The sequence below is a fragment of the Schistocerca piceifrons genome, chromosome 3 (genome assembly GCF_021461385.2).
Source record: "Schistocerca piceifrons isolate TAMUIC-IGC-003096 chromosome 3, iqSchPice1.1, whole genome shotgun sequence".
Lineage (NCBI taxonomy): Eukaryota > Metazoa > Arthropoda > Insecta > Orthoptera > Acrididae > Schistocerca > Schistocerca piceifrons.
In genome coordinates, this window is record NC_060140.1 from 419,365,484 (window position 1) to 419,509,662 (window position 144,179).

Consider the following 144,179-nt stretch of genomic DNA (forward strand, 5'->3'; position numbering starts at 1 on the left):
GAAATTGCCAAATTAGAATTTGTGAAGCACGTTTCAGACAAGTCGGTTGTGGACAGAACAGAAGATAAACGAAATACAGTTGTTTTCAGGAAATATTTTTATGTGTGAAATCTGTAATAAAATTTTTGTGTTTATGTATAACTTGTTTTCTTTTACCTTTTTCATTGATTCAGTACTTACATGTGATCCACGTGCTTCATGGTGGTATTTTACCATCTCTCAGTATCAGGTATGCTACAGTAGCAAGATTTGATCATTTGCATACCAACTGAAAATTCTGCGATAAGGATAGCAGCTGAAGAAGTTAATTGAAATTTATATAAGAACCGTTACCTCCACGCAAGTCTCCTGCCAACTTTTTTTCCTATTTCCATTTCGTTCGTGATTGTTCGTTTCATTTAGTGTGGGCGTACGTCACTTGACACCCGTTCTAGTTCATCGTTGATTCCTTTACTCTTTTTCTTCCGGCCAACCCTCTGACTGACCACGCTGAGCTACCGTTTACTAGGTAGATGTGCTATCTACTAAACCACCGTGGCATTGTGGCTGGTCCAGCTGCACAAACTTCAGTTCACACTTTGATTTTTCTCTTCTTAAATCGTCAGTCTTTCCGATTCTCTCTGATATTGGAATAGCACCTCATATTTGTACGTAATGGTAAAATCTTGCCTGTACCTGAGTCGCAACTTCATCTTCGATAAGGACAGGAACAATTTTTAATTCAGTACTTCAGGTGCTATCCTTATCGACGATAAAGTTAAGACTCATTGTGCCCCTAGGAAAATGATATTTCGTCAGATCAATACATCTCCTGTGCGTTACGTACAGAACTGGGGTGCTATTCCAATGTCAGAAAGCCTTGGCACTACTGACAGTTTAAGACAAGGAAAATCAAGGTGTGAATTGAAGTTTGTGTTTGGAGTTGACAGTGGAGAATGGTAGTCTGTGGAACTATGTCAGCCGTTACGCCAGGGTGGTGCAATGTATCGCATACCTGCTCAGTCAACAGGAGACCTGTCCGCCCCCGGTAGCTGAGTGGTCAGCGTGACAGAATGTCAATCCTAAGGGCCTGGGTTCGATTCCCGGCTGGGTCGGAGATTTTCTCCGCTCAGGTAGATGATGAGGACAACACAACACCCAGTCCCTGAGGGGAGAAAATCTCCGACCCAGCCGGGAATCGAACCCGGGTTCGATTGACATTTCATCCCCATCGACACGCAAGTCGCAGAAGTGGCGTCAAATCGAAAGACTTGCACCCGACGGACGGTCAACCCGACAGGAGACCCTAGTCACACAACATTTTTATTTAATGGGAGACCTAAGTTCAAGTCCCAGCGTTGAAAACGAATTTTAATTACTTACTTCAGCTTTCATCCTCAACGAAGATAAAGTTGAGACTCAATGCGTTTCGGAAAAGGCAATTTCGTAGAGAATTCGTTGGGGCAGCCTCTGTGTTCACAGAAAAACAACTTCTGGATATTTCAGAACCAACAGAAACCAATCCTTCGACTGTGTACGTGAGTCTTTCATATCGATACTGGAGAGTTTTTAAGTCCCATTACTGAGACCTAAGTAAATTCTTATTCTCGCTGGCCGGCAAACTGTATCTGACTACCGGCCGATAGCGGCGCTCGCCTGCGAGCACCTCTGGCGGCAGCCGGTGCAGGAGAACAAAGAAAGAAGGGGGACGCCGCCCGGACAGAGGATATGCGCGGACACATAATAAAGTTGTCCGGAATTCGCGTGGTCCGGGCAGCGGAGGCGAGGCCGGTTCTGGGTCTGGCCCGCGCCTTATTGTCCCGGCATATGAAGGTGATTCGAGTAAGGGGCCGCACCGGCGGGGACTCGAATCAATCATCCGCCAACAGGTGTAGCCCCAGACCGGCGCCCGGCCTCGGCAAGAATTCAATCAACGTGCACGCGCCGCTTCTTTATCCCCGCTGCAACCCCGGCCGCCCTGTGGAAATTTGAATCTCCTGCCGGCGCGCCGAGCAGAGCAGAGCTAAGGCAAGCGGTGTTTTTCCGCGTCTCCTGTAGTCCGGACAGGCGGGCTGTCACTGCGCGAGAGGAGGGGGTGGTACTAGGGGAAGGAGGGGCTCTGGAGGAGGAGGAGACGAGGTCCACCGCCGGACGTAAGAGAAAAGGGTAGCGGCGCGGCATGCGAGAGGAAACGCTAAGGGTAGGTTTGCTAGAAATTGCTTTTCAATCCCTCGGACTTTGAACGAGGAAAAAAGGGGGTCCGGCAGCGCGGCTGGAGGGCGGAGGCGGAACGGGAGGGGCCAAGACGGCGCAGCGAGGACGATTCTTTTTATATGATATAGCCGGGGGGCGAGGGGGCGGCGGGGGTAGCGGGCCGCCCCTCCCGCAACCGGACGCGCTCGCCAGGGCGGCTGCCGCGTCCGTAGCGGGGGCGGCGGCGTGTCTCGTTTTTAAAATTTAAGTGGTTTGCTGCTACTGCTGCCGCTGCCGCCACACGCGTCGTACGTTTGCCGGGATCTCTTTCCCCCGCCGCCGCCGCCGCCGCCGCCGCCGCGTAGCTTCTCCTCTCTCTGCCTATATCCGCTACACTGTTACGGTCCGAATGCGAAATTGATCCAGGGACGCACGAGCTAGCGGCCGCCTCAGAAAGGAGGGGCAGGAGCACAAAGCGGCTCCCAGCATTTGATACGAGAAAAATCAGAGGAACACACATTAAAAAGGAACTAATTATAAGCACTTAATGCCAACAGTATGTAAATTACCATAACGATCACGTCATTGATTTCTGGAGATCAAAAAATTTACCCTCGTGTTTCTTCATCTTTCTGATAAAGGGTTTATAATTCGATGATCCCAGCTACACCGACGTGACAAAAGTCGTGAGATGGCAGTAGTATTGCGTACATAAGGTATACAAGGGCAGTGCACTGACGGGGCTGTCATTTGTACTCAGGTGATTAACGTGTAAATCTTTCCGACGTGATTATGGGTGCACTACAGGTTGTAACCTCCCCACCGTAATTTAAAAGAAATAAATGACAATACTTAATACAAATGGGAGCCAAGTGTAACCTCCCCACAGTAATTTAAAAGAAAATGGCAATATTATTTAGAAATGCTAATGGACATTGCACTAAGCGTAACCTGCCCACAATGAAATGTACTGACAATGACAACAAAAATGTGAAATTCGCAATCTGACTCAAATATAAATTCTTCGCAAAATTTAAAGTCCGTTCAGTGACAAGAAAATACAATTAAACCGAAATATCGGTCTTTGGCCCTGTGTAAAACAATCAGAATTAAAGTCTTACCTCAGAATAAATGCATGTCACATTTCTGCTCTTATCTTTCTGCACGGCTTGGAGGAACTGCATTGCAAATGATAATATTCCTTTTTTTTGTGATTTTACTGAAAATTTTCTTTAAAAGAAGTGGAGTGAAATGGGAAGTGCAACGAAATCTTTAGTTCAATAAAAATTAATTTTTTGAAAAAATGCTTTTAAAATAAAAATTATTATTGGGGCACTTGTTAGAGAATAATTACAACAAATAAATTTTTACATTATCTAATGATTATATTAATTAACAGTATACCTTATCCACCATCTTGACCAGTGTTGCCGACCGCCTACATCACACAACCGCACTGGGCTGCCACTACTGACCGACCGCTCTGCATGACGACTATTAGCGTACTGCACGCGACGACTACTGCTAGAGTACTGCTGTCAACTAGACAGAGCTACAGACTCGCAACGACTGACTGACAGACTCACAACGACTCACTGACAGACTGAGAACCGCTCGCAACACTCGCGCGGTCAAGCGCATACTCTCTGGTCACAGATGCTACAATGCCTCGCCATCGCTGCTGCGTTACATACGTGTTTCAAGGTATCAACAGACTTTTAACGCGGAATGGTAGTTGGACCTAGACGCAAGGGACATTCCACTTCAGAAATCGTAAGGGAGTTCCACATTTCGAGTGTCCCGAGAATACCAAATTACAGGCTTTGTCTCTCACCACGTACAACGCAGCGGCCAAAGAACTTCACTTAACGGCCGAGAGCAGCGGCGTTTGCGTAGAGTTGTCCGTGCTAACAGACAAGCACAACTGCATGAAATAACGGCAGAAATCAATGTGGGACGTACGACGAACGTACCCGTTACGGCAGTGCGGCGAAATTTGGCGTTAACGGATTATTACAGCAGATGACCGACGCGAGTGCTATTGTTAACAGCACATCTCCCGCACCGCCTCTCCTGGGCTCGTCACCGTACTGGTTGGATCCTAGACCACAGGAAAATAGTGTCCTGGTCGAATGAGTCACGATTTGTGTTGGTAAGGGCCGATAGCAGGGTTCGAGTGCTGCGCAGACACCACGAAGCTGTGGACCGAAATTGTCAACAAGGCCTCTTCAAGTTGGTGGTAGCTTCATAATGGTGTGGGCTGTGTTTTATTTGGAATGGACTGGGTCCTCTGGACCAACTGAACCGATCATTGACTGGAAATGGTTACGTTCAGCTACTTGGAGATCATTTGGATCCATTTCGGAACAGCCTTGGAATTTTTATGGATGTCAATGCGCCATGCCATCGGTCCATAACTGTTTGCGATTGGTTTGTCTCTGGACAATTCGAGAGAATTATTTGTCCACACATATCTCCCGACAGGAATCCAATCGAACATTTCTGGAACATAATCGAGAGGTTAGTTCATGCACAACTTCCTGCACCAGCAACACTTTCGCATTTATGGACGACTTGCCACGGTTCGCACGGCTCCTCCGTCGGAGATTCGAGTCCTCACTTGGGCATGGATGGGTGTGTTGTCATTAGCATAAGTTAGTTTAAGTTAGGTTAAGTAGTGTGTAAGCCTAGGTACCGATGACCCCCGCAGTTTGGTCCCATAGAACTTACCACATATTTCCAATTTTACTCTACTCGGGACACATTCACCGAGGTGTCTGAATATCGGTGGAGAAATGGTAGCCGATTCTACCTCTACAAACGAAACTAGACCGGGTAGTCATGTAGTACCCTCAGGACTGGAGCTAAGTCGACTTCCTCGTCCATTGGGGGCAACTCAGGATTCTGGACAGGCCAGTCCACTTCAGGAACGTTATTGTCCATAAGCCATTACCTCACAGACGCTGCTTTATAATATATTGGCATGCTGATTCAAACAATCATCGTCCCTCAACTGTTCCTCATCTGTACTCAGTACGAAATGCTGTAAATTCTGTGCCCGTGTCCTTCCGCACTTAGCGTGTTCCTAAGCCTAATAAGGAGATTACACCATAGCCGTGAAAAGTACCCCCATACAGTAACATCACCTCCTCCGCACTCACCCCAGTTGGCACTACACATGATGGCTGGTAATGTTCTTCAGGCATTGGCTAAACCCAAGTCCTTCCATCGGGTTGGCACAGGTTGTTGCGTGTTTCATCACTTCAAATCACTCGTTTCCAGGCATCCACTGTGCAATGGCGTCGCCCTTTACACCATCTCAAGCACTGAGTATAGGAACATGTAGCTGAAGAGGAGGTATTGCATCCGCTCTTTTTAACTCTCTACGCACATTCATTGCGCAAGCTCGACATCCGGTAGCACTTTCTAACTCACGAATGGTTTTCTCCCTTCATATCATGCGATTTTTTTAGTCACCCTCCGAAATGCTCGACGGTCCCTGTCCGTCAATGCGTGAGGTCTGCCTGGTCTCCGTTTAACAGTATGTGTTCCTTCGCGTTTCCACTTCAAAATCACATCACCATCAATCGACTTGGACAGCTTCATAAGAGCTGAGATGTCCCGCATGGATTTGTTACTTATTTGACATCCAGTCACCAGCCCACGTTCGGAATCACAGAGCTGTCCTGATCGACTCATTCTACTGTTAGTGGCAACACAGTATTCCTCCATTGGCGGGTCCACATCTCGTGACATCCGATTATGGAGGGTTGCCCTGATACTTTTAATAAGATACTGTACATTGTTTCGCTTATATCTATTATAGATTATTACTCCTACTACACCTATTCCGTTTCATACAAATGCTTTGCGTTCTGGACACTGCTCTCTATTTTTAAATGGGGTCCTTTGAATATAGTTTCAGCGAATCTTTGAACATTTTTTAAACGCAGCAGCCTTTGAATTATTGCTGTAATTAACATTCAAGTACCGTTATACGTGCATTAAGATGTGCCGTCTAAGATGTGATACTGTACAATCTGGTTACACAAGTACTGACAAATCTTCTTCCCAACACAACTTTCTCTTCTTTCTCTTGTTTCCACTGTCTGTCAGTCTGTCTTCTCTCTCTCTCTCTCTCTCTCTCTCTCTCTCTCTCTCCCCCCCCCACCCCCCCCCCCCCACACACACACGATCGACACATTGTACTGCAAAAGTGTTGCTCTAGCATCAGTGTAAAGTAAGTCCAATCCTAAAAAGGCCAAACAACTTTTTTCGACATGATTTATGAGCAATGGAGGATATTTCATGTCAATATTAGTGACATTCTGAGTTATTCCACTTGCAGATGAAGCGGGGCAACATTGATTGTCTAGACGATTCAGTACGCGCACTACCCTCTTTTATTTTATTCTCGTAGTTCCTAGGCAAAATATACGACTGATGTTGGAGAAGTATTGCAGTCTTTCTCAGATGTCACTGGGAGAGTTTCACGGGAACAGCAGCGCTTTTCTTCCCAAGTACACCGTTTAACTTCCACGAATTGTGTTACACATTCATAGCAGCGCGTTTTTCAGTTGTCTCGATGTCTAGTATCATACCCCGCTAGCGTTTTGTATCCAGTATCCTGTACATATGAACCGGACATCCTTATTAACAGAACTTCTCATCTTACATGCTCGTCCCACCTCATATAATTCCTTCGTTAAACCATGCGACAGATCCCTAAGCTCCTCCAATAGTGCTGTCATTACATTTATCCATTCTTGTTGACAGCTGTCGTGCGATACACCAGTAGGAAATACTGTTTAAGTTATTCCGCTTTCCTGTAGAACTTAAAAAAAACTGTGGTAAGTTCTTGTGGGAGCGAACTGCTGAGGTCATCGGTCCCTAGGCTTACACATAACTTAATCTAACTTAACCTAACTTACTCATGCCCGAAAGACGAGACGAACCTTCAACGGGGGAGCCGCGCGAACCGTGACAAGGTGCCTGTAGCCGCGCGGCTACCCCGAGCGGCTGTTTTCCTCTGGGCCATATGGCTACGATACTTTATTATAAACACTTGAACCGTTGACGAAGTATCAGCTAGTGCTATTGATCATTTTTGAAAAAAATTATTGGTGTATTTACAACTTTAAATTGCCCAGGGGCAGAGATGATGTTACATACGCACTGAATGAAAATTCAGCGCCCTGTACAAGTTTCTCCTTGTAAAGTGAGTGTCCTACTTCGGGAGATGCACCGTATGATACCTTGTTCATCAGCAGCTGACAATATGGTACAGCATCGAACACTCTTTCGGAAATCTAGACGGACAGAATCTAATTGTTTATTACCTTCAGACGACATTGTTAAAGTTCACTCTTTAAGGTCTCATTAGATAAAATGTCACAGGCTTCGGGAGTGTCCCTTCTTACGTGAGCACGAGCTATCATTAAGCTGTCTTTATTTCTCTACACTTACTCTTGTAACGATATTGTACTTATCTTTTTTTCACGACATTCTCAAAATGTTGATGTGTAACCAATGAGGGTCGTTTCTGTCTTTTATTACTTTACTTTCCAAAAATGTTTAATTGCTATTGGTGTTCATAAAATTCGTGATTCAGTAGTTAGTCTTTTGCTGAAGAAACCTCAAGAGAATGATAGAAAGAATAAAACTTCAGGTGCAATAAACAGACTTATATCCATTTATTTAGAGCACGTTTTGACGATTGCCAGGATGCTAAGACTGCTCTACTGTTTCAGTTTCCTCTTTTTACTGATGCCTAGCAGAATAATACTGATAGGTCCACTTTGGTAGGTGATGAAATGTACAAGGAAAAACTTCACAACCAAACGAAATCACTTTTGAGTGACGAGCAGTTCAGTATAATGAGCAAGGTATTAAAGAGCGTCTATACGCCTAACTGAGAGCACACTAGTTTAGGAAACTAGGCATAACTCTTGCCACATCCTCCACTGAGTGTCTGTACAGGTCACCTGCAACACTTGAGAGCTACAGTGAGACAAAGCGCCGACTCGTACAGCGTCAGAATACTTGCAGCATCCGGGCGCTCATAAATCAGGCCAGACGGCCCTATCGCTGCGCTTCGCCTGGCCTCGCTCGCTCACCTTCCTTCCCAAGCCGTGACGCCGTCATACCGCCCACGCTCACGCCCCTCCCCCACCCACTCCACTCCTTCCACCGCGCCATCGGCTGCCCTGGCCTTATTCAGGCAGCGCCCAAAATGAAACCTGCGCCTTGTAATTAAACTCAGTATCGGCTCCTAATTAAACGTAAACCGAACGAACGATATATTATCCTATCAAGATGGCTCGTTAATACCGCCCCGAGCGGCGCTCCGGCTAAAAGTTTGACGGCGGAAAATTGGCGCCCGCCTCCCGTGCCGGCAGGGAGGCCGTGGGGCTAACTAGCGCCTCCCCCACGTTCCCGGCACCATGGCGCAGCCTAGCCACTGCGGTAAATGCCGAGGACTCTCAAGGATACAAATTGTCCATGTCATGGACACCTCTTGTACAAGGTCTCTGATCAAAAGTATCCGTACACCCAATAGTGGACGTTGCCCAACCTCCGCCTTTATGATGGCTTGAACTCTGCTTGGGACACATTCAGTGACGTGGATCAACGTCCATTCTTCCGCAAGAGCTGAGGCTAGAGATATTTGACGCCAGGGTCCGGAGCGTAGTCGACGTGGTAACTCGACCCAAAGGTGTTGTATTGGATTCCGGTTGGGACTCTGAAAAGGCTAGTCCATTTCAGGAATATTACTGTCCACAAGCCATTGCTCCACAAATGCTGCAATATGACAACATGCATTGTTTTGTTGATGGTCTTCGCACTCTTCCTCTATTGCATGCAGTACATAATTCTGTAAAATGTGTTCATATCATTCCGCATTTAGAGTTTTCTTAAGCATAATACGGGGACCACATCCTAACTACGAAAAACTCCGCCCATACCGTAACACCAATTCCTCTGTACACTACAGCAGGCACCGCACACAATGGCATGTAACGTTCAACAGGCATTCGCCAATTCCAGACCCTCCCATCGTTTTGCCACAGGATTTATCGTAATTTTCCTTTGCAAACCACTCGTTTCCAGTCATCCACTGTCCAGTGACGTCGCTCTTAGCACCACCAGGAGTTGCACGACCGCTGTACCCCGTTCTTTCTAGCTCCCTGTGTACATTGTCCTAGCTGGACTGCTGGTAGCACTTTGGGTCTACGAGTTGTTATTTCCACTGATTTCATGCTGTTTTTTATAACCATCCTATGTAGTGTTCGATGGTCCCTGTTCGTCAGTTCATAAGGTCCGCCTGGTCTTGGTTTAGCTCTGGCTGTTCCTTCACGTTTCCACTTCACAGTCACATCATCAGATGCCGACTTGGGCAGCTTTAGAAGGGCTGAAATGGCCATGATGGATTTATGAGGATGTGCAGAAAAGAAATTCCTCCCCATTTTTTACGTGAAATCTCTTAAGGCTTTGTAAACAAAAGAAACTTCATTAACAATCTACTTCTTCATTCTTCATGTATACACATTTATTTTTCTAGCGAAGGACACATGTCTCCCGACGAAAGACCAGTTTATTGATACCGTCACTGTAAAATGTTTGTTTTGACGGAGCTACAACATCATCTCTGCTTGTGCCCGCCTCATCAATATCAAAGTGAAGTCCTGGAAGGTGTTCTTTAAGTTTTGGAAACGGATGAAAGTCGGATGGGGCCAGTCGAGACTGTATGGAGGATGATCGATGTCAGTGAAGCCAAGTCGTCGTACTGTTACAGATATCGCAGTGCGTCACTCAATTCCATAGTTTTGGCCAAAGTACAAAATTGGAAGTTCCGGACTGTTTCATATTGTCTTTGACATTATCGAATGATTTTGACAATTGAACTGTAATTTTACTTTGACTAGGACCATCGTATGAGTGATGTCATGTAGACTGCTGTAATAATTTTATGTTGCTAGATTATGATCGTTTCGATTGAAAATGGCAGCGACTAAAGGCCTGTGTTTCTTGCAGAACCTAATGATACGCAAATATGACTTTTGTCTTTCTGAATTCTCTGTCTGTGATATGCAGTAATAAGTACGTCTTTATTTGCTTGCCTGTACCACTTCGCTCTTGACCTTGTTTCGCACATCTCGTGTGATGCCCTCACAGATCAAAATTCATTAAGCAGGTCTCTTCTTATAATATTTTCGTTTCTAACAATTTCTCATTTTCAGTTTCTTCATTATTCTTTTATAAATCCGACCACGCAATTAAACCCTTTCTGCACCTCGCTTATTTCCAGATCAGTAATTTCGCAAGTGAAAGGCACATCTGACTGCCTTTTTCCGGATTTTTCTGGACATTATTGTCACCTTAGCCACTGATTCACTTTTTATAAGAAAATAATGTCTTTCTTAGGTTTATTTTTCCTGTTTCATTACTTCTGTTTAGCTCCTATAGATGCCCTGCACTGCCTCAGACATTCGCCTGTTGATCCTAACAAGTTTATTCGTCTTTACAGTGGAATTCTTCACTTGTTCGTTTCATTATTTCCTTTATTGTTTACTTTCTGCCGTAGGGCGTGAGTTGTCCGTGATTTTCGTGAAAGACAAAGCAATGCTTTTATGTGTTCTTTCAGTTTATTCCCTTATGAATGAGATTCATCTTTCCTCATTCGTGATATATTAATGTATTTAAATACCAAAATCGTCACTCCCAACGGTGTGGACCTTCATGACTCAAACATGCTTCGTTGTCTTGTCAGGAACGTAAACTGCGTTCTACAATCAGCATAAATTCACCAGCGAATTATTTCGCGTAGTGGAAAAGTAACAATTCCGGTTGCAAATGATAATGTTTCAGTTGTAAAAACATTTTATTATCTCAACAAAAACACAAAAGGGAAAGAAAAATTCTTAATTTCGATTCCGCATACCAAAGTTCTCGGTTTGGACACCTCTGTTAAATAACATTTATGCCTTTAATATAAACAGCGCAACACAACTAAAGGATCACTTCTACTAAATCTCGTAGTTGTTCCCAGTTCAACGTAGAAGTTTGAAGGTTGGCTCACAGGTGCCTTACTACTTCAAAAAATGGTTCAAATGGCTCTGAGCACTATGGGACTCAACTGCTAAGGTCATTAGTCCCCTAGAACTTAGAACTAGTGAAACCTAACTAACCTAAGGACATCACAAACATCCATGTCCGAGGCAGGATTCGAACCTGCGACCGTAGCGGTCTTGCGGTTCCAGACTGCAGCGCCTTACTACTTCCTCTGTAATGGTGCAAATGGATGGCGCCCTGAGAAGCCACCCTCATCGTCGGCGAGTCTTGAGACAGCGAGGTGTCGAGCGTGCAGAAAAAAGGCCAAATCTCAGAAGATCGTATGGGGTGCGAGAAGGTTAATGATGTGACACTGGCACTAAATTGCACCAAAACTCTGCCCAACACCACTGTTGACGTGTCACATGATAGGTAGGCCGTCGCACGGCATCTTACTCGCATTTCATCCCTTCTTTTGGTGCCACGTGATGTAAACCAGAATCACGACGCTCAGCGTTGAAATCACGAGATTCCTTAGAGTAACCGAGGAAAACATTTCAGATACTCCGCTTCTCAGAGTCGAAACGAAAATGCCTCAAGAAACGGCATGAACGGTGTCAATGAAACCATCCCTTCCCTTGGGGCGTTAATTCGCATATATTACGCAGTCGAAATTGGCAATTGGCAATGCGATGAACGACAGTACGAAATTCTTGGTGATCTTTGACAGTGATGACGCCCTCCGGACGATTCAAACCTTCTGGAAGGACTTCGTTTGAGAGCAACCTCATTGATAGCGATCGCAGCTGTCTGCAGTGCAGCGTGAAACTACTAGGGGTAGTTGAAAACCATTTTACAAAATTTGAGCTCTATTCAAAGCAGCAGAGGATCCTTATGCCTTTTCAGCCCTCCTGTTTCGTGGCTTTTTGTAGTTTCATCATGAAGGGTCGTCACATTGACAGATGAATGAACAAAACAGCAAAGGGTCTCTCAAAAAGCCCCAGTTCGCAGACAACCTCGGTGTCAGCTGTCCACGTTTGTTGAGCATATTAAAAATATACATGTACAGAGAAAACGCGTGACGAGACTCCTACGCGACAGTAGACCGGCTCTTCCGCCTGCCAGCAGACATTTGGAACCCGAGGGGAGTCAAGGGATTGCCTGTACGTTAGGGCCTAGGACTCCGCCTCCTGTTTGTTTGTACAGGTACATTTTTAAAGTGCTCAGCCAACGTGAGCATGTACACTATGGATACTGCCGAACTGGGAGTCTCAAAGGGATACTCTGCCGATTTATTCACGCATGTGTTAACGTGGCACCTCTCGGAGGTCATGTCACACAAAAGCACAAAACAGGAGGGCTGAAACGGCCTTAGCACCCTTTGCTGCTTCGGATCGCTTTCAAATTTTATCGAATGGTTTTGAACGGTGGCTGGTGCTTCCATGCTATTCACCACTACTAAAACTATGGTCGCACTGCTTTCCAAAGGGGTACGATCACGATGAATGTGGTTGCTCTGCAGACTCGGATCTGTATTCCTGTTCTGATTTTGAGGGGATTTTCCTACAGAAGCTGTTAGGAGCCACTTGGAGGTGGTACATGAACTGTTAGCGGTGTCCTCCTCCAGTACATCGGTCAGATACGTGAATTTTCCTTATACAGACAAGCATCTTTGAGTACCGGCATTAGAGTAACATTAAGTTCCTCACGCGAATTAAAGCGAGGTTGGCGAACTTTATGCAGACTTATTTGGTGGTTTAGAACCCAGAAAATTATCCAAGATACACCAACAGATATTTCTGATTAAATCTGCGGAACTTTGCGTCCCGAAGTTTACAAACGTACTGCACATCGCCAAGAACGGCTCGGCCACTCCGGCCGGCCTAGAGTAATGAATTAGACATAAAGTATCAAAATGCGGCCGGCCGAGGTGGCCGAGCGGTTCTAGGCGCTACAGTCTGGAACCACGTGACCGCTACGGTCGCAGATTCGAATCCTGCCTCGGGCATGGTTGTGTGTGATGTCCTTAGGTTAGTTAGGTTTAAGTAGTTCTAAGTTCTCGGGGACTGATGACCACAGCAGTTGAGTCCCATAATGTTCAGAGCCATTTTTGATTACTCTAGGTGTCTCATTTACTGGTACATCTCATCTTCCTCCTCCTTCTCTTGTTCCTCTTCAGTGTCGCTGTCACCCTCTGGAGACTGTTGTTACGCTGCATGGACACACGTCTATTTCGTTGTGTCCGCAGGTACTCTACATCACCGTATGGTGGCTTGCGGAGTGTGTATGTAGATGTGGAGACGTGAAGGCTCGGACGTGAGTGATGCCACCCGGAGCCGTGAAACTCGAGACGTGACGCTGCGTGTTGGCCGTTAGGCTGGCGCGCCGCGGACCCGTCTCCTAATTAGCCGCTCTCTCTCTCTCTCTCTCTCCCGGCGGGAGCGCAGCTGCAGTCGCGCCCTGGCGGGATTTTGTTCAGCGCGCGCGGCCGTGCGAGGGCTGCAGCCGCGGAGCGCCGGCCACCGCGAGCGCCGGCAAAAAGCGGGCGAATTACCGCCGCCCGCCGCTCCCATTACGAAATATTACGGCATTTGAGCGGGCCTGCGCCTGACAGCTACTCATTTTAATTGGCAAACAACTAATTAGTCGCTACCTGAGAGCGGGGAGGCGATACGGCTTCGGGGAAAATGAAGGGAACCCGGGAGGGAGGGTGGGTGGGCTGGGGACGGGTGGGAGGGGAATCGGGGAGGAGCATTACATTGGCAGAAGGGGAGGGGAAAAGGGGAGGAAAACTTTTATTCGGCGATAATAATGGCTGCTCTCCGGGCTGACATATGGCACCGCACCGCACGCATGCGCGCACTCGAGATAGCGGCGGCGGCCGTTATTATCATGGACACGCGGTAATAAAGGGCACGTAAAACACGCGCAATTAGCGCGCGACACGCGCCAGCACCGCCGCCGCCACCGCCCCGGATCACCGCCGCCGGGCCCCGTAATTAGACAGCCCCGTGGGCCGCGGAGGCAGATGGCGGCGGCGGCGGCGGCGGCAGCCCTGGCTGGCTCCCGCTGCAGCGGCGGCCAACTATGTGCCGCGGCTAATGATCTTACGTCAGCGGGGGATATTCTAACGACGCTGGGTGCTCAAGATTCTCCGTCAGGCAGTCTACTTGCGGAGGAATCATCCTAATCCGTGCCGCGGAATGGTTCATTTCCTAACTGGTACTTACTATTACTTCACCATAAGGTTCAACTTGACTTCAGTTGCCTGTTCTCAGATGCCACTAACTTCTGTCCTGCTAATCTGCTTCCGATAGAGCTTACTTTCCCACGGCTTTGGCCTTAGTTCCCCTCAACGTTGAGCTCCGCCAATTTCGGCTCCTTCTCTCTGGCAGAGACTATTTGAGCAAACAATGCGACCATCGTTCTTCCAACCATCTCAGCGCTCGAGCATCAACCCTATATGTGACTGGTTCCACAGCATTCATTTCCATTCATACATACTCATTCCTCAGTCGATCCTTGCGGTTCTCATGACTCTCTGTAGTCCGTCCATTACGACAACCTCAATTCTCCCCTTTTATCTCTCGTGCAATGTCCAACATTCTGAGCCATATGTCAGAATGCTTTCAACGCAGCACGTATCACTACTTTCTTTTGGTATTTTATCCATCCTCAGAAATAGTAATACACTACTGGCCATTAAAATTGCTACACCACGAAGATGACGTGCTACAAACGCGCCAATTAACCGACACGAAGAAGATGCTGTGATATGCAAACGATTAGCTTTTCAGAGCATTCACACAAGGTTGGCGCCGGTGGCGACACCTACAACGTGCTGACATGAGGGAAGTTTCCAACCGATTTCTCATAACACAAACAGCAGTTGACCGAAGTTGCCTGGTGAAACGTTGTTGTGATGCCTCGTGTAAGGAGGAGAAATGCGTACCATCACATTTCAGACTTTGATAAAGGTCGGATTGGAGCCCATCGCGATTGCGGTTTATCGTATCGCGACATTGCTGCTCGCGTTGGTCGAGATCCAATGACTGTTAGCAGAATATGGAATCGGTGGGTTCAGGAGGCCAATACGGAACGCCGTGCTGGATCCCAACGGCCTCGTATCACTAGTAGTCGAGATGACAGGCATCTTATCCGCATGGCTGTAACGGATCGTGCAGCCACGTCTAGACCCCTGAGTCAACAGAAGGGGACGTTTGCAAGACAAAAACCATCTGCACGAACAGTTCGACGACGTTTGCAGCAGCATGGACTATCAGGTCGGAGACCATGGCTGCGGTTACCCTTGACGCTGAATCACAGACAGGAGAGTCTGCGATGGTGTACTCTACGACGAACTTGGGTGCACGAATGGCAAAACATCATTTTTTAGGATGTATCCAGGTTCTGTTTACAGCATCATGATGGTCGCATGCGTGTTTGGCGACATCGCGGTGAACGCATACTGGAAGCGTGTATTCGTCATCCCCATACTGGCGTATCACCCGGCGTTATGGTATGGGGTGCCATTGGTTACATGTCTCGGTCACCTCTTCTTCGCATTGACGGCACTTTGAACAGTGGACGTCACATTTCAGATGTGTTACGACCCGTGGCTCTACCCTTCATTCGATCCCTGCAAAACCCTACATTTCAGCAGGATAAAGCACAACGGCATGTTACAGGTCGTGTACGGGCCTTTCTGGATACAAAAGATGTTCGACTGCTGCCCTGACCAGCACATTCTCCAGAACTCTCACCAACTGGAAACGTCTGGTCAATGGTGACCAAGCATCTGGCTCGTCACAATAAGCCAGTCACTACTCTTGATGAACTGTGGTATCGTGTTGAAGCTGCATGGGCAGCTGTACCTGTGCACACCATCCAAGCTCTGTTTGATCCAATGCCCAGGCGTATTTAGGCCGTTATTACGGCCAGAGGTGGTTGTTCTGGGTGCCGATTTCTCAGGATCTATAAACCCAAATTGCGTGAAAATGCAATCACATGTAAGTTCAAGTATAGTATATTTGTCCAATGAATAGCCGTTTATCATCTGCATTTCTTCTTGGTGTAGCAATTTTAATGGCCAGTAGTGTAGTATGTAACTAAATAATAAGCAACCAGTAGCATAAAAGAAATTGAATTTCTTTATCTGTTTTAGTTTGACACTCGCAAATAATGCGATAGGTATAACCTTCTGAAGAAGGGCACTAACTGCCCGAAAACGGTAAAGAAATTAAACTTCTTTTATACAACTGGTTGCTTATTATTTCGTGATATAATACTTTCTTTGTTCGTCTGGATATGTGCCGTCTCGAAAAGCTCCAATTTACTCATGTAATACCCACCCTCGCTTGAGATATCCTGCGCAATATGTCCAAGTCACACTGTCCAGTCTTATCGATTAGTGAACTCAGACACTTGAACAGTTCCACATGTCTTACCCGGCTAACTCAAAATTCATATTCTCACCTTGCCCAGTTCCATCAAGATATTATCTTTTATCCATACTAACTGTCAGGCCCCATTGTTTACAAGTATCCAACAACTTTCTCATTTGATAAAGTTGATTATTCAGATCCATAAGTACTTGATCGTCGGCAAACAGCAATGAATGTAAACTTTGATGTTGTACTGCCACACTCACACTTCTGCACTTTCAGTAATCAAGAGCAAGTTCTAAAAACAACTTAAATAATTTGGTGACATTGAATACTCTCCTCTTAACTCTTTACTTGTTTCAAAACTTCCGGATACCTTACAAACAACTTTCTCAACTGTTTCGTGTTGTGGTACATCGTTTCCACCAACTAAATTAACGCACTACCCACTCCAATATTATCCAGTGATGTCCATAGTAACTTACTTGCCACAGAATCAACAAACACAAAATGGAGATATTCATTTTTTGCTGTCGTTTTCTGACGCATCTGGCGTAAACAAAAGATGTTATCAACAGAGCTCCTGCGATACGATAAACTGTGCAACCTTTTGAAATGTTCAAATGTATGTGAATTCCTAAGGGACCAAACCGCTGAGGTCATCGATCCCTAGACTTACACACTACTTAAACTAACTTATGCTAAGAACAAGACACACATCCATGCCCACCTGAGGACTCAAACATCCTGCGGGAGGGGCCGCGCAATCCGTGACATGGCGCCTCAAACCGCGTGGCTACTCCGCGCGACCTTTTCTAGTCCGTTCTTTATTATAGTACTAAACAACCTACCGTAAACATTTCAGTTATTCCCCTTTCTTTTATATGGCGGTAATGTGTGACATCTTCCATACTTGGAGTACTTCATCTCTTTGAACCAGTTTATTAAAAATAGGTGCAATTGCTGCTACTACTTTAGGTCCTCCGTACTTCAATAATTCCATTAATATACCTGGAGGTACGTCTGCGTTTCCATTTTCTGATTTTTGAAGGACCTGATAAACTTCATTCTCAGCCACCTCTTCCACGGGATAAATCTCGGTTTCATTATGCTCTCTTCGATATTCTGTCCTATTCTCTGTAAGAAGATTTTTAAATGTATCTTCCACTCAGAAACGGCAGTCATTCTAGCTCCACTTTTAGTTTTAGCAGGAATGCTCACTTGACGTATAAATAGCCAATCTACTGATGCCTTGTTGTATCCGACTAAATGTTCTACGTCGGCGCATTTCGTCTCCCACGACTCCTGACTGGCCATGCCCCACATTCAAGGCACCTGCAGCGTCTCTCGCGGACGGCAACTGCCAATGCGGTGAATATCAACACCTCGAACACAAGGTGCTGTACTGTGAGTGGAACTCACACACACGGCGAAGCAAAAGAGCAATCACAACAGAAACACTACGACACACACTCAGAAAATCACTCAAATAGGGACAACTAAATGAACTAACAGACCGCATCTCCAAGACAGAACACATCTACACGGTGTATCGCATTAATGTGACCATCGCCTATGTTCGACGTCAACAAACAATAACAACTCACACTCGGCCGGGGGCAGCACCAGCAGTAAGCGGTATATAAAGTGTGTCGTAGAGACGCCGAAAAGAGTGCAGTTGTTTTCGTAATGAGGAAACGGACTGATTTCGCTGACGTCCAAAGCGGCAAGATCAAAGGCTTTAGGGCCAAGGGCGGGATAAGTTTGCAAACGACACGATATTGCGGTGCCTGTGTTATTCCGAATATGATGCAAAGTTAATGTGTACATGCTTGTATTGTACACGATTGGCGGAGCTACGACACCATATTCCCGTTTCTACCGAATGGCCAAAACCCATCCAAATGAACTTTGTGTTGTATTCGGAATAACACAGGCGCTGCAATATCGTCTTTATCCGCCGATACCTGGCAAGCGACTTTCTAGTAAAATGTCTAGCCCGTACGAGAATATACACCATGGATGTGCGAGTGCAGGTTGTCGACTCGTGGTTGACGACATATGGAAGTTTGGGTCTGCCCTGTCACTCGTGCACGGATAGCCAAATGGTAAGGCCACCGTTCGCGACAAGCGGGAAATCAAGGTTCGTGTCCCGGTCCAGCACAAGTTTTCAGAGTCCTCATTCTATTCTATAGCGAATGATTATTCTTATTCGCAATTGTGAATACATTTAAAGTAGATGCTTGTAAACTTTGCAATGGGCCGCTGCGGTTAAAGGGTACCGTGCATGACAAAATGGCGCTATCAAAACCGGAGCCGAGCCAAATGTTGTGCACAATGGGCAATAGGTGACAGGATGAACGCCGACTGCGGAGATGCATACGTGCGAATAGACGTGCAACTGTTGAGCAACTGGCCGCCTAGATGAACCAATGGGCTATCAACAGAGTCTCCTCAATGACCGTTCAGCTAACGTTGCTGGGTACGGGCCTCCACAGCAGGTGCTTGGTTAATGTGCCCAAGGTGACTGCTGTTCATCGGCGACAAAGGCCGGAATTTGGACACAAATGCCGTAACTGGACATCCACTGAGTGGCGATAGCTGGCCTTTCACATGAATCATTTTTTATCCTTCATTGGACAGATGGCTGTTGGCGTGGAAGGCCTGAAACGTCTAAAAGCAAATGCCCTGCAACAATTGATGGAAGGGATCAGGCAGAAGGAGAGAACGTTACTATCTGTTAAATGTTTTTGTGGCATTCCCTACGTGACCTCGACATTCTGGAAGGCACAGTGAATCAACACAGGTATGTATCAATCCTTGGGGATCATGTCCACGCCTACGTCCAGTTTGCTTCTTCTCGGCACGATGGCATTTATCAGCAGGACAATACAACGTGTCACACTGCTCGTACTGTACGTGCGCGGTTCGAAGAGCACCAGGATGAGTCTGGCGTACTCCCCTGATTTAAGCCCGTTCGAGAATTTGGATTGGTCTGTTCACGCCATGGATGCTCTACCGAGAAACTTAGCGCAGCTGACAGCACTGGACTTGGAATTGCTCCGCATCCTCGTCGGTACCTTCTACTACCTCAGTGACTCTCTTCCTCCATGGCCACATTAATGAGACTGGATAGTGTATAAACAAATAACGCCTTATAGGCATTGTAGTTGACGCCAAAGAGACGACTGGGTTAGTTCAGAAGAGCACTCCAGTACAACGTACGCCTTCAACACCCACACAGAGGAAGTAACATACGAAGAAGAACATGTAGACACCATGTATAGGTACATGAAACCTAGATCAAACCAGAGAGAAATCTGTTGTCATATAATCCTTCCAGACGCCATGTGGAACTTGTTAGTACAATAATACAGATTTTTAGCACGTAGTGTAAGTTAGAATGAGACGTATCGATATCCTAGCCTATCCTAAGCTTATCCTTTTTCTTATCATTCTCAACCAAAATTGTAGCAAAAGGGCAAGGGCTTGGGGGGGGGGGGGGGGGGCGGAAAAAGACAGTCATTTCAAAAGAAGGTTTGGCGAATCCCAAAGATCATCAAGGTGGATAAACCTTCTCACAAGAGAGTGTCGTCTGTACTCCAGTGAAGCGGCCACAAAAGGCGTCTGATCCCAGTGGGGCTCCCTGATTACATCCTCTGGGGCTGATCACCTCCGTTGTAGTCCGCCCCCGGTAGCTGAGTGGTCAGCGTGACAGAACGTCAATCCTAAGGGCCCAGGTTCGATTCCTGGCTGGGTCGGAGATTTTCTCCACTCAGGGACTGGGTTTTGTGTTGTCCTAATCACCATCATTTCATCCCCATGTCATCCTCCGAAGTAGCGTCAAATCCAAAGACTTGCAGCCGGCGAACATTCTACCCGACGGGAGGCCCTAGTCACATGACATTTACATTTTACCTCAGTTGTAGCCAAGCTACTACAACTGTGGTAGCCAAAGTTGAAACTTCGGCTTGTGAAGCAGTCGTGAAGTATGTGATAATTACAAATATACCCCAGGGGGCTAATCCCTCGTTGACCGAGGTCAATGCAAGCAGGCTATCGGATTCCGAGGAGCCTGCATCATGTGCGAAACAAAACTGCAAACCTACCAGTACCTCAGAATCCAATCTAAATCATTGACATAAAATCAGACCGAAACAGAACCATAAAGATACAGACAATGATGTAGGTGGGCAAACTAAAGCAAGTTCTTGACAGTATGAGAGAACTTGGGATAACCGTACTGATACTACAGGAAACAAGATTCAGGGACGCAAGCACGATGGAATCAGAGGGATATGTAATTCTGAAAGGGAAGGCAACCTTTTACGTTTGGTACAGCTTTCGTAGTAGATCGTTGATACCTGGATAGTATCACTTCGTGGAAGGGCATAAACGAGAGGCTGTCATATCTGACAATAAAAGCAGGAAACAGGAAACAAAACCTATACGGCATTGGGGAAAAACAGCTAGACCATGTAGCAATCCATGACAAAAATCACAGAGAGATTATGAATACGAAAGTGAGGAAAAATAGCAGGCCGGAATAAGATCAAATGGTTCAAATGGCTCTGAGCACTATGGGACTTAACTACTGTGGTCATTAGTCCCCTAGAACTTAGAACTACTTAAACCTAACTAACCTAAGGACATAACACACATCCATGCCCGAGGCAGGATTCGAACCTGCGACCGTAGCAGTCGCGCGGTTCCGGACTGCGCGCCTGGAACCGCTAGACCACCGCGGCCGGCGAATAAGATCACTACTTCGTCGTAATAAAATGCAGATGGATACCTAGAAAAGCAAGGAAACGTAGGTCCATACACACTCACAGAATCGACCTAGATCTTCTGAAAAAACACAGAGCAGAATATGCAGAGAGAATTGTACTTCAGAGTGAGCGGAACAGAGTGGGAGATATGATGGAAGAAGAGGCAGTGCGACTGGCTACTAACAAGAAAAGGAAGCATGAGTGGTGGACGGATGAATGTGACTATGCAGTCGAGACTAGGAGGAAAGCATGGATGAAACGGCAGTCCTGTAAAATGCAAGAATACAGGTCGAACTTCCAAAATGCGAGAAAAATTGCAAGGAAGACGATTAGAAATGCCTTCAAATGTAGATGGAATGAGAAACTTGAAGAAGCAAACACAGCACTCAAGAAACATAAATCACGAATTTTTTTCAGAGAAATGAAGAGCAGAATTAAAGGCTTCGAGGCAAAAGAACCTTTCGTAATAGGACAAGATGACACCATAGGAATTGGCGAGAAAGAGACGTGCGAGGAAATGGCTAGGTATATCAGGGATTTGGTGAATGCAGGAGCACCTACATTAAAGTGGACACAAAAAAAAAAAAATGGTTCAAATGGCTCTGAGCACTATGGGACCTAATATCTGTCATCAGTCCCCTAGAACTAATCTACGGACATCACACACATCCTGGATTCGAACCTGCGACCGTAGTGGGCGCGCGGTTCCAGACTGAAGCGCCTAGAACCGCTCGGCTACACCGGCCGGCAAAGTGGACACATTTACGCTCTAGGGACGAAAGTCAGGATAGTCTAGACAATGAGCCCACCAGGGCAGAAGTAGCAGAGGCAATTAAAAACCTCAAAAACAACAAGGCAGCAGGCAATGACGGTATCTGTGCTGAAGAGATCAAGTGTTTGGACCTGAAAAAGAAAGAATTATGTACAATGTAACAATGGATATCTGGAGAAATAAGAAAATGCTCATAGACTGGAATTAAGCCATTATAATATCACTACACAAGAAAGAGGACAAGAAGGTACTGGATAACTACAGGGGCATCTCTCTCGTAAACATAGAGTACAAGGTTTTGTCGAGAATCTTGCTAAACAGAGTTGAAGGACAACCAGGGTCGACAATAGGAGCTTACCAGTGTGGCTTTAAAGAAAGGAGGAGCTGTGCAGAAGAGATATTTGGAATAAAGTGAATAATAGAACACAGAGATAGGAAAGGAGAAAAAGATAATAGTGACATTTGTGGACTTCCAAAAGGCCTGTGATTCAGTTGACAGAAGTACTCTGCTTGATGTGTTAGAAGATAGAGGACTGGATGCTACAACACATGCAATAATAAAGGAAACGTTAAGTGACACTACTTCCAGAATCAGGCACCACAGTGCACTGTCAGACAGCTTCGAAATAAAAGCCCGGCAAGGGGATGAGCTATCACCAGTTTTATTTAACCTGGTTTTGGACGAAGTAGTGATACATCGGAGACAACTAAACAGTAACATGAAGATCAAAAGTGTGCAAATAGGGTACAAGGTCAAGCATAATGCACCAGTGGACTACGTGGCATTCGCAGATGTCATGGCACTCTTAAATGAGACAAAAGAAAAGGCAAGGACAGCACTACAAAATCTAGCCGAAACAGCAGAAAAGGTAGGACTGAAGATTGCATATCAGAAGATCAAGCATTGAACACTGAGTCTGACTGGAAGATAGATGGCCAAGTGGTTGAGAAAGTCAATAGTTTTCGTTATTTGGGGGAGAAGATAACTGGTGGCATACAGACCAACAGTAGTGCAGTAGACAGGGCACAGCTTTTGCAGAAGCTTTGGTATGCGGTGAAAACAACACATGGCAAGAAAAATCTGTCACGGAATGCCAAATTGCGACATTACACAGCAACCGTATGAAATGTTGCTCTGTATGCCTCAGAAACGATCACAGTCGGTAAGAGAGCTTGAATACAGTTGGAGAAGGAGGAGTGTAAAATTTTGGGAGACATATGGGGCACCAAGAAACATGGGGTTATCTGGATACACGGAACACGACACGAACTGTATGAAAATTTTGAACCCATACCGAGCGAGATACGGAAGAGGAGAGGTTAACTAAACAGATATGGAATTCAACATGTCATACAGGAAACAACTGGGTGAAGGAAGTCAGAGTTGACCGGAAGGCTGTAGGAATAAAAGAAAGGACTCTGCAGGCAGTAGTACAGGACAGGGAGAAATATAAAGGGGTGGTGGATGGTCATATGTGGCCAGACACCAACATCAAAGTTGTCTCAACAGAAGAAGAAAGAAACAGAAGAAGCTAGAGAATGAAGAAGCATTGGGAAGAAAGAAGAAGTGCAAAACAAGCCACACGTGATCCTGAAGAGTCCTAAAGAAGCAGAAGAAGAAGAAGAGGAAGAAGAGTACACACATGACAAAACACATGAAGAGACCCAATATACAGCATATACAAAGCATTTAAATAGTAATCTACAATCACATATTACACAGATACGACGCAGAATATATGACCCAGTGTGGCCGATTATTGTACCAGGCGTTACGGAAAACCTTACAACACTAACGCAAAACTAAGCATCAACAAAACAGTAAGTAACTCTGGCAGTCCTTGTATAGGGTTGTCGGGCTCGAAGTTACATTCCAGACATCCTCCACCGCAGGTGAAGGGAGATTTACTACTCCTGTCTTCTTTTATGTTTTTCCTTAAAATATTTTTTTCTTTTATGATTTCATATTTCTAGTCTGATGAATAACAAGTTTGTAAGTACGATACAGCTACCATTTACACGACGAAATAGGACAATATATCTCCACGGAGCCCCACCTCCACGTGGTGATGCATGGGTAACGGTAACTGCGACCACACCCATGTAGAGTGAGAGCTGTGCGGTCAAGGTTTTTGGTTCTGCGGAGGAGCACTACGGCCGGCACAAATCTAGTTAAATGGTGGGCCTTAGTAGTTCAAATGCAGCATGAAAAGGAAAGAACATTTAAGCAGTGCATTATTACAAGTACTGCATCTGAATTTTTTATTCTATTTGAAATATCGGTTGAGGTATTACATCTCATGCATATTGCCCAGTTGACTTTATTACTTCGGTGACACAAGGTGCAACCCTCTGCCACTACATGGCTCCAAAATGCAGCGTGTAACATGTCGGTGTGTAACGTAATTACCATATGAATTCACATTTTGTGAACACATATTAGCATCAGCTACTTGTGAGAAATGAAAATTTTTGAGAAACCGGGACTCGAAACGATCGCCTTAACCACTTCTGATATCCAAGCACGCCCCTCTGCAGCACCAAACCTCAGTCACAATTGAAATGTCAGCACTTTTGCGGAATTAAGCGTATGAAAAGTATTGTTGTTTTAGTACCGTTATTTCGGCCCCTCGAGGCTATCTCTCAGTGTGTGTGTGTGTGTGTGTGTGTGTGTGTGTGTGTGGGTATGTGTGTGTGCGGAGGGGGGGGGAGGGGAGGAGGGGGGGAGGGGGGGTTATACCTGAAGGAAACGCGTTTACTCTATAAGCCCGACACAAATAAACGAAACGTATGTGGTGATGAAGTCATCGCTCATAAAACACGTGCGATATCCTACTATATGTATTGTTATAGTTCTGTTCAGAAGCTCAGTAGTTTAACTACGATTGTCACGCGTGACGTTCGTGATGCTGAGCCATAATCAAGCGCATTCCACAGCTAAAAACCTTAATGAACCTCGCGTCTTTCATCAGACCAATGTTCCCAGTGAATCATCCATTTTTATTGCTTCTGCTATAGCAGTCGAGGAGCGTCCCAGTAACTTTTCTTCTTTCATTTAGTTTATTTCAAAATAGCGTTTCATAAACTCATGGCGATATATTGTACACGTACTAAAGCTACAATTTTAATTATTTTCATTAACTGCAGAATGTATGGGTATTTGTCACACTGCCACAGTTTCATATACAGCGACAACCAGAGCTCATAGCTTTGTGACTTCATCTGAAGCACAGGTCAGTGGAATTTCATAATTACATCTTTTGAAGAAAACACTGAGCGTACGTGTGTATGTGTGTGTGTGTGTGTGTGTGTGTGTGTGTGTGTGTGTGTGTGTGTGTGTGCGTGAATTTCTGGTATTACTCCTGTGAAATGGATTAATATAAATTCAGTTTTGTCTTTGACTGTTTCTCATTTTGACAGATCATCGGTGTAATTTGATTGTGCGTGCTCAATAACTACTGCGCCACACGTGATAGCGAGAAATATACAGCGCCATCGCAGCTTAATAATAATAAAAGTATGTGATTATAAAATTGTGTTTGCTGCAACTTATTTTTCATTATGTATAATTTAATTCAGACTTTGAAAATTTACCTTATTGTATTTATCCATGCAGTAGCATTCATTCTTCAATCTGCCACTCGGTACGATAGCATGTACGTAGGGCAGCACAACAGCGACAGTGTGCTGCCATTATAGAGAAACACGTCTATGTCTTTCAAAAACTTTGAATTTCTATTCTTTCGTAGTAATTGTCACCTCAAGTTTGCTGGGCGGGACGTAAAAGCCAGCAGTTTGTGAAGCCAAACCATCTCGGAAATGAAGACAAGTAGTATAACGAGATGACACTCTCGGTAAAGTATTCTATGTCAGGTTCGTGAAACATTTTACTGTCAATCTCACATCGTACTATGATCATACAATACGTAGTTTCCACGACCATGTGTTTCATATGTAAATACTATGGAAGCAAAGATTAAGATAAAATAATAAATATAATTAATTACTCCAAAACTTAGTTTCGCGATACCGTCCTGTTCGTCAGTCTGTAGTTATCCTCAGATTGACGATCTGAAAAATAGCAACAATGTCAGAAAAACATCAACTGACAAGGTTGGTTGGTTGGTTGTTTCGGGGAAGGAGACCAGACAGCGAGGTCATCGGTCTCATCGGATTAGGGAAGGACGGGGAAGGAAGTCGGCCGTGCCCTTTGAGAGGAACCATCCCGGCATTTGCCTGGAGCCATTTAGGGAAATCACGGAAAACCTAAATCAGGATGGCCGGACGCGGGATTGAACCGTCGTCCTCCCGAATGCGAGTCCAGTGTCTAACCACTGCGCCACCTCGCTCGGTAACTGACAAGGAACATAGATCTCCAGCGTCTGAAAAAAAACTATAAAGTAGAGAAAAAATTCAAATGTGTGTGAAATCTTATGGGATTTAAATGCTAAGGTCATCAGTCCCTAAGCTTACACACTACTTAACCTAAATTATCCTAAGGACAAACACACACACCCATGCCCGAGGGAGGACTCGAACCTCCGCCGGGACCAGCAGCACAGTCCATGACTGCAGCGCCCTAGACCGCTCCGCTAATCCTGCGCGGCTATAAAGTAACAAAGCATATAACGAACCTGATCTGGGGTAGCACCGAACAAGAATACACTACTGGCCATTAAAATTGCTACACCAAGAAGAAATGCAGATGATAAACGGGTATTCATTGGACAAATATATTATACTAGAACTGACATGTGTTTACATTTTCACGCAATTTGGGTGCATAGCTCCTGAGAAATCAGTACCCACAACAACCACCTCTGGCCGTAATAACGGCCTTGATACGCCTAGGGAATCGAGTCAAACAGAGCTTGGATGGTGTGCACAGGTACAGCTGCCCATGCAGCTTCAACACGATACCACAGTTCATCAAGAGTAGTGACTGGCTTATTGTGACGAGCCAGATGCTTGGTCACCATTGACCAGACGTTTCCAGTTGGTGAGAGTTCTGGAGAATGTGCTGGTCAGGGCAGCAGTCGAACATCTTTTGTATCCAGAAAGGCCCGTACACGACCTGTAACATGCCGTTGTGCTTTATCCTGCTGAAATGTAGGGTTTTGCAGGGATCGAATGAAGGGTAGAGCCACGGGTCGTAACACATCTGAAATGTGACGTCCACTGTTCAAAGTGCCGTCAATGCGAAGAAGAGGTGACCGAGACATGTAACCAATGGCACCCCATACCATCACGCCGGGTGATACGACAGTATGGCGATGACGAATACACGCTTCCAATGTAAGTTCAACGCGATGTCGCCAAACACGGATGTGACCATCATGATGCTGTAAACAGAACCTGGATTCATCCGAAAAAATGACGTTTTGCCATTCGTGCACCCAGGTTCGTCGTTGAGTACACTATCGCAGGCGCTCCTGTCTGTGATGCAGCGTCAAGGGTAACCGCAGCCATGGTCTCCGAGCTGATAGTCCATGCTGCTGCAAACGTCGTCGAACTGTTCGTGCAGATGGTTTTTGTCTTGCAAACGTCCCAATCTGTTGACTCAGGGATCGAGACGTGGCTGCACGATCCATTACAACCATGCGGAGAAGGTGCCTCTCATCTCGACTGCTAGTGATACGAGGCCGTTGGGATCCAGCACGGCGTTCCGTATTACCCTCCTGAATCCACCGATTCCATATTCTGCTAACAGTTACTGGATCTCGACCAACGCGAGCAGCAATTTCACGATACGATAAACCGCAATCGCGATAGACTACAATCCGACCTTTATCAAAGTCGGAAACGTGATGGTGCGCTTTTCTCCTCCTTACACGAGGCATCACAACAACGTTTCACCAGGCAACTTCGGTCAACTCCTGTTTGTGTATGAGAAATCGGTTGGAAACTTCCCTCATGTCAGCACGTTGTAAGTGTCGCCGCCGGTGCCAACTTTGTGTGAATGCTCTGAAAATCTAATCATTTGCATATCACAGCATCTTTTTCCTGTCAGTTAAATTTCGCGTCTGTAGCACGTCGTCTTTTTGGTGTAGCAATTTTAATGGCCAGTAGTAAATAACACAACTATTTTACAAAGTAAAACTACAGTATAGCTATAGCAACAGGTACGAGATCGTGTACAGCAAAGAGAATATCTTCTAGTGCCGTCCCTGTCATAAATCCATCAACGAAGGATTAGTGATTAACCATTTGTAGTTTAAAACAACATAGGAACGAAGAATGCTGTTGAAGTGCTCGATTATTGCAGAAGTTTACAGCAGCTTGTGAAATGATAATACTACATTTTTGGCGTATGCCATTTTCCATTTGTATCAAACGAGTCCAAGGATGGTAGGACAGCCGAAATGAAAGTCGACCAAAAGAAATATTAGGACACAGAAATCTTCATAGATTTACTGTTCTCAGGCTGTTCCACACTTCAAGACCTGCACCGCGGCACACAGGTCATTGTTTTACGATTTAATTTCGTCTCCTTGGAATTGCTGAATACAACCTTATATGTAATTCTTCTGCGTCTGATAAAAAAGCGAAAACCGTCGTATGTTCCTGTAAAGAAATCGACACTCAACAAAGCCGCCAGCGCCTCCATATCTAATCCTCCCCGTAGTAGAGAATAGATTGTGCTTCGTTCTTTTCAGAGAGGGGTAACTATACATTTTTCTATGGAGGTGCGGAAGCTCACAGTTTCGGAACAGGTTTCGCAGTACAGAGAAAAGTGCTTCACGCAATCAGAGATATAAGGTTCATTAGTGACCGACTATCAGTTATAGTGTTGTCCGCCAGGTGGAATAGACTAGAAGCAATTAATGTACACGCACTAACTGAGGACACTGAAGAGGTTATTAAAGACGGCTTTTATGAAGAACTAGATAAACTGTGAGATGAGTTCTCCTCGTATGATACAAAATTAGTCATAGGTGATTTTAATGTGAAGATAGGGAAGGATGAAGCATTCCGGCCTACAGTTGGGAAGGAAAGTTTGCATAGCATTTCAAATGATAATGGCACAAGGGTGGTTAATTTTGCTGTTTCAAAAGACATGATTGTTGAGAGCACATATTTCAAAAGGAAGGACATTCATAAAGCAACCTGGGTCTCTCCGGATGGACAAACCCGAAACCAAATTGATCATGTTCTTGTAGATCGGAGATGGCACACTAGTATAGAAAATGTTAGGACTTTCAGGGGAGCAGACTGCGATTCCGATCATTTTCTTGTAGGTGCCAAAGTTCACCAACGGCTATCTACAGCAACATCAAGGTGTCACAATGCATAACTTGTTAGGTTCGACTCTGACAAGCTAAATGATGAAAACTTTAGAAGGTACATGATAGAAATTTCAAATAGGTTTGATGCTCTCAGGACACACGAAGATCAAGACGAGGATGTAAATAAACAGTGGATCACTGTGAGGAATAATATCAAAGAGGCAGCTAAGGCCACAATAGGTACAATTAAGAAGAACAGGAGGAAACAGTGGTTTGATGAGGAATGCAAGAAATTGGTAGAGGAAAGGAGAAGAGCGCGATTAGATTGGGGTAGAATGGGAGACAAAACGAGAGGAGTTCTTGAACTTGAGAAGGGAAGTTGGTCGTAGGCTACGGGCAAAGAAGAGGGATTATTTGAACGATTAAATTACAAAAATGGAAACAAACAGTAAAACAAAAAACATTAGAGAACTTTACCTAGACATAAATGGGTATAGGAAGGGCTTCAAGGCTAGGACAAATGCACTTCGAGGGGATGCTGGGGGAATACTGACAGACCCCAGTGCTATATTAAGTAAATGGAGGGCGTATTTTGAGCATCTATTAAATGTACACCAGGAAGCAGGAAATGAGCAGGCGCACTAAATACATACAGCAGAACCCCAGATACCTGAGCCAACGTTAAAGTAAGTAAGAGATGCAATCAACAAATTGAAAAACCATAAAGCACCAGGATCAGATTGCATAACTGCAGAATTAGTTAAAAAGGGGGACAGAAATTGGTGGAAGTAGTTCAGAAAGTGATAACTAAAGTATGGAAGTCAGAGATGATACCTGAAGAGTGGCAGGAGTCGATTCTGATCCCAATTTTTAAGAAAGGTGACAAAATGGATTGTAGTAATTATGGAGGGATATCGCTATTACCAGTATGTTCCAAAATTTTCTCGAATATTCTGCTAAGCCGGCTTACATCATATGCAGATGAAATTGTGGAGGATTACTAAGCCGGCTTTCGGAGGAACAGATCAACTATAGACCAAATATTCACCCTGCGTCAAATTTTGGAAAAGAAATGGGAATACAATAAACCAGTTCATAATCTTTTCATAGATTTTACAAAAGCATATGATTCAGTATTGCAGTCAAAATTGTACAGAATTCTTTTGGAACTTGGAATACCAAAGAAGTATGTTAGACTTATAGAAGCGAGTTTGAAACACACAAAAGGTAGAGTACGCGTGGGGAAATTGGAGTCAGAAGAATTTGTAATAAAGAACGGACTTAAGCAGGGAGATGCCCTGTCTCCACTACTTTTTAATTTAGTCCTAGAATATATTGTACGAATGACAGCAGATAATTCAGAGGGTGTGGAGCTAATGGAAATATTAAGATACTAGGGTATGCAGATGGTCTAAACATCATTAGCGATAGGAAAGAATCTGTAACAGCAAATGCGAATGCGTTAATCAAGGCTAGTGAAGATGTAGGTCTAAGGATAAGTGAAGGCAAAACTAAATACCTGGTTACTACTAGAATGTCAACAGCAGTAGATCACGAAATGTTAAGAGTTGGAGACATGCAGTTTGAAAAAGTGAACACATTTAAGTATCTAGGCGTGGACATCACTTCGAGAAATGAGATTGAATCCGAACTGAAGAAATTGCGGGCGGGAAATGCGTGCTACTTCTCACTAAATAGATTACTTTCATCACGGATATTGTCTAGGAATTTAAAGATTAGAATATACAAAACTATTATTCTACCAGTTACGCTGTGTGGGTGTGAGACTTGGTCTCTCACTGTGCAAAATGAAAAGCCGTTTCGAGTATCTGAAAACAAAATTTTGAGGAAAATTTTCGGAGCAAAAAGGGATGATATTAGCGGAGAGTGGTGAAAACTGCATAACGAAGTGGTTCACGAGCTCTATTCAAGCCCTGACATAATCAGTATTATTAAATCACGTAGGCTGCGATGGGCAGGTCACGTAGCTCGAATGGATGAGGGCAGGGCAGCGCGCAGAGTACTGGTAGGGCACCTAGAAGGAAAACGTCCTGTGGGGAGACCGAGGCGTACATGGGAGGACAATGTGAAGGCTGATTTGAGGAGCCTAGGTATTGAAGGTGAATGGAAGGAAATAGCCCAAGACTGGGACAGATGGCGAAAGTACGTTGCTGCGGTAATGGACACTCGAGTCCGCTATGACCAGTAAGTAAGTAAGTAAGTTCGTTCTTTTCAGACATCAGAGTGTCATGAATCGAAGTGTAGAATTCCACTGCGAGGCATTTTGTGTTTGATGAAATTCTCCTGCAGAAGTATATCACTGAATAACTAGTACTGGGCCACTTCGGAACTTCGTCCTGTATTTTTCAATTACTTTTATATGTTCCTTGTCAGTTCCTTCATTGGTTCTCATCCACCAATACACTAGGCCGCAACTATCTTGCATGACTTATTAATAAGATGCGAAGATATCGTAATACGTGTAGATGCCTGTCACTCTAGCATATCACATATCAAAAAATCCAGATTCATTCGTCATTATGAGTTATTTTACGCTACAATCTATTTCTTTTTTTTCTGAAATTTCATGTTCCCTGAAACATTTTTGTCCTTAAAAAATCTTCTAGCGTCTCTTACAACCAGTGACAATATCCGGACTTGCAATGATGGTTTTGAGTATAGGGTGAAACCACCACTAATGTCCTTTCACAAGTCAAAGATATTGGTAACTGGTTTTCATAGAGGCGACTCGTTAGAATAGACTCATGAAATAATGACTAGAACGTTTTCGTAATATTACTAAACATAGGAGTAAGGATATTGTTAACGTTATTTTTAGAAATGCGACTGAACTGTTTCTTTTATTTCTTTTTCTTTTTTATGTTCAATTACAACAGGTCCCGATACGCGAAATTCAATGAAATTAGTCTTTTAGACATAAAACAAATTGTGATCTCTTTTTTAGACCAACCATAAGAAACTTACTAAGATTTGCTGAGTGTAACATCGATCTTCTTCAAGAACTTCAAATATTTAATGCTAGCAGGTTACTGAAAGTTACCTCTTTCTTGTTTATCGCAGTCTTATGTTACACAATACAGGAATACGTGTGAAATTTGTCTACAATGTAAATACAAACTTTCTTGTACTGCATGTAGTTTATGACACCACTCATCACTGTCCGGAAATCTTCGGAAGGCCTTCTTTAGGCACATGTGGGACATGTTGATGCCACATGAACGCAACCGTCTGTCGTTCAGCAGCACAGTCACAAGATTACGTTGAGCGTTTACCCCACACGTGGAGAGTGTCTGCACATCTGTTACGAGAAAGCGGAGCCCTAACAGTTCTGCATCATGACAAATGCAGCGCCACCTAGACGTCAGCAACTAACTCATATTCAGTTATAATAAGCAAAATAAATTCAAATAATTGTTCTTCTTTGCCTCTATTGCTTTGCTTAAATGTAAAGTGTCTTTAATCTTTTAGGTATTTAAAAGTTTTTGTAAATTATATACCACATACCTTCCGCGAATGTAGGCAGAGATAAGATTTTACCTCGCGCACAAAACCTCAATCTCCATGTACTGTTAGTAACAGAAATCGCTCGCAGCTTGTCATTTCAATAATGTCTTTATTCTTTTTTTGTCTGCTCCCACATACTGTTTACCTATCTTTAGTCTCATTCCACCTCCAGACATCAAACAGTAGAGTAAGCAACTACAACAAGCCGTCCCACTCTAATAAAAGAGCCAGGATTATTACTGAAAATGAACTTAACATAATCAATGAATGGAAACGCTGATGGCAACAAAATTATCCTCCACAATCTCTGAAACTGCCCCTGAATCCGTGAGAAACCCTCTATATTTCACCAGCTTCGGTCATTTTGGACCACTCTGAATCGCCTACGATCGAGCTGTGAAGGATGTGCAGACACTTTCCACTAGTGGGTAAACCTTCATCGCCTTCCTGTGACTGTGGTGGTGAACGACAGACGGTTGTGCTCATTTGGTACAACATGTCCCGCATGTGCCTACAGAGTTCCTTTAGAAGATTTATTGACAGTGACGAGAGGTTCAATAAACTATATGAAATACCTCGAGGTTCACTTGTAGGTATTGTCATTTGTTTTGTATTATACTGGGTAGCTGTGTTGAAGTGTTGATACGTAGTGGTTTAGTAATCTCTGCACACTGTCCAGCTACCTTAACGTGACCATCGGTCATAAGCCTGAATAACCAGGTGCAGGAAGAAAGGCAATGAGGATCTGGACTCTACCGACAGCGACGTGGAGCCAGGCCCAATCCAATGCCGTGGCCAGCTGCGTTAGGTTTCTTGGTTGAGGATCCACAGCGCGAACAACTCGGTCGAAGTGGTCCCACAGATTCTCGATTGGGTTTTAATCCGGTGATTGTGGTGGGCCGAGGAGTACGGTAAATTCATCCCAGTGCTCTCCGAAACACGCATGTACACTGAGAGCTGTGTGTGACACTTTGCGATGTCCTCCTGGAAGACAATCCATCGTGCCGAAGAAAAGCAAACTTCATGTAGGGGTGGAAATGGTCCCTGAGGATAGACGCTTACTTGTATTAAATCACTGTGCCTTCCAAAATGACAAGATCACCCAGGGAATGCCACGAAAACATTCCCTAAACCATAATGCTCGCTCCTTTTTATAGGGTGTTTGCTATCAGACGTTTCACTCCGTACACGCAAATGTCCTTCTGCTTGACAAGGGTCCGCAGCTCGTGGTCGTGCGGTAGCGTTCTCGCTTCCCGCGCCCGGGTTCCCGGGTTCGATTCCCGGCGGGGTCAGGGATTTTCTCTGCCTCGTGATGACTGGGTGTTGTGTGATGTCCTTAGGTTAGTTAGGTTTAAGTAGTTCTAAGTTATAGGGGACTGATGACCATAGCTGTTAAGTCCCATGGTGCTCAGAGCCATTTTTGCTTGACAAGGCATGAAACGTGGATCACACAGTGGACGTCAATCTGCGGTACTGGCGTGCGAATTCCAGCCTTCGTTGCCGCTGAACAGTGGTCGGCATGGGTAAATGAACAAGGCGCCTGCTGCGGGGGACCGCACACAAGAATGTTCACTGAACAATCGTTGAGGAGAACTGTTGGTAGCGCCTTGGTTTATCTGGAAGGCAGTTGGTCAATAACTGCACGTCTATTCACCTGTACACTTCTCCGCAGCCGTTCTTCAAGCTTGTCATCTATGCCCCACTGCTGCCTCGGCGTGGTTTTGGATAGCGCCGTTTTGCAATCCACTATATACTTTAATCATGGCGGCAGGCGTACGGTTTACAAACTGGCGAAACGCTTCCACCCTTGGCGCGAAAACCAACGAGCATATCCTATTCCTTTTGGACGTCAGTGAAATCGGTCAGCTTCCGGTTTACGATGACGACCGCACCGTTTTCCGTTTCCCCCCGACACGCTTTATATACCTTCCATCGCTAGTGCTTCCACCTGCCGTGGTGGTTATTACACATCATCGTCGAACGTAGGCGATGGTAACATTACTGTGACTGCACTGTTTATATATAAACGATATAAAATAAATAACAGTTACGTGATAATTACGCGACAGGTTTTATAGATTATTAAATGACTCTTTGTATCCTGTTTTTGTCTGCTGACTGTCTGAAGATAACCACTGGCGGGTCGAAACCGATAACGGCATTACGAGGTGTTCAGGTGACTGTGTCAAAAAATATAAAAAATAAAAGCGTTAATTCTCAGTACGAATATCGAACTCGCAGATGCATCAAACGCTGCTTGCCACATCCGTCCGTTCGGAGATCCTGCTTCATCAGTATCCTGTGGGAGCCTCGTAGGACATTAAAAAAATTAGAACTTTGTGGAATTGTGGAAGTTTAAGCCAGTCTTCGCATATAATACGACATTAGATGACGGATGAGATTATTAGCATCAGTGTTACTGGGTGTGTCTACCGAAGTACTGCCATCTCGAGACCGAGGACCTTTGCACGCACTGGAAGCCGCCTGGCGGGAGGCAGCATCACGGGTAACTGCTTCAGCACGTCAGGAGACTTCCGCGTGGACTGGCTTCCGCGGCAGGTAAGGTGATTACGGCGGCAATCCGTTTACCTGCGGCAGTGCGCCAGGGCCGACGGCCGCGACGCGCGCGCCTTCGGACACAGCTCGCCGCTACAAATCAGATTACGGCGGGGGTGGGGCCTGGGTGCCGGTCACTTCTTACTGTCACTCCGGCAAAGAGCTGACAGCGGATACCGAGAGCGACAGGAATGTCGTCAGGACCCAACCGGTCATGTCGAGAGGACACACTCGTTTCCCCGCTCGTTCTAGAACCCGTCAAATCTGTACCAGAGGGTTATACGACTCATACGACTGAGGCTTTCATGGCTGGTATTTGTATCCTTACTGATTTTTTGGAACAAGACAGTGGTGTAAAGTATGTGCCTAACATTTCTTTTTAATGCAGCAGGCATCGTCAGAAGCTATAAACACGCAGGTAGTATTTGAAAAAGTCATAACACCCCCTCGAGCTGCTGGTAAAATACTTCGCTTACACAACCGGCTTCAGTCGTCTGACCACCATCAGGTTCATAAAAGTATTGACAGCATCATGTTAGGCGAAATACAAGTTCATTATCGTCAGGTGATAAAACCGGCGTAATGGTGTGAATCTGTTCACCGCGTCAATGCCAATTAGTTCTGATTTGAATGAGTACACTGCCTAGCACAGTCTCTATGGATTGACGATACAAGTTATGTTACGACATGGCTTTCTCGCCTTACGATAATGATTTCCAATTTCACCTAACTTGATGCTACGAATGAACCTGATGATGGTCAGACGACTGAAACAGATTGTGTAAATAAATTATTTTACCAGCAGGTCAAGGCAACAACATAGCTTTTTCACATGTATAAGAGCTGAGGAGCACGACCTCCTGAAAATAAACAGATAGTAATTTCTGATTCAGCCAAGCTCAGCAAATCAAAGTGTAACCAAACTCGTTTCTCCGACACTACAGTTTTATCAAGGTCTAATCGTTATCGCTACAATGCTAGAATCTACAGAGACGTAATAAAAAGTAAAAAATCGGAAAAAATAGGAGAAGGATTCGCACTGTCACGGTTCCGTACAACCTTAATTACTTATACATTATTTAGAGAACACACGCAAGTTCTGCTGAGTGGGTTTGCGAGTATCAAAATATTTGACACAAATGGCCGTAACTGTTGACTGCACTGATTTAGAAGCTTAAATTTTTTACATCGCCAAGGGATCGTAGACCGCAGTATTTGACACACATTTCAACTTGATGGCTCTATCCATTTCTGAGGGAAAAAAAGGGACAGACGGACAACAAAGTGATCCTATGGGGGTTCCTTTTCTACCGACTACAGTAAGAAATCGTAAAATGTACGACAACAACTTTAACAGAAAGAAGAACGGTTGAACGTAAACGGTTAGCGGCCCCTAGTGCTAAAAAGAGCAAGAAAGTGCCAATTCTTTCGTGCTAGAAGTTTTGTAATACATATCGGCGCAGCTAGGTGATGCTAGAAAGTGATCAGGGCCAACGAGATATACGGGACGTGCGACGAATGCGTGACGTCACAGTAGTCGGCTTGTCCGACACACTTCGTGAAAGCTCGTCATGACATCAATATTTAATTGAAAAGGTACCTATTAAAATCTTAACTTCGTCGTGTACCATCGAGAACTTGCTTGCATTTAAACACACAGTCACGAATTATTACACACGTTTTAAATAGTTGTTCGCTCCTTGCCAGAGACCCGCAGTGTCACGTGGTGTGACGTACGCGCCACGGCCTGTCCTTCTCATGGGCCTCAGAAGCGATCGAATTACGTCAGACGCGACCGTTGCGTGGATGCCTGTAAACAGGTCGACTTACTGAGTTTGTTTGAATTTGACACTACTATCTCAATCTTTATAGCCTCCAGCATTAGGAAATGAAACTTCAGGCACGGAAACATGCTTCAGACCCCGGTCTACCGCCATTATAACAAAAATCCGCAACGATGTACCAGAAACGTTTGACAGCACTGCTGATACGTAAAACTTTCTTTGGCCTGATCTTTCGCTGCTTTCAATCCATATGGTCCAGTCTCATCAAGTGAGTGCTCTTTCACGGATACGAGTGCTAATATATAGCGAAATTCATTAATTTTTCTATCTGCTTGTAGTAATCTCCGCTACGCAATATACAGTGGCTTCGAGTTATGTATTTAGACCCATGGATTACTTACCTTTTCCTGTAAGGGTTACAGTTTACATATCATGTATTACGACAGAGAAAGGGGGCTGTGATCGCTGAAGACAGTGCCACAAATTATTCCAAAATCGTAACACAACACTCACATATGACATACTACCACATGTACGAGGCGTATTCGGAAAGTACGACCCGATTAGATGCGAAATAGAAAGCATTGTGAAAATCCGATGGAACTTTGCACAGATGTGTTGGGCAGTATCTTTAGCTTGGCTGTCGCTCGCTCCACATCGCTCTTTTCAGTTCAAAGCGCAAAGTGATAACATAGAAATGCCTAAAACGACAGTCTCTCCTGCGAAGTATGTGGGTCTGGTGACAGATTTCACCTGAAGCTATGCATCCCACATAACATAAATGTCAAGCGTCCCTTTCTTCAAGACAATTTTCGGCTGCATTCTGTAGACACCCACAGTACAGCCCTTAATTGGCTCCCTCGTTTTCATCTTTACCCACTTGAGCCGCTGGCAATGAAGACAACATTTCGGCACAAACAACGAAATGCAGACCAGCGTAGAGAATTGACGGAAAGCACAGGCGGCTGCTTTCTGTTATAAGGGTGCTGGAAAGTTTGTACAACGCCACGACAAATGTTTAAGTCGAACCGGCAACTATTTAGAGAGGTAGCTGGAAGTTGTGGCTAACTGTTACGAATAAAAATTTTTGATTTTCACTTCGGTTTTCATTTCGCGACCGATCGGACCTTACTTTCCGAACAGTCCGATCGGACCTTACTTTCCGAACAGTCCTCGTAAATCCATCTGATAGTGGATGTTTAAACCTTCGGAAACCGTTGTGGATGTATATAAAATGTGATTGGTTACAGTGAACTTGTTGTTTCATTCTAAATCTATAAAAGTCACGGTAAAGCCTAACCTAAAATGCTAGAATTTAAAGAATGGTACTTTATCTGCAAAGATGGTACTGTATTCACCGACAAGTCTGGAGATGTACAATATTGCATTGACGAGTGTCACGATGTGGTATCCGCAACAGATGGATCTGAATACAGAGTCACGGCTATCATATACTAGAAGCTTTCTAATAATTTTAGTCGTTACAGTAAGCTTCAGAAGAAACAACTCCTGTTGTCGAATGTGACAGCTCAGATCAAGCTCGAAAAAGAAATAAGCCTCAAAAAGCAACATAAATAACAATTCCGTGTTTAATATGCTACGTTTTTTTTTCCACGAACATTACCGTCTGCTGTCACCGATCCACCATGTATGTGGGACAGGGATCCTCACACCACTCTTGTAATAGAGGCCACAAGAGAAGCGTTATACATCGTGATGCGTTTTTCTGATGATATTCTAAGAGCGTATGTTCCTAGATGCGTCAATCAATATTTTGTTTCCTCCCATATGCGTCTCACGGAAAGGCCGTGAGGGAAAACTAGAGAGATTCGCGTTCACAGAGAGGATTACCAGTAATCGTCTTTCCCACGCACGCACCTTTCGTGACTGGACAAGGGAAGGGAGGAGGGGGGCGAGGGAGTGGATAGACAGGTACACAAAGTACCTTTCACCACACCACATAACGTGGCTTGCTGAGCACAGGTGTAGATGTTCTATATATCTCTGCACGGCGTAGGTGATAGTAGATGTAGAACAGGCACGGAGAAAAGGAAGTTAAGATCCAGTTATCGTACAGTGGTTGAATTAAAATACAGAAAAACTGCGAGAAAGGCATGCTTAAACATGAATGCAGTTGCTAGCCAAACCTGCTGGTTGCGTCGTTGTACTTGATTAAAATACAGAAACACTGCGAGAAAGGCATGCTTAAACATGAATGCAGTTGCTAGCCAAACCTGCTGGTTACGTCGTTGTACTTGACACGAACGGCACCTGTGCTGTACCCTCAATGCGTTGCAAGTGGTCAGAACAGTGTTCCGTGAAGTTGTGAGTGCATTGTCGTTGAGCTGAGTGATCTTGAACGTGAGCAACCTGTTAGTGTTCATATGGTGGGTGCTTTAGTACGAAGGTAATGGTAGCGTTTGGTGTTTCAAGAGGCACCGTATCGACGACTTATACCGAATACAGGGACAGTGAAGAAATATCACCTGCGTAGTCACAACGCGGACGACTGTGTGTTGAGTGATCGTGACAGACAGTCACTGAAGAGGATTGCGACGAAAAATAAGGATGACAACTGCAAAAGTCAGCCGGCCTTTGGTGGCCGAGCGGTTCTAGGCGCTTCAGTCTGGAACCGCGCGACCGCTACGGTCGCAGGTTCGAGTCCTGTCTCGGCCAAGGATGTGTGTGATGTCCTTGGGTTAGTTGGGTTTGAGTAGTTCTAAGTTCTAGGGGACTGATGACCTCCGATGTTAAGTCCCACAGTGCTGCACAGAGCCATTTGAACTTTTTTTTTTCACTAGTCACTGCATAACTGAATGTCGCACTCGGCACTCGAGAACCTTGTCGGTACGAAAACGATACGAAAAGAGCTCTATAAGCAGAACATTGCAGGAGTATCTGCAATTCCAGACTCACTCATAAACAATGCAAATCCCGATAAGAGGAAGAAAACATGGAGCCGAAGCCATAAAACCTGAACAATGGAGCAATGGAAAAAAGTTATTTGGTCGGCTGAATGTTTCCAACACCTGGCCGATTTTACGCCCCAAGAGTTAAATATGGCGCGCTTTCAGTGATGATTTGAGGAGCCATATCGTTGTATTCCATGCGCCTCGTACTTACTCGGCAAAGTAGCATTACTACCAAAGATTAGGTGACCATTTTGGCTGATCAGGTCTATCCTACTGTTTGTTCCCCAGTGGTGATGCTGTATTCGAAGACGACAGGGACCGTGTTCACACAGCTCGCATCGTCCATGACCGGTTGTTTGACCACGAGGATGAACTGTCGCATCTCCACAGGTCATCAGTCACCAGACCTCAATATTATTGAGCCTCTGTGGTCTATTTTGCACAGAAAGTTACGTGAGCTCTATTCACCTCCATTATTGTTACCTGAATTTGGAGCTATTTTGCAAGAAGAAATATCAAGATTATATTCAAAACCATACAGGACCTGTGTTTATGCATTCAGAGGTGACTGGAAGCTGTTTTGAACGGCAACGCTTGTTTGACACCGTACCAAACATGGTAATTTGCTATGTTTTTGTGTTTCCCTACTGCTGTCTTCCCCTTGTAGCAGCAAATGGTGTCTGTCAGGTGCAAAGCAGCACCTCTCCTGCTTCACACCTGTCTGACTATTGCTTACTGACTGAAAGCGCTCGCAATAATAGACGAAAGCAACTGAGACTTTTTTTTTAATCATTATTTAACAACCTCTGCAGTTTTGCGGATATTAACGTCTAAAATTATGTATGTGAAAGACTTGACAGCAATTATTAATATTGATCTCAAATGATGCACGTGTTTATCATAATGTACTATCTGAAAAATTTTGCACAATTATCCAGACAGATCTTGATAATATTGACGGCGACAACTAGCTGGAAATGTACACATATGTAAAAGGCGGAAATGTTATTACCCATCATTAAAATATAAGTGAGTCACAACGATATTCAGTCAAACCATACATATACCGCCTTTTAACAATTAGGGAGCAAACTTCAGTCCACTCACTGCATAGTGGAAAAATGCAATGATTCAGAATATTGTTCGGATGTGTCGGACCCATACCAAATCGGAGTTACAGGGAATACTGAACATATTCAAAGAAGGACTGACAGAATGGCCAAAGGTTTTTCATTTGTGTGAGAGCGTCATGGTAATACTTTCAGGAAGCAGTATTAAGTGAATAATTTAGATACATACTTCGGTTCCCTAAGTATCGCACCCAGAGACTCTGCAAAGAGAAGATTAGACTCATTACAACTCACACGGAGGCATTTGAGTAGTGATTTTTCTAGCATTCCACACGCGGTCGGACCCTGGAGTAAACCGTAACACATGCTACAGTGCTATGTATTTTCTGCCATGCACCCCACAGTGGTTTGCAGAGTATGTACGTAATGAAGAGTGGAGCGGAGAAGGACATCATGTCCTAGCGAAAGAAACGCCCTAACGAGGATAGCAAGACGCGGATTAGAATTCATTTTCACTGTTTTAAGACTACTCCGCCTAGTCCCATGAGAGCTTTGGCAAAGCTCGTGGCACACTTAGAATCATTTGTTGTAAAAAAAAAAAAAAAAATGGTTCGGGACTTAACATCAGAGGTCATCAGTCCCCTAGAACTTAGAACCACTTAAACCTAACTAACCTAAGGACATCACTCACATCCATGCCCGAGGCAGGATTCGAACCTGTGACCGTAGCAGTCACGCAGTTCCAGACTGTGGTGCCTAGAACCGCTCGGCCACTCCGACCGGCTCATTTGTTGTACGTTTATAGGATGGCCTGCGCGATGGCCTTCTTTGGCAGCTAAGCTGTTTACCTGCAGTCAGCTTCGCATGTTTGCGGGTGAAAGCTCCGGCGCTATTTTTCTCATGGGATGCTTTGAACACTACCTGCTCTGGCCAATCAAAAGCTCTTGCGGTGTCTGACGTAACAACATGCATGTGGCTCCACGCTACAAAGATGCTTGGTTAGAGTGTAGTAGTAGCAGCTTCATTCATCCGTACATCTATTTCACAAGCATATTGGTCATTTGTGATTGCAATTTACGACCAAAACATATAATTTATGTATACAGGCATACACACAGATCTAGGTTGACAAGGATGAGGCAGGAACCGCCCTGGCATTTAGGTAAACCACGGCAAACCTGAATCAGAATGGCTGCGTGAAAAATTGAGCCTCCACCCACCCTAATACACGGCCTGTGTGTTTTAAGACAGTGCCGCCTCATCTGTTTATCGCTAATGTACAATGGTGTTGCAAAGATGTAATTTAATTATGTAAAAGGTTAGTGCTGTACTGTTCGTTCAAATACAGTAGTGCCAGTTGTTCCCAGAACGTAGATGATAGCGCACGAGACAGCTCAGCCTTATGGCACGGGTTCGATCCTTACTACCGTCACATGGCCTACATTTGTATCGCCCTCTCTTTCAGTTTTAGTTAACCAAACGAAGAAAACGTTTGGCAACACGGTCTCTGGTAGGCCTCTTGAGTATACGCACCCAACGGCCTGATTGGCTATCTTCAATGCTAATTAACTCGGAAGCAGAGCAACGTAACGAATTTTTTCCTTATCAAGTATTTCTCAGCACAACCTAACTTACTACATCCATGTAAGCTTTTCAGACTGTTTCTGACTATCCTGTATGGTAATGTCTGTGAGCCTAGACGGCGCACGTAAATTTCACTGCGGTTGCACACTACGTCCTAACTCTTGTGGGACTCGGACAAAAGCTTCGAGCAAAAGGGTTTATGGAAAATGGATGCTACTAGCGTGTGACAAGTTGAGATTTTGTGTCGGATGGGAAACGTGTCTGAATGGCCTAGGTGGATAAGGCGACCACTCACGTAAAGCAGGAAATATGGGTTCGAGTTTTATATTGTGGGTGACCGCAACTGAAGTAATCACAATTTGACAAATACGCTACTTCCATCTGTATAGGAACCTTTGTTTGTAGGAACAGGAACGCTTTTGTGACGTCAAATCACATGTTCAGGTGTAAATCTAAGCATGATACTAAACATATACTCTACATTATGATCACATTTTCATCTGAACAGCGTACAAACATATAATCAACATTATGATCCAAAAATGGACACGAATCCTAATAACAGAAGCAACATGGTAACCAATATTGAAAATACTCGCCCGTCGTTAAAACCTTAGCCCATGAAATGAGCAGAAAGGGCACTCAACTTTCTCCCAATAAATTCTACGATCCGCTACAAGCATTGAATCACGAATCAGATTCACTAGTTGAAAAAAAATGACATGTTAGTACCTCTTTACCCTACGATAGTTCAGGTATACATGCCGAGGTGGGAAACCGAAGATTAACACGTAGAGAAAGAATACTGAGTGAATAATTCAGTACGTAAAAGGAGATGAAAATCTAATAGTTATGGGGGATTGCAATGCGGTTTCACGGGAGGGAAGAAGAAAGGATTACCGAGGAATATGGGCTTGGGACTAGAAATGAGAGAGGAGAAAGACAAATGAGCTCTGCGATAACTTTCAGATAATAATAGGGAATACTCTGTTCAAGATTCACAAAAAGAGCAGATATACTTGGAAAAGGCCGGAAGATACAGAAGATTTCAGGCAGAGATTCCGAAATCAAGCACTGGATTGTAAGCTGTACCCATAAGCAGATATAGACTCAGATCACAATTTAGTGGCAGGCTAAAATTTAAGAGGATAATCAGAGGGAATCAATGCGCAAAGAAGTACTAAGGAATGAAGAGATTCGCTTGAAGTGGTCTGAAACTATAGACGCTGGGATAAGGAATTTTTCAGCAGGCAGTTCAGTTGAAGAGAACTGGACATCTCTAAAAAGGGCAATCGCGGAAGTTGGAAAGAAAAACTGGGGTAACAGAAGAAATGCTTCAGTTGATCGACGAAAGAAGGAATATCAAAAATGTTCAGGGAAATTCATGAATATAGAAATACCAGTCACTTAGGTTTCAAGTAAATAGGAAGTGCAGCGAAGCTGAGGCGAAATGGCTGCATGAAAAATGTGAAGAAATATAAAAAGAAATGATTGCGCGAAGGACTGAGTCAGCACGTACAAAGGCCAAAACAGCCTTCGTGAAATTAAAAGCAAGAGTGCTAACATTAAGAATCTAACGCCAATTACACTGTTACACGCAGAGGAGAGGGTCTAGGTGAAGAAAAGTACTTCGAGAGCCTACATGAGGAAAACATTTGTCTGATGACGCGACAGAAGTACCATGTACGAATCTGGCGATAAACCATCTGACTTCCGGAAAAAATCGTTCATACAGTTCCCAAGATCACAGGAGTCGGAAAGTGCAAGAATTATCGCACAATCAGCTTAAAAGCTCATGAATCCTAATTTCTGACAAGATTAATATATAGAAGAACGAGAAAGAGAAAGGAATATGTATTAGATGGCAATTAGTTCGCCTTTAGGAAAGGTAAAGGTACAAGACACGTTCATAGGATCTGTCGACCTGGAAAAAATGAAGATGACTGAGAACGGAGAGTAACTTATCATCAGGACTTAAGTACACAAAGTTGCTGTTATCTAGGCAGCAAAATAACCCATGACGGACGGTGCAACGAAGACATAAAAAGCAGGCTATCACTGGCAAAAAGGGCATTCCTGGCTAAGAGAAGTCTGCTAGTATCAAACATAGGCCTTAATTTGAGGAAGAAATTTCTGAGAATGTATGTTTCGGAGCACATAATTGTAAGGTAGTGAAACATGCAACTTCGGAAAACCGGAACTGAACAGATTCGAAGCATTTAAAATATGGTGCTACAGGAGAATACTGAAAATTAGGTGGACTGATAAGGTAAGGAATGAAGAGGTTATCCGCAGAATGGACGAAGAAAGGATATATGGAAAATACTGAGGGGAAGAAGGGACAGGTTGATGGACATCTGTTAGGACATCAGGGAATAACTTCGATGGTACTAGAGGTTCAAATGGCTCTGAGCACTATGGGACTTAACTTCTGAGGTCATCAGTCCTCTAGAACTTAGAACTAGTTAAACCTAACTAACCTAAGGACATCACACACATCCATGCCCGAGGTAGGATTCGAACCTGCGACCGTAGCGGTCGCAAGGTTCCAGACTGTAGCGCCTAGAACTGCTCGGCCACTCTGGCCGGCATGGTACTAGAGGGGTGCTGTAGAGGGTTAAAAAGTGTAGAGGAAGACAGAGATTGGAATACATCCAGCAAATAACTGAGGACGTAGGTTGCAAGTGTTACTTGGGATGAAGAGAGGGATTTGGGGCGGGCAGCATCAAACGAGTTAGAAAACTGATGACTCATAAAAAAAGATAAAAACCTAGAATAAAAGGAAAAAAATAAGAAGTTCCAGCTAGAAGCGTCGAGAGTCTGACAGTTTAAAAGACTCGCATCATACTGGAAAGCGGTGGACACCATCTCTCCAACAGCCTCGCCGTGCAGAGCCACACTGTTAGACGACGTACGCAGGTGTCTCACGACGGAGGACAAAAGCGCTACCATACACAGAAACGTATTCAATTATCATAGGAGTCATTAAGGCCGCCTTTACACAAAATACAATCCCTAAAATACTTTACTATAAAGAACGCATAGGACAAAATATATATGGAACCTTGGTCCAAGACATGTGCATAGAGAGGAGGTCGCTCGTGCACAGTACTACGCTACTGGTGAGTATTGCATCACTCGCCACGGATATCTTGCAACGGTTGTGGGGCACACTGGCAGAGGGTTTGACATTAGGTTTCGGAAACACCGGAGTTTGAGGATTTCGAAGTGTGATTTAAATAACCATTCACATGATTTTGGCCTCTGTGTAATAGGTGCAGCTAATATGCGAATTTAAACTTTCTCGGCCATTATCGATGATGAAGTCTTCTCTGTTTCTAAACAGAGTGAAGACGACGTTCTACGAAAATGCTTCGACAAGTTTCATACTTGTCATCTTCAGGTGAATTAGGTGCACCTAATAATTTAGAAGTCTTGCACACAGAGGATAAGACAATGTACTGTTAACTCTTCCTGCCTTTCAAGGACGTACGGTCATGGTTTTTTGGCCGCCTGGAAACTGATCCTGGACTTGTTGCTCTAACGTCTGGTCTATTTTGTTTTGCCTGCTCTTTATCGAAAATATTTTATAGCTTATACTGTATTGTTATGTAATGAGGCCATACGATTTTGGATACGTGCGGAAATGTTTGTTAGTCTCGTCGCTTCTCTGTGCGCTGCCGCTTGTGCCCTCCCCGGTGAGATACGTTAGTACTCTGACCAGCAGTTATGCCCTCTATGGCGAGGTGCTCGGTGGGTTGCTGTCTACCGCTTACCGGTATTACGTGACCTTATAACTGCCGGGCTATCAATACTTCTATCTGAGACTTTAGCTTGTTTACTTTTCGTTTCATTGTACGTTAATGCGATTTTAGCATGTCACTTTTTCCAACTGCTGGATTTGATTCTTGAAGCCCTGCTTGTAGCGGTTAATAATATTTTATTAGTGAAGTTTGAGTCCCACTTCTGCCCATTTTATAGGATTAATGTTTTAACGACGTGTTTTTTCCATTACGCTTATCTTATGGCCTATACACCGACCAGTCACATTAATGTGACCATGTGTCAAATGCCTGAATAACCACCTTTCTCAGCGCGGACGACTACGAGAGATGCAAGAAGAGTGTCAGTGAGGTTCTGGTAGGTACCTACATGGATGTGGACACCAGCCAATGAGCATCTGTCCGATGGAGCATATACCGTGATTCATCTAAAAATGTCGTTGGACTTCCAGCTGCCGAAATGGCGTGCAAAATCCAGCATTTGTCACCCATGAACAGCATGAAACAGGCGCCTGCTGCAGAGGCCCAAACGCAGCAACATTTGCTAAAAGGGTCGCAGAGGAGACACTGTTGGTAGTCCCTTGGTTCGCTTGGGCCATCAGTTCCTCAAAAGTTGCGCATATATTCGCCTGTACACATCTCCACAGCTGTCGCTCACCCCTGTCATCTATTGCCCGTGATGCACCACAGTTACCTCGGCGCCGGTTTTGGATAGCACCATTTTGCCATGCGCTGTATAATTTAACCGCAGAGTCATGTGAAGGGTTCACGAACTCCTCAATGGAACACAGAAAGCATTATTGCTTTGAGTGATATATGTAGGGAATATCTGAGACTCTGCTGCTAAAACTCCCTCTTACGATAATCATGAATTCTGGAAAGAGTTTAGAGTGCTGAGTGACTCAATTGGCATGAGGTGATTCATGGCAACATTGAAAAAGATGTCATGAGATGTTGACACCTAGCAGGAAGGCCAAGTCTGTCGATGAAACTGAAAGGCAACACCAGAAAGAAGGAAGAAGTGGGAGCCAAAGCACTACTTTTTACTACTTAATACAACCAGCACCTGAAGGCCGTGTTGCAGGCACTGCACGCCGCTGAGTGTGGAGAACTTTTGAGGCACAGATTACTTCTTTGAAACATTTTGAACCATATGAAAATGGTCGAGTGTTCGGCACAATGGAAACGTAACGGCAGTCAGCATGAAACAGTCGTAGTCTGGGGTGTCGTAGGACGTCAAATTCGATAGCACATGATGGATCAATGCTAATTGTCACTGGTGGCAATGGTTTTCCATGGGAGGACACAGATTAATGTAGTGAAAAAATTTTCTTAATCATTTATGAAATGACCTAACAGATACGGAAAATAGAAACGAAGTGTAAAGAAAGCATAGGCAATGAACAGTGGTCTGAGACACTCAGTATGTTCGCAAAACAAAGAATTGCATTTACTAGTATGTGAAACATGTTTTTACCTATGTGCGGTTACACCCTGTCACAACTGGAAGTCAGTCAAGGTGTGCGTTCCTATTGACTTACAACTAACAGTAAATCGTACCACGAGCAAACTCTGATCTCAAAATATCTGTTTCAGTTGTGCAACTTAGGAAAAAGTTGACGTCAGTAGAGACTGTGCTGCTTAGCGGTGGGCGGAAGAAGGCTGATGAACAAAGAAATATGTATCATGTATAAAGTCGATGCGTGCTCTCTATGTTTTATTGTGATCTGAGGTTGGTGTTTGAATGAAATTTATTTTTTCAGTCGTAAGCGTCATTTTCGCGGGTACCTAATGTAACTGTTATTTGATATTCTAGATAAATTAATATTGGCTGCAGTACAGGACGTTGTTTCGATAGAATAGGACATGGATTTGACAATTTTAATTCACTGCCGCACTCTAACCCCTTTCCAGAATTCATCAAGCAGCTATTGGTAATCATCGTAATATGGAGTTTTCGCAGCACAGGTTCAGATCTTCCCTTCATGTATCACACAAAACAATAATGCTTTCTGTGTTCCACTGAGGAGCCATTTTCGGAAGTTAAAAGGCAATATAAGCTTAAACAAAACGGCAGTCGAGTAAGATACAAGGTATATCTGGTCTGAAATAAAGCAGTTATTTAACAATAAATAGTGCTTAATTTAAAAGTATTTTGTTTTCCATATTTGACAAATAAACCGCTTCCAGTGATATATGAGTATTTATTTATAGGAACACGACAAGTTTAGTATCAAATCACTTCTTCAGGTTTACTTCTAAACAATACACAAAACATGCAGTTGAAATCATGATCCGAACACGGGCATCTGTTCTAATAATTCATTGTCCAGTCGCGCTATTGTGACGACCACCTATGTTCGACGTCAGCCTGCAACACTAGCAATGAGTGGTAGCGTGTCGGGGGGATGTGGAACACAGTGCAGTCGTTGCCTTAATGCACGAACGGAATCATTAATCTGACGTTCAAAAGGGCTTGATCACTGATTTTCGGGTTGGAAGTATTTTAGAAACGGCTAATTTATAAACGTTTACTGTTCACATGGCTCCATGGTTAAAGTATAAAGTGCATGGCAAAATGACTCTATCCAAAACCGACGCCGAAGCAACTATGGTGCACCATGGGCCTTAGATGACAGGTATGGACGACAACTTTGTATAGGTGAACAGGTGAAGGCCCAGAAGAATGATACAAAGTATAAGACTTCTGATGTAATAAATAAAATTATTCCTCATCACAATCCAGTTGATACAAATCCTGTATGCAATCTTAGAACAGCAGCGGATCGCTCAGGCGAACCAAGCGTCTACCAACAGTGTGTGTCCTCAACGACCGTTTAGCTCTCTGCAGCAACCGCCATGTTCAGGCACCCGTGCTGACTTCCTTTCATCGGTGACGAAGGCTGGATTTTGCACGTCAATACGGGAACAGAGCGTCCACTGAGAAGCGATAGGTGACTTTTTAAGATTAATCACGTTTCATGCTACATAAGACAGATGTCCACTGCCATGTATAGCCTTACAACAATCTTCGTACGAGTCCAGACCAGAGGAGGGAATGTTATGGAATGGGAAATGTCTTCGTGACATCTTGGAAGGCACAGTGGATCAACACAGGTATTCATTTATCCTTGGGGACGACGTCCACTACTACAGCAGTTTACTTGGGGACCATGTCCCCCCCCTACAAGCAGTTTGTTTTTTCTTGGCACGATGACTTCTATCTCTAAGACAATGCAACGTGTTACAGCTCGCAGTGTACCTACGTGATTAGAGGATCACAGTAATACGTTTATTGTGTTCCTCTGGCCACCAACTCCCCGGATTCTCGAGAATCTGCGAGACTATCTTTGTCTTATCCTCCGGATATCGCGGTGCCACACAAAAGTCGGCATCGTATATTGGTTCCACAGACGTTAGAGAGGGCTCGGTGCAATCCACCACGACGAATGAGGTGCACAACAGACAACCCCACCCCCCTCCCAGCGTAACAGCACCCTCACTCTCAAGTGAATATAGAACCGAGAATGTAAGTGCTCTGCCTAATTCGAGACAGCTACAGCAGTCAACAACAGTATGTAGGACAGTGATAGTTAAAGATTCTGATGAAATGTACTGTTGTAAATATCGAACAATGTACCTCAAGGGAACAGTTTGTCATTAAGTGGATCAAGAGATGCTTTCATGAAATGGCAGTTGTATTATCAAGCAACGCTATAGCTAAGAAGTCTGTCAAATTCTAGTAACATCGATACTGACAGAATGAAACTCAATCTTCCTTCATTCAAGAACGCACTCCTTGCTTAGGTCAGTCTGATTCGCTGATCACTGAAGAGAGTGTGGCCACAGAGCAGAAGCCAGCGTAGGAAGGCTGATGTAAGTCATACCCTCAGATATGCCTTGTCTGCATCTGTAATTATTCTAGACTCTTCGTGGGTACCTTATACTTTGACAGAGGAGGTGCCTCGTCATGTCTTGTGGTTGAAGGAAATACAGCTGCCGTGGTGCTGTCCTCGCAGAGAATTTCCCCTATAAGGTAAATATTGAAATATAGGGTGATCTTAACAAAGCAATTAATGGAAGCTGGTACTTTGAACCATACCTTCCATAAATCACCAAGTCCACCCAGTTTTGAGACCTGATCGTTAGTTCTCTTATCGTGACACTACTCCAGCGATTTTGTCAAAAAGATCAGTTGACGATGTCGCTGAAGAAGACTTGAAAGCTCTTGGGCACCCTTCCTAATTAGCTGATGTTGGTTCATCGCTATAGACTCCGTAAGTGAAGATATGGATGAAAGCACAAAACTCGTCACAGTATCCTCAAGAAATTTACAGCATTTGCACACAGCACATTTGCACATACAGAAAGGTAAAATAGCTTCTGTTTTAAATCATTAAGTGCTGAGAGTTTCGGAGCACGCCTTCTTTGCCTCTCCCGGTTTCCTTTCAGCTTAACTCACTCCCGAGAGAAAGAATGGTCTGGGAAGTCCGTGGCATCGGCTTACTAAAGAGGTGGCCCGCTCCCCCACTAATCTTCTGAGCAGCCTTTCGTGAAGAAAGACTTGCTGGGATGCCATAGTTCCATATGGCGGAGACCTCCGATTCAGCATTAAGAGACAGAGGGCTTACCGCAGTAGTGAGTCCACAATAGGCCAGCGCATGGGGCTTTCCCTAGCTACTCCGTTCCCTCTGCGTATGTGAAACGACAGTTACGAAGTGATGTGAATGACGACACCTATGAGTGGTTCGCGGGCCAGATGTAAATTTTATAAACGAGCGAACGGAATTCTCGCACGAAGAGTACACAGTATCGCAGGAAATCTGCATAAAATCTGAGACGACTACTACATCTGATCCGTTGTTCCATATCCTAATCAAATTTTATGCATGTGCTGCACTTTAGCTATATGCAGTCTTGTACTAACTAGATCAAAGTCTTGATAGAACTCATATTTTCGTTTTCGTCCAGTGCTCACAGAATATATGTATTTTTTGGACTGAGCATATTCGTACGAAAGTCTTGCACTACAATATAATGTGTAGTCACCTCAGAGATGACACGACTTCACTTCCTTCGATTTGAGGATGAAATAGGAAAATTACAGCGTCTTCAGCCCTTATGATTTTTTATCTAGAATTTTGTATTGTATGTCCCACAGTATGAAGACGCAAATGATACTTCATCATTCCATTCCTCATCGTTCTTACATCTGAAACTGCTAACTTTCACTGAGAACGACAGCGTGCAGTTCATTTGTGTCTTGAATTTCTTAGAACTTATATGATCTTATTTGATCCACTCTTAGATCGACTGTTGCGCACATTTTTAAAATACGGCTTTCTTAGGATCTAGGTAGCTCTTAATCTGTTTAGATACTGAAGCTTAAACAGGGAAATGAAGGTATTTACTTTCTGTAACGAAGAGCCAGTGAAGAATCTTCGGAGAGACGTACCAAAATATCTTGCAACAAGATACAGAACATCATTGTCACTACTGCATGAATTACCTGTGGGAGCTCAATATTAATGTTGTTGCATATTTGCGTTCATCTGGAACTAAACGTGGTTTCTTTGACAACGACGGATTAAATTTTATTTATTTGTAAATTTCTATAATGATACTCGTATCTGTAGTCAGTCAAGTGAACAAGTTCACATTACGTAGAGGCATATGTAACATGATTTGGTGAAAATGTACATAATGCGTGTGTCTAATCTGAAATGAGCGTAATTTGTAGGCAATTTGACCAAGAATGTGTCTGACAGCCACAAGAGATAACGCTCATGTGTTGTGCTAATCGACTGAGTTCAGTCAGCGATTACTGCTGTGCCCAACATATAATATGTGATATCTTTCTCCTGTCCACCAGCCTTGTGGTCAGTATGGTGAATCTGTAGAGTTCGTATTTTGGAAGAGCCAGTGCCAAATGCAGTTTTGATATTTGTTTTCCCCATAAATGTAAATGTTATATGGCATTGTTGATTGAGATGTCCCACGAGGTGGCTTCAGCAGCCTGTCGGAAATGGTGTTCTTCCTACGCGTACGTTGGTCCCTTTCCTCGCGAATATTTGTATTTGTAGAGTGTGGGTGAGTATACTGGATGTGTGTTTAGTGTCGTGTTGGGTTTGTGTTTTATGTTGATCATAAGAGAAAAGGGGGGTGAGGGGGAGAAAACATGGTGCCAGCAAGTAGCTTACTCCTCTCAATAGTAGCATGAGCGCCGCGTAGCATAACGTACCATCGGTACGATCATCGTCAGCAGTATCACATTCTCTCCCTTCATGGGACACTGCGGAGAAATTTGGAATTGAATCCAGAATTTAAGCGCAAAGACTGGTGTCTGGAACTTTACGTCGCCGCCTCTCCGGCCCTTGCCGGCCAAAACTGACAGTGAAAATCTCATCCATCACTGGGATTCTCATAGGATTACCTACGAGCCGAACTCCCCCTCACAGTCGTGCGTTAGCGACCACAGCTACGAAGGCGGGTTGTTTTGTGCAGGATTCCTTAAACGGAATCGATTAATTTCAAAACAGTTAATTCAAAAAGGGCCGAATGTCATTCTCAGAAGATGATCTGCAGACTAGATGAAACTGTTTCAGTTTCAATAAGATATACATCTCTAATGTAAGACATTCTTAAAAACATGCATGAGACACATCGGTTGGACAAAGGTATAGAAAAATAAGACGACAAGGTGAAAAGTCACTGAGAACCCTGTCAGCACAAAACAACACGAAAGGAGCTCTGTAAGCAAAGAATTTCAGGGCGAGCTGGAATCCCTAAACGACTCATGAATGTTACGACCCTCATCGTCGTATTCTAAGCGCCCCACGGTTACTCCCCAAGATCGCATTACTACCAAGGATTATGTGACCATTTTGGCTGATCACGTCCATTCCATCATACAGTGTTTGTTCCTCAATGATGACTCTGTGTTTCAAGATGAGAGGGCCCCATTTCACAAAGCCAGCATCGTCCAGGGCTGGTTTATGAGCACAAGGATGAATTGTCGCATCTCCTCTGGCCATCAGTCAGCAGATCTCAATATTATTGATCTTTTGCTGTCTACTTTGGAGAGAAGGGTGCGTGATTACTATCCACCTCCATTGCCGTTACTTAAATTGGCCACTATAAGATACCCTAGAAAACCGACCAGAAACTGTATTTAACAGTTCCGAGGTGAATATAAGCTGTTTCGAATGCTATCACTTTTCCTACGTCGTATTAGGTATGGTAATATTTTTGGTGCTTCCAAGTTTTTGTCGAGCCGTTGTAATTTCAGAATGCCCTCTCTGACTGAAGATACCACATCACTACTAACCCCTACAGTTACTATGGAGGTCGTCTTAGGATAATAATAATAATGATAATAATAATAGTGTTGCTGTATGACCCAGTGGCCAAGTGTACACCATTCAATTGGACACCACTTCGGCGACTTGCATGTCCATAGCCAACGGCACCCGTCATACCCAGACGATCATCAATGCAAGTGCTGACCGCGCCCGACGTTGCTTAATTTCGGTTCTCAACCAGGAACTGGTGTTTCCAACGTGACAGGACCGTCTACGATATTGAAATGAAACTAGGATTGCTCCCCAGACAAAAGTAATCACACCGAACAATGCATTATCACCCCCCTCCGTCAGGAAACATGACGCTAAACCCGTACAACACAATCTCTAGCCTTGATAATAGCCTCATTTCCGCTCTGAAGATACTTCATATGTAACTTCAAGTATGCCATATATAGTTGAATTGACGGTTAGATCTCGTAGACCTACCAAATTACGGGAATTTTAATTGCTACATTTCAGCCGCTGTTCCGATTAGCCTCAGACATTTTCTGTGGAACGGGGTGATTTAGCGAGCAGCCGACGTACGGTTGAATTACTGAGTGTTCATCAGACCACGCATGTATACATCTAGCCCCGTGCACAAGGCTATCGTCATCTAGGAGGATGTCCGAAGCACACTCATCATCAACAAATATTAAAGAAAGGGAACGCCTATTCACCGAGAATGTGAGGAATAAACTTATACATTTCTGACATCGTCAGCATGAGCGTGATCTGTAGTATTATCAACACTGAATGAATTTTCAACTGCCAAGGTCGCTAAAAAAAATGGCTCTGAGCACTATGGGACTCAACTGCTGAGGTCATTTAGTCCCCTAGAACTTAGAACTAGTTAAACCTAACTAACCTAAGGACATCACAAACATCCATGCCCGAGGCAGGATTCGAACCTGCGACCGTAGCGGTCTTGCGGTTCCAGAATGCAGCGCCTTTAACCGCACGGCCACTTCGGCCGGCGGTCGCTAAAACCATTTCTTCATATAGATGACCGGTTTCGGCAGTTTTCTGTTGCCATCTTCGGATCTGTGTTTACATCATTACATAATTTCTTCCATCAGTACAGTAAGAGGTGCCATACAATGTACCTCCATGTCAGTATCGTGAGCTACTCTAAAAGTCGGCATGCCGATTTTCGAATAACAGGTATGCACACACACATTATTGCACCGACTTCAAGACTCACATTCACCACCACTTTACAACTAACAGATCTGTCAGTTGTAAAGTGATGATGAATGTGACCACTTGTAATCGACGAAATAATATTTGTGTACATAGCTGTTACTTTAAAATCGACATGCCGACTTCTAGAGTAGCTCACTATACCAAAATGGACATACGTTGTATAGCACCATTTACTTACTGATGACGGAGATTGTGTAATGATGTAAACATAGATCCGAAGGTGGCAACAGAGAACTGCCTAAACAGGTCATCTATATGAATAAGGGATTTTAGTGATCTTAGCAGCCGAGGATTTATTCAGTGTTCATTTGGAATAAACGTCGTAGTTTACGTTCACGACAACTTGAATTAGGGATCCCAAGCTGTATTTCGAAAAAAATCTCCAGAAATCTCATAGGATAACCTCCAGCATGAACTACGCCCTCCACACACGCACTGTCAATTAAACGCCTCATTCGGCCGTCGGTCCACTCGAATATTACATTTGAAAAGAAACAAAATCGCGACTTGTCACTTAAAGATTCACGCAATCAATCAGCTAATTTCTAGTTTTATATTTGTCCTCTCGAAGTCATACAGCTTTATATGCTGCTGTGAGAATTTTTTTTTTGCGAGATACCTGACTCCAAAGTCCTTTCCTTGTATGCAGTTATCTTTGCACGTTTCACTCGGCAACTGATTACAGGTGACCTGCAGTCACTCACCGTGGCAATTCCTGTCATGTTAGAAACCGATTATCATTCACTAGGCGTAACATTCGTCTTCGCCCACTGTAGTTGGGATCTTCCCACTGTCCTTAAGCCGCTACATGGCTGCATGAGGTACATCATTCCTAGTATAGATTTTTCACAGTTCGTGTTGGTACACCAACAAATTGGGCCACTTCACCCACGGTGTCGCCGTGGACAAAACCAATCACGAAGCTCCTTTCTACCATTTCGTCACTTCTTCACGGCGATTGCGTTGATGCCACGTAATCGTCTGGTACATACAACACTTCAGTGCCATAATGTACGTCAGCAGTCAGTGTCACATGAGCGCCAGCGCTCAGAAGCGAACATTGTGCACTTTGAGGGGTCGACTTATGTGCTTACTACAGTAGCACAACAGTGTTAACGACTTTTCGGGCAACCTCCTGCACATTAGTAGCAGCACGTAGCACACCGAAAGGTTTCAAAGATTAGAACGTTGTCGTGTAGCGCTATAATATACGTTTGGTCGCCGAGACGTCAGCGTGAGTTCACCATAATGCTCCTCAAACCACTGTAGCACGGTTTCGGCTCAGAGACACGGACAATTATACGGCTGAAAGATGACATCGCCGTAGGGGAAGCCATCGAGCATGAAGGAAAGCAGGTGGTTCGCCGCTGTCAGTGTGTCTTCGATTACTATCACATGTCCCATTCAAGTACAGGAAAACGTATCCGATAGCATGATACTGCTCCCACCAGCCTGCGTCCGTGGAGCGCTGCACGACTCTAGCCGCCGTTCACCTCGACGTTTGTGGAGAAGACCATCGACCTAGTGCAGCAAACGTGCGATTCATTCGAAGATCCGACACGTTTCTATTGATCGTGCCCACTGCAGTTGTAATTGACGACGTCGTTGGGTCGACATGTGAACACGTATGGAGTGATCTGCTGCGAATCTCAATGTTCAACAATGCGCGATGAACGGTGTGCTCTGAAAAAGTTGTGCGTGCACCAGCATTGTTCTCTTTCGGCAGAGATGCCACAAATCACCCTCTGTCCTACTTTATAGAGCGGATAAGCCTCCAAATCCTACGAAGAGTCGTGGACGTCCAACCATTTAGCGCCTCGTGGTAGTATCACTGTCCTGCCTCATTCCGTAGATGCTCACGACAGTAGCACGTGAACATTCGACCAGCTTCGCCGTTTCCCAGATGCTCGATCACGGGCTCTGAGTAATGATAATCTGCCTTTTGCCAAAGTCATTTATCTCAATGGATTTCCCATTTGCAGCCCATATCTTCGCTTGGGTGACTCCCCGTCCGTGTCTGCTCCGCTTACGTACTTTAGTTACCACGTCACGTGCTCGCAACGCCACCAGGCGGCATCCAACGATCCAACGTCGCTGTGGGGAGTGGTCATAATGTTTTGGCTTATCAGTGTATACACCTGGTGTCTCTCCTGTCGGTCGCCAGGTGCATTTTTTTTTCTCTGGGGTTTCGACACACTCTAGCAATTGTCTTTCTGCAACGTGTAGCTTGTGTCAGTCCAGTCAAATTCTGCTGATCACGTCATTCACGTGACGACCAGGGTCGACAAAAAATTTCACAGAATTATTTGTAAATCGGAATTTTACATGCCCGTTCGATAGAGCGCTCTCAGATTAGTAAGTGCGCCATTCGTTTTAGCTACGTGTATTAACAGGAACAGTAACACACGAAGAATATGCGGCAGTCCAGTAGGAATTCAGTAGCGCAGCATGCTTGGTGGTAGCAGTCAGCACAGACCAGGGCGGTGTTGTCGCTGCTCCTGACGACTCTTAGGAGAAACATCCTAAATATAAATAAGCGATCGTTACATAACAAATTAATGCACAACGTAATACAGGAAGTGAGATCTCATTCCCACAGATCCCTAACAAAATCAGTTGAATCGGACGAATGCACATGTATATGGGGTTAACAAGCTAAGAATTCATCTACATCTACGTAGATACTCTGGAAGTCACCGTGCGGTGCGTGGCGGAGGCCTCATGTACCACTACTAGCCATTCCCTGCCCTGTTGCACTTGTAAATAGAGCAAGGTATGAGCCCCAATTTCTGGTATCTTATCTTCTGGGTAATGAATGTTGATGGTAGCAGAATCGTCGGCAGTGAGCTTCAAATGCCAGTTCTCTAAATTTTCTCAATAATGTAAGGGATTAGCGTGAAGGATTAGTGGAAGGGATTAGCCATTAGTACACTTTACTATCAGTATCATGAACTAGAATTAAGTACTCTTATCATATTATGAGGCTGTAGCTCGGTATCAACAGGAGGAGCGTACATTATAAGAATTCGATACGTGCTTTTTCATTAAGTCAGTTGACTTCCGAGAGACAAATATGTTCACGAGACTGATTTTCTACACAGAATGTTTGATTTCAAGCATACGAGCCCACTATGTAGATCATGTTTGATGGAAACAGTCCTGTGCCAGAAAACAGTGTTACCTCTCAGGAGGGCCAAATGGCATTCTGAAACCAGTGGTCCACGCCGACAAATAAGTTAGGCCCTACTGTGTGACAATGTATTTAGATCGTAGAAAATCGTACCAGACATATGGAATATTAAGGCTCAACATCTCGGCAACGATCAAGTCATTAGGGATGTGGAAAGGCTCAGATTGGACAATGATATCAGCAACGTGCTTTTCAAAGAAATTGTCTTGACACTGACCCTAGGTGATGTACAGGAAACTATGTAAAATCTAAGTATGGTTGGAGAGCATTTATACCCTGTTCCTCTCTAATTCGAGTGTAACCTCGTAACCATTGGTTTCCTACTAAAAGAGCGCGTGTCGTTCAGGTTCTGTTGTACAGGTGCAGTGAGATCTAGTCGAGATTAACAAAGACGTGGGCTTCTAAAGTGAGTTCCAGAATAAATGAAAGAGTCGTTCATACTCTAGTTCCTGATATTCTGGTGTACGGAATGCAACTGGGCGCGCTCAAGTCGGATTACCAGATCACTATCCAGTCAAGGTGGTCACGGGTGGTTGTGCTTTTTAATGTCGGAACAAAGTCCGGACTGATTAGGAGACAGAGGAGATGGTGCACGTCATGTCTAACTGGGGACTGGATGACCTTCCAATATTGGACTGAATACCCAGTAGCGCACTGCATCCAGGACGTGATTTCTCTTCCACGTTCCCTGTGGGCCGTTCAAGAAATGGCGGATAGTGGCTTGTTGGTCAGCGTATTCTACGAGGAACAAACCTCTGATGATGCAATGATCCAACCTGGCGCGCACGTCACAATGAGTTGCACTAGAACACTGCAGATGAAAATTGAAGTGGAAAAAAATTAAGAAATGACAATAAACATTCGTCATACATCCTAGGCCTGCTAGACGATCAGCACACTGTTTTCTTGTTATCGTGTCGGGAAGTATAGGATTATATGCCACGGTGAATCTTCTTCAGAGCCAGTGGCTTGTCAAAGGTCACTCACTGTGTTTCGATGCGGTGGAGCCGACATTGTTATATAGCGCAGGGCTCTTCTTGTAGCCCTGCTTGTTAGAAGACTGCGAGCTCGCGCCGGAAAACCTAACGACAAGAGGAGGGCGCGCCCACTGGCGTGCGTTATTACAGGGTTATTAGCGCAGCAGCCCCCGGGCTTTATTAAGGCGCGCCGGAACATCAGACACACACGCCAGCCAGCAGCTAGCGGGCCCGCACGCAGGTGCGACATACGAGACGCCATCCACCACAGCGAGCACCCAGCGCGCTGGCCCACTATTTAACACGGTGAACGCGTCAATCGTCCTCGAAAGAGTCGAATTAAAATTCTCTCGGCTCACGACGTACGTTCTCTGTGGTGTCTCGTCACTAAATAGACTACTGTTCTGCACATGCCTTGCTATTTCCCTCCCTTTAATTATCTCCTCACTAATGATTAAACTGTCTGCAAAATGAAACACCGAAAGAAAGTTAGATACTGAGAAAAACAGAAAATCACATGGTAAAGCCAACAGACCAAGAAAATTGTTGACAGGTTGTAATTAGCCTAGCTCTACTGGTTGAGTGTTGCGCCAACTGCATTTGCAACTTGACACGGGTACTGCCACATTGGTATGGTGCAGTTAAGAAGCAAAATACAGTCTCCACGCTAGTGTAAATGTTAGTTGGATGATTCTCTATTAACACGATCTTTCAAATGGGGAGTAGATGAACATATCGCATTGTGCAACGTCGTGCCTGAGCCTGGAACTCACTGGTCTGGATTTCAGTTCAGGCACTGATTTTATGAAAATAAAGAGGGGGCAGATAATGGGGCGACAACAGGGATTTTCTGAAAGAAAATTTCCGTAACCCAAGAATAACTGACTTCCGGAAGAGGTTTCCAGTTTTGAGACTTTTCTGGGTTGGTTGAGTATTCAGAGGACATGTCAATGAATATTGTTTGTTAAAAGCGACTTGGCAGCTAACAGGAGGGTTGCAAATAGTGAGGGCGGGGGGGGGGGGGGTGTAAAATCAATGAGAAATGAACAGACTAATAAATCTCTAGCTGCTACGTAAGTGAGATGGAATTCCGACATCATAGAACAACTTTCAGCAGTAGCTTGAGACTCATGGAACCGCTCCTGGGGACAGACGATGCAATTCTGTCATTAATTAATGTCTAAATTTTTTGATTGCTGCCATTATCAAAGTTAAGTTTGAAATTCAGAAAGTCATCGAGAAATTGCACTTACTTTTTGGATACATATGATACGTGTAATTATTGAAGTCATATTTGTAGTGACGTGGTTCAGGCAAGTGTTACTATTCGTAATTTACATGTATACCATACTACGCTAGCCACCTGAATCTGTGTGGTGAAAGGCACTTCTCGTACCGCTGAGTCATCCCCATTTCTTAAACCACTCGCGGATGGCGCGTGGGATGGATGTTTGCCTGTAAGCCTCAGTATTAGCCGTAAGTTCTCGAATTTTCGCATCGTGGTCATTTTGCGAGATGTGTGTGGGAGGAAGTAATATGTTGTCCGTCTCTTCCTGATAAGTACTGTCTCGAAATTTCAGTAGTAAACGTCTCCTTGACGCGCTATGCCTCTCTTGTAGAGTGTCTGCCACTGGAGATTGTTGAGAATCTCTGTAACACGCCCGCGTCGAGTAAACGATCCCGCGACGAAACGTGCAGCTATACAGTGGATCTTCTCTATCTCTTCCTACCTGGTTACGGTTCCAGACTGATAAATAATAGTCAATAATCAGTCGAACAACCGCCCTGTACACCATTCCATTCTTGAGTGAGTTACATTTCCTTAACAGTTTTCCTACGTATCTCAATCTGGCATCTGCTTTCCTATTATTTATTTTAGGTGGTCATTCCACTTAAAGTCAATTTGTATAGTCAGTCCTAAATATTTTACGGTAAGATATTGTTTCCAGCGGTTTGTCATTATCGGACGTTTTTCCTATATATGCGCAATATGTTACATAAATTTATAAAACTTGTATGAGACTGTGGACTTAGTAGCTAGTGGGAGACGTAGATGAAACGAACAGGAATGCTGAAGTGGAACTGAGTCGCAGTGTTGCTTCCAGTCCAGTGGTCGTAGAAGAGTCTAGCGGAATATAATGAGATAGTAGTCTGGCTCACATCAGGGGGGCCAAAAGTCGTAAGTTGTTAAACTTATCTCATGTGCCGAAGAGAGGTTGATATTTTTTAACAAAATAATTTCAGGTCAGGGAGTGCAGGAAGACGATACCCCCATTAATGTTTCCTTCGCCGACCGTGCTATTTTACTTCGCGAAGCAACAGTCGCGGGTATCTCGTATGGTCTTACATATGGTGGAAACCGGACGTTCTTTGGGGACCTCGGGATACTAAAACCAGAGGGAACATCACAGTATGTCCCTTGTCGGTTAATGAGTAAAGCGTCGGAGCGAGGAAGACATGGACTGGTCGGTACCGACTACTTGCTAAGCACCTTTCCAAGCCCATTGCATCATCGGTGACTGGTTCCCATTAACCTTCAAAATACGCAGTAAGATAAGAGGTGAAATACTAAATCAAGCAAACAGATGACACGAACAAAGTTGGTCCCTTCCCACCAAAATGTGGTTTTCCTGGAAGAAGAGGGAACAGTCACAGGACAGGGCGTCATATCGACAAGTGTCACATCCTCGTCGAGAGGGGACTCTTCGGAAGAGGTGGGTCGGAACAAGACGTGATGAGAATAAAAATATAGGGTGATTCATATAACACAGTAGACGAGGGTGTCTTCCCCAAACCATTCTGTACATACAAAGTAGACTAGCGAAAAGCGTATCAGCGAAAACCGCAGCACAGGCTCCGGTGAAGAGAGTATACCTGCGTTAGAAGTAATACTTTTCGAAAACCAGTTCTGTGAAACTATGTAGCGTATTGTTATACACAACAGCCATGGGGAAATCCTTGGTTATACCTAATAACATAACGGGGTTTGGCGTAAATCTACAGATATTTGACAACAAACGATTGAAACCAACTTATAGTTTACAAAAGCTTACCTTCTCTTTCAGTCTGCGGCAATATACCAACTGCAAACATTGTTGAAACATCCGGAAAGTCTTAATAAACGGTGTAGAAATTGATGAAACCTCCTCGGGGTCACAAAAAGAGTACGGTGAAAGTAACGATACTCAGCTAACAACCAGAGAAGTTTTTATCAGTGGAACTTGCCGTAAGTGTCTGCGGTGTCATAAACTTATAGGCATACTGCCACAATGTATTAATCATAAACTGACGCTTCGAAATGAGAAAGTAATGCATATGGAAAAGGAATAGAAATACAACAGCATAGTTACAAATAACGAAATTCATGAATCTGCTAAATGAAACATAAGCTCTAAATTGCAATATAACCAAAAAGTTGATAAACAAACGATTACAAAGTCAGTATATAGCTGAAAATTTACGAGGCTCTAATTTTTAGAGCAGCGATTGTAATAACTTTATTATTTACAACAGTTTACCTTTTGTCTTATCATTTCGCAAAAAAGTAACTGCAAAAATATGTGGATGTTGGGTTACGGATTCTGCAATTAAAAACCGTGTTCATTATGTTTGAGAAACATTGAAAACTGTACCTCCTAATAAACATATGAAAAAATGCACTTATCGCTTTCGGTACAATTTTACAACAATCTTAATATTGTGTGACAGTAACGGGCGTTTCTGCAACGTTTATGGTTGACTGCCCCTGAAAGTATCCTTCTGTCGTGCGTCTGGCGCGAATCTTAACACTTGCTTATGATCCCTGCAGCTAAGTAATAATCATTGTACTTCATGAACAGAAGTTTTCGTTACTTCTACGTAGAGCCATAGCATTCAGTGTTATGACAGCAAAAACTAGTAAATAGCTGGAATCTCTTGTTCTTTGACGGTAACAGGCCTATTACAAGCTTTCATACACTTAGGAGAAACAAAAATTCAGAAGGTCCAGGAAAGAAAATGACTTGAAAGAAAACGGAATCTAACAACATAAAACATTCAACAGAAAAGCAATGCCAATAAAAATTAAACATCTAGATCGAAATTAATTCATTTACGGACAGATAACACAGGAAGGCAACGCAACAAATGACGAGAACGCTATATGATAGCTAAATTTAGAATTGGAATGCTGTGCGGGAGAAGCCTGCCGTGTTATTAGGAACTCTACAATTTAAAGTAAGGCACGAAACCGTTCGAAACTGAAATTAAAGTTAGGATTCCGATACGGAAAAAATCGAGATGCATTCCATTTGAGATCGGAATGTCTTACTGAAACACGTATCTTCTTCGAATTTCAGCTTCAATGCTGCAGCACATTGACACTAAAATGCTCTATTAGTAAACAGAGAAACAAGAGCAACGCTATCTAGTGCAGTTTGTTAAGCTATCGAAAGGAGTAAAGCAAGCAGACCATCATCAAAAATCATGCAACTCGTATTTGCGAACTTACACGAATCACCCAAAGCCCTTGGCAAAGTAAAGAAACGCTTGTAGTATGAAACGGCAGATGGATTTCCGAACCCCTACAGTAGCGATCTGTCAAGGTTTAATAATATGTTGCTTGCGATAATAGTATGAGACAGGCCGCTGGCTTCCACGCTTACTGTTGGAAATGGCGAGTCGTGCGACAAACGTCTTGTCTACTGACTTGAGTGTCTACGTCGTTCGGTGAAAATTACTGTGAGATCCACAAAAATAGTCACCTTCCTCGTTCGCCAGGCAAAACAACTGTTACGTGCCGTGCGCATCTGCTGTTTCTCTAAGCATCCTAACTAGCTGCTACGTCAGTTGTACACCGTCTTGGGGAAACCCCCAGTGATCCCAAAGTGTCACAACACATTTATTAATTTATTGTGCTGCCTTCACCACTTTTTAACACGGAAGTGCGACAGATGTCTTATGGAACATAGAGTGGGTGGTAACATTAGAGCATTTTCTTACTGATTTAGACTAAATTACACCTTGTGCTGCCTTCACCACTTTTTAACGCGGAAGTGCGACAGATGTCTTATGGAACATCGAGTGGGTGGTAATATTAGAGCATTTTCTTACTGATTTAGACTAAACTACACCTTCCTATTACACCTATGGCTTAAGTGCTAAAAACTACGTTAACAGGAATACACGACTTGACCTGTTCTCAAAATAATAAAGCATATGTTTAAGAACAATTTATGTATATAAATTGGGACAATATTTATCACTTCCTAGATAGAAAAAAAAAATCAGCAACTGACCACGCTGATTAGGCCATGATTTACGCCCACTGACAATGTCTATTTTTGCTTTCTGTCATGCTTATTAAAACATTGTTTTGAACCATTTTACCGTTTATTTATGAACAGCAGAGAGAAGCTCATTAAGTGCTTGGTTAAAGCTATTATACACGATCGTCTGATGGCAGTTGCCGATCAACATTACAAAAACGTAAAGGGCAACTAAGGTGGCTGTCAAAGGCTGGTTTACTCCCACACATTTTCGTATTACTTTCTGCATTTTCGTTGGTGAAAAGGCCAATAATACAGAGACATAGGCCTGGATTTAAATAATAAACGAAAATGCGTGGAGAGACGCATTCGCCACTGACCTTTGGACGCGGTGTTGTCCCGCGGTGCCTCCGCGCCCGCCGCTCGCTCGGCGTCGCTCCTCCTCAGGCAAGGTGGCGCGCGACGCCCACCCGCCTCATTGCCGAGAGGCCCCGTCGTGCGTTGCGCAGGTACCCGGCAGTAGCGCGCGTCCTGGCGCCGCACGCAGCTTCCGCTCCTCTGACAACTTCCCGCGTCGGCTACCGCTCACTGAATGACGGCACGCCGCTCGCGTCTTCTGCGCGACGCGACGTCGCCCGCCGGGCGCATGCGCCCGCTGACATCACATCCCCCACCACCACTCCCGCCGTGCACCCTCGGCGCCGGGCGCTGGGGCGCGCAACCCCCGCAGGCAAACACAATTATTACACTCGGCGCTCTCCCGCACGGAGTAGGCCGCCCGAGTCTTGCTTGACTCACTTTTCAAAGTGGTAAAATATTTGCCCAGCTTTATACTTGAATATACTATACAGTAAAAAGGCACCAGTGGCCTCGTCCCCCCCCCCCCCCCCCCCACTCTGCCACTCTCCGATACTCTTATGACAGGCCGCTCCGACGTTCATTTCATCTCAGAAGGAAGGTGGCAGAAATCGAATTTGAAATAACCTTTCTGTTTCGAATACTACAGCTCGTAAATATCACAGTCATAAAGAAAAAGCGTAGATTTAAATCTTTCCTTACACTTGCGATGCATACATAATGTTGCAAAATCCAGCTATGGGCTGCACTTCGTTTACACGCTACAGCCATGGTCTAAATCGTCTGCCAGCGTAACTCATTAGATACTGCTTTTGCTTCATCTAATATTTTCTTTCATCGATTTTATTTAACATATCAGTGACCACTATTTATTTCTTTCTTAGAAGAAGTTTGTTTCAGACACTGTCATGTTTCCCTGCCTACAAAAAACAGATACTTACCAGAATCTATACTTTGTATAAAATACATTATTCAGTTACCAGAGCAGTCACGGAGTTCTGCTCCATCTGAAGGACAAACTTCGTGCACGTAGAAAATCTACATTTAATGTTAATCACAGTTCACACAATCATAACACATTGATACAAAAAATCGTAAAGTGGCAAGACAATTTTTACCACCTAACACAATTTTTATGCCAAGACATCTATTGTACTCAGAAAGCCGATGAATTCGGTACCCCAAGGGCCATATTTTGCTTAGAATCATGTTATTTGCATAGTACAGAGTAATTCATGGGACCGAGCGAGGTGGCGCAGTGGTTAGCACACTGGACTCGCATTCGGGAGGACGACGGTTCAATCCCGTCTCCAGCCATCCTGATTTAGGTTTTCCGTGATTTCCCTAAATCGTTTCAGGCAAATGCCGGGCTGGTTCGTTTGAAAGGGCACAGCCGATTTCCTTCCCAATCCCTCCCTAACCCGAGCTTGCGCTCCGTCTCTAATGACCTCGTTGTCGGCGGGACGTTAAACACTAACCACCACCACCAGTAATTCATGTGTGGTGCACATGAACTCGATACTAACAAAATCCGTCTAATTCTCACGTTGATACAAGAGTTTCATTTCTGTACCAGTGGACTAAAGTGTAAACGAGGCTTCCCATCAAGTGAGAAGTTCAGTCGATTGTCATATAGCATGATTGTCTGGAATACCCTCAGCTGGGATATTCAGCCACGCTGTTCAAGTCTTTCAATTAGAATTCCTTGAGAAGATTAGAGAACTGGTGGAATTACCACCACAAAAGTGGTTAGAGAATTGGAAGCTTATCAAGTAGACTCTAGAAGAAAGAGGAATGACTGAGCAGACAAGAAGGCACGAGTGAGGGAGTATTATGTAGGAAAGGAAGTACTAGTTAAGTCTTCCTTTCTGCCCAATAAACGGAAGATAATCTGTCACAAGTTCTTTCCAGTATAATGGCCATTACATATATGCAGAATTGTGCATGCTAATACATATGCATTAGAAACCATGATGTCCAAAATATCAGTCGACAGGCATCATAACTCCGACATCAAACCCTTTACTGAATGAGTAAGTTAGATAGTAGTAGCACAGCACATCACATTGTGCAGGGTGACAATTGTTGAACTATATGAAAAAAACGTAAATTAGCTACAATCGACGGCGTTCACACACTTTATTCAATTCTGTGGACAATAGTGTTGGTAAAACATAATCGCTGTTCCATGGTCCTGGGGTTTAATGCATGATGGGTTTGAATTTTGTATGGGAAGAGATGCAGGTCCTCAACAACAATTTGTCACAGTGTCTCCTGATTGATTCCCACCTGTTGTGCAGATCAGTTGATCGATTTTATGGGGCTGGTTTGCAGCAGCGCATCTCTTCTCGATGTTTTCAGGTGTTTTCACTCTTTTTGGACGACCAACATTGCCAGGATTGTCATCACGAACACTACCCGTTCTCTCTAACTGACAAATGACATTCTTGATTTTTAGCAAACTTGGACCGGTTATCTTCAGCTTGAACTCTGTAACAAACTTTCTTTGAGCCGCAGCTGGGCTGTTACTGCTCGCATAGTGGGTCATCACAAGCGCTATATGCTCAGGTATGCTGTACCATGACATTTTACGTGCAAATGGCGACAACAACAAGGTGCGTGCGCATGCGCATAATAATTCTCATCATGCCCCGCGGCCAATCGTGCAGTTTGAACGTCCTGACGCAAACCGTTCAGAAGTTACGACTATGTTATTTCATATAATTCAATAATTGTCTCCCTGTAAGATCAGTGCACATTATGCAAGAAGAAGAATTGTTTACAAGATATCAGTAACGTGCATGAAAAAAGAAATGTTGAAGATACGGTGCATGGGAGAAGTAGTGGCAAATATCTCTCACACACACACGCGCATGCACGCACGCACGCACACACCAACACTCTCTCACACACACACACAGTAGGCGTTGCAGGAGTGTCCAGTTAAGTAATATGTGATACATCTGAAGTTAACGCTGTAATTTGCTGTTGTGGGAGATGAAATACGGTACTATTCCTTGTCGTGGTGTACTCGTTTTTCAGCGGTCATAAAAGTTATCTAGTTATCAATTAGTTTTGTAAGATTTGATTTGCGATTTCTCCTGTTCGTTACTCCAACGATGCAGAGCCATGTCATAGATGATGATCTGTTGATTCTTGTCCTCGGCAGTGATGTGAGTGGACGTATTTGCAGCCGAGCGCTATACTTGTTTGACGCCAGGGAACATCACAAGGTAATCTATGTTCAAAATGAACAATATTTTTTTACTCTTATAGAAGTATGTGGCGTGGTATTGGAGTGGCAAACAAGGTCATTTGTCAATTGCATTGTAACAGAGACAAATGACTACACGAAGACGCTTTTTGGAGTCTGAACTACTAGAATGATAACCTATCAGCAGCTATTCTACAGCCATAATCAGAATTTGATAATGCATAATGTATGCTGTTCTTGATTCATATTATTTGTTAATAGCAGTCAAGATAATGGAGTTTCTATGCATTGTAGCTGACCAAAGAGGAAGCGATCCACTGTATAACAATTAGCCATGAGTTCCAAACAGTAAAGGAAGACGGAAATAAAATTAGGGATATGATGGTATGAACAAAAGTTAATAATCGCATCTATGCATGGATTTGCTAACTAATCAATTAACATCTAGTTGCACGTATAAAACAGGAGAGATAGATGTGAGATTTTTTCACAGGAAATATGAGAGCTCCATGAAGGAGAGAGGCTGAGGGTTGACGAATGTACATTGCTACTGAGATCTCGAGTAAAAATTTTTATGATGTCGTTTTAGTACTTGCATGTTAAGATATGAAGGTGTATTTGCATCGTAGGATTAACTATGATTATTTGCATTTTAGAATTATGGTAAGATCTTATGGGACCAAACTGCTGAGGTCATCGGTCCGTAAGCTTATGCACTACTTAATCTAACTTAAACTAACTCACACTAAGGACAACACACACACACAGACACTCATGCCCGATGGGTGACTCGAACCTCCGACGGAGGGAGTCGCGCGAACCGTGACTAGACGACAAGACCGCGCGGCTACACCGCGCGGCTGCACAAGAGACTTAATGATAAATTTAGCTGCCATCAGCAGCACAGTGAGCAGAGTGCAATAATAATTGAACACAGTGAGACGCAAAAAAATGTTTAAAGTTTTAAAACAGGTTAATATTTCCAATTAAATTTATTTAGAAAGACATTTTTGCGGAAGTCAGTTTCATTTGCGAATTTTGCTGAACAAATCTTGGCCACATGTGGTCACTTTAATGCTAAATTTCCTTATTGAAGGTCTTAGACTGACTGAGGAAAAGCTTACTGTATACATTACACATTTCTTAGACACAATTAAGAATGACGAATACTCAGATGATCTTGTAGTATGGACGCTGAAGGAGTTAGTGTAAATGCCAGTGTAAATGACCTGATCAATGCATCGAGATTTCCTGCTAATTAGTTAGCTGGATCATCAGTCCTTATTTTTAAGATGGTAAAATATTGAAGGATGTGCCTTCTGCACACATTCCAGTACTAAAAAAAAAAAATAAGGTTAGGCTGGTATCTTTGAGCTTCATTTTGATCTAGTAAATGTACTAAGGATAGTAACGTTTCTTGAAATGCGATAATCTGGACTGCCCTTCAGGCAGGCCAGAGGTGGAATAATCTATTTCAATTATTGGGGACAATTTTACTTGTGGATGCTTCACCACCTAAGTTAAGAGGGTCACCCTCTACGCATAATTTTAAGTAGAATATTGGGAATTATGAAACACGGCAAGCATTTTGCAAGCCAGTTTCATCTAAAACTAGAATATATTTATCTTTAGGAGTCTGACAAGAGAGAAAATCAGAACGAAAATGTTACTGATATTATAACCTCGGTGACTGGCAGTAGGGTGCCTCTTGCAATTTTCATGTCTCCCTTTATTGACTCGGTGACGGTTTTTAATGGATGATGCATGTTTCCCGGGAGCTTGCTTATTTGCAATGCATTAGGCTTGAAACAGAGCAACAGGAAGCACTTTGGCCAAGCAGGTCAGTGACCAGTGGATGGGCCTGTGGCCTGGTTTGTGTAAGATTCTTGGAAGTGAGGTCAACTCAGAACCCACAGGTAGTGGCAAGAATTGTCCTCCCACATGACTGCTAGTGGCTTACGTCCAGCCCGAGGGTAACATGGTGCTGTGTGGGGGAGTTGGAGGTGTTTTCCCATGTTACGTGACTTCTTTTGAAGATACGCATCTGCCAGTTGTAGAAAGCGAGGGTCACGGGAAACAAGTTCTAGCCTCAAAACAGTCTTCTCTAAATTTCTCGTGTCCATTTGCAACACTATAGACAATGGTGGGAGAACATCCAGTTGGCGTAAAGATGTGTGATATCAGATCGGAGCCCTGAAACAACTGCCTTTGGGTAGTAGGGGAGAGTTTCATGTTGCCGCTGATGGCTGAAAAAGAAGTGCTGTTTATATGGGACTCTCTTTGGGAGTGAATCCTCGTGATTGGACAAGAGTGGTTCGTAATTTGGGGTTGCAGCGCCGTAGAGGCTGCCACGTCCTCGAGTCCCACAAAGATGCTGACAAATTCGTCCTCGCGAAGGGACCATCGCATCTGTACCACGCAATTCAGCGCGACACTCATGCTTATAATTAGTAGTACTGGCAGAATAGTTCAATTTGATTTCACACATATGAAATTCAGGAAGATCGCCTGTCTCAACTGTGTGAACTTCTGGGTTTTAGTCACCACCTTCCAGCCGCTGCTCCGATTGAGATTTACAAGATTAATTAGCTGTCAATTATCGTTGAACTTTGGGAGAGAGTAAATTCTTAATAGGCCAAGAAGTAGTTTAACTGATGGGGTAGTGACACCACTTTCCATTTAATCTCCATGCAAGTTTGGTAGATATAATTGTCACAGGTTGCCACTGCTTGTAATTTGAACATATAAATTTATAACACACCTGTTCCTCTACAGCTGGAGGTCATCCACGATAAAGAATCAATTCCAACTGTCTTATCGCTATTCACAATAACATTGTTGTCGTGAAACGGTGCGATATGTATGTACAGACAGGCCTGTGTAAAACTGATAGAGTCAATAAGCCTTCCACGTTCGAATTATGTCACACTTTTCAAGTGTAATCAGTCATAAAAATGTGATAGAAGAGACTATAATGTAAGCGTAAAAAAGTGGTAGCATTAGCTTGCTGATGTTAAGGTAACACGATTAGTGGCACTGCCTCCACTATAAAGGAAGACAAACTCTTAATTGCCCACTGAAGAGTCAAAACACTGCCTGTAAGCGCGACCTCCTTCTGCGTTTTACATCCTCGTACAGAACACGTGTTGTCGACTTCATGATTACCTCTGTCACCAAACCTTCTAGCTGAGCTACCCTGATGGAAAAGAATAAAGAAAATGTCGGAATACTGGAATAATATGCGCCCTGCACCCATGTACGTATCAGCAGTACATCTTAAGGCATAACAATTACCTTAGAGAGAGACTGTTCTATGCCAGGATGTAATGCATTTCTTGATATGCTACATCGTCCGTCTGTCTCCCAACTGCGTCTCTGTGTCTGCATGGACACAGAGATCTCACTAGCCATGACAATGAGTATGAGATACCATGCTTGGTTGGCACATATCTTGACCCAGTGGATTCTCGTTCAAATTTAGCGACAGGAAAATCACATAAACTATAAGTATCAGGATATATATAAGAGAGCTACATATATTCCTCGAATCAGAAACCCTTCGATACGTACACAGAGAGCAGAATAGCACAATAATCAACTTAAACCGCAAAGAATCCGCGACGTGTGTGCAGAATTATCAAGCATTTCAGTCTGATTGTTGTTTGGACATGCATTTATGTAAACACTGGACAGTATAAAAAGGCTTCCATCATATTTTTTAATGTTATTTGTACCTCACATCTATTAATCTAATCTGGTAAGTACTGTAGATCATTTCCAGATGGAGAAGAAGAAACTTTGGCATTCTGGAATAATGCATATCCTGCATCCACGTACACGTCAGCACCACATCTTAAAGCATACCAAGAAAATAACACACACACAGAGAGAGAGAGTGAGAGAGAGAGACTGTACAGCATCAGGATGCTACACATACGGCCAGCTCTATACTGAGTGCATTTACGGGAGGTCCCAGCTGCGTCACCCGCCGCAAATGCAGCATGCTGTCGATTTTCGGATTTTATGCTACTCTGCACCTATCTACCCTCAGAACAGACACATCCGCGCCACTGAGTAGGGAGGCATATAGTCACTCGTATTTCTCTAGGCTCGATTTGCGAGAGGAACAGGAAACTGAATTACTGTAACATGATGTACAACATTTTTTTTACAGGAAAAACTGTAAACTACATGGAAAATCGACAAAAATGTGGAGCAGAAGAGCTGGCAGCGTATGTCCACACATAATATGGAGTGTTATAGAAATACTGTTATGGGGGGTATAAGACATAAAGTTAAACTCCCTGGCTGTTCTTGGTTAGAAGATTTGCAAGAAGGAATGGAACTAATTGTTAGTCATAAAAGCGACAGTTTATAGGGAAAAAAGAAATGTATTGGAAATTCTAGAACATACTTTCTATGATCTTGGCCGATTTCTGGCTGTAAAAAGAAATACATGATCATATGTAAATTTATATTTCAAATCAAAAACTCAAGTGGATGTTATTACAACTACACCAAACAAACATACAAGTGGGATTCATTTCTGTGTGTAAATGTGTATGGTACAAATTAACAAAAAATTTGTTTTAGAATATTTGATCGTTTTATTCGCTGACACAATAAGGATTCTAAGAAGTTTTCAATGCAAAGAATCTGCGACATATGTGTAGTATTAGCTAGCACACGCTGACTCCTTTAGGGATCTATATCATTGCCAGCAAGACAGTCACGTCTCTAGAGGTGTACAGCTATTCTTTGCATTCACCTTACTGGAGTTTTTCCGTGTTTTTAACACTATCAAAGAAAGAAAACCACCGGGAAAGTGTTGATTTTGCTGGATATAGTAACCACAAATACCCACACGTCAGAGTACTGGTCAAAAATGCTGGAACTGGGACAATTTACTGCATTAAAGAGTATAAACAAAAAAAACTGTTTTTAAAGTCCATGCACACTTAGACTTGCTTGGATGTTGTATATCTAGCAACATAACAACCGTTTGCAGAGTTTAAAACCGATGAAGTAATAGCTTTCAACAGTAATTTGTTTGCAAAAGATTGTTAACCGCAAGTTCTACATGGCTACGCGACACTGGAAGCGGAAGTTCTCCACAGCAGCCTGCTGTCATATTCCAGTGGAGAGCCTCCCTGTAAACAGTAAAATTCCAGTCTTTGCATGGTGTTTAAGAATGTTTTGTAGTAAGTCTAACGGGGTAATAAACCCTAAAGGCGAGGTTAATATCTTATGTATAACGAAAAAAAGAGAACTGGAAAAATACACTGAAGTTAAGAAACAAAAACGGAGTTAATGGCGTAGACAACTACCATAAAGAAACGAAAAGCAACGTAATGGGCATATGATCAACTTACAAGCTCTTAATAGGTATTGCGTTATGTCTGCTCGGCACCTTGAGTCCTTTAAATCTCTAAGACTCTGCCAGCAACACAGTAATGTCTCTAGAGGTGTACAGATACTTTTCACATTTATCTTACCAGATCTTGTTCTTATTATTAATACTAGCAGAGAAAACTGCTAGGAAGGTGACGCTTAGGACAGCCATAGTAACCGCCAATAATAAACATTTATGCAAGTACATCATCTTGCCCAGTTCTGACTCTGTAGCAAGTATCCGACCTCAGCAGCGTAATTCAAGAATCGATTTCCATGTAGACGAACTTAAAGTTCCCCACGTAAATTCCGATACCCAGACCAGCCATTAACACATGCTCCCTCATAAGACAGATGGCCTTATACAGAACATACATCCCATCCTGGGTTAGAAATGTAACTTGTTTATTCTATTAACAGAATATTAACAAAATCGCCTTAAAACTCTGCTATTTCGAAAAAGTACAGTATCTAACGCTCTGGTGACGTAGTGTACACGATGCAGGATTAAGGCTACTGGCCGATCCGAAGTGAGCAATTTATGTGTCACATACTCAAATACAACGTTGTACTATCGTAGCAAGCCTCTTACTATTGGAACACAGTCAGATCACATGGGGGAACACGAATTATCGCAAACAACCACAGCAGCTACCAACTAAAGCCCTAATTGACAAGTAAATGTAGGACATGTGACGTCAGGATCACACGACCGGTGGTATAAGCACCATGTATCTTTTAGAGCATATAACAATCACTGACACAACAGATGAGTAGTCTGTCAGACATCTTACTGAAGTTAATAACAAATGTCCGAAGCCTGGGAAGAGAGTTTTGTGAAATTGCTTATGGGTATGATGATGACAACACACACTTCTTGGTCGGAATCATGTGCAACGAGCTATTTGACTGCTATAGATACTGCACCACAGACAGTCGATTTGTTCCAATGGAACTTGCATTTTGGATACTGCTGATGTGCCAAGTAGCGTAGTTTCTTCTGGTGGCTTCTGTTAGGTTGATGCATAAGTTCGTAGCATTTTCCCGTAAGTTTAATAAACACAACACAAACACATAACAGGGACTTTGGCCATCAATAACATATTCTTCTTTACTATTTATTACTGTTGATGCCGGGATAACTTTTCGTTTTCCAGGACTGAAAAATCACGTTGTATTTAAGAAAAGAACTCGTTGTGCCATGTTCAGAGCACATTCTCATCCGGAAAGGAAGTTCTCTGAACGTTCTTCGATAGAGAGCAGAAAAGATGAAAATATCAGGGCGCAATATTAGGTGAATAAGGTGGTGCAGAATGACTTTCCAACCCAACTACTGTATAATGTTTTAAGCCAGTCTGGCACAATGCGGGCGGTCGTTATTGTGGAATAGCATCATTTCACCCAGTCTTCCTGGTCGTTGACCTTGGGTTACGTCTACAAGAAGTCTCAGCTATTGACAGTTAAAGTCAGTAGTGATGGTTACACCTCGGGGAAGGAATTCGTAGCGCACCACACAGTCGGTGTTCCATCAGTTGCATGACATCCTTCGGTTTTGAATTTACACAGGTCTTTGTATGGGGAGTTGCTGCTTTGTTTGGGCCCAACCATTTCTTTCTTTTCCTTATGTTAGCATAAAGACACCACTTCCATTCACGATTAAAGATGCAGCGTGGGAATGGTCAATGTCGTTCACAAGCCAACTGATGACAAACAAGCAAGGATGCACCTGTAGCCACCCACTGATTTTTGTAATTTTGGCTTAGAGCATGTAGTACCGATACACTCGATTTTTAAACGTTCCCCGTTATATGAAGACGGCTTACGATGGTGGAATGATCACATTTCATCGCGTTTTGCAGTTCTCTAGTACAATGACGTGGATCATTGTGGATTAATACGTTTAACTGATTTTCATCAAACCGTGAAGATCTCCCTCAAAGTGGAGAGTCACTAATGTCAAAACGATCCGCCTTAAAACAAGAAAACCATTTTCTTGCTGTGCCCCGTCCAATGGCATAATCATCACATATGGCGCAAATATTTCTGGCTGCCTCCGCTGCTGTCACCCCTCTACTGAGCTCAAACAGAAGAATATGTCGGAAATCTTCCGATTGCCCCACTTGGCACTCCATTTTCTAGCATCCATAGCTCCACCCATTATACCCATATGACAAAATGACAATACATAAACTCAAACAACAACAGTGAACTACAAATCAAAAGAAAACAATCGATAAATAACCCCATAGCAACTGGAATACCAACATGCAAAACAAAAATGCTATGAACTTATGGACCAAGCTAATAAACTGTATACCGCCCTACTATGAGTTGGATATAACTTTGGCAAAATAGCTGATGGAAAATCACCACCAGCACAGAATGGGCTTAGCTAAGGACGATTTGCTGATGAAAATCACCACCAACACAGTATGGGACCAGGTAAGGACGATGTGGAAATGCAAGGAATGTGGGAGTGTCAATTTAGATGTTGCAGGCGGAGTATATTGTTCTCAACTAATGAGTAACTTTGGCTTCACAAAGGTAACAGTAAATTTGTATGGCAGAATGATTTGCTGACATTCAACACTAAGTATTGTCAGCAGCTATTCTCAGACATGCGACTCAGTGAAACCCAGTACTCAACACACACACAGTTACTTACGTACACAAACAGCTGCACCACTTGATGCATTGAGAAGCTTGAATTCAGCACATAGCTATGATTTTTTTCTCACAAGGCACACCACCTCATACTTTCCTGCCAAAACTGTGAAGCACATTGCTACATGTCATACACACATGTGGGTACATGATACATATATGTTGACCATCATCTCTACCATTAAATGCAGTGCCACGAGTTTGTAACATGAGATAATGTATCAATAATAATTTTAGATGTCACGCTAGCTGTGCACCGTTGTGAGAACTCTTAGGAGAGAAGTGCCAGCACTGACTGACGGTGGTAGTGCCCAATGTCTCTTTTCACGAATTCAGCAGAAAACACACCCTCCAGGTGTTACGTGCCTGTGAGAATAAAAATTGTATAATCTGTGTAATATTCAATATGTTTGAAATGCATTACCTACATGCCTTACATTATGGATGTTCCAGGTATTTCATCATTGGCCGGCCGCGGTGGCCGTGCGGTTCTAGGCGCTGCAGTCCGGAACCGCGGGACTGCTATGGTCGCAGGTTCGAATCCTGCCTCGGGCATGGATGTGTGTGATGTCCTTAGGTTAGTTAGCTTTAAGTAGTTCTAAGTTCTAGGGGATTGATGACCTAAGATGTTAAGTCCCATAGTGCTCAGAGCCATTTGAACCAATTTCATCATTAAAAAAAGCTTTCTTGTAGGATGCTGTAATATTTGAAACGATTGCTTTGTGCACCATAGTACATCTTGGCAAAATGCAGTAGATATCACACCTCAGGTCTGCACTGAGCACTGTGATACACAGCACTACAGATGACAGTTATGAAGCTGTTCTCACAAAAACACATAGATACCACATTTGCACTCATCTCAAACAATGGCCAGCAGACGAGCGACATTTCCTACAGCAATACCAGATTTCTTCTTCTGCCTCCAAGCTATTTACAACATGCAACATTAATATACTTCTGTCAATCAGATGTATTTTAATAATAATGTGATACAGCACTACGAACCTACATTTCTCTAGCAGTAGACAGCACATATGCTTAACATTCTCGGTCCACAAGTTATTATGACTTGATGCTATCTGTGCAGTATTATTTATTACATAGCAATCATTTTAATGAACTTTATACATATATATAATCAGATTCTGTTTTCGCTACCAGTTTATTCTTCTTTGATCATGTCTCTCCACATCAGTTACATAACAAAAACAGCTCAACATTAACGAATTCACACTAAAACTCCGCTATTTAAAAAATGTACAATACCTAATACCCTGGTGGACGTTGATCTAGCATTCCATGGATATTGTAAGCTGTGTTTTCACCATAGCTTACAAGTGTAATGGTCAATCTGGCATAAACAAGTTGCAGCTAATACAGTTTGGGGCAAATAAAGGTGGTGTGGAGAAAAGAGTTCCAGGGTACAAAGAAACATAGCAGAGGAAAGGAAATACAGTACCAACCTTACAGATGTTGAAAGTGACCACCATTCATCTCTTGGCACATTTTGGAATTTTTTTTGACTTGCTTGAAACAGATCTTCTCCGTCGTCATTTTTGGACTAAGTGTTGCAGGGCGCTCTTTGCTGGCACTTTAACACAATTCAATGTCTCAGCAAACACCTGACCACACTATCCCACTACTTTATCATCATGTAAATTCTACAATGAACACCCGCTGCTCCACAGTGAGTACCGTCATGTCCTTTACACTGTTCCACAAACACTGACACAGCCCACACTATGCTCTGAACCAGGGTGGATCACATGGCAAACACACGCATGGTGTGCAGTCACATGGTGTCGCAATATTCATATATTCAAGTAAAATTATGGCATATCCTGGTCATTTTTATTTGCACCATCGTGTTTATATCAATAAAATATAGTACTAAGTTACATCCACTCATCATGGTAAGCCTGTTACTAATAGTAATGAACATGGTCGGATCTTATGGGTGGGCATCAGTTATGACATACCACCACAGCAACAACTGACCACAGACCAAAATGAGAAGTAAATGTAGAATACATAATGTCATGATCACAAGATTGGAACTGTGACCATCATGTATCTTATAGAGCATGTAACAATCACTAATAGTCAAAGCAGACCAATAGTCCGCCAAACATCTTAGAGAAAGTAATAACAAATATCAGATGCTTAGGAAGAGAGTTTTGTGAGATTGCTAAGGAGTATAAAAGTATTGACTAGGCACTTTTGCAAGTCCCAGATTGCCACGATGTACATTCTGTCTACTGGTTGATTTTGATGTCATGTATACACCAACACCTATGCCACCACACATCTGTCGTATTAAAACAGCAGAAATATTTTCTCCACAGTACTATCAAGCAGTGTTATTTTGTAGATCTTATGGAAAAAGAATCAGTCTATCAAACACATACTATTATCTAAATATACCTTTAATTATTTAACATTTATGTATCATTGTCGGTATCCAAGGGATTTAGGATGAGTGTGGACAATTTGTGTTTAGAGATGTTATATCTGCAACATTCTCCAACACTGGAGAAGTATTAACTCCATATTCCACAATTGTTGCATAGATTACATCAAAGTTTATGAAAAAGTATTGTGGATGCATGGTATCTTCAAGAATGCATCAGTACACAATCTCAATGAGTTCAAAACTGCCCATCAGTTCGAAGACAGAAGCAAATGTATGGTGAAAACAACAGCAGCAGCAGTTATATATATGCTTCAGAAAATGTACAAATATATTCAAGCTGTATTATCAATAACTTTTTGTAAAAAAGGCTTTGCATTTGTTTATTCACTTCATACTTTTTCCAGCACTTCATTTCCAGGTGTTAGGTAAATATTTAACATATGCCTCCTATGCTGCTCATGAAGTTTAGAGACTTCATCTATTTGACATTGGCATCAGAGACACTCCATGTCAGCCAGCTGCCAAATTCCAATTCAGGCCTCTCTCTGTATGGTAAAATACCAGTCGTCCAACACCTGAATCAATGTACACACCTCATATTGGAAGTGAACTTTTTCTCCATGCTCTGTGCAACTACCAATACTGAATACACTACATTCTCAATAGTCTGAAAAAGAAATGCTTAGGTGCAATTTGTGTTTCCAAAATTATGTATATGCGCACTGAGTGCATTTATACCACTGCAGAGTCGTACTTTTTCCTTTCAAGATGTGCTGAGATGATGAAATATATGGTATTCGCCAGCTGACAGAAGAAGAACACTGATTCCAAAAATTGTGTGTAAGAACTCTGAATGTGTCTGCACCATTATATGACATCCGGTAATAGGTCTTTGAACAGAGTAGCACAATGAAAAATGTTGAATGCCTGCAGTGGCTGCATTTCACCATTTCTTTCTTTCTTGGTATATATGCTGGATGATGACTGGGCAGTGTAGCCATTAGTCACATCTATTCATCATCCACAAACAACATGGAGGGCTTTGCTATACACACCGGCTACTATTAAGAGGAAGAAAAACAAGAAGATGAAGAAGAAGAAGACAAAATGAGAGTTTGCACAATTGGTTTTTAAGGACATTTATACTGAAATTACAGTGACAGAATAGAATGTAATTTATATTTGAAGACAAGAATCCTTCTTTGCAAAAGTTGAAAGGCATTGGTAATCGAGATGTCTACATAAAGCCTTTCACAAGGCTTTATCTCTACCTATAAATGACGAGTTACTTATACTATAAGCTAAAAAAGTAGCAACACCTTATGGTAGAGCTGGAGCTGCTCTTTCTACCACCATAATTTCCATACTGTGGTGAAGACTAACTGCACTTCTTGAACAGTGATCAAAAATGGTCGAAATGGCTCTGAGCACTATGGGACTTATGATCTGAGGTTATCAGTCCCCTAGAACTTAGAACTACTTACACCTAACTAACCTAAGGACATCACACACATCCATGCCAGAGGCAGGATTCGAACTTGCGACCATAGCGGTCGCGCGGTTCCAGATGAAGCGCCTAGAACCGCTCGGCCACAACGGCCGACTAGTGGTCAAGTGAGACTGCTTTTTGTGGTAGAGTGTGCCGTATGGATACAGTTGGCTCCATTGCAGAGCAGTAATAAAGATTTTGTATTCCTAAAAAAAAGATATATTTATTGTTTTTAAACTTTTGTCTTTATTTCTCACCACATAACCAGTCTACTGAATGGGTAACATAGTATATGAGTGAAATACTGCTGTGTGTATACACTTATAATGTATCTTCTAGACCAGTCTTCTATTACTCAAAGAATGTGTACACCTTCTGGTAACACCATCAATGGCTGACACATACAGAATCAAGCCTTAATATATCTCAAATTTAACTGACATATGTAGATGAAAGAAGGTTGTATACATGGAAGAATCCTGGAGATACTAGAAGGTTTCAGATAGATTATATAATGGTAAGACAGAGATTTAGGAACCAGGTTTTAAATTGTAAGACATTTACAGGGGCAAATTTGGACTCTGACCACAATCTGTTGGTTATGAACTGTTGATTAAAACTGAACAAACTGCAAAAAGGTGTGAATTTAAGGAGTTGGAACCTGTATAAAGTGAAAGAACCAGAGGTTGTACAGAGTTTCAGGAAGAGCATAAGGGAACAATTGACAGGAATGGCGGAAAGAAATACAGTAGAAGAAGAAGGGTAGCTTTGAGGAATGAAATAGTGAAGGCAGCAGAGGATCAAGTAGTTAAAAAGACGAGGGCTAATAGAAATCCTTGGGTAACAGAAGAGATACTGAATTTAATTGATGAAAGGAGAAAATACAAAAATACAGTAAATGTAGCAGGCAAAAAGAAATACAAACGTCTCAAAAATGAGATCGACAGGAAGTGCAAAATGGCTAAGCAGGCATGGCTAGAGAACAAATGTAAGGATGTAGAGGCTTATCTCACGAGGGATAAGATAGATACTGCCTACAAGAAAATTAAAGAGACCTTTGGAGAAAAGAGAACCACTTGCATGAATATCAAGAGCCCAGATGGAAACCCAGTTCTAAGCAAAGAAGGGAAAGCAGAAAGGTGGAAGGAGTATGTAGAGGGTCTATACAAGGGCGATGTACTTGAGGACAATATTATGGAAATGGAAGAGGATGTATATGAAGATGAAATGGGAGATATGATACTGCGTGAAGAGTTTGACAGAGCACTGAAAGACCTGACAAGGCCCCTGGAGTAGACAACGTTCCATTAGAACAACTGAGAGCCTCGGGAGAACCATTCCTGACAAAACTCTACGATCTGGTGGGCAAGATGTATGAGACAGGCGAAATACCCTCAGACTTCAAGAAGAATATAATAATTCCAATTCCAAAGAAAGCAGGTGTTGACAGATGTGAAAATTACCGAACAATCAGTTTAATAAGTCACAGCTCCAAAATACTAACGCGAATTCTTTACAGACGAATGGAAAAACTGGTAGAAGCCGACCTCGGGGAGGATCAGTTTGGATTCCGTAGAAATGTTGGAACACGTGAGGCAATACTGACCCTACGACTTATCTTAGAAGAAAGATTAAGGAAAGGCAAACCTACGTTTCTAGCATTTGTAGACTTAGAGAAAGTTTTTGACAATGTTCACTGGAACACTCTCTTTCAAATTCTGAAGGTGGCAGGGGTAAAATACAGGGAGCGAAAGGCTATTTACAATTGTACAGAAAGCTGATGGCAGTTATAAGAGTCGAGGGACATGAAAGGGAAGCAGTGGATAGGAAGGGAGTGAGACAGGGTTGTAGCCTCTCCCCGATGCTATTCAATCTGTATATTGAGCAAGCAGTAAAGCAAACAAAAGAGAAATTCGGAGTAGGTATTAAAATCCATGGAGAAGAAATAAAAACTTTGAGGTTCGCCGACGACTTTGTAATTCTGTCAGAGACAGCAAAGGACTTGGAAGGGCGGTTGAACGGAATGGACAGCGTCTTGAAAGGAGGGTATGAGATGAACATCAACAAAAGCAAAACAAGGATAATGGAATGTAGTCGAATTAAGTCGGGTGATGCTGAGGGAATTAGATTAGGAAATGAGACACTTAAAGTAGTAAAGGAGTTTTGCTATTTGGGGAGCAAAATAACTGATGATGGTCGAAGTAGAGAGGATATAAAATGTAGGCTGGCAATGGCAAGGAAAGCGTTTCTGAAGAAGAGAAATTAGTTGGCATCGAATATAGATTTAAGTGTCAGGAAATCGTTTCTGAAAGTATTGGTATGGAGTGTAGCCATGTATGGAAGTGAAACATGGCCGATAAATAGTTTAGACAAGAAGAGAATAGAAGCTTTCGAAATGTGGTGCTACAGAAGAATGCTGAAGATTAGATGGGTAGATCACATAACTAATGAGGAGGTATTGAATAGAATTGGGGAGAAGAGGAGTGTGTGGCACAACTTGATCAGAAGAAGGGATCGGTTGGTAGGACATGTTCTGAGGCATCAAGGGATCACCAATTTAGTACTGGAGGGAAGCGTGGAGGGTAAAAATCGTAGAGGGAGACCAAGAGATGAATACACTAAGCAGATTCGGAGGGATGTAGGCTGCAGTACGTACTGGGAGATGAAGAAGCTTGCACAGGATAGAGTAGCATGGAGAGCTGCATCAAACCAGTCTCAGGACTGAAGGCCACAACAACAACAACAACAACAACAACATGTAGATGTGGTACAATGACACAGTTTCTATTTTGAACATGCATTTTGATGTACAAGCAACTGTCTGATCTGTCCAAAATAGTGATCTAATAATAATCTGCTTAAGCGTTTGAATTAGAAATGGAGTGTCCACAGGTGACAGTGCTCCTGCTAATTCCGCAGCATAGGTAGGCATATGATCTAACGAATAACATAATGCAGCAATAAGGTCTGGTATGATGAACAATGAAATTGTCTACGGTGAATGTACACCTTCATTTTACAGTCTCATCTAGCATACTGGTAAACCATCAATGTCAAGCCCATTTTCCTGCCATATACGGGGGATAGAGCAACATGTAACCAGTTTACTGAATGTGTAATGTAGTATATGTCTGAGGTGCTGAGTCAAATACTGCTGTGAGTATACATTTACAATCATCTTCTTTTATTATTCCACCTTAAATCTCTAAGTGCATTCGTTTGAATGTCACTTAATTTAGAGGGCATATCTGTCGGAATGTCTTCCTCTCCCCCTGGTTTGAAAATAAAATAGTCGAATGCGACATACAGCGACCTACACATAATAAGCACCACACATCAGAGGGTCCTAATGCTGGAGCAAGAAGCCATGCATCACTAAATTAAAGGGCATATGTTTTTGAATGCCTATCTTTTCCCTCTGGTTTGAAAACAAAATAGTAAAATGCGGCATAGAGAAACCTGTACATAAGCACCATACACAGGAGGGTCCTTACGCTGGAGCAAAAAGCCATGCATCGTAGGGCTGAGGCCTATGCAAAGATGAGTAAGCAGCATCTCATTCCGACGCTCAGGCTGCAGATGTTTGCTGCTGCTGTGGTGGTTCAGGCAACAATAGTTTGTGTAAAAGATACATGTTCTCACCCATCAGCTTTTCCACCGTTGGTTCAGAGGTCTGTTGGGCTGTGGATGCTTGCAGCTGGTCTGAGAGCTCAAACAAGGATGGGGCAAAGTGATAAGGGGACGGCTCGCTATAAGCGGGATATCCAGTTTCCAGTTCCTGGTTCAAATGGTTCTGAGCACTATGCGACTCAGCATCTGAGGTCATCAGTCCCCTAGAACTTGGAACTACTTAAACCTAACTAACCTAAGAACATCACACACATCCATGCCCGAGGCAGGATTCGAATCTGCGACCGTAGCGGTCGCGCGGTTCCTGACTGAAGCGCCTAGAACCGCTCGGCCACACCGGCCGGCGCTCCAGTTCCTGTCTCACGCAAATTCTCACTGTCGTCATTCCATTATACAGCAGATGGCAGTCCATATTCGCAAATGAGAATACGTTTCATGCGTCTCTACATCAGTCGCTTCATTGACTTTCAGGTTCGATACCCACTTTTACGTTTCAGAACAGCATCGCTTACGCGTCGGTGCTCCTACGAATTCAAACTGAGAGGAAGGTGATCAGCTTGGTGATATATCTGGCAGCCATAGTGATATTTAAATACTATATTATTATATCTGAATTGTATTTCATACTTAAATCATATTCCACTTTAGCTAGATATGTACTGAAGTTTAATTTGATACAGAAAATCAATCAAGTGTTCAAGTGTGTGTGAAATCTTATGGGACTTAACTGCTAAGGTCATCAGTCCCCAAGCTTACATATTGCTTAACCTAAATTATCCTAAGTACAAACACACACACCCATACCCGAGGGAGGACTCGAGCCTCCACCGGGACCAGCCGCACAGTAGATGACTGCAGCGCCTTAGACCGCTCGGCTAGAAAATCAATCATAATATATTTGCGTTGACACCCTATGTTTCTCTTGCTCCATCCTTCTGGTTATCTGCCTGGAAGCGGGAGTGCCGGCTGCTGTAGTGCCTCTATGTCTTTGGGCTTAGGTTAAGTTTCTCTGAATGTAGGGGCAGCTTAGCCAGCTTTTGTGTTTAGCAAAGAAGAAATCTTTTGTATCAGAGAGACAATAGCTGGCGATGAGCCGTCCGTTTTGTTAAGATGACACAGGTAGAAAATGCGCATTATCTGTTTGTCGGCTTGCAGTCTGCGGTTGGAACTGTGGATGATTAGCCAGCAGCCTCACTGCTCTGGGACTCGTTGAAGAGGCAACATTTAAGTTTAGTTCTTATTTATTAGTAGGTTTCAGCTATTATAGAATAACTCGGGATACCTTGAGCAGGCAGGAGTCGAGTATAATTTCGTGATGTTTGGAATTTGTTGCAGCATATCCTTCGTGCTCTATAACTCTGGGATTGTGGGGCATGAGACCGCCTATGTCTGTGGGTGTGACTAGAGTCGTGAATGAATCTCGTAACTGTTTATGAGCAGTGCGTTTGGTTTTAATATTCAGTAATCGCGTTAATAAAAGGCTACTATGTTTTGTGCGGATTTTAGTGAGTTTCCTTGTGCATGGCTGGTAGCCGTTAACACATACTTTGTTCGTGAGATTGTGCTGTAGTATGTTATGCTTGCAAATGAACCAGTTTCCTTTCTTAAATAAATTCTCGCGATTCATTGTCTTGTCGTGAATTTTTAACAATATCTTATTATCTTTCCATTTTATGGGTAGCTACTTGGTTTTTTGTGATTTTTGGTGACTCCTACAATTCGAAAGAATTGTTCACCGGACATAGTTACTATTCATTATTCTTAACTGCAGTCTCGCGTATTTTTTTAAAATTTGGGAATAATTTTCTGTTACAGGAATCGACAATCGAGGCCAGTTTCTCTGTAACCCAATTTAGATCTTGTTTCCTTCATTAAATTATTGGACAACTTCTTTCTCTGTCACCTGACAAACAAAGTAAGAGCCTACGGAATATCAGACCAGCTGTGTGGCTGGATTGAAGAGTTTTTAGCAAACAGAACACAGCATGTTGTTATCAATGGAGAGACATCTACAAACGTTAAAGTAACCTCTGGCGTGCCACAGGGGAGTGTTATGAGACCATTGTTTTTCACAATATATATAAATGACCTAGTAGATAGTGTCGGAAGTTCCATGCGGCTTTTCGCGGATGATGCTGTAGTATACAGAGAAGTTGCAGCATTAGAAAATTGTAGCGAAATGCAGGAAGATCTGCAGCGGATAGGCACTTGGTGCAGGGAGTGGCAACTGACCCTTAACATAGACAAATGTAATGTATTGTGAATACGTAGAAAGAAGGATCCTTTATTGTATGATTATATGATAGCGGAACAAACACTGGTAGCAGTTACTTCTGTAAAATATCTGGGAGTATGTGCGCGGAACGATTTGAAGTGGAATGATCATATAAAATTAATTGTTGGTAAGGCGGGTACCAGGTTGAGATTCATTGGGAGAGTCCTTAGAAAATGTAGTCCATCAACAAAGGAGGTGGCTTACAAAACACTCGTTCAACCTATACTTGAGTATTGCTCATCAGTGTGGGATCCGTACCAGATCGGGTTGACGGAGGAGATAGAGAAGATCCAAAGAAGAGCGGCGCGTTTCATCACAGGGTTATTTGGTAACCATGATAGCGTTACGGAGATGTTTAACAAACTCAAGTGATAGACTCTGCAAGAGAGGCGCTCTGCATCGCGGTGTAGCTTGCTCGCCAGGTTTCGAGAGGGTGCGTTTCTGGACGAGGTATCGAATATATTGCTTCCCCCTACTTATACCTCCCGTGGAGATCACGAATGTTAAATTAGAGAGATTAGAGCGCGCACGGAGGCTTTCAGACAGTCGTTCTTCCCGCGAACCATACGCGACTGGAACAGGAAAGGGAGGTAATGACAGTGGCACGTAAAGTGCCCTCCGCCACACACCGTTGGGTGGCTTGCGGAGTATAAATGTAGATGTAGATGTAGATAAATGGCTAGTCTGAATGGGTGCGTGTGCAATCCAACTTTCCCACAGCACTGTGATTACAGTTGATCGTGTTATTCACGTAAGCATTACAGTTCGTTTTACCAGTAATATTCAGTACTAACACTCTATTGTAGGTTAAAGTTTTTGTGTTAAATATGCGTTTGTTCATATCCATCTGTTTTAAATAATTAATACTAAAATAAATGTGTGATAGAAGGCGTTCCTGACCTTTAATAACTCAACCGTTTTCTAATTAATTTCCTATCCAAGCTGTTCCAGGTAGCTCACACATGTGTGATCAGAATAAAGAGCATTTCCCAAGCTGATCCTCCCACATAATTGATCAAATACTATCAAAGTATATCGATATTACATTAATTCTTCTAAAATTGAGGCCTAGTCACTAATTTTTTAAAGCAGATGATCAGAGTAATTAAATGGAAGGTCAATTCAGGTGGCGACCCGAGGTATCTTCTGTAACAAATACTCAATTTAAATTCATTTACACACATCAAAAAATGTATTGTATCACCTCAATTCCGAGAGTTCCGGAACCTGTACAGAAAATTGGAATAGAGATCAACATATATTTCCGCCCTCTTTATTGCTCATGAAATCCACACATTGCGTGTGTTACCACCATACAGCGAGACCTTCAGAGTTGGTGGTCCAGATTGCTGTACACACAGGTACCTCTAATACCCAGTGGTACGTCCTCTTGCACTGATGCATGCCTGTATTCGTCGTGGCATACTATCCACAAGTTCATCAAGGCACTGTTGGTCCAGATTGTCCCACTCCTCAACGGCGATTCGGCGTAGATTCCTCAGAGTGGTTGGTGGGTCACGTCGTCCGTAAACAGCCCTTTTCAATGTATCCCAGGCATGTTCGATGGTGTTCGTGTCTGGAAAACACACTGGCCTCTCTAGTCGAGCGATGTCGTTATCCTGAAGAAAGTCATTCACGAGAGGTGCAAGATGGAGGCGCGAATTGTCATCCATGAAGATTTATGCCTCGGCAATTTGCTGCCACTACGGTTGCACTATAGGTCGGAGGATGATATTCACGTATCGTACAGCCGTTACGGTGCCTTCCATGACCACCAGCGGCGTACGTCAGTCCCACGTAATGCCACCCCATAACAGCAGTGAACCTCCCACCTTGCTTCACTCGCTGGACAGTGTGTCTTATGCGTTCAGCCTGACCGGGTTGACTCTAAACACGTCTCCGACGATTGTCTGGTTGAAGGCATCTGCGACACTCATCTGTGAAGAGAACGTGATGACAATCCTAAGGGGTCCATTCGGCACGTTGTTGGTCCCGTCTGTACCGCGCTGTATGGTGTCGCGGTTGCAAAGACGGAACTAGCCATGGACGTCGGGAATGAAGATGTGCATCATGCAGCCTATCGTGTACAGTTTGAGTCGTAACACGATGTTCTGTGGCTGCACGAAAAACATTATTCAACATGGTGGCGTTGCTGCCAGGGTTCCTGTGAGCCATAATCCGTAGGTAGTGGTCATCCACTGCAGTAGTAGCCCTTGGGCGGCCTGAGGGAAGCATGTCATCGACAGTTTCTGTCTCTCTGTATCTCCTCCATGTCCGAACAACATCGGTTTGGTTCACTCTGAGACGCCTGGACACTTCCCTTGTTGAGGGCCCTTCCTGGCACAAAGTAACAATGCGGACACGATCGAACCGCGGTATTGACCGTCTAGGCATGGTTGAACTACTAACAACACGACCCGTGTACTTTCTTCCTGTTGGAATGACTGGAACTGATCGGCTGTCGGACCCCCTCCGTCTAATAGGCGCTGCTCTTTCGTGGGTGTTTACATATTCGGACGGGCGCACTGACATCTCTGAACAGTCAAAGGGAGTTTGTCTGTGATACAATATCAACAGTGGACGTCTATCTTTAGGAGTTCTGGGAACTGGGGTGATGCAAAACTTTTTTGGATGTTTGTAATAATGTGGCAGGCTACGTAACGTTATAATTTTTTCGCCAGCCGAACAAACTATATAATTAAGACGGTACGTTACGGATGTTGTGTTTTAGAGTCCCTAATGAGGTCGGACGATTTCAGGTAACCCCACAACCAATAAGGAGACGGATTACTGTCTGGGTGCCTGGGAGGCAAAGCATGAAGTGACTGCTCAGTACGCAACCTCCAACAAACGATGTGTGCAAAAGAGTTTCCACAAGTGTAGCAACATCGGGATGGAGCGCTGTTCCATATAATAGTCGTACATTCCAGTAGGTGTGTATCACCCAAGCTAGGGATAATGCTGTTCTGTGACATATCAGCGTACCTCGCATCCGTCACGCTGATAGTCTATAAACCAGCAGCACACATTTTCTCGAAGAAAAAGTGCCCGATCCGCGACTTCCTCGACATGCAAATGGTTTCCCGCGACAGTTCTAGGATTGTCGGTAGCCAAAATTTTGCAGTTGCAGGGGTTGACAGACCCTCGGAGACTTAAATGTGCTTCGACGGTCCACAACACGTTAGATAACCGATCGTCATCTTTCCCCACTTTCTGAAGTGTCCACTCCGTCAATATCTCCTCATCACAAATTCGGTGGATAACAGTTCAAAAGGATGCTGTATTGACAAGAATAGCATTGGAGGGAACGCTTTAGTGCTCTCCAGATATCCAAACTGTAGTGCGTGGAAGCTCAGTTCGACGTGCGATGACACGAGCGCTACGTCACCTGTTAAAATAACCATTTATGGCTGTACTTTCGGAGCAGCAGTAGAACCTGCGTCTGTTAGCCCACTACGGGATCAATAGTCTGAACAGTCCGTGGCTTCGGATTCCATGATCATTTTCTTCACAGCGAATCTTGTCACAGGACCTCTACCCATTCGAATACCCTTCGTATAGCGATAGATAGTAAAGCTCCAGTAGCGCATTCCCCATTCTAACAGTACCTTTTCTGGTAAAGTAAACATGCCGCAGTTGCTGGCGCATTTCGCTTCCTCACTCACTACAGCTCATTTCAAACATGATTCTCATGTGGCGTCACCGGCGTGTTGCTGTCAAGATCCATCTGTTGGCCGCTTTTTGCACTCATTTTATGTTTCAATAAAATGCTATTTCATTCTGGGCATGAATGTCAGATTTTATCTTTCTACCTATATTATTCTGTGAATTAGTGCATTTTCGAAAGTTAAAGGACTTTTGAGTTACCTTACACATAGTATTTACACATCTGGTGTGCCACTTATTCCCACCTAATTAAATGCTTCAAATCATATCTGCACGCGTACAGGGTTTAATTTTATATACCTTCGCAACAACAATGGGTATTGTACAGGGTGGTGGGATAGTGATCTAACAAGGAGGAAAATCGATGCACTACATGGGAAATTCATTACGGAAATCTGACTGCAATAGGCAAATAACATTTCCTGTTCATTTTTTGCTGCCAGAATCTTTTAAGAAACCTATATTTTCAACTCTAAACTACTTTTCCTTCGAGTTTTGACAAGTGTATAAATATAGAAAACAGAAAAGCAGGAAACAGGAGTAGTTAAGAAGTTGATGTGACAGCTTAAAATTATCTGTGAGCCACTTAGAGGAAGAGCTCAACCATTTAAGAATTACTTGCCAAAGAAGTGGTTACTGCAGCAAAGAGATAAATAAAACGTTCATCCTAAAAGATCTGGAGCTTTGGCGAAAGAGAACCTGCCATTCGCTAAAGACCTCCGCATTTGACACTAGTAGAGTACTAAGAAGACTCGGTATTGACACAGTGCGTGAACGTTTGAATGATACAAAATTAAATACGCTCGTCGCGTGCCACAGAACGAGTATACAAAATTCCATGCACATGCTTTCAAGTGTACGTAGGAAATACTAAAAGACGCATTAACACACAGCTTAAAAACACAAAGGCAATTTTAGTCTGGGCAACGTAGATAAATCTTAATAGCAGATCATGCACTGAGACCAGGGAACCTTCAAATTCGATTCTCTGATACTACGGTCACAGTAGTTCTATCATTGGGCTCGGAAGCTGAGGGGTCAGCGCAATAGACGATTAACCGAAGAGTCATGGGTTCGACACCCGACGGGATCGGAGGTTATTTCCTCTGCTTCTTCGATGTCTTATCATCTTTCCAATATTTAGTTGACTAAATGGGCACACGCCGAAAGCCAGTAAATTATAGACTCGATCAAAGTTATAAGTTTTGTAAAATGAAGATACATTGCTTCAAGGTCTGTTCCTCTTCATTGTAAACAGCAAAATTTGAAATGTTGAAACAACAGAAAAATTAAAAATTTGCGGGACTGTTTGAATCATAGATGGGGCCATGCGTATCTCTGCAAACTGTTAAACAGTTACACACAATATGGAAAAATACATTCTCAAACTTCCAGTAATTGTCACATGCATTTTCCTCAGTGGAAGTGGCTACAACCAGCAGCCCCAACCCAAATATCGCGAAACGATATCTCGCACTTAGCACACCTGTTCCATTCACCTTTCTTCACAGATGTAGTGTCGTAATATTTGACGTTGTAGAAACGACTATGTATGTTTTATCCCTCCTATTCAACTTTAGGTGATGAAGATGAATCCACCTCTATATTTGAAGGTTTCTCTTCAACATCCAGCCCGTTTATGCAGTCCATGACCTTATTTCTTTGGAAGTTGTGGAAGCAATTTTCTCTTTCCTCTTTTAAGATTGATATGAATTGATGAAGTCAGATGGCAAGCTGAATTTATGCCTCTCCTCGCGTTTGCGGTATCGGTTGTTCTCGTTGGGAATTGGCGAAACGGAAGAAAATGGTGATGTTGTCGCATAGCTCTGACTTTCCGAATTTTTTGGAGGGTCAGGAGTTTGTAACCTCCCCCCTCACTTATCGGCCTTAATGACAGTGAAAAATTAAACCGCGTGTACCTAATGGGAATTTTGGAAAAGCAATCGTCACCGAAGTTAACCTGTCGGTAAAGAGGGAGGAAAGGGTTACATCTAAATGGAAGGAAAAATGCAAGTGAAACTGGTGGAAATTAATTTTGAAATAGGGATAAAGTTAATAAAGAAAGTAAATGTGCGGCCGTTACGTTAACAATTAACTAGCGGTAATTAGATATTTGAGATTTGGGGGAAATCACGGTCGCCAGTCCTAAGGACAATTACTATAGTAACTGAAAAAGAAAGGTTATTACACATATAATTAACACTAGAAGCGTGGCAACTGAAGGTTGACACGTGTAGTGTGACAACTGAAAGTTTGTCAGAAGTAATAAATTTCGCTACACTCTGACTTAATTTAGCAAAAGAATTAATAAAACCGGAAAATCGAAAGTTAATTTAGTGACTGAAGTTAATAGTGAGCTTTCTTTCTGAAGCACATCGAAATCCAGTAAAATACGGTTAGTCTTGGACTACCTCAACAATCATTTCAAAAGCAACTTGACTCTACGCAATTTAGAAACAAGAGATTTAACTTTGAACTTGAATTAAATGATTCTGAACTATTAACAATAGTAAAATTTAGTACGTACCAAGCTGAGCTGCAGTCACAGGTAAGCTAAAGTATGCTAACAAAACTCGCACTCTAAATTTGTGCTCGTGTAACCTAAATATTGTAGCCAGCTACTGAACTTTGAAATTAAAGCAGTGAAATCTAATTATATTATTTTAATGCTGGCGTTTGAATTTCAACGACACTCGGGTTCATTTCGGAAAAGGAAGGGACCCTGCTTGGCAATGCAATTGGGACAATGAGCAACAAAGGTTCACGCTAAGTTGCTGTAATTTTGCGAGGCAAGTGGAACAATTTGAAAAGCTGAGGTCTGCCATACAGTTCTGAAACTTTACGTGCTTTTAGTCTTCCTTGTTGGTTGATTGAAGGTTTGAAGCCGTCGATCGAGGAGGTGGCGACAGTCACTCATTGTCGGCCGTCGCTGTTGCAGAAGCTGGATGTTGGCGCGCCTTCTTCTCGACACGGTCACCAGGCGAAACGGGCTCTTGATGTGCGCCAGCTAATGCTTCCCGTCCGCGACACCATGTCAGAAACTATCATCGCGAGTCGAGCGCAATTACATGCTGCCAAATCCCAAAAGCGCGGCAACTCGCGGGAGCGTCACACAACACCTGCTCCACTCGCTACTCCCGCCAGACTCTCACTGCTCTGCCCGCGCTCCACGCGGCAGAGTTAACACTACCAAAGATCCTACACACTTTGATTCTTCACACGACTCATCGATATAATCGTTCGATAGCAGTTTTCCCTAGGCAAGACCCAGCGTAAAAATACAAATAATATTTACGAAACAAACCAATTATACATCGACATGAGTGCATAAATATATATATACAAACAGTAAAACAATTACAATATATAAAGAGACAGTAATGTCATATCTTGAGGTAACAAAACAAGGAAAAAAATAATAGTACAATAGATGGAAATAGGGGGATATGCATTTCCGGCGTTACAAGTTGCAGGGCCTGAGTTTACTTCTGATTCTGTGGTAACAGTGCGGGACTCACAATCAGCAATGTGGACGAAGGAAGGAATTTGTGTGATGATATTTTGTTGGGACTGAAGGCGAAAATTCCCGTTCGTTCAAATTCCTTCACAGCATTTGTGAGATTAGCTCCACGTCTTATTAGGCTGCATGAAGATTTCAATAAAGAAGAAATTACGCATATTATATTCCGATTCAGAAGGCCCCGCGAAGTCTGATTCACATAGTCCCATTCCCTAATTATGATTCAAGTGTAAGAATTTTCTCAAATTTATAGCAGATGACGCTAGTTGTTCTGTTGATCACCTGATGGATGCCATATCATTGGTAGCGGGAAGATTTATAACCGGCCTTTATGTGTCTCAACAACAGACCACATTTTAAATCGACTTAATAGTGCATTACTGTCTTATTTCTTCTCCTTCCTTCTGGACGACTACTACCTGGATTAAACATATCTGGAAAAAGCTTCTTACCGATTATGTAGGACTTCTCTAACAACGATCCTGTAACATAATGGCGTCCGAACGTTGCATGCGGGCCGAGCAGTAAAAAATTTTCTTATTTCTATCCACACAGCCCGACGATTCAGAAAGCCCCACCCCACCCTACCTACTGTGCTGGGATGTACAGAGAGGCCATACAGATTTTAAAAAAGAAGAAGCCTTGAATTTTGACAGTTTGTGGGACTTGGTGCTAAACAAAGCAAACAGCCTCTAGTTCCGTAGCAGACGCCGGCGAGAGGGCGCTCTGTGACAGCAGTTGGATGACGTCACTACCCATCCATTCTCTGGTAACGTACTCGTGTAAACAGTTCGGCTCGCTGAGCCTTTTTGATTTCGAAAAGCAATTAACGAAGTCTTGATAACATCAGAGAATAACTCAGGCATTGGGAGACGAGACGTTCAGATACACGCCTTACGCTACGGCCCACGCCCATTAAACTAAAATCACCAAGAATGTAAGTACCGTCCGCTGAAGGTTATGTTGTATGGATTAGAAAAATATTTGTAGACTGTTAAAATTATAAGAGAAATATTCTGCAGTAAGATCTAACGTGCACATGTACCTAAGTTCCGAACAACGAAAGAACTGTTTCTTTCAATGTTTTCGCTTTGCGTTCAACTTTCAGTTCTTACTTCACAGGCTGACTACGTGTGAAAATGATACTAATATGTATACTACTACTATTGACTTTTCTATCCCTGTAGGTACATGGCGTTCAGAGAGGTACAGAACACCTTTCAGAATTCAGTGAACATTCTACATTTTTTAACCACATCTTTCAGCCCCCTAATTTTCAAATGGAACATATGAAATCTACTTTTCTGAAAAATATTAGAAATAAGTGTCACCATTGTTAAGATTTCATTTAAGACTGCCTGTCTGTAATCGCGCTCTGACCTTCAACTTCTGCAATCCAAATATCTTTGTTCGCTTGTGAACCAGTTTGATATTCTGTATACAAAATAATCGAATTTAGTTCCTCTACAACCTATTTTACCTAAAGATATGTTCAACCGTCATACAGCTGTATCATAGAACGTGATTCTCTTTGGCATCAGTGACTATTACATTAAGCGTACCTTACCTATCTTTTATTGTGAATCTGTCACCTAGTTATCTTAAGGATAGTCTATACTACGAGAAGATCACATTTTGTTGTATGTAAATCCATGGTGAATTCTTGTTCGCCACGAAATAAGCCTCTTCATCAAGCACTAGTTGTAGTTTTACGGTTTAGATAACAAGTTTAGCAACAACCTGTCCACAAATCATTGTTGCAACTAGTGTAAGGTGCCCATTGAGCCCATAATTTTGCTGTGCATCGTCATCGCTAAGCATATTCTCATATCGTTAATCTGCAACAGTGAGAGGGTTCCATTTAAAGAAATATTTATTTATTTGTGCATTTGTTTGATCTGATAAGGCTGAACACTTTCAGTCACCTACTAAATCCACCTGCCAACACGCTATCGGACCGAAAGTATCCAAACACCACTATGTAATGCAGAATTGACTACTAGATGTCACGAGGAGTGGACCTACAATACAAAAGCACACGAGGAATATTGTGTTAGTGCAGGAGCACCAACAGCTGAATGGCTTGGTTAGGGGTTCTCAGTGACTATGAACGTTGGCTGCTCTTTGGATGTCACCTGCAGGGGTATTCCAGCCCTTGTGAAGCTGCCCAAGTCAACTGCTGGTTAAGTGACTGTAAAGTTGAAACTGGAGGTAACGACGATATCTACATCTACATTTACACCTACATGAGTACTCTGCAAATCACATTGAAGTGCCTGGCATAGGTCTCATCGAATCACCTTCACAATTCTCTATTATTCTAATCTCATGAAGCAGGCGGAAAGAACGTACACCAATATATTTCCGTGCGACTTCTGATTACCCTTATTTTATCATGGTGATCGTTTTTCCCTATATACGTCGGTGTCAACAAAATATTTTCGCATTTGGAGGAGAAAGTTGGTGATTGGAATTTCGTGAGAAGAGTCTTTGCTTTAATGATGCACTCTCTCCCCTACTTCGCGATAATACTAAATGTGCTGCCCTTTCATGAACCTTTTTCGTTGAACTCCGTCAATACTATCTGGTAAGGATCCCATACCGCGCAGCAGTATTGTAAAAAGGGATGGACAAGCGTAGTGTATGTAGTCTCCGTAGTAGATCTGTTACATTTTCTAATTGTCCTGGCAGTAAAACGCAGTCTTTGGTTAACCTTCCCCACAACATTTTCTACGTGTTCCTTCCAGTTTAAGTTGTTCGTAATTGTAATTGCTGGGTACTTAGTTGAATTTATGGCCTTTAGATTTAACTGATTTATCGTGTAGTGCTTTTAGCACTCATGTGGATGACATCATACTTTTCATTATTTAGGGTCAATTGCCAATTTTCGCACCATACAGATATCTTTTCTAAATTGTTTTGCAATTTGCTTTAATCTACTGATGACTTTATTCGATAAACGACGGCGTCATCTGCAAACAGCGTAAGACGGCTGCTCAGAATGTCTCCCAAATCGTTTATACAGATAAGGAACAGCAAAAGGGACTACAACACTACCTTGGGGAACGCCAGAAATCACTCCTGCAGTACTCGATGACTTTCCGTCAATTACTACGAACTGTTACCTCTCTGACAGGAAGTCACGAATCCAGTTACATAACTGGAACGATATTTCACAAGCACGCTACTTCACTATAAGCCGCTTGTGTGTCCGGAAATCCAGACATACGGAATCAATCTGAAATCCCATGTTAATAACACTCAACACTTCATGCGAGTAAAGAGCTAGCTGTGTTTCATAAGAACGATATTTTTCTAAATCTATGTAGACTGTGTGTCAATAGAATACAGCTAAATCGAAATCAGGCAAACCTCGTGTTCTGACGGACAGTGACCGTCGAGGAGCATTGTGGTGGGGCGGGGGGGGGGGGGGGGGGTGCTGGCTTCCACAAACCGCATGAAATCAGCGGAAGGAATCACTCGCGAGTTTCGAAGTGCTGCCAGAAGTCCAGTTAGGTCAATGACTGCTCACAGCTACTTAAAAGAACGGGGTACAATTGTAGAGCAGCTCTTCATAGGCCATACATTACGGTAGTGACGCTTGAGGTGATGTAAAGAGTGATTCTACTGGACAGTGGATAGTTTTAAACGAGTGATTTGGAGTGCTGAAGCACGGTATGACATGTGGCGATCCCACAGTTTGGCGCATGTCTGGACAACACTACCTGCCACAACGTGAAGTGCCAACAGTGAAGTACAGGTGACGTCGTGTTACTATACGGTGGTGTTATTTGTGGTTCTCGTGTGGTCTCCTTATTGTACTTAAGAACAAATTAAATTCCAAACGATATGAACACATTGGACAGCATTAAATACTGAGTGCAGTGCAGGAATAGTTTGGAGATGAAATATAATTCGTATGAGCATCACAATGCACCCTGTCATAAAGCAGCATCTTTGTGGCAATGGTCTGGGAACAACAGCATTCCTGAAATGGACTGACCTTCCCGTAAGCCAGTGGAGCAACTTTGGGATGAGTCAGCATGCCGACTTCTCACCACTTCCCTGCGTCCAACCTTCTCTCGTTTCGACTGCTGATGAAGAATGGGCTGCTATTCTTCCACAAACATTCAGACACCTCACTGAAAGTGTTCCCAACAGAGCTCAAGCCGTCATAAAGGCGAACGGTGGACATACTCCATATTAACGTCCACTAAATGGTGTCTATATACATTCCATCAGGAAGTGTATACGAAACCAACGATACAGACTGATTGCAAATATCATCGTGATTTATAGTTATTAAACCGAAGTCGAGAGCCAGACATGGGACATTCTCTATCTGACACAGGGTTGATTGTTGCAGCTGGTTGTTGACGTTTATCATTTTGCGTCACTACACTCAAATTTAGCCCATAGATGACGATTGCGAAGTTTTACAAGCCAGTGTTGTTTGAGAAATCTAGGAACTTAAATGAACCTCTCATATGTCACTCTCTTAAGAACTTCGAAGACAAGATTAGACTAATTACCGCACGCATGGTGGCACTCAAGCAATCAATCTTCTCCCGCTCGACAAGTAAATGGCTCTGGAAGAAGCTCTAATACATGGTAAATGGGAAGTGTTCCTGCCACTCACTTCTTAGTTTGTACAGCACTCATGTAGATGTATATTGCCAGTAATATCAATTTTTCCAGGGTTGGCTGTGAGTTTACTGCAATTTCATAGAGAATTCATAACATACGCGAGATGAAAATTGCCCGTGCCTACAGAGAAATGACCAGTTTAGTATTAACGTGTTATGTTGCATTAGTTTCTAGCGATCATGGTCTAAAACTAGATGAGGTTATCTTTCTTACTGTAATTGCATTTTTCCAGAGAGATTAAAATATGCCGTTGTTAAACCCCGGTCGGCCGGTGTGGCCATGCGGTCTAGGCGCTTCAGTCTGGAACCGCGTGACCGCTCCGGTCGCAGGTTCGAATCCTGCCTCGGGCATGGATGTGTGTGATGTCCTTAGGTTAGTTAGGTTTAAGTAGTTCTAAGTTCTAGGGGACTGATGACCACAGATGTTAAGTCCCATAGTGCTCGGAACCATTTGAATTTTTTTGTTAAACCCCCCTTTAAGAAAGATGATAATAGAGACATCAGTAAGTAGCGACCTATTTCACTGCTGAGATCATTTTCCAAAATTTTTGAGAAGGTGATGTATACTAGAACAGTATCTCACCTTGGCAACAATAATATCCTCAGAAAATCACGGTTTGGGTTTCAGAAGGATTGTTCTACTGAGAATGCCGGATATTACAAGCATTAAACAACAAAATACCACCGATAGGTATTTTCTGTGACTTAGCCAAGGCATTTAATTGTGTGAATCATATTATACTCCTAGATAAATTAAAGTTTTATGGTATTGATGTTATAGCCAACCAATGGATCACGTCATTTATAATCAAAAGAATGCATAAAGTTGTACTTAGTAGTAACTCAAGCAACAGAATCCAGGGAGATTATTCTTACTGGGGAGCAATCGCGTATGAGGTACACCAAGGCTCAGTCTTAGGTCCACTACTGTTTCTCATATATGTAAATGATCTACCGTCTAATGTACAACAAGCAGAACTAGTTCTTTTTGCAGATGACACCAGTATTGTAATCACTCCCAGTATACACACAGAAATGGAAGAAATGGTGAACAAAGTTCTAAAAAGTACCACTGACTGGTTTTCTGCGAATGATCTCACCCTGAATTTCATAAAGATGCATCATATTCAATTCTGCACCTCTAGGGGTACTGCACCAGTGATAAATGTAACACGTGGTGATGGAATAATACATAGGGTGGAAACTTCAAAATTCTTAGGCGTCCATATTCATGAGAATTTAAATTGGAAAAAAACACATATTGGAACTACTAAACCAGCTTAGTTCAGCCACATTTGCGCTTAGAATCATAGCAAATTTTGGGGAGACAGAAATCAGTAAGTTGACATATTTTACTTATTTTTATTCAATAATGTCATATGGAATAATGTTCCTGGGATAACTCATCTTTAAGAAAAAAGGTCTTCATTGGCCAAAAACGTGCTGTAAGAATAATAATAATAATATGCATTGCTGACTCGCGATCATCTTGTAGACATCTGTGTAAGGAGTTGGGCATTCTGACTACTCCTTCATAGCATATTTATTCCCTCATCATGTTTGTTGTAAATAATTCACTACAGTTCAAAAGGAAGAATGGTTCATAATTACAATACTAGAAGAAAAAATTACATTCATTACTCAACATTAAGGTTGTCTAGCAGAGAAAGGGGTGCACAACACTGCAACCAAAATTTTTGACCACTTACCCGGTGATATAAAAGTCTAGGAAATAGCAAGATAAAATTTGAAAATAAACAGAAAACTCCTTCAATTCCGTAGAAAAATTTCTATGTTTCTAATGTGTAAAAGGCGGTGGGTAGGTATTGCTAAGTTAATCTGCATATCTTGTTTTCATTCCGGGGAAATAAAAATAATAATAATAATATAATAATATGGTGATGTTAAGAGTGCAAATAGATGTAAAAATGAATTTGCAGTGTGAATGTAAAATGATTCGTCCCACATCATGGCTATTTATAGTACAAAATGATGCATGGAACATGACAGTACCTAACTAACTACCATGAAGCCACAGTGAATAGCAACACTGTATTAACCGTTTGAGGTGAGTTAGTGGTACAGTCTGAATAACGAAATCTTATTCGCTTTTACAGGTACCACTGAAGCTCTATGTAAATCTTGTTTACTGGTAAAGCACGTCATCTGCCGACCACTGTTCAGCCAGTACTCTGGCAGTAAGTTATTATCTGCGATTTATAACTTTACGAGTCGACGGAGATAGTGCTTCAAACACCTGTAGTACAGTGCCAATCAAATGATATAAATGGGTAAAAAGGAGATTGAAATGTGATCTGAGAATGAGGAATGTTTAGATCGACAGCGAAGGAACCACGTATTTCCCTCCTTTATCTTATATCAAAGAGTTATTTGCAAATGCTTAGTCACTTGATTGTAAGCTTCGGTTTACTTTCTGTTATGGCACGAGGGAGAGCATGCGTGTGCGAAGCGACCGCCACGAGAGTGGTGTGGAAATCCGAACCGCAGCGACTCCCCGCGCCCGACCGTACACCTCTTAGTCGCGTGTTTACCCGAAACGGGAGACGAGTGCCACACGTCACACGTGTCGGAGTGGCCCCTCTGTCGCAGGTGGACTATGCACACGAACCTGTTGACAAACCATTGTTATGACATTCGCACCTCCTAAACTAACGTTTCATTCACTGTGGGCCTATCATGATTGTCCATTTCAGCTTCAACCAATTAACAACAAATTTCAGAAGAATTTTCTTCTAGTTTCCAATGTCTACTGCGTTAAAGTAAAGAAACCTGTAATAAAATAAATCATATTCTTTCAGCAGAGACAAACGAATTTACATCCTCTTCAACAAATGTAGGAATACACAGTCCAGTTGAAAGGTCGCTGTTGGATTCTTTTCGTGTTCATTTCTGAAATCTGTTGTCATTTACGGCATAAATTCTTCTTCTAAATTTACTGTGGTGTTTCTGACTATCTGGGAGGAGACTGAGCAGTGAAACGTGTTACTTTTACACATAAACAAGAACGATCTGTCACACTACTACACTTTAAAACACAGTTTATATGTAATTCATGTCACACAGTCTCATACGGAACTTACATCCGCTTTCTTTTATATACTGTATATGATAAGATACTGTCATCCCTCTTCCCTTCTGTGTGAGAGGATTAATGAGCAAATATATTTCTAGTTGCATGCTTGAGGGTAGCAGACAAGCCTGTCTGCTAGTGAACAGTAGGACCAACGTCGGAACAGGTAGCTACGCTTTCTAAAGGCAGAGAGGTTTCTATGCTTAGTATGGTCCTGTCCGTACCTTGTCATGTTGGTATAGGAAGCTGCCTCTCTGGTCACTTCCGTTTGTATTTGTGAAGCACGCTCGGTAGGAGCGCAGGTCAGTCTGTGCGTGGCGAGCGTCTGAAGTGGTAAGATCTCCAGCTAAGCGCGGGTCTGCTAAGTCCGTAGGACAATGGATTTCTTAAGTTCAGCCTAACTGAAAATTTAATCACCTTTATTTCAGGTTTAGATCTAAAATATCTTCTGTTATCTTAAATTGCCACACAGTGAAATTCGAGTGTGAAGTTTACAATATCTTCCAGTAGCTGCTTTGCCACTACTTTGTGAGTAAAGTGGAACTACGTGTTGATCAATAACTCTAACTAAGAGCATCAATCTTACATGCGAATTTGCGTGAGATTATAACGTCTCGTCTTGAAAATATTTTTCAATATAGCAACTTTTCTTTATGTTCAACCCACGTGGGGTGTACTTCGTGAGACCAGCACTACGTGCTTATACAATTTTTTGACCCATCAGGTTAATAGTAAGACGATAGTAACCAGTTCGAGGTTTTTCTTTTGTAAATTGCTTTTCGATCTAATTTATTTTAATTATCAAAATTATTGTGGAGTTACACTCTTTGTGTAAACCAAGTTGACCACGTGAAGCATGTGGTGTAATCATCAAAGTAGCCCTCAGCTCTTCTTTTCGGGAAGATTTCACAGAGAGTTAGTATGAATTTAGTATACCAGTGTGTGGTAATTACATGACGGACAGGATTCCGCTACGAACGTAACTTCTTTGGGTGAAAATTGAATCGGTTGGTTGTGGTTAATTTCCTCTTGCATATGTTTCAACGTTCTTCGTGTGTTATTTTATGAATGCAGTGTTGTATGGAGTCTCCCAGTCTTGGCTCCATATTTGATGTGTTCCGTAAGATAACTAACTCACATTTTGACAGTCCTAAATAAGGCACCAGCTTAGTTATGACTCAAGTTTAATATGCTGAAATTTCAATGATAGATGTTAAAATAAATTTCCAAATATAAACTGATTTATTTCTTTTTATTTAAATTCTCTTTTATATATATATATATCAACGGTTGTCGTATAACGATTAAAAGATTATCATTAATGTTAGTCTGGTTGGGAATTTGGTAGGCTAGACTGGATACCTGGAGAAACAGTTGCTCAGTAATGCAAGGTTAACTTCCCCAGACAGCTCACAGCTTTTAAACCGCTTTTATTGCCTATCAGCACCGCTTTCATAGCAAATTAAAGTAACAACATTACACAGTCACATTAATGAGACCATCGTCTATGTTTGATGTCAACGGGTAATAACCACTCACAGATGGCATGTGGCCGTACTAGCAGCGTAGACTGTCTGGGGAACTAGGAAACAGTGCAGTCGTTGTAATGCGGAAACGTAGCGATTTATCTGGCGTCCAATAGGCCATGATCATTGGGTTCCGGTCCAAGGGAGGATGCATTTCCAAAATTGCTAAGTCTGCAAACTGTTCGCTCGTTGCCGCGGTTGAAGTATACCGTGCATGCTAAAATGGCTCTTTCCAAAACCGGCGCCGAGGCACCTATGATGTTCCACAGGCCATAAATGACAGGGGTGAACAACGGCTCCGGAGATGTGTACCGACGAACAGACGTGCTATTGTTGAGCAACTGACTGCCCAGACGAACCAAGGAGCTACCAACAGTGTCTCCTCAACGACTGTCCATCGAACGTTGCTGCGTTTGGGCCTCTGCAGCAGGCGACTCGTTCACGCACCCATGCTGACTGCTTTTCATCGGCGAACAAGGCTGGAATTTGCACGCTAATACCGTGACTGGCCGTCCACTGAATGGCGACAGGTGGCCCTTATAGATACGTCACGTCTTATGTTCCATCGGAGAGATGGAGGTTGGCGTGTACGATATGAAACGTCTGAAAGCAAGCTCTGTGCAACCAGGAGGGTGCGTTGTGGTCTGGGGAATATTATAGTAATATTCCCTGTGTAATAACGTCTCACTGGAAGCCACAATGGATTACCCCAAGCATGCATGTATCCTTTGGGACCATATACACCTCTACATGCTGTATGGTTTATACCAGCAAGATGTAATCTACGAGAATAAGCAACAAATCATACAGCACGCACTGTACGTGTGTGGTTCAAAGAGCAACAGTATGATGTTACCGTGCCCCCCTGGTCACCAAACCCTCCGGATTTAAAGCCAATCGAGAGTATGTGGGACCACCACGATCTGGTAATTCGATCCATGGATCCTCATCCGAGCAAACTAGCGCAGCTGGCCACGGTACTGTACTCGGTGTGGCTCAACATCCCTATCGGTACCTTTCAGAACCTTACTGGCTCCCATCCTACGCATCTCACTGCGGGCACCGCTATAGAACGTGGTTTTCAGGATTTTCGACAGATGGTCAGATTAATGTGACACTGTAGATAGTGGACGGGGCAGGCTGTTTGAGAAGTAGGTTACATCAGCCTGTACGCTGCTACCTGCGACGTACTCTGGAGAAGGCCGAAGCACATTTTCTACACAAAGTTCGCTGTCTCCGCACCAGTTCGTAGTTTGCGTGGTATTCTCCCAGAGCTCAGTACTGCAGTTGACCTGAGATTGGCAAGTAGTTTTCCGTGTTTTAGTGCTGAGATAACTGAGTTCACCCAGAACACCAAAGTGAAACCTTCATTGATTTACAATGGGCATCAGTAAATAGTGGACTGCCGGCCGCGGTGGCCAAGCGGTTCTAGGCGCGTCGGTCTGGAACTGCGCGACCACTACGGTCGCAGGTTCGAATCCTGCCTCGGGCATGGATGTGTGTGATGTCCTTAGGTTAGTTATGTTTAAGTAGTTCTAAGTTCTAGGGGACTGATGACCTCAGATGTTAAGCCCCATAGTGCTCAGAGCCATTTGAACCATTTGAAATAGTGGACTATACAAACACACATGAAATGACTTAATGGCATTGCATAAACTATAAAAAGAATAAATGCAAAGGAAGATTATCCACAAAATAATAGGACAGTTTCAGGGGAAGGTAGCCACGTCTGTTTTCCAGATGAAGCAACAAATCAAGTGCGTAAACATTTTGTCAACGGAAAGAGGCGGGCAAAAGAAACAGGCGCTACAGTCTCATCAGTTTTTGTTGAAGAAGTAGGGCTTCTTCGATCGAGGCTACGACTTAGTAACATAGTTACCATCACACAGAAGTGCGAAACAATCGTTACATTGCATTAGGCGAAAATATTTGGGAACTACACAAGATCCCACCGATTCTGGAGAAGTATTCCTCCGAGAAAATAATTAACTGGTGAATGATGGCAGCAAGTTTTTACTTGCAGACGATAACAGGGGACCGAATGACGGAATACTGCAGTTTGCCAGCGAAAAGAGAACAGCGTGTTTATCAAACCGCGAACCATTCTACCTAAACTGAACGTTTAAGGATTCGAGAAAGCAGTATGGACAGTTGTTTACACTCATTGCTGACCTTAATAGTTCTTGGAAGGAAACAAATATCGTTCAATAAAAGGAGAGAAACACATGAACATTTTTAAAGCTATTAAAACCAACTTGCCTAGATGGCACCCTGCGTCTCTGATGGTGGACATCGAAATTGCCATCGCCCAAGCAGCAAACAGTTTGTTTACTGGAACTGAGATTACTGGTTACAATTATCGTTTTAATCGATGTTTGTGGAAACAAGCTCACTGTGGCGGCCTCGTCCCAGCCTATAAGAGAAAGAGGAAATACGCCGTCTTCTTGAGTCCCCCATTAAATGTTCTGCTCTAGCACATCTTCTCTGGAAACTGTTGGCCGATAGTTAGCTGTGTATTCAGGAGAGCACGCATGAAAACCAAAAGGTGACTCGATCATATACCAAAAGCGATGTGAAATTGCTGTGGAAGGCGCCATCGCACTAATAACGTTTCAGAATGATGGAATCAAAGAATAAATACATTAAAATCAAAAATTCATCCAATGTTTACTCATCAGCGAAAAATCTTCGTGAAGATGCAGAGTACCACAGCCACCAGTTTGACTGATTAATTTTAAACTCTGGCGCGAAAAGAAAAAAAGAAAAGTCGGCAATGAAGAGTGACGAAACGGTTGCTTCTGACTTGTGTGACCTACACACAGAAGTTATAATGACGAATATAACGTCAGATTCATTGAGAAAATTGAAAATTTTGAAAAGTAGTTTCATTGGTAATCTTCTAAATATTGTAAACAAATGTAATGGGGGACTGAAGGAGACTACCTCTTCGCGCTGTTCCCTGGTAACGATGCAAAGTCGGCTAAATTTGTAAAATATTCGCTAATGAAGACCAACATGTCTGTCTCAAAGGCCAAGCCTTTTCTAGGGAACATTCGCAGGATTTGCCGTGAGAAGTTCTTAGAAGCTAAATCTGTATGGGCGAACCCCGAATGCAAAATCTTAGCAGCGGAAAATCAGGCAGATGACATGCAGTTAAATCCATACTTCTCTCCCTCCGTTATAAGATACGAAAACCAGCATGAAAGTGGTAAAGACAGTATAAATTATCAATAAAAAGTGACTGATTGTAGTTTACAAACCTTTCAGCACATGTTAAAGTAATTTCCAGCTACACATATCGTAGACTACAGCAGGCCTGTTGAGGATGCGGCTGGGCCAGCAAGGGCGCTCAGAATCGTTTGTCGGCTGGGCTGTGAGCGCTCAAAGTAAAATGGGACGGTCGGACGTCGTTACATAGCACAGTACTTCCGACAGCTAGAGCACGAGAAGTGCAAACAATGTGCTGCCTCCAGAGGAATGTCCATAGGTTCGGCGCCGCCTTACATACGAACATACAGCATATAAGGGTGCTGTGCTTAAAAGGAGAGTCCACCCAAAAATTTAACTTTTCTTCTATTTCGCCGATAGCAACCGAATTTTAAAATTGTGCATATAATATAAAGATGTCCAAGTTTTGAAGTCCTTAACTTCATTGGTTCTCGAGTTTTGAATTTTTGGTGTGATTTTTAACGGTATTCTTGGAAAACAATTTTTGGTACTCACACCACATTTTTCGACAGGTTTTGTAGGTATATTCACAAGACATTTTTCTATGAGAAATATTAATAACTGGTTTTGAGTGTTTATGTTGAATTTCAGCCTTAAATTTTCTTCAATTATCGGTATATAAATGTGGTGATAAACAAATTTCATTTTCGACAATATTAATGCACAGAAGTATGCAAACACATGAAGACTATTTCCTGCGAAAATTTCATACAGACTGGTTAATATTCATGATAAAAAAAGCTGGCACTGAGTTTAGAAAAACAAACATAATGAATTTTTACATTTTATTAATAAATGAATGTTACTACATGACATACCCATTAAAATTCATCAGCACTAGAACTTTTTCCCTTTCTGTTCATATGAGGCTGCTCCTTGTAATTTCTAAATAAAAATCTACTCTCATACTTGTTGAGAAGGTGCAGTGGTACGGATATCTGATCGTACGCAAATATCTGTTTCCTGGGAGCTTGTTGATTTTACTGTACCGGACTTCAGTGTATTCCCTAAATTTATATTTATACAGACAACAGGCAAAGCAATTGATTACGAACGACCGGCTGCCAGCTGTTTCGTTCAAGTTTTACTGGAAATCTTGTAACTTGTTTTTCCTGCCGAGTTCATTGTAAAGATTGTTGATGCTGATAAAATCAAACATTACCTTTGCATTTTTCGGTGTGCCATAGCCCTTACGCAATCCCTATTTCAAAAATTTATTAGACTACTTGTAATTTGGATACAGCCAAATTGTTTTGTGATCTGAGAGTAAAAACTCTACAGACGTGAACTAGAGATTAATTTCTTTAATTGAAGTTTTATGGTGGAATCTCCCCTTAAAATGCAGAGTAGCTGTTTCGAAAGGGATGTAAAGTAGCATGATGGTCGGGTTAGGAACTTGAAAGCAACAGACACACCAGCGTCAAAGTATCAGTGCAGAATACCTATTCTATATGTTTATTTTATGTGATGGTGTCTCGATCGCTTAGCGTTCTATTTAAGTGCTTCAAAACTTTGAAAAAAAACTCTTTTCAGCGACATGGCTGAAGAAAGTATTCGTCATAAGGGAGCAGATAAATAAACGGAAATAAATGTCTCAATGATTTTCCCAACATATTCACTATGAAAATACATTTTTGTTTTCAAGTGCAACCCCCAACGAAGCAGTTAGCTCAAGTTACCATGCTACTTTTCAGCTGTTGCGCAGTTCCACTGTTTTGCACGTTATGTTAACATTGTGGAAACTCGGCTACAGTTACAACGTATACACCTACTGTGTGAGGTTTCCACGACTAGCAAAATTAGTCTCACAGACTTTGTTTCCTCAATGTAAATTTTCGAGACTTTACTAGTCTGCAGCTACGGTTACGTCGGTGCTTAGACTTAATGTACATGCTGCTTTTCTTTGCAAGGAAGAAAACTAAATCCACCCACAGAAGCTCACTGGCTGACTTCAGCTTGAGAACTTGTCTTCGAATTAGTATTAATCGAAAAGTGGTTGCAGACATTGATCCTTTAATGAAAAGCAAAAGTAATATTTATTTACATTCTCAGCTTTTTTTTTATGTTTAGGGACTGATGACCGCAGCAGTTTGGTCCCATAGGACTTACCAGACATTTCCACATTTTTTTTATGTTTAACTTTTGAATAAAATGGTGACGAAGTGTAAATTTGTTAATTTAAATTTCTTCCTGCAACAATCGTAAGAAATACCTCGTTCCTTGTAACATTAAAATATTAAGAGATACTGAATTTCATTGTCAGTTCTCATTAATACAACAGTCTTAAAAATTAATTTACCACGAAACGCATTAATGAGCCACCCTGAAGCGATACATGTTTGCTCACTACTGTGGTGGGAGCGCAAACCAGTCGCACAAGCAGCTCTTCTAAACTGCTAGACTTCTTAATGAGCGTGTGCGTGCGAAAAGCAAGTTAGCCCAGAAAGAGCCCCAGGCTCAGTGTAAGTGTCACTCCGTGCAAATGTCTCTCCGTTCAAGTATTTCAACCCCTAGGTAAATCACTAAGAGTAAAATACGGGTTCTCGAAACAATGTACAGAACACAAACTTATTATTGCAAAAGGAAGGGAGTAACTGGTGCATGCTATTATACAGTACTCAAATGGTACTTTGAGATGAAGATGGTGGCAGTATCGATCTCCTGTAGCTATCCGAAAAAGGCGGCAAACGTGCCGATGGTTCTTGCTCTGTAACTAGCTCTCAAAATTCTCTTCATGGCGTCGGATTTTCGTAGTCCAAAAATTATCAAAGAATGCCACGAATACTAAGCCAAATTACTTTCACTTCCAAGGCTATATTACATAGTCTTGCTGTTTTTCTTGCCTCGTTCAGTTCACAAGACGGGAACACTTTGCCTTCTAGCCGCCAACTAACTCTTGCCGATAAGGAGCCTTGCAGTTCGACCGCAAAATCCTCCTTTTCTTTTCCCGCCAAGCCAGTTTCTTGCGATGTGACCTCGGGCCATTTTCTACATTTTAAAAAATCTATTTCCTCTATGCACGAACCAATATTTTCGCTGTTGACGTACAGCATCATGCGACGATGGGAGAATAAGTGGCTGGAAGTGACAGACAATAAGCTCCTTCTAGTAAAGCCCATAGCGCGGCCGTGGCGTACCTCCTTCCAGCTACGTCGGCGGGACTAGGTCCTCATTCGTCTTCGCCACAGCCGTATGACGGATGGTTTTTTGCTCCGGCGCGAGGGCCCTCCAATGTGTGGTGCTTGTGGGATACAGAGCAACGTGCTCCGCGTTTTATTTGACGATGTTTTATTTTCCGACCTGCGGGCAGCGGCAGTTTTGCCCACAGATCTGTCCGCAATTTCAAGTAACATTGAAACGAATGTGGTCAGAGTTTTAAGGTTTTTTGATTTGTCCAACTTGATTCCGAAAATTTTGGGGAGACGGTTTTAACTTGTTATTAGTGTGAACGGTTCAACCTTTTTTTTTATGTGGTCAACAAGTCACTCTTCTGTGGTTTTACTTCTTTTTAATCGCGGGTATAGCACCTTTCACGCTTTCTCCTTTGTCTTAAGGCGCGTGCGTTAGGGCGTGCATGAGTGTTGGTTTATAAGTTTCCTCTTCACTGTGAAGTAATAATTTCTCAAACTTTATCCATATTCCTTTCTTTTAATATGCGCAAGGGCGCTAATAACGTAGCCGTTGAGCGCCCGTAAGCTCCAAAGACACACACACACACACACACACACACACACACACACACACCCAACGCGCTCGCGCGCGATCCAGTATTACGACTAAGGTTTTAAAATTTCCATTCTTTTACAGATTATTTTTAAAATTACATCCATAGATTAATTACATTGACGTAAAAAATGAATAAATCATTTACATGGATGTTACATCAAAGAGCTTGGAAATGCAGAAGTCCCATTAAGTAAAAACAGACAAAGAAATTCGATAATTGAAATATAAGTAATATCGATAATAGTGTTACAATGTGGTTCAGCGTGTCCTCGTGAAACATCACGATAAAAACTCACGATAAACCGACGGAAGCGCCCCCACTACCAGGTGCAATAATATTATGGTCGATTAATATACAGGGTGATTCACGAAGATATGCAAATATTTTAATATGTTATTCTACAAGTAAAACTAAAGAAAAAAGTTCATATAAGAATAGGTCCGCAAATGTTTAGTTACGGAGTTACGTCTAATAAAAGATTTTCCCTGAAAGTTGGCAACTTTGCTGATAGGAAGCCATCGCAAAACTGTACGAGGTTAAAGTAAAGCACGATTTCCATTTATTTTGTTGTTATTGGTCTAGTGAATCTAATAAAACATATCCCAGACGTTTATCTGCAGTAGCTTTCAGATGAAATTAAGAAGAACCCTGTAAAACTAAAACGAGTAACTAAATCTGTTCACACACGTGCAGCTAAATGCATTGAACTCGGTGGAGACATTTTTGAACGTTTAATGTGATTGTATTGTGGAATTGTATGTAGACTGTACAACTTCCTTAATACTGAGCTTTGTTTTTTACGGTTTAGCGTGAATTCAAGTGTGCTATGGTATTAATGAAAGCAGATTATTTGACACATTTACACAGTTTCAGTTAACATTATTAGCATCATTTTTCCAAAATTAAATTCTCTACGACTTGTGTTGAAAACTTTGTGCAATTGTCAGGAATTTCAAAAACAAATTGGGCCAAGTAGATAATAAATTAAAATTTTTATGAAATTACTTCTTTGTTTCTCTTGCTGGAAAACAACTGCAGATACACGTCTGGGTCACCAGATCAATAACAACAAAATAAAAGGAAATCGTGCTTTTCTTTCACCTCGTGATGGCTTCATATTAGCGAAGCTGCTAAACTTCAGGCAGAATCTTTTATTAGCCGTAACTCAGTAACTAAACATCTGCGGACCTATGTTTATATGTTTTTTTTAGTTTTACTTATAGAACAACATATTAAGATATTTGCGTATCTTAGTGAATCAACCGGCATATCGCCATCAGATGGTAGTGGACCATTAACAATTTCTTATTAAAGGACGCACGGTGATGGTAAGCGATGCTTTTTAGATGCGAACTGAGAATTGCACTGTGACATAGTGCTTGAGCTCCTTAATTCCCGCCGTCACTCACCTCTGTTTAACAAGACCGCTTTCACTGCGCCTGCAGCCGACACCGTCTGCAGAATTCGACACAGCATTCGCATCACGGGCCCCGCAGTGGGCGTGTAATGCCGTAATACGTGTTTGTTTTGGCTCGGCGGCTGCGACAATCGATGGCGCGGTGGCTTATCTGCGGCGAGGCGAGCAGGCGGCGGCGGCAGAGGCAGCCACTGACTGCGCGACCGGCTGACTGATTGCTGTTTGAATGCCGACACAGGCCGCAGGTAATGCGATTCGATTCGGGCGGGCAGCGCGCCCGCGCCGTGTGCGCGCCCCGCACGTGTTCTGCGACCGACTGTCCGCGGAGCCGCTCCGCCGGCCTCGCATAATTGCCGGCACTTTGTTTGCTTTGAAGCTTACCGAGTTTGCTCTGCGCCGGCAAACAGCAAATGCTCTTTCAGGCAAGCACCGGTGGCGATCTACCGCGCCATAATCGCAATTGACGGGCTGAATTCTCCGTCCATGTCGTCTCCAAACAACGAAAAGCACGTCCTTCGCCACTCAGACCGATGAGAATCATTCTTTCTCCCACGTTAGCATTAATTCAGTCTGTGGACAAAGACTGCTGGATATTTCTTGAGGGATAACTCGACCCCACAAAGAACTTATACTACAAATTCATACAAGTTATAGAAATGAACCGATTTCAACCAAACTTAATAATCACTCACTGTATGGAAAGAATCACTGTGGGTTTAAGAACCACATGCCTATCAGACAGATTGGGGAGTGTGAGAAAGAAGTGTCACTCATGATGGGCGAATATCTAGATTTCATTCATCCAGTATTTTGAGGAAGAGAGCACGAAGTCGCTAGTAACAAATTTTACACATAATTTCAAATCTTTACGAATGTTTCTCTCGCTGACATTCTCCACAAAGTGAACAAACGACAAAAGCTTAGGGTTTCTATATATTCGCTGTTCATTAGGAATGGGAAAAACCGACCACTTAAAACTGATACCGATATTTTAGTTATGAATGACAGGTATTTTCCGATATTTGTTTGGTCGCGATTATAACATGTGTCTCTTATTTTTTACCAATAACCGAGTGAAAAAAAGAAATATCTATTAGCACAGCAGCAGTACAACATTTTTTTTGTTTTTAAATAAATATTTTATTAAAAAAATAGCAATTTTATTCGTAAAATTTGCATTCATTTGAAATACTGAGGTATTATAGGAAATCGGAAAATCAGTCAGCGCTATTTTAGTAACGGTGCCGACAGAAACGAGCAACAAACACATGGCAAAAGACCTGTAAGGTGGCTATAATATTCGCAGCTTACAAGCATTCATCTACGTACTTTGCCGTGATCTACAACCACAATTATGTATCATTTGATACGTTGTACATCGTATATATAAATATTTGAAGATACTGAAATTGTCACATATGCCTTGCAAATAATTGTTAACGCTTTTGCATGAAAGATGTCGGAGTGTCTTTATTATCAGAAGAGCGTAATGAATGGTTGGTTGGTTGGGTGATTTGGGGGGAGGAGACCAAACTGCGAAGTCATCGGTCTCATCGGATTAGGGAAGGATGCGGAAGGAAGTCGGCCGTGCCCTTTCAAAGGAACCGTCCCGGCATTTGCCTGAAGCGATTTAGGGAAATCAAGGAAAACGTAATGCAGGGTGGCCGCGTAAAGAATGATTGCCTATACTAGTAGAGGTTGGAACACCAGTGGAGATGAAACGGCTAGCGGAACTAAAGCCCTGGATGGAAGGCCCACACAGGTGTCTTGGTCCTGCTCAAACATAGGAAGTAGCTAGACGGATGTCGTGACACCTGAGCTCGAAGACAGAATACAGGGGCGAACGGCCGCTATTGTAGTAGGGCCAGAAGGATAACCGGATAATACTTCCGAATTCTGCATATTTTGGACGCAGGTGGGAGGAACGAAGAAGCAGCACCATAAAAACCACGCAGGCTGAGTTCAAAAATGGTTCAAATGGGTCTGAGCACTATGGCACTTAACTTCTGAGGTCATTAGTCCCCTAGAACCTAGAACTACTTAAACCCTACTAACATAAGGACATCACACACATCCATGCCCGAGGCAGGATTCGAACCTGCGACCGTAGCAGTCGCGTGGTTCCAGACTGTAGCGCCTAGAGCCGCTCGGCCACTCCGGCCGGCCGCAGGCTGGGTTATTTGCAAAGATTTTTACTCAGAAGCGTAACTTGTACAAGTATAGGTTTTTCCTCGCAAACTTTTCGCGCTGGACAACAAAAGACTAAAATTTGGTTGGTCGGCGTTCGGAAGAATCTGTAGAGAGGGAGAATGTTCCGTGGTTTTTGGAATATAATTCGTTTTCGGAATTACGATGGTGGGGAGCTGAGCCTTGCTGGGAGGCCAGCGGTGGAGAGATGTGGTCTTCCGTGGTGAGCGCCCGTATGTGACGGTCGCTCAATATGAGCTTTGATGGTACGGACGGACTTGCTGTCTTTGCTCTCAGGAGAGTTTATAGTTAGAACAGTTAGGCACTGTACTGTTGCGAACCTATACGATTCTGGACTTCACCTCTGGGTTGGAAGTCGTCGTTGAGTATGCAGCGTTCAGTAATTGGGAGCACTTTCTCTGCCTATACTTACGTTGAGACGTTATTTGAACTCCGTCCTTGTAGCTGGGAGCTCGCGTTTCTCGTCTTTAGAACACAGAGGGGAGAAGACAGTATTAGAGTATATTAGTCAGAGGTCCGCCTTCTGCAGTCCTAGTATTTGAAAGAGTTTATTTGTGGCTGGAGTTCTTCCATCGTCGCAGACGTGTACGAGAGCCATGACTTCGACACACCGGACGCAGTACATATGGTGATATCGCAAATTGCTTCGGCTTATTGGGGCTATAAAAGCTAAACAGCTGTGATGAAGTTAGTTTATTTCCACTGAGGTTCCATATGACCGTAGATCATCTTTAAAAGCAGTGTCTTCTAGTGTTTGGTACATAGATGATGTCAGTCACTTCACGTTATTGATATTAGAATGTGCAGTCATAATAAGGGACAGAGTTGGGCAATTGATTAGTAATTTTGCTTAAGAAATGTAAACTTTGTAATACAGAGACTTTTTTTAAATCTACAATAAATATATAAGTAGGAACAACGTTTATCATTTAGTAGGATTAGTAACCTTCATCATTCATTTGAGTTTAGACTGTAAATTATAGAAGTAAGAGGTCCTAAGATTTGCTTCAGGGGGTAGTGAGACAGGGCCAGATCTTCATTTTAGCATTTATTATTCTCCGTTGTGCACATTCATTTTACACCCGCCTGGAGTAGCATCTTGGATATGGCTTACCCTGCCAGGATCCTACATAGATTCTTCTGATAGTAGTCATAAAGTGGTTTGAAACCTCAGAAATTTTCAAAATATTTTTTTCCAGTTATTGTTTAGGTGTTATTGATAGTAAATCTTTGGGACTCCGTCATGTGAGATATCTCAAGCCATTTATAGAATAAGCAGGGAGCTTGTGCGGAAAAAGTATAGTATTGTATATACTTAGCAATTAAGTTAAGTATTACACTGAAGGCATCTGTAGATGTATCAAATTTTCTGTAATATTATCATGTTAAAAGAGGTACTACAGCACATAAAAGGGCAGGATATCGTGGGAAAGAAAATTAGGGTATGTTCCTAGGTAGGTTATAACTGTGTGCACAGCAAGCTGAGCGTACAATTTTAGCAAGTGTTTATAGAGTTTAAGATGTGCTATCTGTCCATGAAGGAATAAAGTGAAATTGAGAGAAGTATGGTGCTGCAAAAATGTTGTAAATATGTGTGAACAGATAAAAATTGTTAACCAAATTGTTAACCATTTGATGTGGAACATATTAGGGGAGAACGTCAGTAAAAAATTTTTAGAAATGAATGTCTATTTTACATGTTTAGCAATAGGACCATAAATGAGTGACTTGCTAATAGTGTTTGCTGTGACACGCAGGTGTGTCGTCCAAGTATGATTTGTCCCCATTCAGAGAAACGGGAGCTCAATAGGTCGCCAGCTCCACGTGTCTAAGCGAGAGCGCACCGTTATTTGTATGGGAAAGTTGTATTTATGCTGTCCAAAGAGACGGAATAATTGTGTACATGGTGGCCAGTTCTGCGGAATTCCGTATGAGCGCACCGAAATATTATTTGAGTATTAGAGGGGCATGAAATGAAAGTGTAATAAGGAGATATAGACACGTAAAATGTAATAAAGGAAAATTACGAAGCTGTACGTTGAAGGCACATGACACAGAGGATAATACATAAGGACATGGCAGTCGTGTTGATGAGCAGTGATTTTATATAATGTACTAAAATCTTTATATTTCCAGGTACCACTAATAAAATAAAATGTAACGTCAGTATGATGAAAGGAAGAGACCACCAGAGAAAGGTAACAGCAGCAGATCCGAAAAAAGGGGGGGGGGGGCAGAAAAGAGAGAGTATTACTGCCTAAAACCATGGGAAAAGATACGTGAAAGCGTGATTAAAATAAAAGATCAGTATTAGCACTAACATTGCTATGTAGTATGAATGTCCACAGGAAGCATGCCAGGAGCATGAAATGAAGAAGTGGCCCACCTAATCATTCATTTGCGTATGTTTGTGTGTGCAGACGTGCACTTCATTGTTCACAGATATTCACGATAATAGCCACGATGGGACCAAGAACCATGAGATCAGACGATCTTGTGATACCCACGACAGTGTAGTAGTTAGACTAGTATAAACATCCTACTGTCCAGTAGTTTAACAAGTAGTTGACAAGTAGTTTAATAAATGGTTTAACAAGCAGTATTTGCAACTGTTAACATTGGGATTTGGTGAGGATTAATTCTATTGTTGTATGAACAACTAATGAACATGTATTTTTATAGACATACACTTGCCGACAGATATATAAGAATTCATTGACGTAAGTAGTGTATTGCCTTATATGTAACATTAACTTCGTGCATGAAACTGTTATCAAGATATTAATAATAAATACGGGATTGCCTTGGCTAATTATACAAATAGAACAATAATAAATGTAAAGGTAAATGACCTTATTAGTGAATGCATCTTAAAATTTTATATCTCATAAATGTCAATAAATTGTGTTATGTATTGTATAGTGTTTGTTGTGACTCGGAAACTAATTGTGGGCATTAGTGAGCACAGGGTGCAAAAAAAAAAAAAAAAAAAGCTTTGCGAGACACACTGGAAGCAACAACACGATGTTGGGATGGTACGGGATGCTAACGAGATGACATATGTAAACCAAAGCCAGGTCGTGGACTTGGGCATACAGCTGGGCCATTCATTGGCGACCTGAAGATCTTGGGCGGCAGACAATGACTGTGCATGTAACAGGCGGCAGCTGCAACAGCCCTGCTCGTTCGGGACAACATGGGTATTTAAACAGCCACTAATGACTTGTCTCCACTGATGTACTACACGAAGGAGACGAGATTAATCAATTGTACACATAATACATTCAAGTAAGCCTACAGTAACTGCTAATAGCTGTACCGAACTGTCAACTTTGTTTGCTTTCTTTTGCGGTCCTCCGCCGCCTTCTGCAGTCACCTTGGCATTAGCTTCTGAGGAATCTAAGTCACACAGAACGACTCAAGTTCCATGTATAGTGACGAAACACATAAACTACCTGTCCACAATTACTGATATCCTTATCCAAAATACAATAGTTATATCAAGAGAAAGAAGCAACATGAAGAACAGAAGAGTAGGAACACAAACACAGTAAAAGAAGAAACACGATGAAGACTAGATACAATTACACTTCTCTTAGCCGGCACAGACGGATTCTAGGTGACCTATATGATCCTACCTGACTGTACCTCCCTCATACTGTGTGCAAATTCGACGAAAACTTGGCTGTTTCAAATCATACACCCACTTACCTGGCTGTATAATCTGAGGATCGTTCCACATCACCAATTGTGCGAGAGACTGGTATCCTGACGGGATCAACAATCGGCCGAGGGTCCAAAGACTGACTTGTAAAGGCAACATGTCCAATCTCAAACAATCTTCGCGTCCTAAACTTCACAAAAAACTGCAGCTTCCATCGCTGTACACAAATGAAGACGAAAGTGTGTTGTGAAATCCGAATCAGTGTGTGACTGTTGATAAGAAAAGGTGCATAATGTAGTAACACTGAACACTGACACCACAGACTGACAGCTTACGACATCTATCATTGTGTAAACATTTTGTACTTATTTTTCATGGTAGTTTTAAGAAAATATTTGTGTATTTATTCATGTAAAGTATTGTTTGACTTGCTCTTTGACAAAGATACGATGTCCTTCACTGTTTTAATATATTTGTGTATTTCCAGAATTTTATTTGTGTATGTATTTATGTAAAATTATTGTTTGTCATTTTCTTTGTTAATGATGCTACGGGTTTCAACGTTTTTATCTATTACATTTTTATACACTGTGAACAAACAATTTAGTTAAAATTGGTGGTCGATCCGAACTCTTGTTACAAATATTAATTGTCACAATAAATGTAATTGCAGTTTGTCAAAGAATGCTTTAGAACATAAGATTTAGGAAATGTTTAAAGGAAATACACATTAAGGAAAAACTAGTCTTGATCAATAAGGTTGTGAAATGATGTTTTCTTTTGTAATGTAAGCCAAGAGTATAAATATGACCAAGTGAAATTATGTAGGATGTTTCACAGAATATTTATAGAACTGTATAATGACCAATAGATAGCCTCTTGAATAATTGACGTAACTGCATGTTTTACATATCAAGGGCTAAATGAAGCACATGTAATTTATTGGAGTAGCATCTTGGAGAGCTGGTACAGCATTGCTGACACAGTGATGTTCCTGTTGCCATGTGTCTTGGCTTAAGATACGCGCTCAAGCGCAGTGTGCTAGACTTTCCCCACCTGGCCTGTGCAGCATTTTCTCGCTGTCGTCGCCGGACATCTGTTGTTGGATGTCTTCCTGAGTGATATTGTGCCACATTCTGTGCGAACATGCTGCCCAAGAAAGTGTCTGGCAAGTACAAAGACAAGCAGTAGAAACTCTCGCTACATGAGGGTTGCCATTACGTTGCCGAAATGTAAGCCCAAGTTATCTTACCATTAAGAGCAATAAAACGAGGTGTAAAATATCGACGGTGTACTGTCGCGCTGTAAAGGTGCCTTGGATGACACCAGCGGCGACCTGCCATAAACAGAAATGGCGCTCCAGACGATCACTCCTGTTGTCGGGCCGTATGGTGTGCTACAGTCAGGATGGTATCCCACCGCTGTCCTGGGCTCTCCACACACGTCTTCGCTGGTCATCAGGGCTCAGTTCAAAGTGGGACTAACCACTGAAGATACGAGGATTGCCCAGAAAGTAATGTACCGCATTTTTTCGTCAACAATTCTTTATTGAACATTATGAGAATTACACACACGAAAGAATGGTATTTTATCTACACACCCTATTTTTCTACGTATACTCCATCCTGTTCTATGGCCTTCCTCCAGCGTGATACGAGGTCCCGTGTTCCCTGTGGCTACCAATCCTTGGCCTGGCTGCGGAGCCGGTGCTTTCTGTGTGAATCACCTCCTCCTTATCCTCAACATGTCTTCCAAGAATGGCATCCTTTAATGGCTCGAACAAATGAAGTCCGAGAGAGCTAGGTCAGGGCGGTAAGGGTGAATGGGGTAACACTGTTCAACCCTGTGTTTGTGATGTGTTCAGCAGTCCTGAAATTTGTGCACCCACACTTCCTTTGCGATTGACAGGTGCAGCGCCAACTGCCGAGTGGTAATGCGTCTGCCCTCGTGAATGACAGCATCAGCTCGCTGCAATATGTCAGGTGTGACACCCGTGGATGGTCTCCCCGACCACTGCAAATCATGGAGCTCCGTCGAACCGCCTTCTGATGACCTCACCGTCAGTGCCCACGGACTAACTGTACTTCTGTCGACAGCAGATGCTCCATAGACTTTGCACAAGCGTTTGTGAATACTCCCCACAGGTTGTTTCTCTGCAGTGAGAAATTCAATGACGGCACGTTGCTTGTAACGTACATCACCTATAAATGATGTTTTGAAACTGTCCTACAGCTACGCCAGCAATGTCGCCGGATCTCTCCTCAATCGAGAACATTTGGACTATTTCAGGCAGGGCCCTCCAACCAACTCGGAATTTTGAGGATATAACGTGACAATTAAGAACAATTTGGCATGGTACCGCTCATGAGGACATCCAACAAGCCTATCAACCAGTGTCAAGCCAAATAACTGCTTCCATGAGGTTCAGAGATGGACCAACTCTTTACTGCCCTGCTCAATTTGTGAAGCGGTTACCTTTAGTAAATCATTCAGTTTTCTGAAATTGTAACCATTTATTTATCTGTACAAGTACATCACATCTACCGATTTCCATCCCTTACTGATAATTCCTTCGTTCTTTGTCTTTCTTGTCTTAGAGTGTATGCGTAAAAATATGTGCGAAATGTGTTAAATATGAGGTACGACAATAAAGTAATGCAACTGATTTTCTTTTCAAGACGTAGCAACCCTGCTGGCTTCCATAGCTATCTGTCGGAAGTGACGGAAACTTGGCCCGCTTACTCAGGAGATTTCAAGAAAATACATACGTAACATTTCACATACGTAGCATTGGTTTTGGACGAGAAAAAAAATGTGGTGCGTTACTTTCTGGGCAACCCTCATAATTATACTCTAGTCAATGAGATTACACGTCGAAGACGTTTCTGGAGACGGCCTGGACAGAAGTGGAATACCAGCCTGACTGTCACCCGTATACGGCTGGACAACCAGAACTGATGTCCTGGGGTGCTGTACCTTATCATAGCACGACCCCTTTGGTTGTCATCCGCAGTATCCTTACAGCACAGCCCCGTTTTGTTTGTTAACCTTCATGGGAAGTCTTCCTGGCCATATTTTCCCCAACATAATGTCCGCCACTGCACGGTGAGAATTTCTACTGCTTGTCTTTGTACTTGCCAAACACTTTCTTGTCCAGCAATGTCGCCGGACCTCTCCTCAATCGAGAATGTTTGGAGTATTATGGGCAGGGCCCTCCAACCAACTCGGGAATTTGACGATATAACGTGACAATTAAGCACGACTTGGCATAGTACCGCTCATGAGGACATCCAACAACTCTTTGAACCAGTGTCAAGCCAAATAACTGATTCCGTGAGTTTCAGAGATGGACCAACGTGTTACTGGCCTTCTCAATCTGTGAAGTTCTTTACCTTTAGTAAATCGTTCAGTTTTCTGAAATTGTAACCATTTATTTGTCTGTACATGTACATCACATCTACCGATTTCCATCCCTTACTGATAATTCCTCCGTTCTTTGTCTTTCTTGTCTTAGAGTGTATGTGTAAAAATATGTGCGAAATGTGTTAAATATAAGGTACGACAATAAAGTAATGCGACTGATTTTCTTTGCAAGACGTGGCAACCGTGCAGGCTTCCAGAGGCAAAATATCTTTGACCTTGGTCTATAAGCTGTTTCTAGTAAAAGCGGCACATCGATACATCTACTCAGTCATGAGTTGTGCTGTAATAAGTTAACATGTGTTTGTGTCTCTCGTCACGGAAATGGAACCGCATAATATTGCACAACGGTATTGTAATGTTGTCGCATTAATTTGTGGTGTAAGCGGTGCTGCTATTCAAGACTGTAAAAGTGGGTTAAAACCTGTGAGCTATCTGAGGAAGTTAACCTTGCATTACTGTGCAACTGTTTCACCAGGTATCCAGTCTAGCTTACCAAATTCCCAACCAGACTAACATTAATTATAATCTTTTAATAGTCATATGACAACTGGTGATATATATATATATAAAGAGAATTTAAATAAAAAGAAATAAATCAGTTTATATTTGGAAATTTATTTCAACATTGATCATTGAAATTTCAGCATATTAAACTTGATTCATAACTAAACTGATGCCTTATTTAGGATTGTGAAAATGTGATATTGTAATCTTACGGAACACATCAAATATGGAGCCAAGATTGAGAGACTACATACAACACTGCATTCATAAAATAACACACGAAGAACGTTGAAACATATGCAAGAGGAAATTAACCACAACCAACCGATTCAATTTTAACCCAAAGAAGTTACGTTCGTAGCGCAATCCTGTCCGTCATGTAATTACCACACACTGGTATACTAAATTCATACTAAATCTCTGTGAAATCTTCCCGAAAAGAAGAGCTGAGGGCTACTTTGATGATTACACCACATGCTTCACGTGGTCAACTTGGTTTACACAAAGAGTGTAGCTCCACAATAAGTTTGATAATTAAAATAAATTAGATCGAAAAGCAATTTACAAAAGAAAAACCTCGAACTGGTTACTATCGTCTTACTATTAACCTGATGGGTCAAACAATTGTATAAGCACGTGGTACTGGTCTCACAAAGTACAGCCCACGTGGGTTGAACATAAAGAAAAGTTGCTATATTGAAAAATATTGTCAAGACGAGACGTTATAATCTCACGCACATTCGCATTTAAGATTGATGATCTTAGTTAGAGTTACTGATCAACACGTGGTTCCCTTTACTCACAAAGTAGTGACAAAGCAACTACCGGAAAATATACTGAACTTCACACTCGAATTACACTGCGTTGCAATTTAAGATAACATTAGATATTTTAGAGATAAACCTGAAATAAAGGTGATTAAATTTTCAGTTAGGCTGCTCTTAAGAAATCCATTGTCCTACGGACTTAGCAGACACGTGCTTAGCCGGAGATCTTACCACTTCAGACGCTCGCCGCGGACAGACTGACCTGCTGGGATCCTACCGAGCGTGCTTCACAAATACAAACGGAAGTGACCAGAGAGGCAGCTCCCTATACCAACATGACAAGGGACGGACAGGACCATGCTAAGAATAGAAACCTCTCTGCTTTTAGAAAGCGTAGCTACCTGTTCCGACGTTGATCCTACTGTTCTCTAGCAGACAGGCTTGTCTGCTACCCTCAAGCATGCAACTAGAAATACATTTGCTCATTCATCCTCTCACACAGAAGGGAAGGGGGATGACAGTATCTTATCATATACAGTATATAAAAGAAAGTGGATGTAGGTTCCGTATGAGACTGTGTGACATGAATTACATATAAACTGTTTTTTAAAGTGTAGTAGTGTGACAGATCGTTCTTGTTTATGTGTAAAACTAACACGTTCCACTACTCAGTCTCCTCGCAGATAGTCAGAAACGCCACAGTAAATTTAGAAGAGGAATTTATGCCGTAAAGGCAACAGATTTAAGAAATTAACATGAAAGGAATCCAACAGAGATCTCTCAGTATGACATTTCTTTTTGTGTTAAATTGGGTGAAAACGCGATGAAAACTTACGGTAAGCTTCAGAAGGCTTTTGGAGAGGAGGTTATGTCAAGACCTCAAGTATTTCGTTGGCATAAAATGTTTAGTGTATGCAGAACGAATGTTGAAGATGAAGATCGCAGTAGACGACCATCCACCTCACGGACGGATGTCTACTTGGCCAGAGTGCTTGAATTCCTACGATCTGATCAAAGATTATCCGTGAAAATGATTGCAGAAAAACTTACCATCAATCGAGAAACGGTTCGTCTAGTAATAACTGAAGATCTTGGTATGAGAAAGGTGCGCCATTCCATGCTGCTCTGTCAGTACAGCAATTTTTAACCTCAAAACCAATTTCAGTACTACCACAGCCACCTTATTCCCCAGATATCGCTCCTTTTTTCTATTTCTAAGAGTCAAAACTACGGTCAAGGGCCACCTTTTTTAACAACACAAGATGTCCGAAAAGCTGTGACGAGGGTCTTGGAAGATATTACAGCAGATGAGTTCCAGAAATGTTACCATCAATGGCAGAAGCGCTGAAAAAAGTGTGTGCAATCATAAGGGAACTACTTTGAGACAACACCAAACTTGACTAAAACGGTAAGCAACTTTTTTTTTCACATCAGTCTCATTACTTTATTGTCGCACCTCGTACACACATCAAAAAAAGTTTTTCATCACCTCGGTTCCTAGACTTCCAGAACCTGGAAATTGGAATAGAGATCTACATAAACAACATTTCCGCCCTTTTTACTGCTCATGAAAGCCACACATTCTACGTAGTACCGCCATACAGCGAGATCTTCAGAGGTGATGGTCCAGATTGCTGTAGACACCAGTACCTCTAATACCCAGTAGCACGTCTTCTTGCATTGATGCATGCCTGTATTCGTCGTGGCATACTATCCACAAGTTCATCAGGCACTGTTGGTCCAGATTGTCCTACTCCTCAAGGGCGATTCGGCGTAGATCCCTCAGAGTTGTTGGTGGGTCACGTCGTCCATAAACAGCCCTTTTCAATACTAAAATGTAGATTTTCACGGCCGGAAATGTCATGTCCATTATAATTGTCAAGTCTGTTATGCCGTGGTCGGTTGACGAATTCTGTGTCAATTCGCAACGTTTCGTCCCCGTCTGCGCAGGACATCTTCAAGGGGGTCTGTAGCTCGATTTGTGTGTTGGACCTTCCATCGAGCTACAGAACCCTTTGAAGATGTCCTCCGCAGACGGGTACGAAACGTTGGGAAATGACACAGAATTCATCATCCAACCACGGCATAACAGCCCGGATAATTATAATGGACTGCCCTTTTCAATCTATCCCAGGCATGTTCGATAGGGTTCATGTCTGGAGAACATGCTGGCCACTCTTGTCGAGCGATGTCGTTACCCTGAAAGAATGGCACGATGGGTGCGCGAAATGTCGGCAGTGAAGACGAATGCCTCGCCAATACGCTGCCGATATGGTTGCACTATCGCTCGGAGGGTGGCTTTCACGTATCGTACAGCCGTTACGGAACCTTCCATGACTACCAGCGGCGTACGTCGGACCCACACAATGCCACCCCAAAACAGCAGGGAACCTCCACATTGCTTCACTCACTGGACATCGTGACTAATGCGTTCCGCCTGACCAGGGTGCCTCCAAATACGTCTCCGTCTATTGTCTGATTGAAGGCATATACGACACTCATCGGTGAAGAGAACATGATGCCAATCCGGAGCGGTGCATTTGGCATGTTGTTGCGCCCATCTGTACCGCGCTGCATGGCGTCGTGGTTGCGAAGATGGACCTCGCCAAGGACGTCGGAAGTGAAGTTGGACGTCATACATCCTACTGCGCACAGTTTGAGTCGTAACAAGACGTCCTGTGGCTGCACGAAAAGCTTGATTCAACTTGGCGGCGTTTCTGTCAGGATTCCTCCGAGCCATAATCAGTAGGTAGCGGTCATCCACTGTAGGAGTAGTCCTTGGGCGGCCTGAGCGACGCATGTCATCGATAGATTCTGTTTCTCTGTATCTCCTCCATGTCCGAACAACATCGCTTTGGTTCACTTCGAGACGCCTGGACACTTCCCTTGTTGAGAGTCGTTACTGACACAAAGTACACTACTGGCCATTAAAATTGCTACACCACGAAGATGACGTGCTACAGACGCGAACTTTAACCCACAGGAAGAAGGTGCTGTGATATGCAAATGACTAGCTTTTCAGAGCTTTCGCACAAGGCTGGAGCCGGAGGCGACACCTACAACGTGCTGACATGAGGAAAATTTCCAACCGATTTCTAATACACAAACAGCAGTTGACCGGTGTTGCCTGGTGAAACGTTGTTGTGATGCCTGCCTCGTGTAAGGAGGAGAAATGCGTACCATCACGTTTCCGACTTTGATAAAGGTCGGTTTGTAGCCTATCGCGATTGCGGTTTATCGTATCGTGACACTGCTGCTCGCGTTGGTCGAGATCCAACGACTGTTAGCAAAACATGGAATCGGTGGGTTCAGGAGGGTAATACGGAACGCCGTGCTGGATACCAACGGCCTCGTATCACTAGCAGCCGAGATGACAGGCATCTTATCCGCATGGCTGTAACGGATCGTGCAGCCAAGTATCGATCCCTGAGTCAATAAAAAAATTTTCAAATGTGTGTGAAATCTTATGGGACTTAACTGCTAAGGTCATCAGTCCCTAAGCTTGCACACTACTTAACCTAAATTATCGTAAGGACAAACACACACACACATGCCCGAGGGAGGACTCGAACCTCCGCCGGGACCAGCCGCACAGTCCCTGAGTCAACGGATGGGGACGTTTGCAAGACAACAACCATCTGCACGAACAGTTCGACGATGTTTGCAGCAGCATGGACTATCAGCTCGGAGACCATAGCTGCGGTTACCCTTGACGCTGCATCACAGACAGGAGCGCCTGCGATGGTGTACTCAACGACGAACCTGGGTGCACGAATGGCAAAACATCATTTTTTCGGATGAATCCAGGTTCTGTTTACAGCATAATGACGGTCGCATCCGTGTTTGGCGACATCGTGGTGAACGCACATTGGAAGCGTGTATTCGTCATCGCCATACTGTCGTATCACCCGGCGTGATGGTATGGGGTGCCATTGTTTACACGTCTCGGTCACCTCTTGTTCGCATTGACGACGCTTTGAACAGTGGACGTTACGTTTCAGATGTGTTACGACCCGTGGATCTCCCCTTCAATGGATCCCAGCGAAACCCTACATTTCAGCAGGATAATGCACGACCGCATGTTGCAGGTCCTGTACGGGCCTTTCTGGATACAGAAAATGTTCGACTGCTGCCCTGGCCAGCACATTCTACAGATCTCTCACCAATTGAAAATGTCTGGTCAATGGTGGCCGAGCAACTGGTTCGTCACAATACGCCAGTCACTACTCTTGATGAACTGTGGTATGGTGTTGAAGTTGCATGGGCAGCTGTACCTGTACACGCCATCCAAGCTCTGTTTGACTCAATTCCCAGGCGTATCAAGGCCCTTATTGCGGCCAGAGGTGGTTGTTCTGGGTACTGATTTCTCAGGATCTATGCACCCAAATTGCGTGAAAATGTAATCACATGCCAGTTCTAGTATAATATATTTGTACAATGAATACCCGTTTATCATCTGCATTTCTTCTTGGTGTAGCAATTTTAGTGGCCAGTAGTGTATGTCCTTCAGCAGTGAAGAGGGCCACATGACAGCGGAAATGCGGATGTGCAATAAATATTATTTTCAACTGATTGCTGTACGCTTTACTGGTTGAAGTATGTTCAGGACGTTTCGTTATATCACCTATAGCCGTATAGTTCCTCCACGACTTTAAGGGCTGCCTAAGATACTTGAGGAAGGGTCTCCGCTTCGTCCCCCTATGAGCAATATCGGGGCTCCACCTTATTACCTAGCAAAACATCTGGTTTCTCTTGTGAACCCTTTGGAAGGAAAATGTGATCATCACATTCGAATTTAGAAGATTTTATACAACGATTGAAGACTTCGCGATTCGAAACGGATGACGTATTAGTGAGTTTCGATATCACGTCTTTGTTCACACGAATACCTCTGATGGATTCACTACAAAGCACTTCAGTCGGCCATGTTGAAATCTAAATGTTTCTGAAGACATGTGGATGACACCTCCGTAGTATAGCCACATGGGGAGCAGCATTGCTTCCTCCATTTCTGAAATATCTTAACTCCCTCCATCGAGCACTTGTTTCACCATGGAGGTGAAGAAAAATGAATGGAAACGTCCCGTTCTTAAATTTTTTTCCGCAGAAAAGAAGACAGTTCCTTGGGTCACAGTGTGTTCCGTAACCAACTCGCACTGACCTATATCCACAAACAGAACAAAACAGTAGATCAGAAACTAATGTACAGTACTGCGCAGAATTTAGTTTAATTTTATGAATGTGTGTCTCTCTAATAACGTGTTACAGTACATGTCCTAAAATACTTCTTCAGGAAATAAGTTAACATTTTGAAAAATGTCATTAGAAAATCGTTAATGTAGTAGAAATTGAAAAATGTACATTATTACCGACCTACGTTGGGAGAAACAATCATCATAATAAAACAAGGCAAATCAGAGCACTCGCCGAAAGATATAGGTGTTCGATTTTTGGCTTGCTGTTCGTGTGTGGAATGATAGAGAATTAGCGCGAAGGTCTTTTGATGATTCCTCTGCCAGGCACTTAAATGTGATGTAGATGTAAAGGGCCGTCAAATGAAAACGAGACAAGACAATCAATGTCTTAAAGGAAAAATGTTTGCGGTTGGCTGCGGAATCTGGATTTTTACCCAGGCGTGTAGATCGTCGGTTAAGAATTTCTTTTTTCATGGTTCCAAAAATACGTAAATCGCGTGGGCGGAGATCAATACTACATGGAGGATGTGTAAGGGCTTCCCAACGAAACAGCCGGCCGGTGTGGCCGTGCGGTTAAAGGCGCTTCAGTCTGGAACCGCGTGACCGCTACGGTCGCAGGTTCGAATCCTGCTTCGGGCATGGCTGTGTGTGATGTCCTTAGGTTAGTTAGGTTTAAGTAGTTCTAAGTTCTAGGGGACTGATGACCACAGAAGTTAAGTCCCATAGTGCTCAGAGCCATTTGAACCATTTTGAACCCAACGAAACATCTGCAGCGTAGTCGAAACAACCTGGGCAACATGTGGGCGGGCCCTTACACATTTCCATATTTTAGGAGCCCTGTGAAAAAACATTCACGGCCGTCGATTTACTTCGTACAAAGAGGTGCGCGCCTGGGTGCAATCATGGTTCTTTTCTTTTGTTTTCTTTCCTTTTTTTTTTTTTTTCTTTCTTGAGTCGTCAGTCTTCCGACTGATTTGATGCGGAACGCCACGAATTCCTCTCCTATGTCAACCTTTTCATCTCACAGTAGCAACTGCAATCTGCCTCCTCAATTATTTGCTGGGTGTATTCATATCTATGTCTTCCTCTGCACTTTTTACGCGCTACAGGTCCCTCTAGTACCATGGAAACCATTCCCTGATGTCTTAACACATGTCCTACCATCCTGTCCCATATTCTTGTCAGTGTATTCCATATGCTCCTTTCCACGCCCATTGTGTGGAGAACCTCCTCATTTCTTACTTTATCAGTCCACCTAATTTACAACATTCTTTTGCAGCATCACATGTCAGAGGCTTCGATTCTCTTCTGCTCCGGATGGTTATAAAGGCAGCATGGCTCAATATTTCTGCAGGGGACTTCCAATGACATGTTTGAGTCCATTCCCCGTCGAGTTTCTGCACATTGTATCACGCTTTCTTAAAACTAAGGAAAACTCCAAACGGTTCCAGACTGAAGCGCCTTTAACCGCACGGCCCCTAAGGCAAACGTTTCTCTAGTCAATGCTAAGCGGTGCTTGAAAAGTGCAAATAGTGACGACTCTGGACAGTGGTTAACTGGAAACGAATGGTTTGGAGTGGAGATTCACGCCATACGATGGAAGGGTCTGGATTTGGCGAATACCTGGAGAATATTGCATGCCATCATTTGTAATGACAACAGTGCAGAACAGAGGCAGTGGTGTTACATTATAGTGGTGTTTTTCGAGGTTAGGGTTGAGCCGTGTATCGACTCGTGCTACACCTTGTGTTTAGATTGCATTGGTTTTCCTTGTCTTCCCCTGATATGTTTGTTTGTTATGTTGTCTGTCATTAAGTGGCTGCTTGGTTGTCTTTTCCCTCAGCTATCGATATCTGCGTTTTTGCTTCCGGGAAACTGCTATGGAGGAATGTGATCTTTGACCGGTTGTAACCTCGTGTGGTGGTGCTGGAGTAGAGGTTATGCGCAGAGAGTGTGGTGGACACGGGAGGGCAGTGTGGCTTTCCAGCGCGAAGTAGGCGTGGTCGATTGTACCGAGTCGCCACGTGATGTATGTCGGTTGTGTGTAACGAGTGGGTCGAGTTGACGGAAGAGCTCCCCGCGTGTTGGTTGTATACAGAATCGCTCCAAGAGTAGTTGCTGTTCATTTCGCCTTGGTGGGACGTTAACAAGCTTCTTTAAATCCTCCGTTTCAGCCCTGGAGTTTGCCGGCCAAAGGGGCCGTGCGGTTAAAGGCGCTGCAGTCTGGAACCGCAAGACCGCTACGGTCGCAGGTTCGAATCCTGCCTCGGGCATGGATGTTTGTAATGTCCTTAGGTTAGTTAGGTTTAACTAGTTCTAAGTTCTAGGGGACTAACGACCTCAGCAGTTGAGTCCCATAGTGCTCAGAGCCATTTGAACCATTTTGACCCAACACTGGAGTTTAAAAGGAGACACCTAACATGAAGGAGCGGTCACTACCCATCAACGTTGCAGAGAAGACGTGAACTCCGGTGACAGAGTGTGTCGTCGCGTGACCGTGGCGTGTTGGGGTACGCTGGCGACGCATGCGCGGTCGGATGTGTGGATCCTTGCCATCGGAGGTCGTGTACTGCCTGTTCGAGCATAATTGCAAATTAAGTTCGTGGAAGGTTCAATCATTAAGTAATAATTTTGTGTAACCAGCGGCTCTTCTGCCTTTTAGCCTCCGGCGACCGGGTTTCCTGTCCCCGGCACCGGTGTAATTGAAGACAATGATCATTCCTCCTCCTCTCGTTACTGTCCGATGGGAGGTGTAGTTTTGGGCAGTTTAATTGTTTCGCTATTCTGTCGTGTGTTATGAGTAAATTCATGCTTTTTGTTGGTTGATCATGTGGTCGCTCATTCAGGACTGTGTGGTGTAATGTTTCCTTGCACGAGGTTAGCTCTAATTCTATCAGCAAGTTAAGCCATCTTATTGCAAGTTTTCGCTGACTAGAAGTCGGTGCAGTGACCAGCCTGACAGTGGCAATTGTGTTTACGGGCGTATTTAAATTGGTCAGTATTCTGTCTAGCCTGAGCATCCCTGAGTGGGTGATTTGTGGCCGCCTTACACGGGTCCGTCATATCTGTTATGTTCTCATAATATTCCAGGACACTTTCGTTTAAAATTTTTGTTAAATTCCTCCAAGTTTGTAAATTCTCTTTATTGCCATTAATCGTGTGTTTGCTGAGACCTGTTTAATTTTTTTAATGGCGGTGTTGGTAGCTTCACTACCTCACCATACCTTATTAACAAAGTTCTGTATTTACTTTAGTAGCCTGTTTACTAATGTTCTTTAAATTTTTTTAAAAATTGTTGTATTGCTATAAATTACTTTGATTGGCTTTAGCGGCGTGTTTTAAAAGGTAGTTTATTGCCGTACTGCTAGCTTCTGTGTTTTTTTAAAAACATTTAAACTGTTGTATTGCTATAAATTACTTGATTGCAGTTAGCGGCGTGTTTTAAAAGGTTGGTTATTCCCGTACTGCTAGCTTCTGTGTTTTTTTATAATTTCTTTTAATTGTAGTATTGCTATAAATTACTTGATTGCCGTTACCGGCGTGTTTAAAAGGTTGTTTATTGCCGTACTGGTAGTTTCTGTAAGATACGAATAAAACATTTGTGAAAATCTCAACTCGAAAGTAAACTACTAGAAATTTGGCCCCGTTTGCCAACTTGTGGTGTGGCTTGTAGTAACTGTAACCACTGTGTATGTCAAGGGTGTTGTTACCTTACTGTATTAACAAAATGCTAAATGCGGAAGGATGTGAACACAGTTTTCAACGTTGTGTACAGTAGAACATTAGTTCGGAGACGATGATTATTTGAATCAGGATGACGATGCACTCTATCATAAGGGAGTATGTCTGAGGCAGTGGTTCATGGACAATAACGTACCTGAATTCGACTGGTGTGCCCAGAGTCCCGACCTGAAGCCTATCGAACACCTTTGGGTGTTAGAACTTGACTTTACTCCACATTCTAGCGGCCAACATCGCTACCTTATCTGTTTCGGCTCTTGAGGAAAAACATGCTACGATTTTTCCATACACATTCAGGTACCTCTTTGAAACTGTCCCCAGCAGAGTTCAACCCATCATAAAGGCGATGGGTAGACACATTGCATATTAATGTCAACTCAGTGTGTCCGGGTGCTTTTAATCGGATAATGTACAACCAGCTGTGTGTCATACATCTGATTAAATACGCAACAACTTGGCGATGGCCTTCCAGAAATAAATCTTATTAGCCAGAAAAGTATCAGAACCGTGTACTGTACTCAATACTTGTACTCTATACTTGTTCTGCCTTGGATGTTGAAGGTACTCTTACCTGTATCATTTTTTATTACTCGGGAAGTGTCAGAGGGGCTTCATAACGGTGACGTTATAAGCGACACAGGCGAGGCACACTCGCCCCAGCTGAGGCCTGCGAGGGTGGGGCGGCATTCCAGGCCACCCCGAGCGCCAGCCATTCCGCGCCGACCCCCGCCGCCACCCCCGAGTGGCACGCACTCTCCGCACTCCGCCGCTTCCGGTGGTGACTCGTCTCTCGTCTCCACGTCGGGGAGGGTCGCCGCACGTCACTCAAAGGCGGCCCAACGCCGCCAGCCGCTAATTGGAAAGTTTCCGGTCGGGCCCAAGGTGCTAATCCGCGGCGGCTTGGAGGCTGGGGAGGCTCAGCGAACTTCCACAATGGGCGTCCCACTGTCATTCAGAGGGTCTGCACTTCTACCAGTTTAGGAATACACTGCTGCAGGGAAGTTTCATCCTTTTTGAACTCTTTTTCCTCTTTTAGAATTGAAAGGCATCGCCTCTTTTACGAGTTGTCCTGGAGTTCTTAGTTTTACAGTTTTCTTTTTCACGAAGTAGTCATACAAGAAATTTGAAACCTAGTCTCCCTGTGGCTCACCTCACTTTTCATAGCTTTCTTGCCATGATTACATGGCCACTGTGAACGCGTTTTACAAGTGTTTTGTCCACTGGAAAAGTACTGATGCAATAGCGGTTCGATAGTGCGACCACAGTGTCCTTTCACCGTTGGGAATAGCCAAAAAATAGCAAGGAGCCATGTGAATAAGAAGAAGCAAAACCAATTTGGCTTCACCAAAAAACCCCTAAGACGGGATAGTTAGCTGCGTTGTCTCGGCGTAAGGCCACACGTGGAGACGTCACAGACCTTTTTTTCTGGAATTTCTGGAAGGAGCTTCTTCACGGCATATTGGCAGCACTCACTTTTCACAGTACAGCTCTTTGGGAAATGATATGTAAATTGTTCACAAACAAGGTCATCGTCATTTTTTGAGCACTTGCCCTTATCCGAATTTTAATTTCTTTTTTTGTTGGCAGCTATGAATTTGTGTTGTATGTCTCGTTCAGTGTTACAGTTGTCTACTATAAACTCTCATTCATGTTACCACCACATATCAACGTCTCCTGATAAACTGCCTTAGTGGAGCCTAGAGGTCGTCAATCGCCATTCGTGGTATCCATGTTCGCCGCATTTTCTGATCACAATGCAGGGCCGAGTGCGTGAATCCCAGTGAAACGACAGTTACGAAAACGATATATTTCAAATTCAATCGGTGACTCTCCAAAACAGCTGCTTCCTCTTACGACACCATGTTATCAGACAGGCTGCTGGGAAATATTGTTTTGGTTCGTTATCACACGACTTTCGGTTTTCTTCTTAAACTGTCGCACCTATGAAAGCACATTATTCGCATTCATCGCACCACAGTTTAACTAGCGGCGAGTTATTGGCGTCACACTACCCAAGTGGAGAATACAAATAAGTACTCCCTGTTCATCTAATGTAAACGTTGTCATTTTTAGTATCAAAACCGGTCTTCATTCACGCTGCAGCCACTAAAGTCCAGTCTGCCGTACACTACTGCCGCCTGTGTCATGCATACACAAAGAGTGCCTACGAAATTCTATGTGCTCCTAAGCCAGAGAAAGAAAAACGAAAATCTTAGAACATGAACGCATCTTTTACATCGTTGTCAATGAAAATTACTGTAACCAGAAGGGATCGTTTGTCTGCAAGTGATGATCCAAGGGTTCACTTTGTTAAAAAGAAGTCTACGGATACCAGCCACTGTATGCAAGTCCCTATTTCGATTATACAAGAGGTCGGATTCTTCCTGCACGTCGGTCAGGGGCCACAAGATGGCGTAGTGCAATGCTGAAACTGCAAGAAGAAATAAAATAAAACCGGAAATTTTGGTGGCTGTAGGTGTTTGATTTGACATTTCGTAATGAACAATTGAGGTCCTGCAACGATGCTGTATAAAGGTGGACTTACAGAGAATCGTGTTTAGTCAGCTTACGAGGTCATTTGAGCAAAAATTATACATAGAACGCAGCACAACAATATTAGGTGGCCAAAATCAGCCTTTAATGAAACAAACACCTTTTAAATGCTAACTGTCCCTCTCAGACGGCTTCCTTCGAGTGCTTCAGATCCGTGTTTATACCACGAACGGGTTTATCAACAGTCGACACACGAGGCATAATATTCAGTCGACGACATGCCAGTTGACGCGGGGTCAGAGCAGAAAAGAAACAGTACGTGCTGCATAAAGGCGACATGTTAAATATGCCTTGCAACATGTGACAGAAGTGTCCAAGAATGATGAAATATTGTTCACGAAATATGGGTAATATGGTTTATTGATTTGACCTCTCCGGCGTCTACTAAGTAGTGGTCACTGTTGATAGTAGCAGCAGCTTGAGGAAGTTTGTATCAACAGTTACACCTACTGTCGTACTACTTCATCACATAATTCGTTCATCATGCGCACATTTAGACAACTTATTCTGGCAATTAAGTTTAATGTCTGCCATGGTCATCATTAGTTGCAGTAGCCATTTCTCATCCACTGCTGAATCTAGGTCTCGTCGATACTTGTGTAGCGATTATCAACGAAAACGATGATTCGCTGCCAGTCTACATGCACCATGTTGACAAACTCATGTAGATTTAGCGTCAGCATATTCTTGCACAGTGGACTCCTTCCAAACAGTCCAGCCGCATCAAGTGTGCCAAAATCGTAGTCGCTAACGCACGCCTTTGCAGTGGCGCTCGACTCGGGGTTAACCAGGTTTCACTCTCTCTTTTCTGTGATCATCATACAGTACAAACTTAGCACGACACGATACGCGCATCCATTACACTCGTCTGCAGTCCGCAAATACACATACGGCATAACTCACCCAAACTAGCTGGTAAAGGAACCAATGTGCGCCGAAGCTCGAACCTTCAGACAGGTGGCAGAACTTACACAGTAGGTTTTCCCAGCCGACAGTGCCACACGACTTGTGCGTGTCTTTTAAATCAGGTAAATAGAAGCTGTATGTAACAGAATATCGAAGTTGAGTAGCACACTGTGAAAAAAATAGTATCTTTTGTTAGATTATACGAATTTTAAGTATCCTCCACCCGGTTACAATTGAAACCAGATACGCGATTTCTTCAGTTGGTAAAATGCATGCAGATGATAAAAGGCACGCAGTTAAAATCCTCGTATCGTCCATGCAAGCTGGTGGCGAACAACACTGTCACAAGCTTGCGGTACAGCACCACGCTGCCACCGGCAAGCTTGTGACAATATTGTTCGCCACCAGCTTGCATGGACGATACGAGGATTTTAACTGTGTACCTTTTAACATATGCGTGCATTTTACCGACTCTTGTATTCTATCGACATGATTTTTGTCAAGACATGTATATGTGGAGAATGCCTTTTATGCTTTGACTTCATGTTATGTCACATGGCAGTTTTTTATTAAGTTCCAGAAGATCAGATGATGGCAGCATTAGACTGTTGAAACTGGTCATCTGGGAACAATAACAGTGTCTACATTGCGATGGCGCCATATGAAGTGTGATCATTCTCAATCATACCGATCACCTCACAGCACGACACGTGTACCTTACAAGGCTGTGAATTTGTGAGTGAATGGCGTATTTCGCAGACAGTAGGGAAACCTTTTTAAGTTTATGTTACAAAACGTTTCCGTAAACAACCTTAGTTGTTATCCACTGTCACAATATAACAGGCTGTATCTCTTGATTCTTTATACATTTGTGGGATATATCTTCAAGCCATTACTATTCACACAGTTATCCCTCTTTTTTACTGAATTTAACTATACGTAGAAACTTAATAGTAAATTCCGTCTATTGCCCTTATAACATTTCCATTATACACATGCACATTTCGAAGACATAACCTCATTCTCAGAGGAAAGCTGTGATGCTAAAGCTCTGATTTCGAAATGTACATTGGTATAATAAAAATGCTATAAGGACAATAGAAAAAAATTATTATTATACGATTTATTTCACAGTTCTATCAAGACAGCCACTATGAATACCATGAAACTAACTATCCATATTTATGTAATATTTATCTGCACATTGCCGGCCGCGGTGGTCTCGCGGTTAAGGCGCTCAGTCCGGAACCGCGCGACTGCCACGGTCGCAGGTTCGAATCCTGTCTCGGGCATGGATGTGTGTGATGTCCTTAGGTTAGTTAGGTTTAAGTAGTTCTAAGTTCTAGGGGACTGATGACCACAGAAGTTAAGTCCCATAGTGCTCAGAGCCATTTTTATCTGCACATTCTGAGCCACAAATAAAGATAATTTTACATAGCGCTTTTCTCGAAACCGGAGGAGCTTAAAACGTCAAAAGATAGGGGAAAAGGATAAAATCTCAATGAGAACACCAGCATTTACAGTTATCAGAGAGAGGTAAAAACAGAATGTTTTTAGCTGTCGCAATATTCCTGAAAACGTCGAAATACAGACAGTTTTGTCAATGGGAAGTAGTCACGTATGTGACGTGATTAATTAGTGTTCCGGGGCGGTGAAAATTAATATAAAGTGTAAGTAGGCCGTTCAGGTTTTTATGTTGGTAACGTCACGTAGCGCTCTGTATGATAATCACTGGTTCAAATGGTTCAAATGGCTCTGAGCACTATGGGACTTAACTTCTGTGGTCATCAGTCCCCTAGAACATAGAACTACTTAAACCTAACTAACCTAAGGACATCACACACATCCATGCCCGAGGCAGGATTCGAACCTGCGACTGTAGCAGTCCCGGATAATCACTGGCTGTGCTGTGTGCAGTCTGTGGCTGGTTTGCATTGTTGTTTGCTATTGTAGTGTTTGGCAGCTGGATGTTAACAGCACGTAGCGTTGCGCAGTTGGAGGTGAGCCGCCAGCGGTGGTGGATGTGGGGAGAGAGATGGCGGAGTTCTGGGAGCGGATGATCCATCAGAGAAAGTAAATTTGTAATACTGGATATCATGGACTAATGTATATATTATGACTTTTGAACACTATTAAGGTAAATACATTGTTTGTTCTCTATCAAAATCTTTCATTTGCTAACTATGCCTATCAGTAGTTAGTGCCTTCAGTAGTTAGAATCTTTTATTTAGCTGGCAGTAGTGGCGCTCGCTGTCTTGCAGTAGTTCAAGTAACGAAAATTTTTGTGAGGTATGTGATTCATGAAACGTATAGGTTATTGTTAGTGAGGGCCATTCTTTTGTAGGGATTTTTGAAAGTCAGATTGCGTTGCGCTAAAAATATTGTGTGTCAGTTTAAGCACAACATTTATAATTATTATAAGGGGACGTTTCAAAAGTTAGGCATGAGTAACGTGTCTCCATTAAAGTTAAAACTCAAATTCTCTAAGCTTCGACCTACTATCCTTACCATCAGTTCATACGTCCAACGTATTTCGGCTCTTAATGGTGACGTCGGTATCAAAGAGCATCAGAAGTTTTCAGTTTTAACGTCAGTTTGACGTAATTTTAGTACTGAAAATTTTTTATTAAAATTCAACTAAATTCAGTCGTGTCTCTGAGAATTTAAAACTTATATAGAATTGTGTAGTGTTGGACTTAACCCTTAATTCCATTTGGTCCATGTTGCATTTTAATCTATTCTGTCTATGTTCGTCGTTGGTGTGTTATAATGTGGAAACAGTTCTTATTTTTATCACGAGTACAGCATCTGCTCGAGATGACAATAACTTTTTTAATGCAGAGTCGTATATCAGCTGTTGCCGAATGAAACGGTGAGGTGATAAGACTTTGAATACTTATCCAAATGGCGGCGAATTTATAATTTGAATTGGCTCTTCCGTTATTTTCGTAACTACGATTCTTTCAAGCATATCACAGTGGATTCCAACCTACATCTATGTTACAATGAGCTAGTGCACCGTCACTAACAACATTAATGTCAACGAGATGTTGGGCTCTAATCTTCCTTCCTTTCTTTATACGCTATGAAAACAAACACCAATTCTCTCTTACGATTTATTCTTGATACGAACGAAATACGTATCAGAGATTCTTAATGCGTGATTTCTCTGATCAAGATAAGCACTGAAGTTAATTGCCATGAGCGGGAGTTCCTGACAAATAGGAACTAGGTTTCAACAGTGTGCTCTAATTCTAACATTGTGACTAATTTGGAGAGGGGGGAGGGCAGTTCTGTTTCAAGTGAGCAAAATGCTGTTCTGTGAGAAACAAATCACGCCGAAAAAGGCCGAACGCTGCTCAAGTTGTTTATGTAGCGCGGCCTGTAAACAAAGAAGTAGTCTAAATGCATTATCTATAAAAGTATGTCACATTTGGAGTTTTCCTTTGTTTTAAGAAAGCATGATACAATGTGCAGAAACTCGACGGAGCATGGACTCAAACATGTCATTGGAAGTCCCCTGCAGAAATATTGAGCCATGCTACCTTTATAACCGTCCGGAGCAGAAGAGAATCGAAGCCTCTGACATGTGATGCTGCAAAAGAATGTTGTAAATTAAGTAGACTGATAAAGTAAGGAATGAGGAGGTTCTCCACACAATGGGCGTGGAAAGGAGCATATGGAATACACTGACAAGAATATGGGACAGGATGGTAGGACATGTGTTAAGACATCAGGGAATGGTTTCCATGGTACTAGAAGGACCTGTAGCGCGTAAAAACTGCAGAGGAAGATATAGATTTGAATACACCCAGCAAATAATTGAGGAGGCAGATTGCAGTTGCTACTGTGAGATGAAAAGGTTGGCATAGGAGAGGAATTCGTGGCGTTCCGCATCAAATCAGTCAGAAGACTGACGACTCAAAAAAGAAAAAAAAAAAAGGAAAGAAAAGAAAAGGAACCATGATTGCACCCAGGCGCGCACCTCTTTGTACGAAGTAAATCGACGGCCGTGAATGTTTTTTCATCAGGGCTCCTAAAATATGGAAATGTGTAAGGGCCCGCCCACATGTTGCCCAGGTTGTTTCGACTACGCTGCAGATGTTTCGTTGGGTTCAAAATGGTTCAAATGGCTCTGAGCACTATGGGACTTAACTTCTGTGGTCATCAGTCCCCTAGAACTTAGAACTGCTAAAAACCTTGAGAGGCACCCACTTGCCTTTCTCATACTGTGGCATCAAGCAGTCAGGCCTGCAAGATGTGTGGTTTGCCAAGCGAGTGGAATCTTCCTTAAATTTATCGAGCAACATGAATTCTCGTATCTTACTATTTAGTTACAAATTATCCTCCTGTATGAATAATACGCAACGGAAACACGCATCTGACTATCAGTGATTTATAGAACTCTGACTGTACACTACGCACTGGCAATACCACATTTACCTTTTGTCTTTGATTTAACGGCTTTTATATAAATTCGGGACATTACGATAACATACAATTTAATGAAAAAGGCCACCAATCTCTTTCTTTTCACTATTTGATTTATTCCTAAACACACAAATTCTACAACCTACAACAAAATCACATGAGAAATTCCGCCCATTGGGCATGGCTTTACGTTAGTGAATCTCTATACTATGGTCTCGTAATCTATTTACCGCAACAGTGCACTCCCTGGATCGGATGGTGGATCTTTTATTATACCTCACACTTCGCCTCTCACAATAATCCTCACGAAACTTTCCTCCAGATCGAGCGATACAGAAGGAACAGGCATACCCACAAATCTTTCGAAACTACCTTGCTACTCCCATGCAAAACACACATACCCAAATTACAAGACATACACAACACAACAATATGAAATATTACACAAAGAACGGTTACAACTTCATCACTTTCCGCTTTCCCACTTCAATCAATATTTATCCCAGTTTCACACGACACTGCCCCACTTTGTAATTTCTACTTTCCTAATGTGAACTCTGGAGATAAACGCACGTCTTCCTGTGCAATGCAAGCCATGTGGCGTTGCTGGAAAAACGGCCGACTCACCTTGATTCTCTCTCAGAGTTTAAATTCAGCGTCACACGGAATGATATTTCTTAAATACTTCAACTTATGATACACACGCTATTTCTTAAATATTTCAGCTTATTGTACACACGCTATTAATTCTTAAATATTTCAGCTTATTGTACACACGCTATTAATTCTTAAATATTTCAGCTTAAGCTCACGGAAGTATCTCAACTTATATCTACACGTGGGCTCTTTGTGACCGTTGGTTTACTACAATCCCCTTAAAATTACCTGCCTCACTTTGTAATTTTCCCCACAAAAGGTCCTGTGAAAGAGAAATTATTAATTCTAACTACTCTTAAATATTCCACATCCATACCATGCCTCCACTCTTTCATTCCGGAGCACAACAAAAAAAACAGGTCTTTACAGCAGAAGGTTCAGCGGCAGAGTGCTGAAACATGGCCGTATTCTGATTCTCTCGCACCTCTCTCGAAGTGGGAGAAGCACCTTGCTACCTTATTGGTCAGCCACATTTCAGACGCTCAAAGCTCTGGTAACTTCCATCTCTTTGGTCTCACCAAAGGTAGCCAAAGGATCGACTCAAAGATGATCATATATTCCGATTCACTATCTGTGGTTAGCAGACGACCATACATTCATTCCTTTCACAGATCTCACCAAACTGGATGTAGGGATTTATTTTGAGGGAGTGCACATGTGATCAATTAAATAAATAAATTGTCATTCTTTCCCACACTGGTATCCGGCTTCGCTGTATTAATTGAAATTGAGTTACTTTTTACACAAAAAATGTGTTGTTCTGACAAGAATTTCGTACCCATTTTCAATGTTGGGCGGTACTGTACCCTTTCACCACCGGCTACCCATGCAGAAAAAAATGGCACGGTACTATCCTTGCAATGCGAGGGTAGTTCCGAACATTTTTTTAAGAAAACTGTATTAAAACAAACGTAGCAATTCATCAAAATAACCAGGAGGAGACCTTAGCCCCTGGTGACCTCAATTGACGACCAAATGTTGTTACTTTACCAAATTGGCAGTTGTTGCATTATTGTACTCTCCACAATCCGGAGTAACGTACACATACTAATTTACAACAATCTACATGACAAATAAAACATCACATCATAGAAATGAAAAAATAATCTTGGGATAAAATTTTGCTTTAGTTACTGGGATCGTCGTTATTTTTATGAGTAATCCAAATTTCAATAGTTCTAAAACAAATAAAAAATACTTTCTCTGTTGTCACACATATGGACGACAAGAACTTGCATTTCGACTAGCCTTCGTTACACTTTAATGTGAAATGTCACCATTGTGATAATAAAAATAAGTGGCTTCAGTCAAAACACCAACAAGATTATTACTATGGACGACATCAAAATACATCAGTTAATTCCGATATTTGTTGTGCAATGCAAACTCTTGTCCCCTGTGACAATCTTACTGATCAATGCTACATGAACCGCTACGTTAGTATTACGCCACTGGCTTATAATTAGAGCATCATTGTACCAAATATTCTAATAAACATGCTACGTGAACTTGATAACCCAGAACAGACAAAAAACAAACACTAACTATTCTAAAGACAAATGTTGATGAAATACAATTACACTTGCTGTCCCTTCAGGAATGAAACACATAAAAAAAACATTTACACAATTACAAATACATTATTTCCTATCTTGCGAGTCACACGGAAACCTTTCATTCTGTGATTTTCTTGTGGTCAAAAAGTTGCTGATAGTTTTCCTAGAACCACTGTCTCGGTGTCAAAGCTCTCCCATGGTTACCCGGACGAAAGTCTTTGAGTCACTCAAATCGGCATTTTGAACACGCACTGGACAGCAAACTGTATCTCACATTAAACACAAATGTCATAGTCACTGTCAGAGTGCCATCCACACGAATCTGTTCGTCCAAAAAAATGGCCCTACAACTACTATTACCCACGGTTCTGTCCTTTCAGTTCATGGTGTAATTAAAAGTCGTAAGTTTCAACAAACAGCACTTATTCCCGCACCAGTTCAAGAAATGTCTCCTACTACAGACGCAAATGTCAATGTCCCACTCTAGTTTCTTGCCTTCATACAATAATTGTTCACCAAACGACAACTGTCCTCTAAGTATACCAAGTGTCCCACGTGCAATTCACAAAGCACACTTAACAAGTCACTGCCAAAAGTTTATGGATCCCACCATTCAGTGGTCAAGACAAAACAAAACGATCGTCCTGTCTGCTAAAGACAAAATCTTTTCTACCACTCACAACGTGGAAACACCAGTCCTTCACTTTCCACATTATGGAAAGTCGCAGTCATCTTGTTTCACGGCTCCACAGTCCAGTACTAGTTATTAGCTGCTGGTAAAAAAAAAATGCTCGCCGGGCTCTGCCGCGCCTCGTCCATTCTGCAGTAGCGCCGCTGCGCGCGCCGTTGAGCAGAAGAAACCACCCGCTGTTGCCTCCGCGGGATACCTTCCCCAGTCGTAAGGGTGGCGGAACTCATGAATGGCCAGTGGTACGTGCGTGTCGCCCCAGGCCGTTGACCTGCTGTAGCGGGCGCGTGGAGTGTACCCCGTCCGACAGTGGAGTGGGGAGTGCCGCGGCTCTGTCACCTGTCGCCATGGCATCGTCAGCTCGGCCCGCTAGCGGTATGGGCGTTACGACACCCAATCAGTTAGCCTTCCGTGCATCTCGCAACATTACAGACAAAAGGAAATTCTTACATTAAAATTATACACCCTAGTTTTCTACACATACAACATCAACATTTATCTCTTTTCTATAGACAGCCCACACTCGTTCTATTCATTGTACCTGTCGTCCCTCATACAAAACATGAAAGTGTAAAAAAAATAAACAAAAGGAATAATAAACAATCTATACAGCTCATAATTACAATATCAAATAGTAGGCTACTCTAACATCCTATCACAGTGAAAATATTAGAAACTTTATCCTAAAACTACAATATACAATGAACTTTTGTGCTTGTGACACACTGAAATTAATACCCCTTGAAAGTGTTCTAACAAAAAAATAAGAAATAATCTACACAGCTCACAATTACCTACCACTGGTTATTAAATATTAAACTACTTTAACATCCTATCACAACAAACATTTTAGAAACTGTTGACTCTAAATCTACAACATACAATGCACCTTTGTGCTTGTGACAGATTGAAATTAATACCACTTGAAAGTGTTCTAACAAAAAAAAATAAGAAATAATCTATACAGCTCACAATTACCTACCACAGGTTATTAAACTACTTTAACATCCTAACACAATAAACATTTTAGAAACTGGTGACTCTAAATCTACAACATACAATGCACCTTTGTGTTTGTGACAGACTGAAATTAGTATCTCTTTATACATTTTACATTTTATTATATATAACAACATTTCTAGGACATGTATGAACCATCCACATGATGTCTAATCCTGACCTGCCATCGAGGTTCATCCAAATCAAACAATACACAATAATGTTTTAGTTACAGATCGGTAGGATCCCCTTTACAGGAGTGGGCGCATTGATCACACTACACTACGACTCTCACTCACCAGACATCACATTTTCCTTCTCATTCAATCCATTAATACACTAACAGAATAGGTCTAGAAGTCAGTTAACCTTAACACCACCACACTCACGACAACATACCATACCTTTGCTCCCTTATACTTATAACACCACCACATAACACATGAAGCTGTTCCGGAGATAGCTTTCCAGTCTCCGAATTCGTCCTTTCACTCTGGCACCTCTCTCCATCGGCTTACCTCCGCATTCACTTCATGCTAAATATCAACTTAGAATTGCGACATTTCATCTAAGAAACAAAAATACACAAATTATTCAACCTGCAAAATAACTGTACACATTCTTGGTACCGTTTTGATTAGTTATCCTGGTACCAGGCTTCAACAACAACAACAATAAATATTATTTTTGCCAAATCGCAAATGTTATGCTAAGAATTAGATCTTACACTTATATTACATCTTACGTCAGTGTTCCACAACGTTCACCATCTGGATCTCATACTCCCTTTATGTCCTTTCACATTGTGCAGTTGTCCTCATCTCTTCATTCGTATTTCGGCTCTCCGTCCGTCCATTACTCCATCATTTCCTGGTCTTCCTTCGCCATTCGCATCAATCTCTATTGCAGCATACACAGGTCTCTCTGTAACATACATCTAAGACATCTCCACATTATTCAATTCTACTCACCTTTATTTACCACTGTTTCATCACGTCGAATCTCTATTTATTAATCACACTGCTTCACGTCGCTTCTTCCCTTACCTATCACCTTTATCCACTACTATTTATCACGTCGCTTCTCTATCTACCATCTTTATTCCCTCATAAATCATCACGTCGTTTCTGCTTGATCCTTATTCATACGACAAAAAATACGTACATACACCACTCTGTCGACTCCTGTTCATGACTCATTTGACCAGTCTATTCCGTCATACTTCCTGACATCCCGCCTGAAAATTCTTATGTTCGATTTGACCCTGCACAACGTTACACACCACAAATAAATACACTGACTATCTACCATAAATTGCCTACTTTAGATCTATCCTTAACTTTTCCATAATTTGATGTTAGAAATGTGATGAAGCCCACGAGACTGTTTTCCCTTGATCGTCTCAATCAGTACAGCATTTTCATGGACAATCCGCCTCACTCTGAATGGTCCACTATAAAGAATTTGCTAGTTAGGAATCTAAGCTTACATGAAAATTAAATGTATGCAGAGAATATACAAGCTGGGAGAAATGGGACAGCCCAAGTGTTAGAAACTTTGGTGCTAGTAGCCTCTTTCACTAACACCAGAATCCGAACAACCATACACAGCACCTAATTATAACTGTCACCACGACTATGACATACTATAGATCAGACGGCATCTAATTTAAAAACTTCGATCACATTACTGATGTTACCTGTAACAGCAGTATAAACGTACCCTATTCCATACAGATCACAATGTTTACTTTTTACATTACGTGTTAAGTACCTGCAATAGTAAAATCGCAGTAATTATACTGGACTCCTTGGCATTATTACATAACATTTTAGCAACTGGTTTCTTTGAAGAAACAGTTCTTTTACTTTACAGTTCGAAATAAAAATTTGCAAATTTTGCTCTGAGAGACCAGCCTAACAGATGCCATTACTGGTGGTTTATTCTCTGATCAGAAGTATGGTATTTGCACTCCTACATATCAGTAGAGTATGTCCGCTACATAGACAATTTTCAGTGCCAGCTGCATGTGTTTTAAGGCAAGATGCTAAGGGCTGATATGTTGGATTTGTTTCTCC